Source organism: Crinia signifera, chromosome 6 (assembly GCF_055691185.1).
Source record: "Crinia signifera chromosome 6, ASM5569118v1, whole genome shotgun sequence".
NCBI classification, from domain to species: Eukaryota; Metazoa; Chordata; class Amphibia; order Anura; family Myobatrachidae; genus Crinia; species Crinia signifera.
The window spans coordinates 64,108,940-64,253,118 of record NC_139222.1 but is presented as its reverse complement, the minus strand read 5'-3'; the positions used below and the strand labels follow the sequence as shown (position 1 = coordinate 64,253,118).

The 144,179-nt window shown below is 46.1% G+C and overlaps 1 protein-coding gene, 1 long non-coding RNA gene and 1 pseudogene across 2 annotated transcripts; all 3 read right to left on the bottom strand.

The window, feature by feature from the left end:
- Positions 1-52,383: 52,383 nt before the first annotated feature.
- On the bottom strand, positions 52,384-61,192 carry LOC146009600 (tyrosinase-like; annotated as a pseudogene).
- Positions 61,193-72,137: 10,945 nt separating this feature from the next.
- Positions 72,138-102,299, bottom strand: LOC146006956 (uncharacterized). The gene is made up of 2 exons (XM_083145385.1): positions 102,243-102,299; positions 72,138-72,993 (listed from the first exon to the last, which is right to left on the bottom strand). Exons 1-2 carry the CDS (start codon positions 102,275-102,277, stop codon positions 72,402-72,404), a joined length of 627 nt encoding a protein of 208 aa, XP_083001511.1. The 5' UTR covers positions 102,278-102,299; the 3' UTR covers positions 72,138-72,401.
- Positions 102,300-104,958: 2,659 nt separating this feature from the next.
- LOC146006955 (uncharacterized) lies at positions 104,959-139,819 on the bottom strand. The gene is made up of 6 exons (XR_014444143.1): positions 139,714-139,819; positions 137,660-137,838; positions 136,548-136,662; positions 134,620-134,720; positions 107,338-107,523; positions 104,959-105,063 (listed from the first exon to the last, which is right to left on the bottom strand). It is a non-coding gene; the product is annotated as an uncharacterized LOC146006955 (long non-coding RNA).
- Between the last annotated feature and the right edge of the window lie 4,360 nt (positions 139,820-144,179).

Genomic DNA, 144,179 nt, shown 5'->3' with positions numbered 1-144,179 from the left:
CCTGCCACTCTTGTAATCTCATTCACTTCCACATTAATTTCACCAAACACTCTATAATTACTTTTATCCCAATTAATTTTAAAGCCTGATGCATTACAAAAAAAACCCAATAATAATCTTGTCCTGTTTAAGGCTGCTTGGTTTTGACACAATACTACCACATCATCCATGTACCCCATTACTTTAGCACTCTTACCACCACTCCCCGGTATAAGTACTCCTCTCACAACCTTATCACACCTAATCATTTGTAACAGTGGCTCCATCACGCAAATAAACAACACAGGGGACACAGGACACCCCTGCCTTACACCTGATTTAACCATGATCTCCTCACTCACATTCCCATTCACCAATATACGACTCGATGCCAAAACATACAAACTTCTTACTCTTTCTACAAACCCAGCGGGAAACCCCATTTTTAACAAAACTCTGAACATAAACTCATGTGCAACTTTATCAAAGGCTTTTTCAAAATCAAGACTCAAAACCACACAACCTTGTTTCCTATCTTTACAATCTCTCAGTATATCCCTTAATAAAATCAAATTATCACTAATTTTACGTTCCGGTACAGCACATACTTGGTCTTCATTCACAATTTTTCCTATTACACTTCTCATTCGATTCACCAAAATTTTTGAATATATTTTGTAATCTTAATTTAACAAAGTTATAGGCCTCCAGTTGCCCAGATCTCTTCTATCATTCTTTTTATATATTAAAACTACAACACCCTTACCCATAGACTTGCCAATTATACCATTTATCCACATAAACTGACATACTTCCACTAAATCACTTCCCAACATGTCCCAACACATACAATATAACTCTACTGGCAATCCATCTTGCCCAGGAGTTTTGTTTTTTCTTGCATTCATAACCACCATTTTTACTTCTTCCACACCAATATCTTCCATCAAAACACTTTTATCTTCCCGAGTCACTTCATTCTGTAATACACTTAAAACTTCATCTCCCATATCACTTTCAATACTTTTCCTTTCATACAATTCTTTATAAAACTTAACTACTTCTTCCGTTAATTTACCACCACTAACATCCATTCCTTCTCCATTCCTTAATACATCCATATCATTTTTCCTTTTACATATTTTCCGGAAAAAAAACCTTGTACATTCCTCATTTTTCTCTTGATGCTCAACTTTCGCTCTAAAAATGATATTTTTCCCCCTATTTACCAAATAGTTGTTTAACACACACCTTTCTTTCACTATCTCTTCACTCATGTCAAATCCTAGATCTCTCATTTTGTAAAGATACCTCATTCTTACACATAATGCCTCATACCTCATTCTTTCCTTCCTTACTTTTTTGATTCCCCATTTTCTGAAAAAACACCTCATCCTAACTTTCAGCCACTCCCACCATACTAATATATTCGCAAAGTCATTTTTTCTCCTCTTCCATATTGTATACATCTTAACCAAATCATCCCTTACTTCACAGTCTTCTAGCAAATGAACATTTAATTTCCATATACCTCTACCATATACATTGTTTACATTCCCTTGGACTTCACATATAATGCATTCGTGATCTGAAAAAGGCATTCTTACCTGCTCTCCATTCATACATGATATACCTTTGGATATGAAAATATAGTCAATTCTGGAAGTTATGCCTCCTCTATCAGCAATATACGTTGGTGGAGGTGGCTTCCCCATACACACCGCAGCTGCATCTATAAAGGAAAAATCCGTAATAATCTGATTTAATATATTCCCGGTTATATCAACACTCCTAGTACTTCCATATCCTCTCCCACTTTTCTCAATTATACAATTGAAATCCCCCATTAACATAAGGGGTGTTCTTCCAGGAAGGAATAACCTTATCTTATCAAACAATTTCTTTCTTTCTAATTTACAAGCAGGAGCATATACACACATGATCCTAAACCTCCACCCTCTAAGACTAAAAGTCCCAACAATACACCTCCCTTCTTCCACCACAAAAAAATCCTCCCCTAAAATATCCCTATTATTTATTACAATACCCACCCCATCATTTTTATTTAAACAAGACCCAGACCAAAAACTATCCCCTTTGTCCCATTCTTCTTTTTTAATGGGCTCTGAAATCCCACATCCCTGTACACAAATTATATCAGCTTTTAAGTTTTTTAATATTTCAAAAACCGCAGCACGCCTGGGTCTGCTTGTTATCAGCCTGACATTTAATGTTGCAACTTTTACGCTAATGTTGCTTGTAATATTAGGCATAGGTAGATTTTGAAGTCCCGTAAATAATTTCAAGGTAGTTGGATTACAAAAACACAACTTAAATCAGCATCATCCAATTTCATCATAGTTCTCCTTCCCAGTCAAACGTGCGATTGACTGTTTGGATGCCCCAAAAATATTGGAAGATTCAGTGGAAGATGGGGAACTGGCATTGTCTTCGGAACTTAAGGTAGTATCCATACCATCTGGTTCAATTGCTGGGGGACTGTATTTAACTCTTTCAATTCTGGCTTTTTTTACAGCCCTTCCATCAGGAGTTGCTTTCCTCAGTTTTATAGACTCCTCATCAGACATTAAGGTATCAGCACTTTGAATATCCTCTGAATCTAAATTTTGACTTTCAGCTGAGCTTTCATCACTCTCAATATTCTCTGTAATGAGTTGACTAGCCTCAGCTGCAAAGACTTTCAACTGCTCCTCACTGTGGTCAGTTGCAGTATCAGCAGTTTGCATTGCCTTAACTGGCTGTTGTGGATCTGGTGTAGCCTGTGCCTCCACCTCCATCTGTACTCCATTTTTCACAACAAGCACCGGGGCTATACATGTCTTTTTAGCCTCCGTTGTGCGAGTATCCTTAGCCATTTGGCATGCTGCCTCTCTGGCTTCTCTTTCAGCTTGCTCAGCTAATCTTCGAGCACCTTGCTCTTTTCGAGCTTTGGTGAATTCTGAGCATGTTTTGAAAGAATGTCAAGGTTCCCCGCAGAGGTCGCATTTGCGTTCCTCTGGGCACCGGTTTGCTTCATGCCCCTCTTTTCTGCAGTTTCTACAAGTTCTCCCTTTCTCACACTCTTCCCTTGTGTGGCCATATTCAAAACATTTTCTGCAGAATCTGGGTTGGGTGGGGTAATATAGGAAGCACCTGTTGCCTCCAATTGTGAAATTTGCAGGTGGATGCATTACCCCACCTGGACATCTCTCATCCCTCCTTAGTTTACACCAAAATTTTCTTTTGGCATTAAAGATACCCATACTGTTTTTCAAAAATTCCCCTCCTCTCACCGAACTGCAATACCTTGCAAGGAAAGCAAGTAACAAATCATAGTTCATAAACGGATTTTAAGCATGTACTGTGATTGGGACTTCTTGTGCAGTAAATAGGGGAAACATTTCTATCCCCTCCATTTTAGGGTCCAGATATTTCTCTTTTAACATTTCATAAACTTTGTAACTGTCTTTCCCATCGAAAAAACTGACATCATACATGCCCTGGTTAGGAAAATCTTGGATACAAAAAATTGTACTTAGCTCCACTCCTGCCAGCTCCACCAAAACTTCCCTCACGAGATGATAAAGTCCACAGTCTCACCTCCTTCCTTCTTGCACGATAAAACGGATTGAATTCTTCAGTCCAGGTGTTCCAGCCATGATGCTTCAAAATTCCTGCGGTGTTGATACCTCCTCAGCGTAGTAGATCCCACAGAAGAGTTTTCCAACCTCACAACCTCAGGCCCAGACCTCAGCCCGGGCCAAAAGGCTGCAGAGCCCAAACAGTTGGTCAAGAATGTTCTTGTTATCAACCATCTTTGGCTGGTTTTGAAGGTTTTCAATTAGACTAGGGTGAGAAAGGACCTAAGTAAGTTATGGAGAGCAAATAAATTCCTTATGCAAATTAGTTTGGAAATTAGACCATCTGATTGGCTGATGCAATTCTCATTAGGGATGGCCATCGATGTTTATAAACCATCGATTGGTTATGGTCGATGTTCCTTAGTTTTGACATCGATCGGGTTGAACCAGATGGTTTCACACAATCAATGTCAAGCTCAAACTACTAGTTTTCTTTTGCTATTTCCTGGGACACGGAGCATAGCTCCACCCACGACACCAGTGAAGCCCCGCCCCTGTATTCTGATTGGCCCACAGGCCAGTCAGTCAAATATAATGAATGACCACTGATATGAAACAACATTGATGGCAAAGGCCACAATGGCCATCATTAATACTCATTCAAAACAATCCTTTCCGATTGGTTTATGTACTGTCAGTCAACAGTTTTCTATTTTACTACTTTCAATGGGACCATCATGCAATAGTCTTCAACCAGGAAGCCAATTGGTCAAGAATGTTCTTGTTATCAACCATCTTTGGCTGGTTTTGAAGGTTTTCAATTAGACTAGGGTGAGGAAGGACCTAAGTAAGTTATGGAGAGCAAATAAATTCCTTATGCAAATTAGTTTGGAAATTAGACCATCTGATTGGCTGATGCAATTCTCATTAGGGATGGCCATCGATGTTTATAAACCATCGATGGGTTATGGTCGATGTTCCTTAGTTTTGACATCGATCGGGTTGAACCAGATGGTTTCACACAATCAATGTCAAGCTCAAACTACTAGTTTTGTTTTGCTATTTCCTGGGACACGGAGCAGAGATCCACCCACGACACCAGTGAAGCCCCGCCCCCGTATTTTGATTGGCCTACAGGCCAGTCAGTCAAATATAATGAATGACCACTGATATGTAACAACATTAATGGCAAAGGCCACAATGGCCATCAATAATACTCATTCGAAACAATCCTTTCCGATTGGTTTACGTACTGTCAATCAACAGTTTTCTATTTTACTACTTTTGATGGGACCATCATGCAATAGTCTTCAACCAGGAAACCAATTGGTCAAGAATGTTCTTGTTATCAACCATCTTTGGCTGGTTTTGAAGGTTTTCAATTAGACTAGTGTGAGAAAGGAAATAAGTAAGTTATGGAGAGCAAATAAATTCCTTATGCAAATTAGTTTGGAAATTAGACCATCTGATTGGCTGATGCAATTCTCATTAGGGATGGCCATCGGCCATCGATGTTTATAAACCATTGATGGGTTATGGTCGATGTTCCTTAGTTTTGACATCGATCGGGTTGAACCAGATGGTTTCACACAATCAATGTCAAGCTCAAACTACTAGTTTTGTTTTGCTATTTCCTGGGACACGGAGCATAGCTCCACCCACGACACCAGTGAAGCCCCGCCCCCGTATTCTGATTGGCCCCCAGGCCAGTCAGTCAAATATAATGAATGACCACTGATCTGAAACAACATTGATGGCAAAGGCCACAATGGCCATCATTAATACTCATTCAAAACAATCCTTTCCGATTGGTTTATGTACTGTCAGTCAACAGTTTTCTATTTTACTACTTTCGATGGGACCATCATGCAATAGTCTTCAACCAGGAAGCCAATTGGTCAAGAATGTTCTTGTTATCAACCATCTTTGGCTGGTTTTGAAGGTTTTCAATTAGACTAGGGTGAGGAAGGACCTAAGTAAGTTATGGAGAGCAAATAAATTCCTTATGCAAATTAGTTTGGAAATTAGACCATCTGATTGGCTGATGCAATTCTCATTAGGGATGGCCATCGATGTTTATAAACCATCGATGGGTTATGGTCGATGTTCCTTAGTTTTGACATCGATCGGGTTGAACCAGATGGTTTCACACAATCAATGTCAAGCTCAAACTACTAGTTTTGTTTTGCTATTTCCTGGGACACGGAGCAGAGATCCACCCACGACACCAGTGAAGCCCCGCCCCCGTATTTTGATTGGCCTACAGGCCAGTCAGTCAAATATAATGAATGACCACTGATATGTAACAACATTAATGGCAAAGGCCACAATGGCCATCAATAATACTCATTCGAAACAATCCTTTCCGATTGGTTTACGTACTGTCAGTCAACAGTTTTCTATTTTACTACTTTTGATGGGACCATCATGCAATAGTCTTCAACCAGGAAACCAATTGGTCAAGAATGTTCTTGTTATCAACCATCTTTGGCTGGTTTTGAAGGTTTTCAATTAGACTAGTGTGAGAAAGGAAATAAGTAAGTTATGGAGAGCAAATAAATCCCTTATGCAAATTAGTTTGGAAATTTGACCATCTGATTGGCTGATGCAATTCTCATTAGGGATGGCCATCGATGTTTATAAACCATCGATGGGTTATGGTCGATGTTCCTTAGTTTTGACATCGATCGGGTTGAACCAGATGGTTTCACACAATCAATGTCAAGCTCAAACTACTAGTTTTGTTTTGCTATTTCCTGGGACACGGAGCATAGCTCCACCCACGACACCAGTGAAGCCCCGATCCCGTATTTTGATTGGCCCACAGGCCAGTCAGTCAAATATAATGAATGACCACTGATATGTAACAACATTGATGGCAAAGGCCACAATGGCCATCAATAATACTCATTCGAAACAATCTTTTCCGATTGGTTTATGTACCGTCAGTCAACAGTTTTCTATTTTACTACTTTTGATGGGACCATCATGCAATAGTCTTCAACCAGGAAGCCAATTGGTCAAGAATGTTCTTGTTATCAACCATCTTTGGCTGGTTTTGAAGGTTTTCAATTAGACTAGGGTGAGGAAGGACCTAAGTAAGTTATGGAGAGCAAATAAATTCTTTATGCAAATTAGTTTGGAAATTAGACCATCTGATTGGCTGATGCAATTCTCATTAGGGATGGCCATCGGCCATCGATGTTTATAAACCATTGATGGGTTATGGTCGATGTTCCTTAGTTTTGACATCGATCGGGTTGAACCAGATGGTTTCACACAATCAATGTCAAGCTCAAACTACTAGTTTTGTTTTGCTATTTCCTGGGACACGGAGCATAGCTCCACCCACGACACCAGTGACGCCCCGCCCCCATATTCTGATTGGCCCACAGGCCAGTCAGTCAAATATAATGAATGACCACTGATATGTAACAACATTGATGGCAAAGGCCACAATGGCCATCATTAATAATAATTCAAAACAATCCTTTCCGAATGGTTTATGTACTGTCAGTCAACAGTTTTCTATTTTACTACTTTTGATGGGACCATCATGCACTAGTCCTCAACCAGGAAGCCAATTTTTTTTTTTTTTTTTTATAAAACCATCAGGTTTAAAAGCAATCGCTTAAATAGTCTACCCTTTAGACTATCTCTCACGTGACTTTCTGAGCGATAAACTTTTCTCCTTCATCAACTGGTTTTATTTTGCTTTTTTGAAATGAAAAAAAAAACTTACACAGAACCAATAAAAAGCACCACAATACCATATCCCCTCTCCCCTAAACTATACAAATTGTACAACATGCATCCATTTCTTTACTTTCCACACTCCCTCTGCATCCATACCACCTCCACCTTCTTTATCAAACAAATAACATGTATACAATTTCCCCAACACCATCCTAATACAATCATTCACACTTTTATCTTCTTTCTTATACACATACATATTCCTATTATCCCACAATACTTCCATTACACAACACATTAATAGCCACATCACTCTTTCTTTTATTTTCCCATTTACTCCCAAACCAAACATTGCCAACCTCCATGAAATCCCATTTACACCACACAATTCTCTACATAATCCACTCATACCCTTCCATACTTTTTTAGCAAAACCACATCCCCACATTACATGCAATACTGTCTCATTTATTCCACATTCTTCTCTCGGGCATATTTCTATTCTTGTCAAAACTCTCTTTTTAAGTACCATTCTTACAGGCAAGACACTATGCATAACTTTCCAAACCACATCTTTTTGTTTATTCGACATCCCATTCATTTCCATTTTCTTCCACACCACTTCTGCTTCTTTCAATCTCAAATATTCAATATTGCATACAGTTTCTCTGTCTTTCAAAATCTTTATTATTTTCTTCCTCCCCATAAAAGCTTCCATACTCATACTTAACAAATCATTCTTCCTAATAAATCGCTCCACAAACACATACCATTCTGGGCAACTGAAGGCCATTGGCACACTCAAAGACCTCTTCATCCATCCAATCCCACACAACATCCATCCACCCAGGTATTTTGTCATATATGAGGTTTTTGAACTCCCCTTTAACAATCTCGCCACTATTGCCACATAATTCACTCCTATAAATCTATCAAAATTTGGAAAATTTCCCCCTCCTTTAATCCTAGATTTAACCACATTCTCACGTCTCAACCACTCCATTTTACTACCCCACAGAAAAACAAAACATTTCCTTACAATTTTTCTAAAAACACCATTTGGGGGGGGGAAACACACATGCAACATACAATATTATGGGAAGAATCACACTCTTCACAACTAGTACTTTCCCTGTCATTGATACATTTCTTAATTTCCAGAAATCCAATTTCTTCATAATCTTCCTATTACATTCATTCCAACTATCATTACCTTTTAAGTTATCATCGAAAATTAAACCCAACACCTTTATCCCCCCTGCCACTCTTGTAATCTCATTCACTTCCACATTAATTTCACCAAACACTCTATAATTACTTTTATCCCAATTAATTTTAAAGCCTGATGCATTACAAAAAAAACCCAATAATAATCTTGTCCTGTTTAAGGCTGCTTGGTTTTGACACAATACTACCACATCATCCATGTACCCCATTACTTTAGCACTCTTACCACCACTCCCCGGTATAAGTACTCCTCTCACAACCTTATCACACCTAATCATTTGTAACAGTGGCTCCATCACGCAAATAAACAACACAGGGGACACAGGACACCCCTGCCTTACACCTGATTTAACCATGATCTCCTCACTCACATTCCCATTCACCAATATACGACTCGATGCCAAAACATACAAACTTCTTACTCTTTCTACAAACCCAGCGGGAAACCCCATTTTTAACAAAACTCTGAACATAAACTCATGTGCAACTTTATCAAAGGCTTTTTCAAAATCAAGACTCAAAACCACACAACCTTGTTTCCTATCTTTACAATCTCTCAGTATATCCCTTAATAAAATCAAATTATCACTAATTTTACGTTCCGGTACAGCACATACTTGGTCTTCATTCACAATTTTTCCTATTACACTTCTCATTCGATTCACCAAAATTTTTGAATATATTTTGTAATCTTAATTTAACAAAGTTATAGGCCTCCAGTTGCCCAGATCTCTTCTATCATTCTTTTTATATATTAAAACTACAACACCCTTACCCATAGACTTGCCAATTATACCATTTATCCACATAAACTGACATACTTCCACTAAATCACTTCCCAACATGTCCCAACACATACAATATAACTCTACTGGCAATCCATCTTGCCCAGGAGTTTTGTTTTTTCTTGCATTCATAACCACCATTTTTACTTCTTCCACACCAATATCTTCCATCAAAACACTTTTATCTTCCCGAGTCACTTCATTCTGTAATACACTTAAAACTTCATCTCCCATATCACTTTCAATACTTTTCCTTTCATACAATTCTTTATAAAACTTAACTACTTCTTCCGTTAATTTACCACCACTAACATCCATTCCTTCTCCATTCCTTAATACATCCATATCATTTTTCCTTTTACATATTTTCCGGAAAAAAAACCTTGTACATTCCTCATTTTTCTCTTGATGCTCAACTTTCGCTCTAAAAATGATATTTTTCCCCCTATTTACCAAATAGTTGTTTAACACACACCTTTCTTTCACTATCTCTTCACTCATGTCAAATCCTAGATCTCTCATTTTGTAAAGATACCTCATTCTTACACATAATGCCTCATACCTCATTCTTTCCTTCCTTACTTTTTTGATTCCCCATTTTCTGAAAAAACACCTCATCCTAACTTTCAGCCACTCCCACCATACTAATATATTCGCAAAGTCATTTTTTCTCCTCTTCCATATTGTATACATCTTAACCAAATCATCCCTTACTTCACAGTCTTCTAGCAAATGAACATTTAATTTCCATATACCTCTACCATATACATTGTTTACATTCCCTTGGACTTCACATATAATGCATTCGTGATCTGAAAAAGGCATTCTTACCTGCTCTCCATTCATACATGATATACCTTTGGATATGAAAATATAGTCAATTCTGGAAGTTATGCCTCCTCTATCAGCAATATACGTTGGTGGAGGTGGCTTCCCCATACACACCGCAGCTGCATCTATAAAGGAAAAATCCGTAATAATCTGATTTAATATATTCCCGGTTATATCAACACTCCTAGTACTTCCATATCCTCTCCCACTTTTCTCAATTATACAATTGAAATCCCCCATTAACATAAGGGGTGTTCTTCCAGGAAGGAATAACCTTATCTTATCAAACAATTTCTTTCTTTCTAATTTACAAGCAGGAGCATATACACACATGATCCTAAACCTCCACCCTCTAAGACTAAAAGTCCCAACAATACACCTCCCTTCTTCCACCACAAAAAAATCCTCCCCTAAAATATCCCTATTATTTATTACAATACCCACCCCATCATTTTTATTTAAACAAGACCCAGACCAAAAACTATCCCCTTTGTCCCATTCTTCTTTTTTAATGGGCTCTGAAATCCCACATCCCTGTACACAAATTATATCAGCTTTTAAGTTTTTTAATATTTCAAAAACCGCAGCACGCCTGGGTCTGCTTGTTATCAGCCTGACATTTAATGTTGCAACTTTTACGCTAATGTTGCTTGTAATATTAGGCATAGGTAGATTTTGAAGTCCCGTAAATAATTTCAAGGTAGTTGGATTACAAAAACACAACTTAAATCAGCATCATCCAATTTCATCATAGTTCTCCTTCCCAGTCAAACGTGCGATTGACTGTTTGGATGCCCCAAAAATATTGGAAGATTCAGTGGAAGATGGGGAACTGGCATTGTCTTCGGAACTTAAGGTAGTATCCATACCATCTGGTTCAATTGCTGGGGGACTGTATTTAACTCTTTCAATTCTGGCTTTTTTTACAGCCCTTCCATCAGGAGTTGCTTTCCTCAGTTTTATAGACTCCTCATCAGACATTAAGGTATCAGCACTTTGAATATCCTCTGAATCTAAATTTTGACTTTCAGCTGAGCTTTCATCACTCTCAATATTCTCTGTAATGAGTTGACTAGCCTCAGCTGCAAAGACTTTCAACTGCTCCTCACTGTGGTCAGTTGCAGTATCAGCAGTTTGCATTGCCTTAACTGGCTGTTGTGGATCTGGTGTAGCCTGTGCCTCCACCTCCATCTGTACTCCATTTTTCACAACAAGCACCGGGGCTATACATGTCTTTTTAGCCTCCGTTGTGCGAGTATCCTTAGCCATTTGGCATGCTGCCTCTCTGGCTTCTCTTTCAGCTTGCTCAGCTAATCTTCGAGCACCTTGCTCTTTTCGAGCTTTGGTGAATTCTGAGCATGTTTTGAAAGAATGTCAAGGTTCCCCGCAGAGGTCGCATTTGCGTTCCTCTGGGCACCGGTTTGCTTCATGCCCCTCTTTTCTGCAGTTTCTACAAGTTCTCCCTTTCTCACACTCTTCCCTTGTGTGGCCATATTCAAAACATTTTCTGCAGAATCTGGGTTGGGTGGGGTAATATAGGAAGCACCTGTTGCCTCCAATTGTGAAATTTGCAGGTGGATGCATTACCCCACCTGGACATCTCTCATCCCTCCTTAGTTTACACCAAAATTTTCTTTTGGCATTAAAGATACCCATACTGTTTTTCAAAAATTCCCCTCCTCTCACCGAACTGCAATACCTTGCAAGGAAAGCAAGTAACAAATCATAGTTCATAAACGGATTTTAAGCATGTACTGTGATTGGGACTTCTTGTGCAGTAAATAGGGGAAACATTTCTATCCCCTCCATTTTAGGGTCCAGATATTTCTCTTTTAACATTTCATAAACTTTGTAACTGTCTTTCCCATCGAAAAAACTGACATCATACATGCCCTGGTTAGGAAAATCTTGGATACAAAAAATTGTACTTAGCTCCACTCCTGCCAGCTCCACCAAAACTTCCCTCACGAGATGATAAAGTCCACAGTCTCACCTCCTTCCTTCTTGCACGATAAAACGGATTGAATTCTTCAGTCCAGGTGTTCCAGCCATGATGCTTCAAAATTCCTGCGGTGTTGATACCTCCTCAGCGTAGTAGATCCCACAGAAGAGTTTTCCAACCTCACAACCTCAGGCCCAGACCTCAGCCCGGGCCAAAAGGCTGCAGAGCCCAAACAGTTGGTCAAGAATGTTCTTGTTATCAACCATCTTTGGCTGGTTTTGAAGGTTTTCAATTAGACTAGGGTGAGAAAGGACCTAAGTAAGTTATGGAGAGCAAATAAATTCCTTATGCAAATTAGTTTGGAAATTAGACCATCTGATTGGCTGATGCAATTCTCATTAGGGATGGCCATCGGCCATCGGCCATCGATGTTTATAAACCATCAATGGGTTATGGTCGATGTTCCTTAGTTTTGACATCGATCGGGTTGAACCAGATGGTTTCACACAATCAATGTCAAGCTCAAACTACTAGTTTTGTTTTGCTATTTCCTGGGACACGGAGTATAGCTCCACCCACGACACCAGTGAAGCCCCGCCCCTGTATTCTGATTGGCCCACAGGCCAGTCAGTCAAATATAATGAATGACCACTGATATGTAACAACATTGATTGCAAAGGCCACAATGGCCATCAATAATACTCATTCAAAACTATCCTTTCCGATTGGTTTATGTACTGTCAGTCAACAGTTTTCTATTTTACTACTTTTGATGGGACCATCACGCAATAGTGTTCAACCAGGAAGCCAATTGGTCAAGAACATTCTTGTTATCAACCATCTTTGGCTGGTTTTGAAGGTTTTCAATTAGACTAGGGTGAGGAAGGACCTAAGTAAGTTATGGAGAGCAAATAAATTCCTTATGCAAATTAGTTTGGAAATTAGACCATCTGATTGGCTGATGCAATTCTCATTAGGGATGGCCATCGATGTTTATAAACCATCGATGGGTTATGGTCGATGTTCCTTAGTTTTGACATTGATCGGGAAGAACCAGATGGTTTCACACAATCAATGTCAAGCTCAAACTACTAGTTTTGTTTTGCTATTTCCTGGGACACGGAGTATAGCTCCACCCACGACACCAGTGAAGCCCCGCCCCTGTATTCTGATTGGCCCACAGGCCAGTCAGTCAAATATAATGAATGACCACTGATATGTAACAACATTGATTGCAAAGGCCACAATGGCCATCAATAATACTCATTCAAAACTATCCTTTCCGATTGGTTTATGTACTGTCAGTCAACAGTTTTCTATTTTACTACTTTTGATGGGACCATCACGCAATAGTGTTCAACCAGGAAGCCAATTGGTCAAGAACATTCTTGTTATCAACCATCTTTGGCTGGTTTTGAAGGTTTTCAATTAGACTAGGGTGAGGAAGGACCTAAGTAAGTTATGGAGAGCAAATAAATTCCTTATGCAAATTAGTTTGGAAATTAGACCATCTGATTGGCTGATGCAATTCTCATTAGGGATGGCCATCGATGTTTATAAACCATCGATGGGTTATGGTCGATGTTCCTTAGTTTTGACATTGATCGGGAAGAACCAGATGGTTTCACACAATCAATGTCAAGCTCAAACTACTAGTTTTGTTTTGCTATTTCCTGGGACATGGAGCATAGCTCCACCCACGACACCAGTGAAGCCAAGCCCCCATATTCTGATTGGCCCACAGGCCAGTCAGTCAAATATAATGAATGACCACTGATATGTAACAACATTGATGGCAAAGGCCACAATGGCCATCATTAATACTCATTCAAAACAATCCTTTCCGATTGGTTTATGTACTGTCAGTCAACAGTTTTCTATTTTACTACTTTTGATGGGACCATCATGCAATAGTCTTCAACCAGGAAGCCAATTGGTCAAGAATGTTCTTGTTATCAACCATCTTAGGCTGGTTTTGAAGGTTTTCAATTAGACTAGGGTGAGGAAGGACCTAAGTAAGTTATGGAGAGCAAATAAAGTCCTTATGCAAATTAGTTTGGAAATTAGACCATCTGATTGGCTGATGCAATTCTCATTAGGGATGGCCATCGGCCATCGATGTTTATAAACCATCGATGGGTTATGGTCGATGTTCCTTAGTTTTGACATCGATCGGGTTGAACCAGATGGTTTCACACAATCAATGTCAAGCTCAAACTATTAGTTTTGTTTTGCTATTTCCTGGGACATGGAGCATAGCTCCACCCATGACACCAGTGAAGCCCCGCCCCCATATTCTGATTGGCCCACAGGCCAGTCAGTCAAATATAATGATTGACCACTGATATGTAACAACATTGATGGCAAAGGCTACAATGGCCATCATTAATACTCATTCAAAACAATCCTTTCCGATTGGTTTATGTGCTGTCAGTCAACAGTTTTCTATTTTACTACTTTTGATGGGACCATCATGCAATAGTGTTCAACCAGGAAGCCAATTGGTCAAGAATGTTCTTGTTATCAACCATCTTTGGCTGGTTTTGAAGGTTTTCAATTAGACTAGGGTGCGGAAGGACCTAAGTAAGTTATGGAGAGCAAATAAATTCCTTATGCAAATTAGTTTGGAAATTAGACCATCTGATTGGCTGATGCAATTCTCATTAGGGATGGCCATCGGCCATCGATGTTTATAAACCATCAATGGGTTATGGTCGATGTTCCTTAGTTTTGACATCGATCGGGTTGAACCAGATGGTTTCACACAATCAATGTTGATAAGTTGGGAATAAATCCACTGTTAAGTTCGAGGATAAATAAATGACACGTAATTACATATTTATCCAAAATAATATATTATACAATATTGCTTAATTCTAGACAGACAGAACAGGACAGCACAGCCTCCAAAAGCATGTGTAGTGTGTAGAATAGTGTGAAGGAGAAGTGTGAAGGGGCTGGCCCCCAGCACTTCCCACTTTGCTGTCGTCACATCATCCAATTTATAGTTTCTAAACTATCTATCTTTGGCCACAATAGTATGGGGGTGATTTCATATATGGTGATCATGCTAACTATTTAAATCATTACATATATGGAAGAACATATTTAGTACTGGTCAGCAATTCTAATTGGCTCTCTGACGTAAACTTGTTGTAATTATACATTTAAGCTATACATTTACTTCACGATCTCTTCGATTGACAGCAACAGGTGATGGTAGCTTCAGAATAGATTGAGCTGGTAGTCTTTGATTGATGACAACAGGTGATAGTAGCTTGCAATTACGATATGTCACATATAAGTCCTTGGATACATATACTGAATATATATATATTGTTCATTAGCTTGAAATCTTCAACTTGTGTGGAAATATAACTTTGTCCCATCCTAACAGTTCCTCCTGTTTTTCCCACAAATGAAGATTTATAGTTGACAGGACTTCTTTAGATACAGGTGACATCTCTGGATCCGGATGATCAGTTTGAAGTACTCAGAGAAACTTCTGTAATCTTGGAGCACAATGCATTAATAATCGTGTAACCTATTGTCTTGATTCATAAACCATTTTATTAGAATTTTACTAAGAATCTTACTTAGAATAAACCCATGTATTATTCTTTCTGTAGAATCAGCTTCATCCCTTAATGTATAATTATCGGTCTCAAAAATATAAAATTATCTCTATAAATGAGCATCTTTCTTATGGATACCATATGTTCAGCTAAGTGTAAGTGAAAAGAAAATTGTTAATTATCACCCTATCTTTTCATCATTATATCAATTATATAGTCAATCAATGGATATTAGTAATATTATCAGTATGTAGGAACAATACGAATATGATAGACTGTCGACTAATATCTTAGACTATTATACACATTAAACCAGTGTCATTAGCTTTAAATTACTTTTCTCTTCATTGAACCTTAAATCGTGAATTCACTTATAATATCGAATAGTTATTGTGCTTTTCTTAATCAAAGATGTTTTTCCTTTAATTTAATGTCAGTAGTATGTTGCACTCCAGAGACAATAAGGCCATTGTACTTATAATCACTTAGTGTGATTGAGACAATGTAAATTCTCAAACTATAGCAATTTAATCTATATCTATAGTAAATCTAATTTTGTGTAACATTATCTACGTCAGTAACCCTAGCTATGTGCAATGAACACAGACTAGAGAAGCTATTGGTAATACCAGGAAACTTGAACCGAATATCCATCGCTCACAACCACGCTCCAGGATTGGACAGCCTTTTCTACATGTATTTTTTATTTTTATTTAGAGCATGGAGTTCCAATGTGCTACAGTACTGGGTTTCCTACCTCAGATCTCCTGCAAGACCCTAGATAGGTATTCCACTTACTGTGTGTTGCGGTTCTCCATTCTACCTTCCATCTGTTTTGACGGATAACCCAAATTTGGGTTCTGGCCTGCCTTATATGTGAGCACACGTGATCTTCACGGCACACACTATTGTCCTGAGGTGTAGTCTGTGAACAGGTCACAATTCCCCACACTTACCAATAGTTGCTCTGAAATAAGACAATATTTTTTTAGTACATATACAACTACCTTTTGACCATAGGATAATGTTTCACACAATAGATTTTATGTAAAATACTTCTGCAATCCTTATATCAGCAGATAATCCATTTTCCATTTCATAATGGATACTTTTGTTACTGAATAACTTTTAATAATTGTCTCTGTACAGTGCAAATACAGTACTGTCTTATCCCCAATAGCAGTCTAGATGTTTCTATGAGGTAGCATAAGGCAAATCTTTTCTGTCTGACTATTTTGTAGATTTAACTTCATAATTTACATATTTTGGATTTTATCTATAAAACATTTAATAACATATAATCAATAATGTCTCACACATGATAAGCCCTAAAATGTGGATGTCAGTGGTGCAGATGTTATGCTAATCTGGGATGAGCACAGAATTAACCCTTGCTCTGGCTCGCAGGTCTGTAAGAAGTTGACTTCAACCTGAATTGTGCTTCTGCAACTGAGGTAGTAAAACCACAGTATCCTTTAATTCTGACCCTGTTACCATATCCTGTGTCAGCAGGCACTTGCGCAGGTCTTAGACTTCGCCATTAATAGCCACCTTTCTGGGGCAGACTAGCTCCACCCTGGTTTTTTTTGTAGTGACCCAGTCCCAACTGAATCAGGATTCTGGTAAGAGGCAATCTGGCTAGAAACACAAAAAAATAAATTAACTTTGCACATTATCCGAAACTAAAATACTGTATGTTTCGGTCGCAGACCATACAAGGAATCTTATCAAGGCATATATACTTATTAAATAATACTTAAACATTAATTTTTCCATTTGTGTTCTGTAAATAACCATTATTTGAATGTGCATGGTTATTGTATAACAAAATAAAACATTGAAAACTGCACAGCAGCAGTTATGTCATTATAAAACTAAAAATATATTTATTACATATATCCCCTGTTTGTTTGCACTATGGTTCGCCCATGGAGCAAACAAAACACTTAAGAAACATATATTTTTTAAAAACAATTAGCCATTATTAATTATAATTAATTAACCATATAATTATAAAGGAGAAAATAATTATGGAACTTGGGTATTATTCATACTATGGAAAAAGATTAATCCACTAGCATAGTTATAAACCAATTAATCAAGAGATTGCATATCACAGTTGTCAATATAGGCTATGACATTCATTCTAGTATCGATGTTTGCGAGGAAGCGGTATTACAACTAACGGTCAAGCTGTGATTGGTAGTGATTTTTCAACAGCTCTACTTAGTCTGAAGCCCTAGACTGGGCCCTTTGAGGTGCTATAAAACACTTGTGGCACCTTATAAATAAAATAATAATAATATTATATTATATCCCATAGTGGTCCACAGGTGCCTGCAAGATACTAGTCTTCACCTGTGGCCGCCACGGCTGGAAGGGCAAATTAGGTCCGCCCAAACTCCGTTGCAGCATGGATTTATCGTTATATACAAGGCACCCGTAGAGGCTATGAGGGGATAATGGGAAAACTGACTTAACCCACAAATGATACAAAACAGACTGTAAACTTCACAAGCTACACCTGAGCAGCTGTGCCCACAGATACAAGAACAATGACAAGTGAATAAGGCAAAACCCAGAAAACTTATCTGGAGAGAACATACAAACTAAACACAGAACATAAAAATTCAACAAAATCCCAAAACAGGAATGAGCCACTCTGTGGCTAGTAAAAAATGTTCCAGTAAGGTATCAGTGTTCATATTACGCTATGAAGGATAACGTAGTCACATATGAACAACAATATTAATCCGTGTTTTGTTTTTACATTCTAAGCAATCTGTATACTAAGTCATTACACTAGCGATGGTCTAAAATTATACCACTGATCTTTTAAGTACTGTCAGTTCTAATTAAATGCACACATAATGTGTGTTAGTGTACATATCACATACTTCTTGCTTTAAGGAAAAATTCTAGTAGAAATAATCAATGAAATATAAGAAATATCTTATCTGCAAACATAATGTAACTGTAATTTGCTTTTGAACTTTGAAAAAAAAAAAGAGAACAGAAATAGCAGTCAGATCGTATTTCTACTTGACTGAGGAGACAGAAAAAACAAATGTTACTGTCACATAATGGTTTCAAAAACAAATGAAACAAACAATTTTAAAAACTGATCAGATTTCTAAAAGAAAAAAAAAAAGTTTTCAAAGTTAGCGCTTTTGATCTTACAGAATGGTGTTCAGCTAGCTTCAGCTTCCGTGCACAGATGTCACATGCTTTAACACAGAGAGACATCACTCAATTCACACACTGGTACTAAAAATAGTGCAGCACCATGACCTGTTTGACCTGACTTTTCACATGCAGTTGTTTAGATCAGTACATGCTCACATGTTAAAACATTGCACTTACTGAATGTTCAAATACAGTTAAGTAGTAAAATTCACCAAATGCAGAGCATACAAAGGCATACGTAAGAATTAGGCATTCACATGAAACATTACAAATTACTTTAGACACATGACATAAACTTATGTCAAGATTTCTTAGATAATTTTAGTTTGTTACTTTTGAGCTCATGAGCGTAACTCAATATATTTGACTGTTTATTGGTAAAGGGGAAAAAAAACTAAATAAAGATATAAATGTATTTTCCTGGCCAGGATACATTTTCCCATTTTACCAAATTGCAGACTTCAAACATAAGTCGTATTAGACATTTTTACTTTCTCAGATCATGTTGTTTGATCTGGGCACACATTTATGTATTCCTAGGATTTTAAAAACTTTAATTTCATTGTAACTAGTTACTTTAGATGGCATGTTTTATCTGAATTTTTATACTGTCTGTCTTTAAGATACTTAATTTTATTCTTAATTGCTCCCAGTGTACATTATTTTATTAAGTTTAAGCTAAGTTAATCTTTAACCTGTTATGATTATCTTAACACTTCTTCTTAAGTTACTGAAGTTTAATTTGCTTTATTAAAAAAACTGTATACCATATGTTACTTCAATTTAGAATAGGCTATAATTTTGATCTAGTTAATAGATGATTACTGAATTACCATATTCAGAACAATCCAGTTCAATATCCGAGCAAGACGTCTCTTGCTAAGACCTATATGAACCAGAATAAAACTTCAAGCAGATAGTCCCAGACATATCTCATCGAAGTTTTGTAGGTTTTAAAAACCCGTACAAATGAAAGGCTTATATTTTATGACACAATAGTCATTGTACCTATCACATACTAGAGCTGACTTCCCGTCACTCACTGCGATTAAATGACATCTATTTTCTTATCAACAGCCTATAATTTATTATTTAGAAAATAGCTTCAGTTTTTATAATAAGTTTTCCAATTTAGAATAAGAATAAGCAATATCACATAAGATATATCGTGTCACCTACCGTCCACATCAGTCCACCTGCCATTCATAACGCAACTTTGCAATCATATTATAGTAAAAAAAGGCTTTTTCTCACCTTGTGTCTGTAGAAGTTGCGTAGAATGCAGCAGGTAGCCTGATGTGATTAGGCAGGAACGTCGGAGTCACCATTGATAAGTTGGGAATAAATCCACTGTTAAGTTCGAGGATAAATAAATGACACGTAATTACATATTTATCCAAAATAATATATTATACAATATTGCTTAATTCTAGACAGACAGAACAGGACAGCACAGCCTCCAAAAGCATGTGTAGTGTGTAGAATAGTGTGAAGGAGAAGTGTGAAGGGGCTGGCCCCCAGCACTTCCCACTTTGCTGTCGTCACATCATCCAATTTATAGTTTCTAAACTATCTATCTTTGGCCACAATAGTATGGGGGTGATTTCATATATGGTGATCATGCTAACTATTTAAATCATTACATATATGGAAGAACATATTTAGTACTGGTCAGCAATTCTAATTGGCTCTCTGACGTAAACTTGTTGTAATTATACATTTAAGCTATACATTTACTTCACGATCTCTTCGATTGACAGCAACAGGTGATGGTAGCTTCAGAATAGATTGAGCTGGTAGTCTTTGATTGATGACAACAGGTGATAGTAGCTTGCAATTACGATATGTCACATATAAGTCCTTGGATACATATACTGAATATATATATATTGTTCATTAGCTTGAAATCTTCAACTTGTGTGGAAATATAACTTTGTCCCATCCTAACAATGTCAAGCTCAAACTTCTAGTTTTGTTTTGCTATTTCCTAGGACACGGAGCATAGCTCCACCCACGACACCAGTGAAGCCCCGCCCCCGTATTCTGATTGGCCCACAGGCCAGTCAGTCAAATATAATGAATGACCACTGATATGTAACAACATTGATGGCAAAGGCCACAATGGCCATCATTAATACTCATTCAAAACAATCCTTTCCGATTGGTTTATGTACTGTCAGTCAACAGTTTTCTATTTTACTACTTTTGATGGGACCATCATGCAATAGTCTTCAACCAGTAAGCCAATTGGTCAAGAATGTTCTTGTTATCAACCATCTTTGGCTGGTTTTGAAGGTTTTCAATTAGACTAGGGTGAGGAAGGACCTAAGTAAGTTATGGAGAGCAAATAAATTCCTTATGCAAATTAGTTTGGAAATTAGACCATCTGATTGGCTGATGCAATTCTCATTAGGGACGGCTATCGGCCATTGGCCATCGATGTTTATAAACCATCAATGGGTTATGGTCGATGTTCCTTAGTTTTGACATCGATCGGGTTGAACCAGATGGTTTCACACAATCAATGTCAAGCTCAAACTACTAGTTTTGTTTTGCTATTTCCTGGGACACGGAGCATAGCTCCACCCACGACACCAGTGAAGCCCAGCCCCCATATTCTGATTGGCCCACAGGCCAGTCAGTCAAATATAATGAATGACCACTGATATGTAACAACATTGATGGCAAAGGCCACAATGGCCATCATTAATACTCATTCAAAACAATCCTTTCCAATTGGTTTATGTACCTTCAGTCAACAGTTTTCTATTTTACTACTTTTGATGGGACCATCATGCAATAGTCTTCAACCAGGAAGCCAATTGGTCAAGAATGTTCTTATTATCAACCATCTTTGGCTGGTTTTGAAGGTTTTCAATTAGACTAGGGTGAGGAAGGACCTAAGTAAGTTATGGAGAGCAAATAAATTCCTTATGCAAATTAGTTTGGAAATTAGACCATCTGATTGGCTGATGCAATTCTCATTAGGGATGGCCATCGGCCATCGATGTTTATAAACCATCGATGGGTTATGGTCGATGTTCCTTAGTTTTGACATCGATCGGGTTGAACCAGATGGTTTCACACAATCAATGTCAAGCTCAAACTACTAGTTTTGTTTTGCTATTTCCTGGTACACGGAGCATAGCTCCACCCACGACACCAGTGAAGCCCCGCCCCCATATTCTGATTGGCCCACAGGCCAGTCAGTCAAATATAATGAATGACCACTGATATGTAACAACATTGATGGCAAAGGCCACAATGGCCATCATTAATACTCATTCAAAACAATCCTTTCCAATTGATTTATGTACCTTCAGTCAACAGTTTTCTATTTTACTACTTTTGATGGGACCATCATGCAATAGTCTTCAACCAGGAAGCCAATTGGTCAAGAATGTTCTTGTTATCAACCATCTTTGGCTGGTTTTGAAGGTTTTCAATTAGACTAGGGTGAGGAAGGACCTAAGTAAGTTATGGAGAGCAAATAAATTCCTTATGCAAATTAGTTTGGAAATTAGACCATCTGATTGGCTGATACAATTCTCATTAGGGACGGCCATCGGCCATCGATGTTTATAAACCATCGATGGGTTATGGTCGATGTTCCTTAGTTTTGACATCGATCGGGTTGAACCAGATGGTTTCACACAATCAATGTCAAGCTCAAACTACTAGTTTTGTTTTGCTATTTCCTGGGACACGGAGCATAGCTCCACCCACGACACCAGTGAAGCCCCGCCCCCATATTCTGATTGGCCCACAGGCCAGTCAGTCAAATATAATGAATGACCACTGATATGTAACAACATTGATGGCAAAGGCCACAATGGCCATCATTAATACTCATTCAAAACAATCCTTTCCAACAGTTTTCTATTTTACTACTTTTGATGGGACCATCATGCAATAGTCTTCAACCAGGAAGCCAATTGGTCAAGAATGTTCTTGCTATCAACCATCTTTGGCTGGTTTTGAAAGTTTTCAATTAGACTAGGGTGCGGAAGGACCTAAGTAAGCTATGGAGAGCAAATAAATTCCTTATGCAAATTAGTTTGGGAATTAGACCATCTGATTGGCTGATGCAATTCACATTAGGGATGGCCATCGGCCATCGATGTTTATAAACCATCGATGGGTTATGGTCGATGTTCCTTAGTTTTGACATCGATCGGGTTGAACCAGATGGTTTCACACAATCAATGTCAAGCTCAAACTACTAGTTTTGTTTTGCTATTTCCTGGGACACGGAGCATAGCTCCACCCACGACACCAGTGAAGCCCCGCCCCCGTATTCTGATTGGCCCACAGGCCAGTCAGTCAAATATAATGAATGACCACTGATATGTAACAACATTGATGACAAAGGCCACAATGGCCATCATTAATACTCATTCAAAACAATCCTTTCCGTTTATTTTATGTACTGTCAGTCAACAGTTTTCTATTTTACTACTTTTGATGGGACCATCATGCAATAGTCTTCAACCAGGAAGCCAATTGGTCAAGAATGTTCTTGTTATCAACCATCTTTGGCTGGTTTTGAAGGTTTTCAATTAGACTAGGGTGAGAAAGGACCTAAGTAAGTTATGGAGAGCAAATAAATTCCTTATGCAAATTAGTTTGAAAATTAGACCATCTGATTGGTTGATGCAATTCTCATTAGGGATGGCCATCGGCCATCGATGTTTATAAACCATCGATGGGTTATGGTCGATGTTCCTTAGTTTTGACATCGATCGGGTTGAACCAGATGGTTTCACACAATCAATGTCAAGCTCAAACTACTAGTTTTGTTTTGCTATTTCCTGGGACACGGAGCATAGCTCCACCCACGACACCAGTGAAGCCCCGCCCCCATATTCTGATTGGCCCACAGGCCAGTCAGTCAAATATAATGAATGACCACTGATATGTAACAACATTGATGGAAAAGGCCACAATGGCCATCATTAATACTCATTCAAAACAATCCTTTCCAATTGGTTTATGTACCTTCAGTCAACAGTTTTCTATTTTACTACTTTTGATGGGACCATCATGCAATAGTCTCCAACCAGGAAGCCAATTGATCAAGAATGTTCTTGTTATCAACCATCTTTGGCTGGTTTTGAAGGTTTTCAATTAGACTAGGGTGAGGAAGGACCTAAGTAAGTTATGGAGAGCAAATAAATTCCTTATGCAAATTAGTTTGGAAATTAGATATAGAAAAGTTATTTATGGAAACCTCCAACTTATCTGCGCAGATGTCTATGCAGCCACAGATGGGATCAGCTCATAAGTGTCCCCACACCTCGCAACAATTTTCAACAAGATTTTAGTGTATAAATACACAAGTTGAGGAGATCCCTTCACCGGCGCTAATCCCCTAATGAGTGGACTATGTTCCTCTTCTACGCCTCCGAATCGGGGATAGGGTCACTGTTCCCGAATTACCCCTTAGCTTAATTTCGGGCGCCTTTTTTCCTTTCCTGTGGGACAAATCTGCTTCCTCGGTGTTAACCGTGGGTTTTGCAGACCAGGATAAAAGGCACAAAAGATATCCAATAGTGAAGTAGGTTCTTTTTAATAAGTAATCCAATAACATATAATAAAAAACATGCAAACACAAATAACACACCAAATAGTAATGGGCCAAGTACTGGTGGGGTGCAGGTGGATAATTACCCTTTAAGTAGAGAACCACGTCTTTATCTTTTTGGTGTGCGCCGGTGAAGGGATCTCCTCAACTTGTGTATTTATACACTAAAATCTTGTTAAAAATTGTTGCGAGGTGTGGGGACACCTATGAGCTGATCCCATCTGTGGCTGCATAGACATCTGCGCAGATAAGTTGGAGGTTTCCATAAATAACTTATCTATATCTACATTCTACCCCATGCTGCTATGTTCAAACTCCGGGACCACAGACTGTCAACCTTTGAAAAACTCTTCAATGGAAAAAGAGATCAAACAGAACTCCTAGATATCGATCTAGAAAGTATGATGAAGAAATTAGAGAATACTCTGGTAAAAGAAAGTAAAATATGGTGGGAGATGGTAATTCTGGAAAAGTACCTATCCCACCGTATCATACTGAAACTTAAAAAAAAGGGGTGCAGGTGGATAATTACCCTTTAAGTAGAGAACTGAGTTTAAGCAGCTCTCATTGATCGCATAAGGTATCCAAAGACTCTAAGCAGGTACCGGTACACCTTCGTCGAGATCCAGGGATACAGGTAACGATATCCACACTGCTCACCAAACAGGAAACTTTCAGGGCCCCTCCGACGCGTTTCCACCTCTACTGAGGTCTTTATCAAGGAGTGTGTTAATGCACAATGGAGTCCGCTATTTATTCCATGTCTGGCCAATCTCCGCTGTCCCAGACCAGGCACATGGTCCAATCGCGCGCCAGAGCTCTGACGCTACATCTAGTTTGCTTCCGGCAAAGTGCGGCTCCCGCACTTCCGGTTTCGTATGCCCCACTTCCGGTATTAGAATCTCTGATCATTCTAGTGAGACGGAACTCTCGTGATGTTGTCTGAAGTCGCCATGATATCAGCGCTTGTTCAGTGCTGTGGGGAAACAGTTCTCATCCATTTTTGGCGTGATCTTTATATTCTTTAAGACGTGGTTCCGTCCGCCATTTTGGTTATGGGCAAGAAAGTGCCCACAGTTTAGATTTGGCTATAGCCGATGATTTTTCAACATATAAAAAGAGGAAATATAAACAACAAGTATTAGAAAAAAATCTTGATAGGGAATATCATAAAATATCATAAAAATAACTTTAAAATGGTAATATTAGAAAAAAGATGATTCTTAAAAATCTATTTTATATAAAATTCATATAAAATTTCATAAAAAATGTGCAAGAGCATAGACAGAGATAAAAGGTGTCACGATCCGAGCTGTCAGACAGACTTTCTTACCGGCTAAGTGCCTCTGCAGGTTCAGCTTGCGGTCCAGACGTCATCCCTGCCGACGTCCTGTCTCCCAGTGACAGTCCCCAGTGCACGGCAATCCACCTGTCCGCCGCCATTGCTCCCAGTATCCAGCATGGTGTGCACAAACACACTTTCCCGCCATAGCAGACATGGGGGCTGCCATGTTCTTTCCAGTCACATGTCTGTACTGTCCAATCCTGTTGGTTCTGATCTCCCTGTCATACTTCCTCGGCCAATCCTGGCCACTCAGTGGGGATAAGTATGCTGGGAGCTCTCAGAACCATTGCTAGTGCTTCAGTTGTCTCCAGTGTATGGTCAGCTGTCCTTGTCTCCGTGCAAGTGTATTTCTCTGCTGGTGTTGTCTTCCATGCTGCAGTGTGTTCCAGGTTGTTCCATCTCCTGTGAAGTCCAGGTTATTCCATCGCCTGTGATCCTGCCTCGTCAGCCCAGCGACCAAGCCTAGCTCCGGGACTCTGGTCCTTCCGATGCTCCAGCATCATCCACCATCGATGTTGCATCGCTAATCCGATATTCCGGATCTCCTGCTTCCGTCCGTCATTCCGGACCCACAGTCATCTCCCGTCCGTCATTCCGGACCCACAGTCATCTCCGTATCCGATATCCGGATCCGATGTTCCACCATCGATACCATTCATCATATCTGTAAAGTATTGCAATCTGCATGAACTGTCATTATTCCTGCATACTTTACTGTCTGTCATTATTACAACCATCTGCAAATAAACTCCGGTTGTATTTTACCTCTGACTGCTTATTGGCTCTGGGTGCACTGTCGCACACTCCATGCGCAAGGGTCCTCTCCAACCTCCCCGGTTGAGGTACCGGTCCAGGTCCCCACCAGAGGTCTCAGTCTCGTCGACTGAGTCCCCTGGTGTGACAGTAAGCACTAGCCAAATGGATCCAGCCGCAAACCAAGCTTCTCCACCCAGCCCTGTACAGCAACTGGCTGTTCGCTTGGATCAGCAAGAGGCTGCGCAGAGCCAAGTGATTCATTGTCTGCAAGATCTGTCTTCCCGGCTGGATAAGCTACAGACCACTCTCAGTGGCCCTGAGCCTGTCAGAGAACTTTCAAGTCCAGTTCATTCTCCTGTAATGGCTGCTGCACCTCGCCTTCATCTGTCTGTCCCCACCAAGTATGATGGGAACCCCAAGACCTGTCGAGGTTTTCTCAATCAGTTTGAGATTCACTTCGAGCTGCAACCCAGCAACTTCCCCACTGAAAGGGTCAAGATCGCCTACATCATCTCCCTCCTGTGTGGAGCAGCGTTAGAATGGGCGTCTCCCTTATGGGAAAGATCTGATGCCATCCTGTCCAATTACAAGGACTTCGTGTCAACATTCCGGCGTATCTTCGATGAGCCTGGGCGATCAGCATCTGCCTCCACTGAACTCCTCCGTCTCAGACAGGGATCCCGCTCCGTCGGGCAATATCTGGTCCAGTTCCAGATTCTGGCATCTGAACTCTCCTGGTGTGATGGGTCCTTATACGCAGCTTTCTGGCATGGCCTATCCGATCGTATTAAGGATGAACTCGCTACCAGAGACTTACCCTCAGGTCTAAGTGACCTTATTTCATTGTGTGTTAAAGTAGACCTACGCTTCCGAGAAAGGGCTATAGAACGTCACAAGAGCGCTCCAGTTAAAGTGCCAACTCCTGCGCCTTCTTTACCCACTGCTCCTGCGGTCCATTCCAAAGAAGAACCAATGGAGATAAACCGTTTCCGCTTGTCTCCAGGAGAACGTCGACGGTTGGCACAGCTCTGCCTGTATTGTGCCGATCCTGCACATCAAATTTCTGCATGCCCAAAGCGTCAGGAAAACTCCTCCTCCTAGCCCGTCAAGGAGAGGGTAGGCTAGGAGTAATTAAGTCCTCTCCATCAGCAACTGATTGTGTCCTTCCAGTTTCTCTACAAGTTGGTCAGCATTTCAAGACTGTCTCCGCACTTCTTGATTCCGGTGCCGCTGGCAACTTCGTTACTGCAGAACTGGTCCGCAAGTGGGGGTTGCCCACTGAAAGTCTTTCCAAGACTGTCTTCCTTACTGCTGTGGATGGCAGTAGGATTCCTGATGCGACAGTCTCCCGCAGAACTTTGCCACTTACAGTAAAAGTGGGAGTCCTGCACACTGAACTTTTGTCCTTCCTGGTTTTACCCCGAGCCACTCATGCTCTGGTTCTGGGTTTACCCTGGCTCCGTCTTCACAATCCTCGTCTTGATTGGATGACATCGGAAATCCTTTCCTGGGATCATTCCTGCTCCGGTACCTGTCTCCAAAAGGTACTCCCAGCTCGTCATTCTTCAGCCGATGCAGCAGACCTTCCGCCTCTTCCCTACCAAGAGTACTCAGATGTATTCAGCAAGTCTGGCGCTGATGTCCTACCTCCTCACAGACCGTGGGATTGCCCTATCGAACTTATCCCAGGCAAAGAACCACCCAGAGGTAGAACCTATCCTCTCTCTCTTCCAGAGACTCAAGCCATGACCAATTACATCAATGAAAATCTGGCAAAGTGATTCATCCGTCCTTCGACTTCTCCTGCTGGTGCAGGATTCTTCTTCGTCAAGAAGAAGGATGGAGGCCTACGTCCCTGCATTGATTATCGCGGCCTCAATGACATTACAGTAAAGAACCGATATCCGTTGCCCCTCATCACCGAGCTGTTTGACCGTGTCAGCGGTGCAACCATCTTCACGAAACTCGACCTGAGGGGTGCATATAATCTCATCCGCATACGAGAGGGCGACGAGTGGAAGACGGCGTTTAATACCAGAGACGGCCACTATGAGTACCTCGTCATGCCCTTCAGGCTCAGCAATGCCCCAGCCGTGTTCCAGCACTATGTCAATGAGATTTTTCGGGACATTCTGTATCGTCATGTAGTTGTATATCTCGATGACATTTTAATCTACGCCAATAACATCACAGAACATCGTTATTGGGTCAAAGAGGTTCTGTCCCGGCTGCGAGCTAATCATCTCTACTGTAAACTGGAGAAGTGTGTCTTCGAGGTGAAGTCTATACTCTTCCTAGGGTACATTGTCTCCGGTTCCAGTCTTCAAATGGATCCAGGAAAACTGCAGGCCATAGTAGTGTGGGCTCCACTAGGGAGTAGGTTCGCACATCTGCACACCAGATAAATATATTGATATTATTTTGAAAAAGCCCCAGATCATCCGATCAGTGGAGGGGGTGCTGTTCCTAGCAGTCAGGTATATACTGTTTTTTAGGACAAAAGAGAAAAAGGGACTGTTATATGAGGAACGCACTGAAAGACGCAAGAGAAAAAAACATATATTTTTTTCTATCATAAAATGTAACTTTTATTTGTTAAATCATTAATATTCCCATGATTTATTATGCGGGAAATGGAATTTGCAGCGAAAAAATAGAGGTTAAAAACTTTTAACATACAGAACATATAGGGTGTTCAAAGAGAGAAATAGTGTTTTAAAATCACGTTTGAATCCAAGTCGAAAGATGTTAGTTTGATTGCTATCAGTGATGTTTGTGCAACATATAATTCTCTCCCTCTGTGTGCAACCGATTTTAATAGTATAAAGTGCTTCTATTTGTCTGTTGTGTCTATGATATTTTATAGGATTTATGTACATCCAATAAAGATCTCAAACAATTTTGCAATGTATTACATCAAGCCACCATTTGTTGCCATCTATAGGTGGTCTGACAATTGTACTGGCTTTATAGGAGAATTTCGTTTGTAAATATCTTTATTTATTCGGTACCATTGGTTTATAAATGGTCCTTTGGTGCCATCCACTGGTATTTTGTGGTAATGCACTTATTTTCAGTGTAGTGTACACAGTGAGGCTTATTTATGACACACAGAAGTTTAGTCAAAAAGAGGGGAAGATAATTTCCCAATTGCTTGTAAGAAGCAGAGTGATTGGTTACACATAGGGTCAGAGATATTTCATCTGAATGAATCAGTGCATCTGCAAGAGATTATTGTTAAGGTGCACTGGTGCGCTCAGGTGGACCTATCTTACATGGAGTATTACAGGCTTTGGGTAATTCCCTGGTTGCCCTTAAATGTACAGAGTAAGACTAGTTGGAAGTCCAACAAGGGTCACTACCTGTCTGACCCCAGGTGTGAAAATTGACACCTGGAAGACCTAAATAGCGCAAAGTTACACTAACAACACATTATTTCTAATACATATCAGATAACAGACATAACATTTCTATTGGAACCGACGCATGCGTTTCGCTGAAGAAAATCAGCTTTGTCAAGGCCTTGACAAAGCTGATTTTCTTCAGCGAAACGCATGCGTCGGTTCCAATAGAAATGTTATGTCTGTTATCTGATATGTATTAGAAATAATGTGTTGTTAGTGTAACTTTGCGCTATTTAGGTCTTCCAGGTGTCAATTTTCACACCTGGGGTCAGACAGGTAGTGACCCTTGTTGGACTTCCAACTAGTCTTACTCTGTACATTTAAGGGCAACCAGGGAATTACCCAAAGCCTGTAATACTCCATGTAAGATAGGTCCACCTGAGCGCACCAGTGCACCTTAACAATAATCTCTTGCAGATGCACTGATTCATTCAGATGAAATATCTCTGACCCTATGTGTAACCAATCACTCTGCTTCTTACAAGCAATTGGGAAATTATCTTCCCCTCTTTTTGACTAAACTTCTGTGTGTCATAAATAAGCCTCACTGTGTACACTACACTGAAAATAAGTGCATTACCACAAAATACCAGTGGATGGCACCAAAGGACCATTTATAAACCAATGGTACCGAATAAATAAAGATATTTACAAACGAAATTCTCCTATAAAGCCAGTACAATTGTCAGACCACCTATAGATGGCAACAAATGGTGGCTTGATGTAATACATTGCAAAATTGTTTGAGATCTTTATTGGATGTACATAAATCCTATAAAATATCATAGACACAACAGACAAATAGAAGCACTTTATACTATTAAAATCGGTTGCACACAGAGGGAGAGAATTATATGTTGCACAAACATCACTGATAGCAATCAAACTAACATCTTTCGACTTGGATTCAAACGTGATTTTAAAACATTATTTCTCTCTTTGAACACCCTATATGTTCTGTATGTTAAAAGTTTTTAACCTCTATTTTTTCGCTGCAAATTCCATTTCCCGCATAATAAATCATGGGAATATTAATGATTTAACAAATAAAAGTTACATTTTATGATAGAAAAAAATATATGTTTTTTTCTCTTGCGTCTTTTAGTGCGTTCCTCATATAACAGTCCCTTTTTCTCTTTTGTCCTAAAAAACTGCAGGCCATCCAAGATTGGCCAATTCCCTCTTCGCTGAAAGGTATTCAACGTTTCCTGGGTTTTGCCAATTATTACAGAAAATTCATTCGTAACTTCTCTTCTATTGTGGCTCCCATCACTGCCTTGACTAAAAAGGGGTCTAATCCAGCGAAGTGGCCGGCAGAAGCCATCGAAGCCTTCCAACTGTTGAAACAGAGGTTCACTTCCGCTCCTGTTTTAAGACAACCTGATACCACCTTGCCCTTCATTCTCGAGGTTGATGCCTCCTCTGTGGGTGTCGGGGCAGTCCTCTCGCAGAAAGCGCCCGATGGTCGTCTTCATCCCTGTGGGTTCTACTCCCGTAAGTTCCTGCCTGCAGAGCGTAACTATGCCATCGGCGATCAAGAGCTCCTCGCCATCAAGTTGGCATTAGAAGAATGGAGATATCTTCTAGAGGGCGCTGTTCATGAGATCACAATTATCACAGACCACAAGAATCTTCTGTATCTCAAGTCTGCTCAATGTTTAAATCCCCGTCAAGCCAGATGGACACTTTTCTTTTCCAGGTTCCGTTTCAAGCTGTCGTTCTGTCCAGGGACACAAAACCGAAAAGCTGATGCCCTTTACCGCTCATGGGAGCAAGAATGTGAGTCTAAGTCCACACATCAACACTTTATTATTGATCCAGTGGCAATCTCCGCAACGAGAGTTTCAATTCTCACACCCCCTACAGGGAAAAGATATGTAAAGCCAGCTCTAAGAAAGAAGTTGCTCTGTTGGGCGCATTCTTAAAAATTCGCTGGCCATGCAGGCGTTCAGAAAACTTACGAGTTTATCACCAGGTCCTACTGGTGGCCGTCCCTCAAACAGGACGTACAGGACTTTGTTTCCTCTTGTGCTAAATGTGCTCAGCACAAGACCAGTCGTCAGTCTCCTCCTGGGCAATTGATGCCACTGTCAGTGCCACATCGTCTTTGGACGCATATCTCTATGGACTTTGTAACTGATCTTCCAGAGTCTGACAAGTTCACCACCATCTGGGTGATTGTTGACCGGTTCACCAAGATGGCTCACTTCGTTCCCCTCACCGGTCTTCCGTCAGCTTCCAAGCTGTCCCAGCTCTTCATCAAAGAGATATTCAAGCTTCATGGACTGCCTCTTGAAATCATCTCCGATAGAGGAGTCCAATTCGTAGCCAAATTCTGGCGAAGCCTGTGCTCCCTGCTTCAAATCAAGTTAAAGTTTTCCACAGCCTACCACCCTCAAACCAATGGCCAAACGGAGATGGTGAATCAGGACCTTGAAGCATTTCTCCGCACATATGTCTCTTCTTCCCAAGATGACTGGGCTCAACTCCTTCCATGGGCAGAGTTCTGCCATAATAACCAATATCATTCTTCATCTAATGTCACTCCATTCCTTGCCAATTATGGGTTTCATCCTCGAGTTCCTGACTTCACTCTGCAACCTGTGTCCTCTGTTCCAGCGGTCGACACGACCATCCGGCAATTCGTCAAATCCTGGAAGCTCATTCGTTCTTTACTTCTGAAGGCTTCAAGCAGGTACAAAAAATTTGCCGACAGGAAACGCAGAGCTGTGCCAGCCCTCCGTCCAGGAGATCGTGTCTGGTTGTCAACCAAGAATCTTCGATTGAGAGTGCCATCGATGAAGTTCGCTCCCCGATATATTGGTCCTTTCCCAGTTGAGCGAGTCGTCAATCCAGTAGCTTACAAGCTCAAGTTGCCGCCCTATTTGAAAGTGCCAGCTACATTCCACATTTCGCTGCTCAAGCCGCTGGTTTTGAATCGCTTTCATTCCAAGCTCCCTGTCACACTCAGCCGCGGTGGTGCGCGGCGGGCATATTACTCACCCGTCCGCGCCCGCCGTCGGCTAGCGTGTAGTGGTCTCCGGGTCAGCGGCAGCGGGCAGCGACAGTCTGTTGGGCAGCAGGCAGCGTGGGACGCCGACAGGTGTAGCAGTGTGTGCTGTAATGGTGCCGGGAGGCCGGTGCCGCCATCTTGGTTAAGGGCAAAATAGCAGATTGGCCCAGGTCTAAGGTTTCCTCCCATACTGACCTGACAGCCAATGGCAGCCGCCCTCTTGGGATATAGGGGATCTGCCTAGGGCTGTTCAGCGTCAGTGCAAAGAGTCTCCAGAGGCGTTCACAGCTCCCAGCTGACTCCGGCTCTCTGACTTACCTCTCCTGACCTTGGTGCCTTGCTCGTGCTCTGTGTTGGTCTAGGTTACTGCTTAACCCCATCGCTGCCAGTTCTCTCCACAGTCTGGTCTCTGCCTGTATCCCTGAGCTTCCTGGCCTAGCCCTTCAAGCCTCCTGCTTCCAAGCAATTCTTCAATCTTCATTCATCATTCATCATTCATCTTCTTCCAGTCTTCAAGGATCCTTCATTTACCATCAAGTACATTCTCTTTCCGGATCCTCTTATTCTTCAAGACCCCAGCCTGCCGTCCTATGCATTTTGAACTGTCATTATTCAAATGAACTTTCTTCTTCTAAAGTGCCTTGCTGGCTCAAGTATTGTTTATCACTAACTGCCACTTTTAAGAAAGTATTCAAGTGTGTATTGTTCCCATTTATGAATTCTATTATTAAACCTGCACGATTTAATCCTTCATCCTCTGGTCCGTCTTCAGTTGCTACACACCACACGACTTCATCCAGCCCTTCAGTTGTGACAGTTTGCACTGACCAGATGTAGTCGGGTGAAGTACAGGCTTCCATGACGGACGTCTTTCAAGGTATCGTGGCTCGTCTCGAACAAGTGGAAACTACCCAACGCCAAGTGGCTCAATTTCTTCAGGCCTTGTCCCCGCCCCAGGCGGCTCCCTCAGTGTCGGTGGCTCCAGCACCAGAGATTCCAGTTCCTGTTTCCACACCAGGATCCGTAGTTCCTCATCACATGCAACTCCCTACTCCCAGCAAGTATGATGGTTCGCCAAAGGCATGCCGTGGGTTCCTGAACCAATGTGATGTCCACTTCACCTTGCAGTCATCTCACTTCCCAACCTCCAAGGCAAAGGTGGCCTATATTGTGTCTCTCCTGGCAGGGTCAGCTCTGGACTGGGTGTCCCCTCTCTGGGAACGCTCTGACCCCCTGCTCAATGACTATGAAGCTTTTATTACCTCTTTTCGTCGCATCTTCGATGACCCTGGCAGAGTGTCCTCTGTCGCTACTGAAATCCTGAGGATTCGCCAGGGTAGCCGATCGGTGGGACAGTATGTTGTGCAGTTCCAGACCCTGGCCTCAGAATTAAAATGGAACGAAGAGGCTCTCCTCTCCGCCTTCTGGAATGGGCTGGCAGGTCGTATCAAGGATGAATTAGCTACTCGTGACTTCCCGGCTACCTTTGTTGCACAGAGAGATGAGCTCGACCAAGTAGATCTACGGATGCAGGAACGCCAACTAGAGAGAAATCGCTCTGATCGCCTTCGCCCTCGCTTCACTCCAAATGCTGTTCCCGTTCCTAGACCAAGTCCTTCCACAACTACACCACCTGATGAACATATGCAGATCAATCGTTCTCGGCTCTCACTGGAAGAAAAGTCCCGTAGACGACGGGAGAATCTCTGCATGTACTGCGGGTCTTCTGCCCATTTGCTGTCCTCCTGTCCATTGCGTCCGGGAAACGGCCGCTCCTAACCTCCCCGAGGGAGGCCCGGTTAGGAGTTTTGCTTTCATCTCCCTCCTCAACTGTTTCCACCATTCCAATTACCATTGTGTGCCCTCAAGGGGAAAATAAAGTCCAGGCCCTATTGGATTCTGGAGCGGCAGGAAACTTTCTTTCTTCATCTTTCGTCTTTCAACACTTCCTGGCAGTACAACCCTTGACCCATCCCCTGGTTCTCACTGCAGTGGATGGGAGTCGTATCTGTAGTGGGCAAATCACCCTTCAAACCAATCCAGTGACAGTGCTAGTGGGTGCTCTACATCAAGAGACTCTAGAGTTCTTAGTTCTTCCTCAGTCATCACACCAGGTGGTCCTGGGTCTACCATGGCTCGCTAAACACAATCCTCATATTGATTGGACCAGCATGGAGATCAAGGCCTGGGGTACGAACTGTTTAACCACTTGCATGACTCGTATCATTCCACTCAATCAAATGAATCCTCAAGAAGAGGGAGGTTCCAGTCTTCCGTCTTCACCAGCTTCACCCTTGTCTATACCCCCACCATACCATTCTTTTTCTGATGTCTTCAGCAAGGGAGGTGCCGATTTTCTGCCCCCTCATCGTCCTTGGGACTGTCCGATAGAGTTGGTACCCGGGAAATTTCCACCACGGGGTCGTATCTACCCCTTATCTCTACCCGAGACCAAGGCTATGTCTGACTACATTCGTGAAAACTTGAATAAAGGCTTCATTCGTCCATCCACCTCGCCAGCCGGAGCGGGGTTTTTCTTCGTTAAAAAAAAAGATGGGACTCTCCGGCCATGTATCGACTATAGGGGTCTCAACGATATCACAATCAAGAACCGCTACCCATTACCCCTCATCACCGAACTCTTCGATAAGATCAGAGGGGCGTCTATTTTTACCAAACTGGATCTGAGAGGGGCGTACAACTTGATCCGAATCCGTTCCGGTGACGAGTGGAAGACGGCTTTCAACACCCGGGATGGCCACTACGAATACCTGGTGATTTTGGCCTTTGCAATGCCCCGGCCGTCTTCCAACAGTTTGTAAACGACATATTTCGGGACTTACTGTATCATTCCGTCGTGCTGTATCATTCCGTCGTGGTGTATCTCGATGATATCCTCATATTCTCTCCTAACCTTCATCTCCATCGTCAAACTGTATCTGAAGTCCTGCGCCGTCTACGCCAAAATCAATTGTTCTGCAAGCTAGACAAATGCGTCTTCGAGGTCACTTCCATTCCATTTCTCGGCCACATCCTCACCAGCACTGGGATAGAGATGGACCCAGAGAAAGTAAGAGCCATCCAAGACTGGACAGCGCCTACCACGCTCAAAGGTATCCAGAGGTTCCTGGGTTTCTCAAATTATTATCGTCGCTTCATCCGGGACTTCTCCACCCTTGCTGCACCCCTTACAGCTCTAACACACAAGGGAGTAGATCCAAGTCAGTGGCCACCCGAAGCCTCGTTAGCTTTCCAACAACTAAAGAATGCATTCGTCTCTGCTCCAATTCTTCTTCAGCCGAACCTCGACAAACCCTTCATTATCGAGGTGGACGCATCCTCAGAGGGAGTCGGGGCAATCTTGTCACAGAAAGGGGAGGACCAGGAACTTCACCCCTGTGCTTTCTACTCTAAGAAGTTTCTTCCAGCGGAGAAAAATTACCCCATTGGGGAGCAAGAGTTACTAGCTGTCAAGTTAGCGTTGGAGGAGTGGCGGTACCTCCTGAAGGGGGCACGACATAAGATCACGTTATACTCTGACCATAAGAATCTCTCATTTCTCAAGCATGCCCAATGTCTTACTGCTCGTCAAGCCCGCTGGGCCATGTTCTTCGAACGATTCGATTTCCAGATCAGATTCAGACCCGGGTCGATGAATGCCAAGGCCGATGCCCTTTCACGCTCCTTCGAGACTCCGGCCGACCTAGATACTCCTCCTCGACCAATCCTCGACCCTCTGGTTTTTGCTCAAGTTACGGTCCAACCTTCACCTCCTCCGGGCAAAACCTTTGTTCCCCTCAATCTTCGCAAAAGAGTGCTGTCCTGGGCACACGATTCCCGTTTTGCAGGACATACTGGTGCACAGAAGACCCTAATGTTCCTGTTACGTTCATATTGGTGGCCCACCATTCGTCAAGATGTAACCAGCTTCGTCGCTTCCTGTGTAAAGTGCGCCCAGCATAAGTCCTCCAGAACATCTCCTGCCGGTCCTCTTCTACCTCTAGCCATTCCTACAGAACCATGGTCCCACTTGTCTATGGACTTTATCTGTGAACTTCCTCCCTCCAAAGGGCATACGGTAATCTGGGTGGTGGTTGACCGGTTCTCAAAAATGGCGCACTTCTTCCCATTGAAAGGTCTTCCATCCGCTCCAGTTCTGGCTCAGCTCTTCATCTCCACAATCTTCAAACTTCATGGGTTGCCCAAAGAGATTATATCTGACCGTGGAGTGCAATTCGTTGCGAAGTTTTGGAGGGCCCTCTGTTCCGCTGTACAAGTCAAACTCAAGTTCTCCACTGCATTCCACCCACAAACCAACGGGCAGACGGAACGGGTCAACCAAGACTTGGAAGCCTTCATTCGTTTATTCATCTCTTCTTCTCAAGACGACTGGGTGGATCTTCTGCCTTGGGCGGAATATGCGCACAATAATTCTTATCATTCATCCTCCGGCACCACTCCCTTTTTTACTGTTTTTGGCAAACATCCCCGATCTCCAGATTTCTCAGACTTATCTTCATCCGATGTTCCTGCAGCTGCTGCTTCTTTACAACGGTTTGCGAAAATCTGGTCAGATGTTCATACCGCTCTCCTCAAAGCATCCGCTCGATACAAAAGGATGGCGGACAGGAAAAGAAGAGCGGCTCCCAAATTGAAGGTTGGAGATCGAGTGTGGCTGTCTACCCGCCACATACGCCTTCGGTTACCATCCATGAAGCTGGCTCCCCGATTCATCGGACCGTTCCCAATCACGCAAGTTATTAATCCTGTTGCATACAGACTACAGCTTCCTTCTTCCCTGAAGATCTCAAATTCTTTTCATGTGTCTCTTCTAAAGCCCTTGAGATTGAACTTATATCAAAAGAAGGTGCCCAAACCGCCCAAGATTGGTTCTGAAAGAGAGACTGAGTTCGAAGTGAGACGCATCATCGACTCACGTTGTCGCAATGCCCATCTGCAGTATCTGGTGGAGTGGCTTGGATTCGGTCCTGAGGAGAACTCCTGGGTTGATGCGGCAGATCTCCATGCTCCCCGTCTGGTGAGGCAATTCTTTCAAAGGAACCCACATAAGGTGCGTAGGTGTCCTGGGGTCACCCAGAAAAGGGGGGGTACTGTCACACTCAGCCGCGGTGGTGCGCGGTGGGCATATTACTCACCCGTCCGCGCCCGCCGTCGGCTAGCGTGTAGTGGTCTCCGGGTCAGCGGCAGCGGGCAGCGACAGTCTGGTGGGCAGCAGGCAGCGTGGGACGCCGACAGGTGTAGCAGTGTGTGCTGTAATGGTGCCGGGAGGCCGGTGCCGCCATCTTGGTTAAGGGCAAAATAGCAGATTGGCCCAGGTCTGAGGTTTCCTCCCATACTGACCTGACAGCCAATGGCAGCCGCCCTCTTGGGATATAGGGGATCTGCCTAGGGCTGTTCAGCGTCAGTGCAAAGAGTCTCCAGAGGCGTTCACAGCTCCCAGCTGACTCCGGCTCTCTGACTCACCTCTCCTGACCTTGGTGCCTTGCTCGTGCTCTGTGTTGGTCTAGGTTACTGCTTAACCCCATCGCTGCCAGTTCTCTCCACAGTCTGGTCTCTGCCTGTATCCCTGAGCTTCCTGGCCTAGCCCTTCAAGTCTCCTGCTTCCAAGCAATTCTTCAATCTTCATTCATCATTCATCTTCTTCCAGTCTTCAAGGATCCTTCATTTACCATCAAGTACATTCTCTTTCTGGATCCTCTTATTCTTCAAGACCCCAGCCTGCCGTCCTATGCATTTTGAACTGTCATTATTCAAATGAACTTTCTTCTTCTAAAGTGCCTTGCTGGCTCAAGTATTGTTTATCACTAACTGCCACTTTTAAGAAAGTATTCAAGTGTGTATTGTTCCCATTTATGAATTCTATTATTAAACCTGCACGATTTAATCCTTCATCCTCTGGTCCGTCTCCAGTTGCTACACACCACACGACTTCATCCAGCCCTTCAGTTGTGACACTCCCCAAGGCTCCTAAGGTTTGCACCCAGCGTGGAACAGAATATGAGGTCAGTAAGATCTTGGACTCTCGCATCCGATATGGTCGTCTGCAATATCTGATCGATTGGAAGGGCTACGGCCCCGAAGAGCGATCATGGACCAATGCCATCGATGTCCATGCTCCCAGACTCATCCGGGCGTTCCACTCCAAGTTTCCCTGCAAGCCTAAAAGGTGTCCTGGGGCCACCCTTAAAGGGGGGGGTGCTGTCACGATCCGAGCTGTCAGACAGACTTTCTTACCGGCTAAGTGCCTCTGCAGGTTCAGCTTGCGGTCCAGACGTCATCCCTGCCGGCGTCCTGTCTCCCAGTGACAGTCCCCAGTGCACGGCAATCCACCTGTCCGCCGCCATTGCTCCCAGTATCCAGCATGGTGTGCACAAACATACTTTCCCGCCATAGCAGACATGGGGGCTGCCATGTTCTTTCCAGTCACATGTCTGTACTGTCCAATCCTGTTGGTTCTGATCTCCCTGTCATACTTCCTCGGCCAATCCTGGCCACTCAGTGGGGATAAGTATGCTGGGAGCTCTCAGAACCATTGCTAGTGCTTCAGTTGTCTCCAGTGTATGGTCAGCTGTCCTTGTCTCCGTGCAAGTGTATTTCTCTGCTGGTGTTGTCTTCCATGCTGCAGTGTGTTCCAGGTTGTTTCATCTCCTGTGAAGTCCAGGTTATTCCATCGCCTGTGATCCTGCCTCGTCAGCCCAGCGATCAAGCCTAGCTCCGGGACTCTGGTCCTTCCGATGCTCCACCATCGATGTTGCATCGCTAATCCGATATTCCGGATCTCCTGCTTCCGTCCGTCATTCCGGACCCACAGTCATCTCCCGTCCATCATTCCGGACCCACAGTCATCTCCCGTCCGTCATTCCGGACCCACAGTCATCTCCATATCCGATATCCGGATCCGATGTTCCACCATCGATACCATTCATCATATCTGTAAAGTATTGCAATCTGCATTAACTGTCATTATTCTTGCATACTTTACTGTCTGTCATTATTACAACCATCTGCAAATAAATTCCGGTTGTATTTTACCTCTGACTGCTTATTGGCTCTGGGTGCACTGTCGCGCACTCCATGCGCAAGGGTCCTCTCCAACCTCCCCGGTTGAGGTACCGGTCCAGGTCCCCACCAGAGGTCTCAGTCTCGTCGACTGAGTCCCCTGGTGTGACAAAAGGACAAGGGTGAGAAAAAACAAGGTGTTTGAAGGAACATTTTTAAAGGAACCACTTAAGTTCAAAGTCTAGATTTAGACCACCAGGTTTTAGAGTGTTGAATTTATGGATCAGTTTCATTTCCTCTTTCACCAAGGAGGAGATGCAGAATGGTTTTCTTTCATTCCCTTTCACCATCTTCAGGGCCATAAATTGTTCTATGCACGATGTTAATGAATTGTGCACTAGTTTGAAGTGTTGCGAGAGAGAGAGTGGCTCTCCAGGCCTTTTGTGATATTATTAAGGTGCTCTCCCAGTCTGGTCTTAAGTGGTCTGGAGGTCCGTCCTATATAGAACAGGTGACAGGAACATTCTATTGTATATATTACGTTCTTTGAGTTACAAGTTAGAAAGTTGTCAGACGCCGCCGCCGTGCAGTCACCTCCCCGTCCTCCGGGGTGCACGGCAGGCGGTCCTCTGACGATCAGGACGTTGCTCAGCAACACCCCGAGCGTCGGCAACGTCCTGAGCGTCGGTGACGTCACGCCCGGCGTCCGAGCGTCGGGGCGTTGCTTGGCAACCACGTCGTGCGGCCGCCGGCGTCCTTCCCCGCCGCGTCATCACGACGCGCCCCGCACAGTGTGCTGCACGCACACTTTCTCCTATAAATGGAGATTCCTCAGCCCAGCAAGTCGCTGGTTATAGGACTCTTTAGGCACCCTGGGGTGTCTCTTCCGTTCTCCTCAGCTACCGCAGTTCCTTCCCTGCATCAGACTTGGGGTCTCTCCAGCTCCCAGACCCACATTGCTTCCCTGCCTGTAGTCGGTGGATCCTGCAGCCCAGAGGATCTGTGCAGACTTTCTCCTGGCTTCCGGCTTCCTGCAGTTTCCTTGGAGATATTTCTGTCTTCTGCCTTGGGCCCTGGAGTGGTATCGTTACGCACTCCTTATTACCATTTCTTCCTGCTGTACCGTGGTTTATTATTTTGTGTATTGTTATCAGTGCTAGGTTCAGTGTTCAGGGGTTACCAGGGCTCCCGTCCATTCCCTTGTCCATCTCCCTGTCCCCTGTCTCGGCCACCGGGGTCATTCAGTTAGTTCTCCCCTTGTCCACCTCGTTCCTCCAACGGTAGGTTGTCGCCACCACCTAAAACGCTTTGGAGGGCACCGGAGTTGTACAGGCTTAACCCGTGCTTCAAACGTGGCTGCCGTGCGAGAAGATTTAGGGCCTCCGCACCTACCGTGGGACGTACAGGGTGACAACGGAGCTAGGGGCCGAGACAGTTTCCTCCCTACCGGTGCTGATCATCTCCACCTCCCGGTCAGTCACCTGCCCTCGCTACTACCCAGTGGGCCTCCAGGGCTATCGCCCTTCATTACCCTGTTGATTCCTCTGTGGCCCATGTCGACCGGTGATGATTACCAGCTAGGACCCATTTAGCTTCACAGTTATCGGGTCTCCTAGTACGTCTGAGCCGTGTCGATACCTCCACTTTGGGTTCCCGGCACCTTGTGCCTAACAGTATAACCAGCCAACAGTTTTGTGGGCCCATTCACCCCCTTAGTGAACGGTCCATATTCCCTTACGCTATTTTTTCATTTTTTTTTTTTTACTTGGTCGTCATGGATCCCAACGCGGCAGAAGCTCTGGCCAATCAGGTTTCGCTCCTGACCAAACAGTTACAGGATTTGTCAATTAAAGTAGAGACCAGATTCTCAGCTCAGCCACCAGCGGGTTCTCACCAGGAACCCAAAGTTAACTTCCCTGATAGGTTTTCAGGTCATAGGCCCCATTTCATAAATTTTAGAGAGAGTTGTAGGTTGTTTTTTCAGTTAAAACCGCACTCCTCAGGTTCCGAGCAACAGAAAGTGGGTCTTGTGATTTCCCTTCTCCAGGGGGACCCCCAGTCTTGGGCCTTTAGTCTGGCTCCAGACGATCCTGCTCTCCGCTCAGTAGATGCCTTTTTTCAGGCATTAGGAGTCCTTTATGACGATCCTGACAGATCAGCCTCCGCTGAGGCTTATCTTAGAGCCCTGAGACAGGGTCATCTGTCTGCCGAGGAGTACAGTGCCAAGTTTAGACGTTATGCCGCCGACTCTGGGTGGAATGATCCAGCCCTACGGAGTCAGTTTCGCCTAGGTCTGGTGGATAACGTTAAGGATGGCTTGGTACAATATCCCTCTCCTCCTTCTTTGGATAAATTAATCCTTCTAGCCATACGTATCGATCGGAGGATTAGGGAGAGGCGGTGCGAAAGAGAGGCTCAAGCATTACCCAGTTTTGAGCTCCCAGAGGAGGCTCCCCCAGACTTGGGTGAACCCATGCAGCTTGGGGCTACCAGGTTATTTTCTAGGCTCACTCCCAAGGAGAAGGCCCGACGACGTTCCCTGGGGCTATGTATGTACTGTGGATCTAAGGATCATATCCTGAACAAATGTCCCCTGTTACAGGGAAACGGCAGAGCCCAGAAGTAATGGGGAGTATCTTCTCGGGCCTTTCATTGTTTTCCCCATCTGATTCATTATTTATCCCAGTTAGTTTCAGTTCCTGGGAGGGTAAGGCGTTAGTGGATTCTGGCGCCGCAGCCAATTTTTTGGACAGTAAAATTGTCAATGATTTGGGATTACCGCTGCAACCGTTGACGTCCCAGCTCACCGTTTGCGGATTAGACGGTAATACTCTGCTCGGTGGAGCAATCGCTCATTTTGTTGAGTTAGTAGATTTTCGAGTTGGACTTTCCCATTCGGAGAGCATAAAGTTTTTTGTTCTTCAGTGTCCCATTACACCTATTGTGCTTGGCCTTCCCTGGCTTAAGAGACCTAACCCGATCTTTGATTGGCGGTCTGGGGAATTGATACGGTGGGGTAAGGAGTGTTTTGAGCATTGTATCAGTTTTCCAGCTCTTCTCACCACTTCCATTCCTGCTGGGTTACCTGCCCAGTATGCTGAATTCGCGGATGTTTTTTCTAAGAAAGAGGCGGACTCTCTTCCTCCGCATCGCCCGTATGACTGCGCCATTAATTTGTTACCCGACTCTAAATTACCCAAGGGTAGATTGTACTCTTTGTCTTTGCCTGAAGAGAAGGCAATGCAGGAGTACGTGGAGGAGAGCCAAAAAAAAGGCTTCATCAGAGCCTCTAAATCTCCAGTTGGAGCAGGTTTTTTTTTTGTTAAAAAAAAAGACGGGACCTTACGTCCCTGCATTGATTTTCGCCAGTTAAATGATATCACGGTAAAAAATTCTTATCCCTTGCCGTTGATCTCTGTTCTTTTTGATCAGTTGCGTGCAGCTGTGGTTTTTTCGAAGATTGATTTACGCGGAGCTTATAATCTCATCCGCATTAAGGCGGGAGATGAGTGGAAGACGGCGTTCAACACTCACTCGGGCCATTATGAGTACTTAGTCATGCCGTTCGGCCTTGCCAACGCACCCGCTGTGTTCCAGGACCTCATCAATGATGTCCTCAGGGAGTTTTTAGGTATCTTTGTTGTGGTGTATCTTGACGACATTTTAATTTATTCTTCTTCCTTGGATCTTCATCGCCAGCATGTCAGAGCTGTGCTTCAGAAGCTTAGGGAGAATAATCTTTTTGCCAAACTCGAGAAATGTGAGTTCGAGGTAGATTCCATTTCGTTCCTTGGTTATATTATCTCTCCCAAGGGTTTCGCCATGGATCCTGCCAAGCTTAAGGCCATTCAGGAGTGGGTGCAACCTTCGAATTTGAAGGCGGTTCAAAGATTTTTGGGCTTCGCGAACTACTACAGGAGGTTTATTTCCCACTTCTCAGATATTGTCTCCCCCATTGTGGCCCTCACCAGGAAGGGAGCCGATCCTGCATCTTGGTCTGGTTCTGCCATTGAGGCTTTTAAAGAGCTCAAACGGGCATTCTCTTCTGCTCCCATTCTTCGACACCCCGATCCTGAATTCCCTTTTATCCTTGAGGTAGACGCGTCAGAGATTGGCGTAGGTGCGGTTCTTTCTCAAATGGACAAACTGGATGGCTTGCTACATCCTTGTGCTTTTTACTCTAGGAAATTCTCGGAGGCCGAATGCAACTACGATGTCGGCAATAGGGAGTTGCTGGCCATTAAATGTGCCTTAGAAGAATGGAGGCATTGGTTGGAAGGGGCCAAATATCAGGTCACGATCTTTACCGATCATAAAAATTTGGCATATTTACGCTCAGCCAAGAGATTGAATTCACGGCAGGCGAGGTGGGCTCTGTTTTTTGCCAGGTTTAATTTTTTAATTACTTATCGACCTGGGGCAAAAAACGTTTTAGCAGACGCCTTGTCCAGGAGCTTCGCGGCCATACAAGATCCAGTATCTCGTCCCGATCCCATTATTCCACCTTCATGCATTCTGGCTGGACTCACGCAAGGGCTACTGGATTCGGTGCTGCTGGCCCAATGTTCGGCTCCTGCCACCACTCCGGAGGGTAAATTATTTATTCCCCAGAAGCTCCGGGAGAGGGTCTTTTCTGAATTCCATTCATGTAAATCCGCCGGCCATCCGGGGGTTTCCAAGACACTTTCCTTAATGTCGCGTGCGGTCTGGTGGCCCAACATGAGGACAGAAGTGGAGCAGTTAGTGTCCAGATGTAACGCATGTGCTCAGAACAAATCTTCTCGTCTTTCCCCCATAGGGCAGCTTGTGCCGTTACCTGTGCCTGATAAACCTTGGACGCACATCTCCATGGATTTTGTTACGGACTTACCACCATCGTCGGGTTTTAATACCATATGGGTTGTGGTCGACAGATTTAGTAAAATGGCACATTTTGTACCCCTCAAAGGTTTACCCTCGGCTAAAACGTTAGCCTCCTTATTCATCACCCATATCTTTCGTGCTCATGGGCTGCCCTCTGACATTGTCTCGGACAGAGGTGTCCAGTTCGTCGCCAGTTTTTGGAAAGCAGTGTGTGTAGCCCTGCAGGTTAAACTTAGCCCATCGACGGCCTTTCACCCACAGTCGAATGGTCAGACGGAACGGGTCAACCAATCCTTGGAACAATTCCTACGGTGTTACGTTTCCAAGACCCAAAGGGACTGGGTGGAGAATCTGCCTTTTGCGGAGTTTTCTTATAATAATGCTTGGCATGCCGCTACCAGAAAGTCCCCGTTTTTCTGCAATTACGGTTTCCACCCTAAAGCGAATTCCTTTTTTCCCACGGATGCCAAAGTGGGTAATTCTAGGTGGGTGGCTTCTAAGAGGAAGGTTTGGCGCATGGTTCGGGGAGCGCTCCTCTCTGCTGCCAGGTCAGCCAAACACTTCTCTGACCGCCACAGGAGACCGTGCCAGTTCAAGGTTGGGGACTGGGTCTGGCTTGCTACCAAGAATATCAAGCTCCGGCAGTTCTCACGCAAATTGGGCCCACGTTTCATCGGTCCCTACAGGATTATCAAAAAGGTTAACCCGGTCGCTTTTAGATTAGGGCTGCCCCGCTCTCTCAGGATCTACAACACTTTCCATTGCTCTCTTTTCAAACCTGCTCTCCAGCCGGTTGTCCGCAGGCCAGTGCCCATCTTACGTCATGGCCAAAAGGAGTATGTGGTTGATTCCATCCTGGATTCCAAGACTTCCAGAGGGAGGATCTTCTTTTTAGTGCATTGGAAAGGTTTCGGACCGGAAGAGAGGTCATGGGTCGCTGATCAAGATCTCCATGCTCCTTCACTCAAGAAAAAGTTTTTTCAGTCGTTTCCTGACAAGCCTGGTTTCAGAGGTCGGCTGACCTCTCCTCGAGGGGGGGGTACTGTCAGACGCCGCCGCCGTGCAGTCACCTCCCCGTCCTCCGGGGTGCACGGCGGGCGGTCCTCTGACGATCAGGACGTTGCTCAGCAACACCCCGAGCGTCGGCAACGTCCTGAGCGTCGGTGACGTCACGCCCGGCGTCCGAGCGTCGGGGCGTTGCTTGGCAACCACGTCGTGCGGCCGCCGGCGTCCTTCCCCGCCGCGTCATCACGACGCGCCCCGCACAGTGTGCTGCACGCACACTTTCTCCTATAAATGGAGATTCCTCAGCCCAGCAAGTCGCTGGTTATAGGACTCTTTAGGCACCCTGGGGTGTCTCTTCCGTTCTCCTCAGCTACCGCAGTTCCTTCCCTGCATCAGACTTGGGGTCTCTCCAGCTCCCAGACCCACATTGCTTCCCTGCCTGTAGTCGGTGGATCCTGCAGCCCAGAGGATCTGTGCAGACTTTCTCCTGGCTTCCGGCTTCCTGCAGTTTCCTTGGAGATATTTCTGTCTTCTGCCTTGGGCCCTGGAGTGGTATCGTTACGCACTCCTTATTACCATTTCTTCCTGCTGTACCGTGGTTTATTATTTTGTGTATTGTTATCAGTGCTAGGTTCAGTGTTCAGGGGTTACCAGGGCTCCCGTCCATTCCCTTGTCCATCTCCCTGTCCCCTGTCTCGGCCACCGGGGTCATTCAGTTAGTTCTCCCCTTGTCCACCTCGTTCCTCCAACGGTAGGTTGTCGCCACCACCTAAAACGCTTTGGAGGGCACCGGAGTTGTACAGGCTTAACCCGTGCTTCAAACGTGGCTGCCGTGCGAGAAGATTTAGGGCCTCCGCACCTACCGTGGGACGTACAGGGTGACAACGGAGCTAGGGGCCGAGACAGTTTCCTCCCTACCGGTGCTGATCATCTCCACCTCCCGGTCAGTCACCTGCCCTCGCTACTACCCAGTGGGCCTCCAGGGCTATCGCCCTTCATTACCCTGTTGATTCCTCTGTGGCCCATGTCGACCGGTGATGATTACCAGCTAGGACCCATTTAGCTTCACAGTTATCGGGTCTCCTAGTAGGTCTGAGCCGTGTCGATACCTCCACTTTGGGTTCCCGGCACCTTGTGCCTAACAAAAGTCCTCTATTTTCATTTCTTCATTGTTGATGGTCACCATATTAATCTTCTTTTGTCCTTTACTTTTGATGTTTCTACACCCTTTACAAAGGCCACACCTTTGGAATCCTTTGGTCAGGATATGGTTGGCTTTCGGTCTCGGGAGGGCACTTTTCACGATTTTTGTTGCTATTGTTTGTGCCCGTCTATAAATAAATTTTGGTGCTTCTGGTAAATGTATACCTAGTACCGGGTCCCTTTTTAGGATTGCCCAGTTTTTTCTGAAAATTTTCTCTATCTTTTTATGTTGAATGTTGTAGCCCGTGATAAAGGACCATTCGTATCCTGTATTTTGATTATTGTCTCTATTATTCTCCTTTCTTAAAAGTTCACCACGGTCAATTCTTTTGGTATCCTGTACTAGATTTTTCATATCTTGTGGATCGTATCCACTTCTTGAGAACTTTTCTGCCATATTGGTGGCCTGTTCTTCAAAGGTGCTTTCGTCCGTGCAGTTACGTCTTAATCTTTTCATTTGGCCGCCCGGTATGGCTCGCAGCCAATGGTCGTGGTGACAGCTGTCTCTCAATATATAGGACTGACTGTCGGTGGGTTTTTGGAAGGTTTTGGTTTTGAGGCCATTATCTACAAATATCGTGATGTCCAGGAAATTGACCGATGTTTTATTAATACAGAAAGTGAGTTCGATGTTATATTCAAGTAGTTGCAGAAGTTTCCTAACTCCTCCTTGCTTCCTCTCCAGAAAAAAAGGATGTCGTCTATGTAGTGGGACCATGACACCAGACTCGCTCCGAATGGGTTGTGGTTCCAGATGGCCTCCTGCTCCCACAGACCCATGAAGATGTTAGCATAGCTCGGAGCGAATCTGGTGCCCATGGCGGTTCCCACCTTCTGTACATAGTGACTCCCTTCAAAGAGGAAGAAGTTGTTATGGAGGATAAAGTCCACTCCTTCTACTAGAAATTCCTGAAGGCTGACTTCTAATCCTGATGTCTCTAGGTATTTTTTTACGGCATTTATTCCCAATCTGTGTTCTATGATAGTGTACAGGGACTTTACGTCCGCTGTAACTAAATAGTAATTGTCCTCCCAGGGAATGATGGGTAACAGATTCAAAAGTTCTTTGGTGTCCTTTAGACGTGACCTGTTAGACACTACTAGAGGCTGTAGGTGATAGTCTATAAACTCTGATAGATTAGCAGAGGGGGAATTTATCCCAGAAATTATAGGCCTTCCTGGTGGGTGAGTTGTGCTTTTGTGCACTTTTGGTAGTAAATATATTACTGGCACACTGGGTTCTTCATTATAAAGGTATTTCGCTGTTTTCTCATCCAAGATTTTTTTGTCTTTATACTTTTTTATCAGGCCTTCAAGTTTCTTCTGGGTCGTCTCGGTTGGATTTGTTCTGAGTTTCTTGTATGTTTTGCCGTCCTCCAGTTGCTTCAGAGTCTCCTCCACATACCAAGGTTTATCCATGATGACGATCCCCCCCCCCTTTGTCCGTGGGTTTAATTACGATGTTTTCATTAGATTGCAGATCTTTCAGGGCTTTTCTTTCTTTTAGGGTCATATTGAATTTTACACCCTTCTCTGGGATCTTTTTTATCTCTTCCTGGACCATACTACAGAAAGTTTCAATATGGTTACCTCTAATGTGTGTGGGAAAAAAGATTGATTTGGGTTTAAACCTTCTTTCTTCTATTGGTTCTGCAGAATCTTGTATAGGATCTTCTTTCATGAGAAAAAACTTCTTAAGGCATAATTTCCGTGTGAATTTATGCACATCCACAAAAGTTTGGAATTTATTTACACTGGCAGTGGGTGCATACTTCAATCCTTTTTGTAGCACCGACATTTCTACTGGAGTTAAAGCGTGAGTACTTATGTTAAAGATTTTAACTCTTTCCGGTTTAGGGCAAGTGTCACAGATAGTGTCTGTGTTTCTTCCGGTTTGTTTTTTTCGATTTTTTTTTTCTCTTTTTCTTTCTGGTTTTGCCCTTTCTTTTCTTCCCTCCCCTGGTTCCTCTGTGCGTTGGTTTTTTCGCTTCTTCTAAGGTCTTTGTCTTCTGTCGTGCTCTCTTTGTCCTAAAAAATGAATTCTATCCATGTTTCTCAACAGAGGGGTGTATCTGTTATTTGTTTCAAAGGGGGTGGCATTTTCCCTTTGTCTTCCATCACCCCTGTTTCTTTGGGGTCTCGGTGTGTAGTCCCTTTCATATCTTTGATTTCTGTTATAATAATTGCTTCTATTTTTATATTCCGTCTGTTGGAATCTTCTGTATTGGGGTTTGGGGCTTCTATCGTTTCTCCAAAATCTTTTGTTAGGTCCTCGATCATTGCCCCCTCGGTAGGGCTCTCTGTGATATCTGGAAGGTTTTCCATATGTTCGGGCCTCCGAACGTCGTCTTTGTCTTCTTTCTCTTTGTGGTTCTCTAATCCTCCAGTCGTTCACATCATGTCTTGTTGTTTGTTCATCGTCTTCTAATGGTAGGGTGTAGTCCATTTCTTCTTCGTCATCACTTATTACTTCCCCTTCCCCTGATTGTATCTCTTCTATTTTGTTGTCTCTTGTGAATTTCTTTATTTTTCTGTCAATTAAGGTTTTACTCTGTTTTTCTTAGGTTTTTCTCTATCCTCTCCTCATATTTCTTGTAATCAGTTTGATCTTTAAAAGGTTCAATTAATTCCCGATATTTATCAATTTCTGCATTCAGGATCCCTAGGTTTCTTCTTCTCTCCTCGGTGATGAGGTGGATGAGTTTAAAGGAGCAGTCTTCTAAGATATTATCCCATTCTTCCTTGAATTTTTCAGATGAAGTTTCGAAGGAAGCTGTTTTAGAGATTTTAAGTCCTTTCAGTATGATACGGTGGGATAGGTACTTTTCCAGAATTACCATCTCCCACCATATTTTACTTTCTTTTACCAGAGTATTCTCTAATTTCTTCATCATACTTTCTAGATCGATATCTAGGAGTTCTGTTTGATCTCTTTTTCCATTGAAGAGTTTTTCAAAGGTTGACAGTCTGTGGTCCCGGAGTTTGAACATAGCAGCATGGGGTAGAATGTAGATATAGATAAGTTATTTATGGAAACCTCCAACTTATCTGCGCAGATGTCTATGCAGCCACAGATGGGATCAGCTCATAGGTGTCCCCACACCTCGCAACAATTTTTAACAAGATTTTAGTGTATAAATACACAAGTTGAGGAGATCCCTTCACCGGCGCACACCAAAAAGATAAAGACGTGGTTCTCTACTTAAAGGGTAATTATCCACCTGCACCCCACCAGTACTTGGCCCATTACTATTTGGTGTGTTATTTGTGTTTGCATGTTTTTTATTATATGTTATTGGATTACTTATTAAAAAGAACCTACTTCACTATTGGATATCTTTTGTGCCTTTTATCCTGGTCTGCAAAACCCACGGTTAACACCGAGGAAGCAGATTTGTCCCACAGGAAAGGAAAAAAGGCCCCCGAAATTAAGCTAAGGGGTAATTCGGGAACAGTGACCCTATACCCGATTCGGAGGCGGAGAAGAGGAACGTAGTCCACTCATTAGGGACGTAACATTCCTTTATCTTTTTGGTGTGCGCCGGTGAAGGGATCTCCTCAACTTGTGTATTTATACACTAAAATCTTGTTGAAAATTGTTGCGAGGTGTGGGGACACCTATGAGCTGATCCCATCTGTGGCTGCATAGACATCTGCGCAGATAAGTTGGAGGTTTCCATAAATAACTTTTCTAGTTTGGAATATTTGCCTACTATAACGAGAGGATGGGCCCCATGTGGCCCCTGATCGGGCATTGGCTGGGACCAGAGGAATGCTGGATATCAGATGTTTCCGTAGTTTGGAGTACTTGCCTACTAGAACGAGAGGATGGGCCCCATGTCTAACACAGAATGCATTAGGGGTCATTGTACCAGAATTAATGATTGTCCTGTAGAGCAGTGGTCCTCAGGGCACACAACAGTCCAGGATTTCTGGCTATCCAGGCTTAGGCACATATGGCTTGAATTTGAACCTGTCAGCTTGATTATACCATCTGTGAATAAGTAGGGAACTACATACAACCTGGCCCGCGGGTGTGCCTTGAGGACCACAGTTGAGAACCACTGCTGCAGATCATACTGTAGTGTCAGGTCCTGCATCAAGTTCCGTCATGCATTAAAGTTGGGAACAATAGGCTGCAAGGCCCAGATATGGGCCAACAAAATAAGTACAGCAGCCATATTGATAGGGCAAAATAAATGGTCCTGTCTGTCCATCAAATGCAGCAGAAAGAAGCGGCTTAAACCCATGATCAATACCCTACTAAATTTACAAACGTACACGGTCACATCTGTAATGAGGTGAAACGAGAACCTCAATTTATGTGGTGGCATGAAGAAAAACAGGGGAGGCTAAGATGCAAGGTCTTACTGGTCTTAGGGGGAGATGCTTCAAGCCTTCCACTTGTAATTCACCCTTACGTCCCTAGGTGGCACTCGTTCACAGTTACAGGAGAAACTGTATTAGAGTACCACGTTCCCTTCACAGATTTGCTTGCCATGCCTCTGGCATGGTGTCGTGCTCCACTACCACTGCGCAGTCAGTAGCATATTAATTGTGGTGCCATCCTGCTTATTGTCAGGGGATCTTTCCCCCCCCCCTCCTCCACCTCCACCAGCCATTGCTGCCACTCACATCCTTGCCTCCCCTCCTGGCTTCCTCCCCCGGAAGGGTGGGCAAACATCCTACATGCCACCAGTCTCCTCCTACCCCACCATGGGGGTAGGAGGAGACTGGTAATTTTCATAATTTTAGCTCCACCCCCTTAGTAAAAAATCCTGCGATTCGCAGGGCTACACAATGGGGTGGGGCTTGATGATGTAGGGCTCTGTCACCGCCCCCTTAATGGCAGATGAAAGTCTCCTCTCTAGGCTTCTCCCAGAGAGGAGACTTTAAATGTCGGCAAATATGGTCACTCCTGAAGCCATTTAAAACGTATCTTCCAAAATGGCCACCTCCTCTAGCATCCTGAATATTGGTCTTCTGAGGTGGTGGCCATTTTGGGAGGTACGTTTTCAATGATGGGGTCAGGCACTTCAGGACCACACAGAAGAATCTACAGGTCCCGGCAGGGCTCCATCTGTCTATATGAATGGTGAAAGTAGAAAAACAAAACAAAAAAACCTTGACCTTTTGCTTGAACCTATTGAATGTCTACCTAGAGTAAACCCTTGTTGGCTAACCTTGACACTCCAGATGTTGTTGATCTACACATCCCAGCATGCTCTGCTTCAGTTTTGACATTCTAAATCTGATGCAGAGCATGCTGGGATGTGAAGTTCAACAGCTGGAGTGTCAAGGTTAGCCATCAAGGCCCTAGCAGCTGTCGATCAGCCATCCGGACACCATTTCCCGACACTAAATAAAATGCACCTTTTTTCCCTTTCCTCATGCAACACGAACCTCGGTAATGATATTCAGCAGAAAGACCTTAATTTAGATGAAGAACACGTAAAAAGCAGAATATGCTATGAAGCCCATAACATTGTAGAATTAATGGCTCTAATAAAACTAGCCATGAATAAAATTGCTGTAATTACCAGTGTCCTGGGTAAATAGGTCTGTTCACTTCACTCAAGTTTTACATGCTAAAAATATGCAAAATACATACTAAAGAGAAATTAGGCTCCCCGCGAAATTGTACCGAGTGCTTCCATCACCGGCTGGCGCGCTCATTACAGTACTGGAGTGCTATTTAATGATGCACAAGACTAAATGCATTAATTAAAATCAGATCGTTTTCTAAAGCAACTACCTGTTTATAAAAGTATGCACAGAACTTGGGACGGGGAAGGGAGGGAGATTGCAGTTACTTGTGGGGGGGAAGGATCCAAGGAAAGTAAAGTACTGTTCTCTGTAGACACTAAGGGCCACATGCACCAAGCTTCAAAAAGTGATAAAATGGAGAATGATAAACAGTCAGCCAATCAGCTCCTGCCTGCCATGTCACAGACTGTTTGAAAAATGTCAGGCAGGAGCTGATTGGCTGGTGGTTTATCACTCTCCATTTTAATCACGTTTGAAGCGTAGTGCATCTGGCCCTGTCAAGGAGGACACTTTGGGCCTAATTCAAGCCCCATCGAAAGGGACCTAAATCGTCCCAGTCACATAACTTCAGCACCCGCCCCCTCTTCGGCGATCTCTGATGGAAATAAAAGTTAGTTCCCTCACTACGTTCGGCGCATATCATTGACATGTTCATTAGGCCCTTTGTGCATAACCAGCTAAGTGTTAACACCATGCTTGGATACCCTCCCGGGAGCTGCAGGAGGCTACAGATTTTTGGAGTAGTCCCTAAAAATACCCCCAAAAAGTAGTTGGCTCTCTGGCATCCTGCCAGCTTCATAGTGCAGCGGACAGGATTGTAGGTCACCGACTAGCAATGGCAGGAAGGGGGCGGGGCTAAAAGTGACTTTGCAGATCATATGGTTGAGTTCTGTAATCAGTCATTCATTCAAAACAAGCGAGCGTACCTGCCAATTTACATTCATCAAATGTCACCACCACAACCGCCCACCGCCATATAATTACTTGCACTATTGTTTATTTTCTAGATTAGCGCGCCCTAGGTTCGCCACTTCAGGCTAGACATTGCCAACCTTCCTCTCTAGGAACCAACAAGAGGAAAGGAATCCGTAATTAACCAAGAAATATTGTAGAATTGTAATTAACTTCATTTTCTTTTTAATTACATTTGGAATTTTAATTAAACATCCAAATCAATATTACAAAGTAATGACTAAACTCACTTATCCGAGCAATGCGGTGAGCAAACAAAAAGGTTTACACTCTTTAGTGCCCTGAAGAACGTCTTTTAGGTCTTCCGAATGCTTAAAACGTGTACGAGGAGGAGAGGTTTGGGTTTGTTTTACGCACAAATCCTGCTCGGAATCCTTGTGAATGCTACATACAGATTAAACTTGACTTCCCACTCCTATCGATGACCAAAATTGGCCTTATAATGTCCCCAAAATTGTACAGTGTATAGGGAGGGGGCTTGAGTTACACACCCTAATTCTAAACATAATGAGAAGATGTTACTCAGCCGGATGGCTTCGTTCAACAGAGAAAAAAGGCTGGTGCACATCAAGTACTAAACACGGCAATGTAACCGTAAAGCTGAGGGACTTAGCATAATTCTGGACAAAATATGGGCCCACCAACTGCCACCAGGTGACCTCATCTGCTGGGTCCCCAATAGTCCTCAGGTTCAAGTCTAGAGAAAAGGACACCCCCCCTCCCCAGTGCTGCACCGCCATTACTGCCAACCATCCCCATTGCGATGACCTCCTGGAATGTGATACATTGACCACCCCCGACCCCACCACCTCTGCTGATTCACACTAACCACTTGGGAATAGACTCGTATTCTGGGCTTCCTCCTTCTGTGAGCCCCGTTGCTGTGAAGTGTGCCACAGAGGCAGTCACAGAGCAGCAGGGAGCCCCGAAGACCGGCAGGCTTGCCAAAGCACCGAGCAGTGGACCCTGGGGAGGGGAGTATGATTTTTCAACATCATCCTCACACGGTCACACTGTTTCCGCACTGCCTAGGGGCAGTGAAAGCCTCTGCAGAACCTCCAATTTGCATGGGAGCCCTCTGATTCGCCAGCTGAAGCCGGGGGTTCTCACAGGGTTCACTACTGGAATTTTATGACTTTTTTGTATATGTGGCCAGATCGGATATATGCCTTCAAGTGATACTAAAATAATGCGAGATGGGTGTGAAACCGATTTCACATTTTAGTAAAAATGTGAATAAATGGACCCCAAGGGTTAATACGTGTAACATTAGTAACAAGCAGCAGCTATGTATTGAGTGTTGTATATAGTAGGTGAAGCAATATGTAGAATGTCAAAGTTTTAAAGCCCCCATACACTAGTGCAATTTTGGCCAATTTGATCTGATTCTGATGCAACGGGCCGATGAATTGGATGAAAAGTGGCAAATCACGTGCGTTTCACCTCCACATCCAATCCATTGCGCAGTCCCATGTACTGTATATCAGAGCCCTAGAGCAATACATACTTAACTTTTTATCTGGGCCTACTGGGTCCCACCCCCCCTCTCCCTTGTTGCAGGGAGCCGGGCAATGGGGAGAGAGATTACATCCTGCCGCAGCCTCTCCCCCCAGCTCAGCACACACTGCTAAGTGCTGATTGGGGGAGAGAGGAAGCGACAGCCTGTCCTCTCCCGCTGGTTTATTATTTCCATAGGGGCGGGCCCATGCACCCTCATGAAGGTCACGTCCCCTACATTTCACCGGGGCCCGGACAACCTGTCATCTCTCCTGATAGCATGAGATACCTCTCACAAGGGTATGTAGGTGGGGGGGGGGCTTAACATTGGAGAAAAATGTAGGTAATTATTCCAACCCTACAGCTGAATAAATAAACAGATAATTGCCCCAACTATACTTATAGACAATTCCACAATGTAAAAGTTACAGATGCAGCAAGAAGTGAACCAGGAAGATTGCTTCCCCTCCATGCATGATGTTAGAGTACACTAACATGATCAGTACATGCTGGGATTTGTATTACTATTTCCACCAGCTTCGCGCTCCTGGTCTAAAACATTGGTCAAAATCACAGAGATAAGGTAATAACCAACCAATCCACTCTTCAGTCATTCCATAGGCATTGCAAGAAATGATAGAAGCAGATTACTTGCTGCTGTCGGAATAATCTCTCCACTCTATCGATCCCCAAGATTTGATAAATCTCCACCATTATAAGATTACACCGGTCACACACACACACACACTGACAAGTGAGTAATATTAGCACCATACTGTAAACGTTGCTGGCAGTGTGCGATGCATTCTTTAAAGCAGTGAGAGAATCCAGGGGCCAAATGTAATAGGGTAAGAATTTCAGAAAGTGAGAGATTTTGGGAGAGTGTTCCCTTTTTTTTTTTTTAAAGCAGCAATCAATTACATCGCAAAATCAACCTGGTTTTGCAGTGTAATTGATTGCTGCTTTAAAAAAAAAAGGGGAAAACTCTCCCAAAATCTCTCACTTTCTGAAACTCTCACCCTATTACATTTGGCCCCAAGTGTCATTTTCGCCTGGATTGTGGGAGTCAGGGCTTGCAGACATGATCCTTGTTCAAAGGAAAAAAAAAAACTAAAAACTAAAAAACACAACCACTGTTTTCCTCATTCAGAACCTTATATTAAATAATGCTCGCGAAAGATGAAACGAGGCACAGGAGGGAACACTGATATGCATGCTCCCCATATATACACTTAAACACAGGTAGAAGCGTGACAATAGTGGGTGCCAAGGGGTACCACTGATATGGGGCCCAGCCCCAGGTTATAAAGTTGCATACCAATCTCCCTGCTAAGCAATTGGGTTCCCAGGCCCAGCCTGAATTCTGTGGCATTACAGTTTCAGTAAAAGGAGTATTTAGTGTATGCTACAGTATAATAAGAAGGGGACACTAATGTTGCATAATCTGAACTGGAGACTAATGTTAAGTTATTAACTGGAGGGCACTGTAAAATGGGCAGATGACACAATGTTGAGGGAATTATGCTTAGGTTACCTAATAAGAATTGAGGCACTTTAATGAGGCACAATATGAAATAGAGGCACTACAGTGTGGCACAGTATTAACAGGTGGCACTAATGTGACATAATATGTACTGTGGGCACTATGAAGGAACGTGAATTGTGGATACGGTGTGGCATAATGTGTACTGGCCGACCTACACTGACAATGTAAACTAGAGCACTACTATAGTTCATAAAATAATCTAGGGCACTACTATGGGGTGGAATATTACCCAGGGCACTATTATATTGTAGATAATGAATACCTGGAATAGACTTGCATACATACAGGTTGCAGATATAGGGGGAGGAATTTGGAATACTGTATATTGGAAACTTAAAGTATGGAATTAAATTGGTCACAGTTTAATTTTTCGACCAGTTCTCTATGAATTGCAGAAATAGAAAACGGTACCTGGATCTGCAAGGTAATCATAGTCATATCCTAAATCTCTTGACGCTGCAAAGAACTCTCCATTAGTGTATAGCGGAATAAATGGAACCATGTTGTAGCCACGGTTGTGTCCAATTGGGGCATTGGCTTCCGGATACACGCTGATGTCTTCGTAGCCATTGCTCAAATAAGCTGAGAAAGAAAGAAGCATCAGTGCGAAGACCTGTAAATGCCGTTTCCTACATGGAAACCATAGAATTCTCCTATGCCGTTGTATATTAGGTCCGTTCCTGCATGTGGTGTACCTGTAGGACCAGAAACATGGAACGGATCTGGCTAGTTTCATAAAAGGTAACTCCAGTCAACCCCATTAGCTTACCAGTAGCCTCGCCTATGCTGCTCTCTAATACCTCTATTCTACCCAAATGCCAGGTCTGACCCCATTCACACTGCAGACTGGGTAGATCGACCCCTTTTACATCACCTGGAAAATGTCAAGTAGAAAAGACTCTTGTTGGGGAATGAGAACTATATGGGGGTATTCAATGGCTGGCCCGACAGAAATGACCCTGCCCCGTTCTCAGTCGACTCTTATTTTGCAGGCGGGATTCAATGTCCCGCCTGCTGAGGGCCGAGAAGGGGGCATAACCGCAAGAAGCGGCCGTAAATTGTCGTGTTGCGGCCGGGAGCTTGACAATTCCCGGCAAAACAAGGCCGACTGCTTCTAATGTCGGCCCCGTTTTGCCAAAAAGCCTGTTCAATGCTGTCGGAGAAGACAGTATTGAATAGGCTTCTGCCGCTCTTTCCGACGGAGGAAATAGCGGCGGAGGATTGAATATCCCACTATATCTGGAGCTAGGAGGACTAGACCACTCAAAAAGCTGCTCACCACAGGAGGGCAGAACTGTGTTGTCGGGGCATGTATATCTGACACTAGGCTTACCACAGATACAGCAAACAATGAAATGTCGCTATATTTACAGAATAAGAGGACCTTTGTCCTGCTGATATTGTAGGATATACAGCAATTAGTTTTGGGGTTTTAGGCGCAATATACAGTAATTATAACTTCTGAGCCTCACCCAGATTAGGAAAATGACTAAACCATTGGCAGAGTCTACAGTAGTCCTATTCGTACCTGGAGAGTGGAAATATATACATGCAGTAGGACACAGATTTAACCAGCAGCAGATTAGCAGAGGCACCATGTGCTATAATATACTGCTTCACTGTTTAATGCCTACATAGTGTTCATCCTAGTACCCTACATTTTTTAAAACCAATGTAGTTCCGCCTTCCTGCATGGGAAGTGTCTGCTGTGGTGTGATACAGACCAGAGTGTGCTAGAATCATCAACTGAAAGAGCGACACCCCGGGCAGGAAAGTGGAATTACAGTGCATGGCTTTTGAAAGGTACAGTGCTTCCCTAGCCACTAAACTCATGTGACTGGTAAGCGGTGGTACTGCACCATCTTTAGGTTCAGCGAGACGTCGATTAGCAGAAAGAACACCAGATAAGCCTCCCATTTGTTAAAAACCATTGGGTCAGAGGTCACATGTGCCATGAGCGTTTCTTTTTACGGAACATGACCCACATCTATGTACTAAACCTTGGAGAGAGATAAAGTGGTTGGAGATCAAGTACCAGCCAATCAGCTCCTACATTAACTGCCATGTTATGGGCTGTGTTTGAAATACAGGAGCTGGTTGGTTGTTACTTTATCTCCATCCAGGAACCCACTCCAAGGCTTAGTACATACTGTTGGGGCCCTAGTGAGGAGACATCATGAGTACTCATCCAATCAAAAGCCAAGCAGCCCAGGGCCAACTTCCCGACGTCATCAGTGATTAGCACTGAGAGAGGGAAGATGGCCCTGAAGCAGCCCCCTCCCAAGTATAACTTTGGGACCATCTGCAGTTGCGCCAAGTTCAGAACTTGCTAAGGGAACGGTAACAGGCGGTGAGCTGGAAGAGTTCCATGTTGCATAAATGGAGGGAGAGGGGCGTTACCCTGCTGGTATACAAGACACTGGATTGGCAGTTATTCCTGCCTTTTGGAAGACTCACCTGTCAATAAACGCGTGGTGAAGAACAAAAATCGGGTCATTGGCAGAACCCTGGACCGAGGACATAGATCCGTTCATATAGACATGCAGCGAATTATGCATGTTACTTTGGGAGCTGTTCGCCACTCCCGATAGTGGGCTGGCGAAACCTGGATACGACAGAAAGGAGACGATTAAACGGCTAGAAGACCCCAACTAGCACATCTATCTGCAAACACAAGGGGTATCAAGGCTAGAACAATGCTACGTACTTGGGTCTGATTTAAGTTAATAAAATGGGATGCAGTCAAAATCCCGACATTTAAATAACCAACATTTAAAATCCCGACAAGGTCAAAATACCGGCATATAGAATGTACAGGTGAAACTGTCAACACGACTTTGGGTTGACAGGTCGCGAGGTCGACATGGGTTTTTTCACTGTTTTTTGATCCGACGTGCCGACAGGCGGTATTTCATGCCCTACCATCCACTAGGCCCTAGTGACTAGGGCATGGTGGGAGAATAAAATAGCGTGCCGAGTGCAGTGAGGCACCGTGCCCGAAGCATTGCGAGCGAAGTGAGCGATGCGAAGGGCTGCGGTTCACCTTCAACTGTGGTCAAAAAACAGTGAAAAAACCCATGTCGACCTCGCGACCTGTCGACCCAAAGTCATGTTGACAGTTTCACCTGCACATTCTATAGGTCGGTATTTTGACCTTGTCGGGATTTTAAATGTTGGTTATTTGGCCATTTCAATCAGTTGACCCATCCTCCGAACACAAAGGCTATTTGGTGCCATTTGGAATAGGTGAATGAGGCCACATTTTGAGAGGGGACAGACACACACACTCTTATTTGTGTTCTAACAGTGCCTAGTTGTCACCAAATTCTGATTGCTACAGGTAACACTTTCTTCAGAAGATTTGATATCTCTCCCCCCTTTGAGATGTTTCTACCTTCCAACATGTTCCTAAAGCTGAGGTTGGCGGATCGGTCCATAAGACCAGTGTCATAGTTTGCAATCGATAAACATGCTTCCACCTCGGCTGAGGTGGGCAACCTTGGAGTTCTGTTTCAGTCCTGTTGTCCAGGACTCCTCAGCAGGGGACCTTCTGATGTGCCATTGCACAGGATTCTCAGACGATTGTATTCTTCCGGCTGACTGCACACAGTCTAAAGACAAAAACAAAGACACTAATTACAAAAAAGAGTTTTTGACCATGACCAAGTGTTACACAACTAAAATGGCGCATAAAAAGAAAATGTCTACCCGTCAGATTTTTCTTGTATGACATCTGTTTTGGCCCACGTTGATGTTTTGGGGATGTTGATGATTTCTCAAATAAAATATATTTGGTTTTAGTGTTCAAACTTATTTGTATATGGATTGTACTCAAAGCAAATATAAAAATGTGGAATGATGGCCGTGCCCCAACTCACGGTAAGAAAGGAGATTTTCAAGCTCATCAAGGTTTCTTTGTGTTGTATGCCGATATCTGCTTCTCAGGATCGGGATTTCTTTGGACTGCATGGTGATGTCCGCTTTTGGGATTGGGTTTCACCAATGGGGAAAGTGCTCCCAGTGTAGAGACGTGAAGTGAGAAAATAAATATATATGTGTACAAATCAGGAAAAGGCCGTGATCTCCTTTCTTACCGTGAGTTGTATCCATTGAGTATACAAAAAAAAAAAGTTTGAACACTAATACCAGTTTCCAAATATAATTTTTTTGAGAAATTAACATTCCTAAAACATCAACGTGGCCAAAATAGGTGTCATAAAATAAACATCTGACGAGGAGACCTTTTCCTTTTTGCACCTTTGAAGAGTATTCACCTACCTTTTACATACAGATAACTTATAGGAGCAAATGACAGTCATTGGAAAATGCACAAAGGTCATTCAGACAAAATCGGTCAGATCTTCACGGGACACTAGCGAATGGGGCAGGATACAAGGGATTGCAGTCTGGAAGAATATAACATTGGGGACGGCAGTTTACCCTAGTGCTCCTCTCGTGTCTGTCAACCATAGAGCAACTGCAGTTCTCATGATTTGTAGGTACTCTCTCTTCCTGGCCCAGTGTGTAAGTGGTACATAGGATGCTGCATGTGACAAGATAGATAGATGAACGTGTAGATTTTATTTTTCTATGTGTATTTTAAGGTGACATTGTCTTTGTTGCACTACAAGGATAGTTTATAAAAATGGTATTTCAATAAAGTGGAGCTATAATCAGCTTACAGGCATTATTACACAAGAAGTATAATTAAATATACATAATCCATACCTCCCGACAAGACCCACTGCAGGGACTACATTTTATCCACCTGGACTCTACTTCAGGATTGCCATCACCTGTGTTGAAATTCCATTTATTGGTCAACCCAGGTGACACCAATCATATTAGGAAGTCCATTCTGGGTAGAAAGCATTTTATCCCTCCTGGAATGAGAACTGTTGGGAGGAATGTACTGTACAATATACTCTACCCCCCCCCCCCCCCCCCCAGCATTTTAAATATTGCACCCCAAAAAAAGAAGAACAGTCGCTGTGAGCGACGCTGGCATTTTTAGCGGGTATTTTGAGGCTCTCACGGCAACGTTAGCACTCAAAGGGATAAGTGTCCCAGCCCCCACCAAGCCTTAATCCGGCCCTCAGTCCCATATATAAAGGAGCAGGCTACTCCATAAAATGAAGGACTCAGTACACAGCGATGCAGTTTTTTTTTAGTGCATTTAAAATAGCATTAACAAGCACTAGAGGAAGCCATATCAGAACAGGAACACTATACAGTGTAATGAACATGTATGACAACAGTCCCGGCCCCACTGTACACCCGTAGCACTATAGAGGACCTCTTAACAGCCTAGACAGAAACACCCTTGGGCCATGTAGTCATTAGGTCGACAGGAAAAAGGTCAATGATATTTTTTTCATGATTTTTTTTTTTAACCGACTTGTTCAGCCTTTATCATTCCAGTGGGCATGAGAATATCAGAGGGAGAATGTGCCCAAATTATTGAGACCACGGTACACTTATATACGGTGCCCATGTTGACATGGGACAAAAACATGAAATACGCATGTCAACATTTTTCATGTTGACCTTTTGCTTGGGTCAACCTTTTAACCATGTCGATTTAATGCACGTCGACCAATAGCGGTCAACCTTTTGACTGTCGACCTAATGTCCCATACCCAGTTATTCTGTAGCACAGAAGACACAACCGATGTGCATTACCCTGGATGTCGGTAATAGGTATTTTATTGTTGCACATCATCTTAGTAGCAGACTCTTCAGTGTTCCTTAGCGCAAGAGAAATAAAAGCTACCTGCTGTATGTAAGGTCTTCTGTTATGCCAGCGAATGTCGGGCTGCCCGTCCGCTCATCGCACCAATGGGTTCGCCCGCATTGCCTGCGAATGGAAACATCCATTCGCAGGCTAGGGGGAACCATCCGCATCATTGTGCAGGCATATCTACGGGACTCAGGTCACTTAGACATATGTGCACATCCGGTGATGTCAGCTGCGCTGCCCCCCCCAAGCGTCACCGGGCGATTTGCATGGGAACGCCCATGGGAGAAAATCGCCCAGCCCACCGCCTCCCGCAACTTTGGTTGCATGCGGTCGGCAAAAAAACCCCAAAAAAACCCACAAATTTCGCTAGTTATACAATGAGCACAACATTAACTATTTCACAACTTCAGCTCTCCTGGGCCACTAACAGGGCATGTTTTCCAGATTTACTAGTTTGTGCACTGATGTAGTCATTACTGGCTGATGTTTTACATTTCACTGGTTATGTACCGAGGAGATCTGTAAAACATGCAATGACAGACTATCCTTTTTTATGAGTCCACATAAGCAATGTCGACCCAATGACCCATACTCCTGAGGACTGCAGTTGAGACACCCTAGTGTAGATTGCATATCACTGACAACATACCTCCCAACATTATCCTCTCCGGGAGGGACACATTGCTCTGTTCCTGGACTCCCCTGGTAAAGTAGGATTGCCATCACCTGTGGTGACACCTTTCTTAATCAATTACCTAGTTCCCCACAGGTGATGGCAATCCTACATTACCAGGGAAGTCCAGGAGCGGAGCATTGTGTTCCTCCCGGAGAGGGTCATGTTGGGCGCTATGCTCACAATCCTGCCTTCTGCATGGTTACAGAAATCAATGACCGTCACTAAAACCAGGAGTTTATTGGCTGAATTAATGACATGCGCTGCCAGGAATAGCCCCAATACTTTAGCAGGTGCCCCAGGATTAGGCTGCGGCTACAATAACTGAAGTCAACACTTGGGAGGGGGAAGGGCGATAAAGTAGCTACTTAATTATACATATTCTATGACAATAATTTGGTTATTAATTAGAGATGAGCGGGTCCGGATCCCCGAGATCCAACAGATCCGAATATCTGGGATCCGGGCCAGATCCGAGCCGGCTCGGGTGTTCCCGCCTGAATTCCGGACCAATAACGAGGCCGAACGTCATCATCGCGCTGTCGGATTCTCGCGGGAGCTTATAAAAGACGCACGCGCGCCCGCCATCTTCACTCCAATCTTGGAGAGGGTGGTTGGGAAGCTCCGTGTGCTCCGTGCTGTGCTCTGTGCCATGTGCTCCGTGACCTGACCTGTGCCCTCACTGCCCTGTACTGTGCTCCGTGCCATGTGCTCCGTGCTGTGCTCCGTGACCTGCCCTCACTGCCCTGTGCTGTGCTCCGTGCCATGTGCTCCGTGCTGTGCTCCGTGACCTGCCCTCACTGCCCTGTGTTGTAGACTTGTGGCCTGAGCCTTGTAGTGTGATTTAACTAACTAGGTGCTGCAGTGCTCACACGCAGGGGCTGCAGTGTCCACTGTCCAGGGGCTGTCCTGTGGCCCGTGCCCTGATGTGATTTATTTAGCCCTAAGCCCTGTGTTGTGATTTATTTTATTTAGCCCTGAACCCTGTGTTTTTTTTGTGATTTAACTAACTAACTCAGTGCTGCAGTGCTCACACGCAGGGGCTGCAGTGCTGCTGAGTAGTACACTGTGTACAGGGGCAGCATTAAGGGGCTGTGTCCAGTGTGACGGCCTATATCTTATCCATTGTCCAGTGTCACGAGTCACTCACGACATATATCCTGTGTCCTGTCCTGTGTGACGACTGACGACATATCCTGTGTCCAGTGTGACGACATATATCCTGTGTCCAGTGTGACAACATATATCCAGTCTCCAGTGTGACGACATATATCCTGTGTCCAGTGTGACGACATATATCCTGTGTCCAGTGTGACGACATATATCCAGTGGCCAGTGTGACATCTAACCATTGTGTGACGGCATATATCCAGTGTCCAGAGTGACATATATCCATTGTCCAGTGTACAGGAGCTGTGTCCAGGGGCGGTGTCCAGAGGCTGTGTCCAGTGTGACAGCTGTGTCCATTGTCCAGGGGCTGTGTCCAGTGTGACGGCTGTGTCCAGTGTACAGGAGCTGTGTCCAGAGGCTGTGTCCATTGTCCAGGGGCTGTGTCCAGGGTGACAGGCTGTGTCCAGTGTCCAGGGGCAGTGTTCAGGGGCTGTGTCCAGGGGCAGTGTCCAGTGTCCAAGGGGCTATGTCCAGTGGGACATGCTGTGTCCAGTGTAAAGTAAGAAAAATAAATAAAAGTAATAAATAAAATAAAAACACATTTTTGGAGGATGATGGAGGATGACATAGTGGGAGTGCTGAAGCTGCTACCACCAGTCATGACAAGGCCGATACCTCTTTGTATTTGCTGTTTGGAACATTTCTCTTTTTTTTGGGATAGTTTATTAAACTGCCACCCTGTCTGCCCCTGCAGTGCCGCTCTGCCAGGTTGGAAGTGTAAGGTCCACATGTATGTGATGCCGACTGCTGTCGCTTAGCTTAGTCATCCAGCTACCTCGGTATACCCTTTTGGCCCAACTACAGTAAATGAAAACAATTTTGTAAGCTGTGAAGTGATCAAAATTGACTAGAAATGAGTGGAAACTAATGTTATTGAGGTTAATAATACTTAAGGGGCAAAAACAGGCCCAAATTCTGTTATTTTAGCCATTTTTAGCATTTTTTCATAAAAATCCAGATCCAAAACCAAAACCCAAGAGGGTGGTTTTGCCAAAACCAATCCAGATCCAAAACACGAAGGGAGATCCAGATCCAAAACCAAAACCAAAACCCGAAAAAGTGGCCGCCGCACATCTCTATTATCAATAGGAAACTACTGTAGTTCTGTAAAAGTACAGAAAAAAAAAATCTACGGTACTTGTGTATGTTTTGAGCACCCAAACGGGTGCTTACAATGTTAAATGCACCCCCACGCCACTCCCCACTATAAACGTGAACCCGAAGCGTGGCGAGCTCAGCGAGCCCGCGAGGGGCGGCGGTACGCGTCCTACGACCTTTTCATACCCCCACTATCCACGTCGGCGTGGAGTTGAGAATAGAATAGTGTGGCGAGCGCAGCGAGCCACCGCGCCCGAAGCGTGGCGAGCGCAGCGAGCCCCGCGAGGGGCCGCGGATACCTTCACAGTTATACGCGTCCCCTCGCGGGCTTCACAGGTGTCCGTGGCTACGCGTTTACCTGTGAAGCCCGCGAGGGGACGCGTTTACCTGTGAAGGTATCCGCGTCCCCTCGCGGGGCTCGCTGCGCTCGCCACGCTTCGGGCTCGGTGGCTCGCTGCGCTCGCCACACTATTCTATTCTCAACTCCACGCCGACGTGGATAGTGGGGGTATGAAAAGGTCGTAGGACGCGTACCGCCGCCCCTCGCGGGCTCGCTGCGCTCGCCACGCTTCGGGTTCACGTTTATAGTGGAGGGTGGCGTGGGGGTGCATTTAACATTGTAAGCACCCATTTGGGTGCTTAACATTGTATAAGCACCCATTAGGGTGCTTATACAATGTTTAATCGCATCGCATCGCATCGTATGGCATCGTATGCCATGTACAATGGCATACAATTTCAAAATTGTATGCCATCGTGCACTATCGTACGATATCGCGTCGCATCGCATACCATCGTATGTGTTATGGTATGCGATGCGATGGGCGCCGCCAAAATACACAAGTACCAAATCTACTTTTTACTTGTCTGAAATATTGTACAGTTACAGTAGAGGCCAGGTACTGCTCCATAGCAGCGAGTGAACTACAAACCCCAGCATACAATACTGTACAGCAGTTGTCCTCAAGGCACACCAACAGTCCAGGTTTTGTGGCTATCCGGGGTTAGGCCCAGGTGACCTCATTTGTACCTCAGTCAGCTCTATTATATCATCTGTGAATAAGCAGGGGTAGTCATAAGGGTATGGGGTCATTGGATCGACCAACGAAGGTCGATATGGCTTAGATCGACACAAGAATTAGGTTGACATGTGTTTCGCTTTTTTGTCCTGAATGTTGACATGGACACCGTCAGTGTACCACTGCGCTCTTCATGCTTCAAGTATGGTGCCCCAATGCGCTCGGCACACTATTCTATTCTCCCGCCACGCCGTAGTGGGTGGTACGGCATGAAATACCGCCTGTCGGCACACGTCGGCTCAAAAATGAAAAGTGAACAACTCATGTCAACCATTTGGCTGTCGACCTTCTCACTGTCAACCTAATGCTTGTGTCGGCATTCCAACTCTGTTGAGTATTTAATGCGTCGACCTAAGCCATGTCAACCTTCAGTGATGAACCAAAATGACCGTATCCCAGCCATAAAAGCTGGACTGTATGTGCTTTGAGGACCGCAGTTGAGAGCCATTGCTGTACAGAAAAGACTGGCAACCAGTAGCAATATTACTCTTGAGAAACTACAAGTCCCAGCATGCTGCTGCCTCTGAATTATACAGGAAACCTAAACACAATGTAATATGGGCTTATGTGGGGTAAGCGGATAATGGACTTACCTGCCAGGAGGAGAAGAATGATGCGGGGCTGAGGAGGACGTTGCTGGTTTGGTGGGTCCCCCCAAAGAACTCATCGGTACAGACGTCACACTGCTGGGCATCTCTCCAGTCCCAGAAGGGGATGGTGAAGTCCTCATCCTTTCAGTGACCTTTGTTGTTCCCAAAGGAGCAGGTAGTATCTGTGCCAGGGCAGGAAGGCGGGTGCTTCATGGGCAAAGTCAATGTTTGCCCATACCTGGTCTCCTTCCAGGAAGGCATCCTTGGAGGAATAGTAATGTATCCATACAAACAGGTCATAGACATTGATGTCCGCAAAGAGGGGGTTGGTACCATTGCTCATCTGCTCATAGGTCCCAGCGGCAATGACATTGGCCCTTATTCTGATTGACGCGGACTTTACCGCATACTTTCGGATCGCGTGTTTTCGGCGTCTGCGCATGCGTGGAGAACGCAACGCGCATGTGCCACGCCTTGACTCCGTACCAGTTCGGCCAAATCCCGTCCAAAACTGTTCCCCGCAATCAGTCGGGAAATATGGGCGTATTATGGGCGTCATGCGGAATGACACATGGGCGTAGTTTCAAAGTGGGCAAAACGGGGCGGAAACATGGGCGGATACGGGGGAGTACACTTATGTTGGGGGGCGTACATTCGGATAGCACTCCGAATGCACGCGATCAAAAAGGGCAGAAATGTGCGGTGTCCACAAGTGTACTATTGCTTAGCGGACACCACTCGTTCATGCGGTAGGCGAACGTACGCCTAATGACTACAAGCATTAACACCTGAACCCAATAGAATCGACTCCTTTACTCATTACTCACTAATAGGACGCTTGTCAGTGCTTTAATTGAAACCATTGCACTTCAATTGCTGTAAGGGTTAATGTGTGCAATGCATGTGTTAGGCATGCTTGTAAGGATATATTGGCATCTAATTGATTCCAATTCCAAATAAGAAGTTTTTTATGAGGATAGGTATTTGAATAAGTGGGTCATGTGATGTCTTGCAGAAGATACATAATAGTGGGTTGTTTGGCGTAAATACTCCGCTTACGTGCGGTAGCACCGCTTGGCTCCCGTTCGGATGCGGTATTCCCGAGCATACTCTGTAATACTCTGTAATACCGTGCAGAATCGGAGTGTTTCTCCCGCACACGCATGGTTTGTATGTCGTCCGTAAACACGCCCTGTTCTTAAAGAGTGAGTCCGTCCGAATGCGGAGGACACGTGGGCGTTTCTACGGACGATGGCCGCATGCGGCAAAACACCGTAGCGTGCGGACCGCTCCGTAAGAATGCGGGAATATCCGCACCGATCAGAATAAGGGCCATAGTCTGTACTGATGGTGCGCTTGGCCAGATTGAGGTAGGCGATAAACTTGTCTTTCTCGGCAGTGCTCATCCTAAATATTTCCTTTCTCACCATCAGCTTCCTCACGGTGCAGTTCGGCCCGGTGTAGCCGAACTTGCAGTCCCCACAGTTGAAGCCCATGAAGTTGCCCAGACAACGGCATGTCCGGTTGTAGAAGACAACGGGCCAGTTTTCTCGATCGTCAATCCCAGAAAAAGGAAACTGTGGACCCACAGAGGCGTTGGACAGGACCACATCCTGGCACGCCCGCCTCCCGGAAACCTCTCCACAAGGAGAACCATCTCCAGACCAGGCTGGGCAACACTCCTTGCTCTGGAGGACCTCTGCCGAGCTGCATGCCCTGGGGAACTGCCCATAGGATGAGGGCAGTAATAACAGTAGGGTGCCAACTGCAAGAAGCATTATACGACCAGTCATGATGAGGTCCCTACTTCGACAACTCCTCAGAGCTCCAGCAAACACCAAGGAGAGAGGTTTCACTCCTCTCTCTCCACTTACTAATTGGGCTAATCATGTGTCCAGGCTTATATCACCACTGGTGCCTCACTAGAGGGAAGCAGACGCATGTTCCCACCCCTCATTATTAGCACTGATGGACACAGGAATGTGAGAAGACTTTTTTCTTTTCTTTTTGTATTTTTTTTTTTTTTGTTTATTTCTGTCTATCAACGAACCGGAAAACTTTTCTGCCAACTTTTAAAAGTGAAATCTTGTCACAACATTCATTGGGGCAGATGTATTAACATTCCTTTAACGTTTGATATTTTTCGTTTCCCACTTCTCCTGCCATAACGTGGAGAAGTGGGCAGCCTTTTCCCCCTTATGTATCAACAGCTAGTTAGTGATTAACGCTAATCGTTAACTCACCTGTCCTTTCTTCTGCATTTCTCTTTTTACGTTCCTTTCCTTCTGCAATGCGCATGTCTTTTTTAAATATTCCTTTGGCCCTTTAATTCACATGTAGTTTTCTCTGTTTTTAATTGGTTGCTAAAATGTAATTTACTTTATTTTTTCTGTTGTTTACTGTATCCTTGCCCGCGGCATCTGTTCCCTCGTCCTACCAACCAACCACAGCAGCTGCTTTCCTGCCCGCAACACCTATACCTCTGACCACGTCTTGCTTCTTCTCCACTTCTGTATGCCTGCAATAGCAGCTTGCCATGCCCCTCGGCTGCTGCTTCTTGTGACCCCCAGCCGCTGCATGATAGCCGTTTTCCCCTGGCAACAGCAGCCGCCACCATCCCCCTGCCCGCAGCAGCTGCCCTCGTCCCCCTCGGTAGGATGCATAATAATCTTTCAGTAAAATAAATAAATAAAAGTTAAAAATCACCCCACCAGCTATTGTAGCTGGCAGGGAATCCGTGCGGCAATACGTGGAAGCCCCGGTCAGAGAGGTCCGTGCGGTGATGTGGATTAACTCGGTGGGGTCCCTGCACTGCATTGGAAATAACTAGTGCTATCCCCCGGGCGGCGGCGCGGGAAGCGCAGCTGGTTTTGAAACCACTTGCCGCAAGATGATTGGCTGAATCTCAAGCCAATCATCGTGCAGCAAGTGGTTTCAAACCCAGCTGCGCTTCCCGCGCCGCCGCCCGGGGGATAGCACTAGTTATTTCCAATGCAGTGCAGGGACCCCACCGAGTTAATCCACATCACCGCACGGACCCCTCTCTCTGCTATAGCTTCCGGAGCTATCCGGCCACCGCCGCTGCTGCATCTCCTCCCATGCCGACACCAGTAGGCAGCATGTTGCTGCTGCCGGCTTCCCTGCACCTCTCCCCCCCCCTTTGATCCGCCAGCATGGCGACAATTGTCTCCTGTCAGCATGCTGGCACCGGCGGCTGTTGTCCCGCTCCAGTCCCCCCCCCAGCTCTCCGATCGCGCACGTAGGGACCCCGCTGTTTTAATATATGTGCCGCAGGGTCCCCAAGAGAGCGGGGATGCGGCGGGAGGGTTGCCAGAAATAATATTTAAAAGACCGGGCGGGCAGATGCTGCTGTCTCTACTTTGTAGCGGAGAGCCGGAGATGCGGCGGGAGAGCTGTCACCTGTGAGAAATCACATTCAACATACCGGGCGGCCAATGATTGGCTGAGAGCTAAGAGAGCTCAGCCAATCATCGGCCGCCCGGTATTTTGAATGTGATTTCTCACTCCATTATGCGATATTAAGACCCCGATGTTACGGTGATCACCATAGCGCACGCGCTCATCCTTTTCCAAATATGCCCGCCTTCACCCCTTCTCTCGTAAACATGTCACCTGACGCGGAATGACGGCTGCCTCCTATGGAATGACGGCCTTTTAATTCACCATCCTGAAGCCAAAATAGCATTTTATTACTGTGCGCCTTATGCCATAAGGGGTGTTCACACGGTGCAATATTCCTTGCGGTTCGATATCGATGCCACGGGGCAACGCATCGGGATGGAATCGGCATCAAATGCCACTGAAAACCGTTCAATGTCCATCCAATTTAGATTCTGCTGATCTAAGCATCGAATAGAAAAATAGACCCCATAAAAAATAAATATTGGGGGGTGAATAATTCAGAAAGAGAACAGGGCTTTGATATCAACCCTTGTTTAGATAAAACAAAACCCCATCAAACATTTGCTCCATCAGAGGTGTGGTGGTTGTGGTGGGGGGAGGGGGGACACCACGGGCGGCTACACCTCTATGATAATAATAATTATAATAACAACACTGCAGGATGCTCCCCCTGTATAATAATAACAGGACACCACAGGCTGCTTCCCCTGTATAATAATAACAGGACACCACAGGCTGCTTCCCCTGTATAATAAAAACAGGACACCACAGGCTGCTCCAACTGTATAATAATAGGACACCACAGGCTGCTCCAACTGTATAATAATAGGACACCACAGGCTGCTCCCCCTGTGTCTCCAGTAATCTAACGCTGCTAGCTACTGTAGTGATGAGAACACTGGGACAGCATGAAATGCTGCAGAGCCGACCAGGAGCCGCCGCTGATGCTGGAGACGAATGTGAGGCGATGAAGCTCCGTCTCCAAGACAGGCTTCCGCCATTACCGATAGTGCAGCGGGAGGCTGTCCAGGAATTTCCAGTCACCCGAATTCCGTGAGAATCCTGGAATCTGGGTGACTGGAAAAGCCTACTGGAGGGTTGCCACCAAATCCAGGAGAATCCCGGAAATCCGGGAGAGGTGTCCACCCTAAGTACAGTACTTCACAGGAGAATGCTTTGCAGGTCTCAAAATTACAAGTGAAATAATTATCTTCACCTGTGGATCTTTTCAAATGTGTTAGTGAGTAATGTGCACCTGTTAGGTGGTCTGGGATCTGTGTGTGGTCCTGGGGGGCAACGTTGAGAACCACTGCATTAGGTCTACAAATACAAAATAGTTGACTGATAAAAGGGCCGACAGTGGTTAAGGTTGAAAGGTACATACTGGAATTTGTTTCCATTTTTTGGGGTCAAATCTTGTATGATTGGTAATATGTGACCACCATCATTAGAAACATATACCCTGGTGGGTTTGCTTCGCTCGTTACCCTCTGCTCCCCCAGGTTATGATTTCCAATTGTAGTAATTGTGGAAAGCAAAACCAAAATTTGGGACATGGGGAAAAAAAAGCAAAAAACATTCAGTATATCAACCATTCATGTGTTGACCGTTGTCATGTGACCTTGTCCCCTGTAATCTCTGTTATCTATATTGTGTTAGCCTATTGACTATATTGACGTATACACGGTCCATCATTTGGATTACCAGTGAGAGCAGGTGATGATTACTCGCATGTTTTGTTAAACTCATAACGGGAAACTTGCATGTGATTTATATTTTATTATAAATAACTGAATCATATGCAGCAGATTGGGAAAAGTTCTCCAAAAATAAAGTACAATTTTGGACGACCATTCGTCAGGATTGGTTGCGTGTGGTTCGGTTGTATGTTTTTTGTTTGTTGTCTGCAGTGATTGGAGGAGAGTTACTGGTTTCCAGAGAGACTTTTCCCTTATCCGACGTGACTTGTGATGCCTGTGAGCTGGAAGATTCTCTGGAAACTTTCTTATAGGTGCTTTGTAAAATGACAGGGATGGAGGTAATGGTCTGTACCGAGCGGCTTGTAACTTTTTTATTGTCCTCTATGGATTTTTTTATACATGAGGTATGCCTTCTCTAAATCATCTCTCTCTTGCTGGGTCTCCTGCAGAAGCTGGGAGAGCTGGCTGTTCTTGTTTGACAGATCCCAAACCTTGCTTTCCATGCCCCCAAGCTGAGCCTGCAGTTCAGCTTTCTGCTTCTGAGTCTTCACAATGACCGGGACCATTTCTCGGAGCTGCACGGAGAGCATTTGGTTTTCGTCCCTTATTTGGGAACACTGGTCTTCCTTCTCGTGCAGCTCCTTGATGATATCCTTGGTCATCTTGCCTCTGAATTTGGGGTTCCCCTCCAGACCCAAGTCCACCCGGAGTTTCTTCACTGTTCTATGCAGAGCTTTGTTCTCATTGGTCAGCTCTTTCAGCTTGGCTTTCAGTTCCTGGATCTGGCTGCGTGATGAGACTTCAAGACATTTCAGTTTGTCCCTGGATGACTCCTCCCTGCGGAGGGCGTCCTCCCTTTCCTTCTGGCACCTCTGCACAAAGTGACTGACTTCATAAGAGGACATGTAGGACCTTACCGGAGGATAACGGGGGGTGTCGAGGAGTCTCACCTCAGATGAGGTTCTGCAAGAGAAATCACAGTCATTGACCAGATGAAATATGAAGACCTACAATGTCAAAGCTGTTATAAGTCATTATCATTCATCATTATCATACCAATAAGTCTACCCCAAAAGGTTGACATGCAATATGTCGGCATGAAAAGGGGTAGACACATGACATGAGTTTTTTGTGTATTGTTTTCAAACCAACTTGTTCACTTACTTCACCACCCGTGTCGGCATAAAAGGAAAAAATAATAGTCCCCGAAACATGGAAAGCAAAGCGAGTCCTACAAGGGTACGCCTTTAAAATAATTGGGGGTCCGTGTCGACAATTGCCGACATTGACAGCCCAAAAATAGGGAAACCTCATGTCTACCTTTTCATGTGTCTACCTTTTTCCAAGTCAAACTGTTGACCCTGTCCACCTTTCCCATGTCGACCTTTTTACACTGTTGGCGTATTGAGTGTCAACCTTTTGGATAGACCATGTGGGGGGAAATTTACTAAGATGGGAGCTCTATTTCACATGGGATGTTGCTATGGGCAACCAATCACATACCATCTATTATCTTCTAGAATATGCTAAATAAATAGATTCTGAGTGGTTGCCCATAGCAACATCCTATGTGAAATAGAACTTACTAAATTCCCCGCTGCCTATCTAATAATACACACCCGGGCCCACGTGTTACATGTGCTGGGATTTACCTACAATGTACAGTACCTCTGGGCCTGCTCAGTGTAGTGTGGTATACAATGGACTGAAGGGCATTATAGTGTTACACAATATAAACTGACGAACTGTAATATGGCACAATATGAAGTGTAAGCAGTATATCATAATATGAACTGGGGACACTGTATGGCATAATATGAACTGGGGACACTGTATGGCATTATATGAATTGGGGACACTGTATGGCATGATATGAATTGGGGACACTGTTTGGCATAATATGAACTGGGGACACTGTATGGCATAATATGAACTGGGGACACTGTATGGCATGATATGAATTGGAAAAGGTGTGGAATAATGTGTACTGGCAGCCGTACAATGTGACTTCATGTGAACTAGGCCATTACAATGGGGCATAACATTAAATAGGGCACTACTATAGTGCAGAAAAGGAAATAGGGCACTATTAACTAGGGCAGTGGTTCCCAACCTTTTTTTCTCTCCCGTACCCCTTGTTTAGGCTTTTTCATTTATAAGTACCCCTCCTCTCAATTTGAAATGTCCACAGTACTTATGAGTGGAAGTGAGCAGTATGCGTGTCCTAATATTAAGGAGTAGCCGTGGACTAGTATATGGTCAGGAATCAGGTCCGTCTTTGTCTAGCCGCTGGCTGTGTATTGTCTCCAGAGTTCCTGCTAACGCCTGTAGGATTAATGCTTCTTCCACCCATGTCAGTGCGGGGCGGATGTTCACAGGTAGCTCTCAGTGAATTGCTGGTTGTGCAAAAGCACGAGGAGACGCTGATGACGCTGCAGATGGAACTGGAAATGACACAACGTGGCTTGTTTCCATGTCATTGGCAGACTTCTTTTACCATTGGGAGACTTTTTCTTCTTCCGCCATTACCAATATTATTTCCAAGTACCCCCAACTGGTCTGCAGAGTACCCCCAGGGGTACTAGTACCCCAGGTTGGGAACCACTGAACTTGGGCACTACTCTAGTTCAGAAAAGGATCTAGTGCACTGCTATGGGGCATAAGGGGCAGACTAGATGGGCCAAGTGGTTTTTATCTGCTGTCAAATTCTATGTTTCTATAACATAAACTAGGGCACTATTATAGTTCAGAAAAGTAACTACAGTAGGGCACTACTATGGGGCATAACATTAACTAGGGCACTAACATAGTTCAGAAAATGAACTAGGGTACTATTATGGGGTATATAAATAACCACTGATGCAGAGTGGTGTCTCTATACAAGCACTGGGACAGGGGCCCCTTCAAAATGTTTCTATAGGGCCCACTAGTTTCTGGCTACGACTGTGGTTTGATGGATACAGTAGCTATACTCTAGCACAGTGTTCTTCAAACTAGTTCAAGACCCCTGACAGCTCAGACTGCTAATAATGAATACACCTGTGCATCAGCTAGGAGACTGGGTAAACCCTGACCAGTATATTGACTGCAGAAATTGGAGGTTGACAGCGCAACTGGAAGGACCCTTGTAAATGCCCACCCTGTTGTGACATCAGCCAAGACTGATCAGGCAGCATGTACGCAGAACACACTGCCCAATCCTACTGCAGATACATGACTGGTCTTCAGATATATCTATAGGTGTGTACTCAGCCTGGGGGATCCTGAGAACTGAGTCTGAGAAGCACAACTCTAACATATAGTATATGTGTTGCTATATACATGTATATAAACAGAATACACAGACAAATAAGCCACTGCTTTATTAAATCTATCTATATATTCTAGGAAAGTAGTCATGCCCACAGAGGAGAAGCAGGTGGGAAGTGTTGGGGTGATGCTGGGCTAATTTTGTCATTAGGGCCCACACCTTGTGGGGAATTTACTTTATTTTAGATGTCCTAGTATACATCTGGTATACAATACAGAGACCATTACTTTGTGTCTGGTATTCTTGTATACAATACAGAGACCAATACGCTATGTCCTTTGTCGGGATTTCGTCGGTCGGGATTCAGGCGTCGATATTTTGACCGCCGGGATTCCGACCTCCGGGATTTCATATCAATCCCGTCTGGTATTCTTGTATACAATACAGAACCCATTACTTCCTGTGTGCTATTCTAGTATACAATACAGAAATCATTACTATATGCCTGGTAGTGTAGTATACAAGAGTAGTGTACATAAGAGCCCATTGTCTGAAGCCTAACATGCATTATGGTTTGAGAGGTATACCGTCCCTGTCAAACACCCAACCTGACACTGTCCTTAGAGCAGGTTGATTACCGTATATGCAATACAGTTGTATTGCAGTAAAGTCCATTGCCTGGAGCCTTAATCTTATATACAATACATTGCACATTCCCTTAATCTTAATATTACAGTACATTGCCTGCAGGATAATATGTAATAGAGAGCCCACTGACTGGAGGAAAATATTAAATACAGTGCTCATTGCCTGTAGGATAATATGCAATACAGTGCCCACTGCCTGGAGGATAATATGCAATACAGTGCCCACTGCCTGGAGGATAATATACTGTACAATACAGTGCCCGCTGCCTGTAGGATAATATACTGAACAATACAGTGCCCGCTGCCTGTAGGATAATATACTGAACAATACAGTGCCCGCTGCCTGTAGGATAATATACTGAACAATACAGTGCCCACTGCCTGGATGATAATCTACTGTACAATACAGTGCCCCGCTGCCTGGAGGATAATATGCAATTCAGTGCCCACTGCCTGGATGATAATCTACTGTACAATACAGTGCCCGCTGCCTGGATGATAATATGCAACACAGAGCCCACTGCCTGAAGTATAATATGGAATACAGAGCCCACTGTCTGGAGGCCAATATACAATACAGTGCTTATTGCCTGGACACTAATATTGGTACGTGCCCATTGCCTGGAGGTTGATATGCCATACAGAGCACCCTGCATGCAGTCTAGCTTACAGTACGTAAACGTGGAATAGAGGTTTATGTTGGTTTCTGCAAGATGCATATGATTTATGTTATATGCAGCAAGTCCAATCGCCAACTCTGACCCAATGCACGCGGGGCCACACATCGGGTCAGAGAGTGGATGTCAAACAAATGCGATTTGGTACAATTTCACATGATTTCCCATACCAATCCGTTGGAATCATGTAACATTGAGCCAAAATTGCATCTTTGTATGGGGCCACAGAGCAGGATCATATACACGCCACATTTGCAGAGGTGTAAGCATCCCGAAATGTGCATGGCTCTGCAGACATGCACAAATACGGTATTTCCCCTGCTATCTTTCTTTTTTCTTTTTCTGAGGGGGGGGGGGTGTTATTTACATTATTTCATTCAACTTTAAAGAAAACACCTGGAAGAAAAAGAGAACAATGTGGTATATTCTCAGTTAATGGCAGAGAAGAATCACTGGGTCTGAGGTGTGTCCCACAATTAGCGTTTGCAGCCAGCTTCTCCTCAGTTATGTGAGACATAATACACACACAGAGCAATGTGCACTAATACCTGAGGGTCCATGCAGAGCGAACAGCAAAATGGAAGAAAATTATACCTAAAGTCAACACAGCAAAAATGTTGATACAAGCAATGGGTCTACACAGAAAACATTGACACATAAAAAGATCGACATGAATTTTTCAGGGTGTCTTGGTGTTAATGTTGACACCTGAGCACGCGGACTCGTGGTCAGGTAGTGTACTGGCATGTTTCAGGCCAGGTGCCTCGTCTCACTGTGCTCGGTACTTTAACGATCCCAATCCGAGTCCACGTGGATGGAAAAAAAATATTTTAAAGATCATGTGAAACGTGTCATGTGTTCATGACATTTTGACCATGTCCACCATTTGTATATTGCCCATAATTGACAACTTATTGACTGTCGATCTAAATGTTGCCTGTCAGCCAGGGGCGGATTTAGGGGTCAAGCCGCCCCTAGGCACAACTTTTTTGGCCTCCCCCCCCCCTTATTAGGCGTGAGGGGGGCTGGGGAAAAGATGGGGGTAGATAGAGGGAAAGAGAGACAAGAGAAAGAGGAAGAGAGAGGTCGGGCAGGTGGAGAAAGCACAGAAGAGATGAAAGAAAAATAGAGAAGAGGGCTGGGGAGACAGAAATAAAGCGCGCAAGTGTTTGGAACACACATTACATATGTCCACCACACCCCCCCCCCCCTCCCCTTCAGTACCGGCTTCACTGTGCCGCCCCTCTCTTCCCCTTCTGTATAGGTGGTACTACAGTGTACCTGAAAGCCATGGCAGCACAGGGTCGGCCGGGGTCGCACATGGTCGCCGCTCCTTCACTGGCTCTGGCAGCTCAGCTTTTCTCCCTCTCATCAGTGCTGGCGGGGGAGGATGGAACGGCGCATAAGGTGCTGGAGGGAGGATCGTAGGACTGAAGTGACGACGCTGGAGTACAATGGGACCGTGGCTCACTGGATCTGGTAGGTCCCTCTCACCAGCGCCGGCGGGGGGAGCATGACTTCAGCTGCGGTGCTGGAGGGGGGAGAGCGAGACTGAGGAGGTGCCGCTGGGCAATGCCCTGCAGCAGGGTCAGCGTGGGACTGGGGCAGTGCTGGAGGGGGTTGCAGGGGACTCAATATACTGCCCCCATCTGCTGGAGGTCTTTCACTCACCAGCCCATGTGAGAGGAGCATGGGCTGGTGAGAGGGACTGCATCTGCGATGCTGAAGGAGGGAGCGCGGGACTGCATTGCCCGCAGCACGCATTGTATTGGAATTTTTTTTTTTTAAAGGGTGCAAGGGAGGGATGGCTAGCTGCCGCCCATAACAGGTGCCGCCCCTTGGCCCGTGCCTCATCGGACCGTGCATCGGACTGAGGAGAGACGCAGAGATGTTTCATCGGCTCCTTTCTTGGCTCCTGATTGGCTGCTAGGCGGCCAATAGAACCATTCTGAGGAGAGGTGCAGAAGATGAAACATCTCTGCGTCTCTCCTCAGTCCGATGCGGGGAGCTGCTGGAATCGCCGGCATTTGGCAGAAGACCTGGACTACTTCGGAATGAAGAGGACAGATCTTCGCAGGAGGAGCTTGGTGAGTAGGATTTCCTTCCAAAGGTCCCCCATGGATTTCTTCAGATCCAGGACCCCAGACTCTTCAGCCCTGGAGCCCCGGAACCAAGGCTCCGGACTCTGCAGCCCCGGACCCAGGAACCAAGGCACTGGACCATGGAGCCCTGGACCACCGGACCCAGGGACCTACCGATGGGCTCAAGATAGGTAAGTATCAGTATGTGTGGGCTTTGGATGTATTAAAGTTTTATTTTTATTGTGTCTGTGTGTGTGTTTATTTGACTATTTTTATTACTGTGGAACTACAAGTGCCAGTGGGCCCTTTAATGCCCTGCATGCTGGGACTTGTGGTTCTCCAAGTCCCAGCTTGCGGGGGAGGCTTGCTGGTACTCATAGTTCCACAGTATTAAACAATAGTTTATTTTATTTTTTTACACAGAATCAGCCCCGTGACCACCGCTCCAGGGTTACCGGGGACAGCACCAGGCTTCAGCCTGGTCAGGTAAGTCCTGGAGGGGGGGGGGGGCGTTATTGGGGGGTCCCCACTCCCCCGGGACCCCTGGCCAGGCTGACTGGTCGGTAGGGTTAATGCTTTGGCCGGGGGGACTTGTACAAAAAGTCTCCCCCCGGCTGTGGCATTACCCTGCTGGTTGGTTTGGCCTGGGGCTGGTTCTTAAAATACGAGGGACCCCTACTCATTTTGTCCCCCGTATTTTGGGAACCAGCCCCGGACCTGGAGCCTGGGGCTGGTTGTAAAAAATCGGGGAACCCCTATTTGCCGGGTTTCCTGATTTTTTTATTACCAGCCCTGGCTCTTTCAGCCTGGTTACGGCTGTGGGGGGGACCCCACGCGGATATTTTTATTTATTTTTCTATTTTTTTTTACACATTGCAGCCTGCACGGATTTGACTGATCCGTGCAGACTGCCTGCACGAATTCGTATTAGTGGCCATATATACGGCCGTTAAAACGAATCAATACAACATCGGGGATTGCAAAGCAGTCGTATTTGACTGCTTTGTAAATTCCCCTCCGGAACATGACTTTGCATACGGCTGAAACAGTCATATGCAGTCATAGTGATTCGTATTAAGAATACGAATACGATTTTTTGTATAAAACCACTGATAAAGCCGCTGAGTCGGCGAAACGTGTCAGGTGTCATTTTACCCCCATCTTTGGACTGTTCCAGACCAGCCTTGGACCAAATTGGATTGACCTAACCGTGGACATATAACACCTCTAAGGACCCCAGCACCATCTTTGGGAGTGCCAACTCCGGTGTCTCCCCTACTCTGGATGGTGACTCGGCCCTAATACCAACTTGGGCCTTGAGTCCCAGGGAGAGCAACTTACATCCCAGCATGTCTACAGGTGGACGGTAATCACTACCCAATTGTCTTTGCATCTGCACTTTATATGGTCCCAGGCATAATAGGAATGGACAGCCCCGCATTTTGATCCCATTTTCTTCCCCCCCCCCCCAAACTTTTTATCGTACCAGCACAATTTGGTCACTTTATGAATAAAATGAATCATTGCTTTTAATTGTACAATCAGTCCAATCCTTTACTAATTATAATTTGTATGGTATTTTAAATATTCCATTTAAAGCGCTGCTATACCCCTTTTTTTTCTCTTTGCCTAAATCGGGCCTAACTAACCCGATTTAAACCAGCAGCTGCTAGTGACTCAACCCAGGTCACAGCGCCACCTTTACCACCTTCCTCCCCTGTGGAGGAATACCTTCTCCTTATTACAGAGAGTGCCTGCCCTGTTATACAGTGTCACAGTGCCTGCCAGAACCGACTCCCCACACTCTACATCGTCATGTAGTCACAGACACATATATTCAGTTACAGATACACGTTACCATTACACAGACACCTTTACTCTAACACATATACAGATGCCTACACGGTGTAATTACACAGACACAATATCATTGAATGTTCTTCGTAAGTTACAGTGACAGTATTGGCAGCTCCTCATTCCTGTGTCTCTCCGTGGGCAAAAATACACTGCAAGAATCCTTTTTAAGGAGTCAGGGCCAGTGACACACACCCCCAGAGACCCCCTACTACAACCACCATTCTCTCAGTGAGACTGACCCTCCTCGTCTGGGAGGCAGAGCCTCTGACTGTCTCAGAGTCTTACCGGGAAGTACAAGAGGCAGGAGGAGGCGGCGCTATTCTGCCTGGTGATCATCATGCTGCCACAATGGTGGGACTATTTTATGTGGAGGCCTGGAGCTGCAGCTCCATCCGCCCCATTGTTAGTCTGGCCCTGATGCTGTGTACAGGAGTTGTACCCTTATACGTAGTATGCAACAGTAATACACCGTATACACATATTGCCACAGTAAAGCACCTTACACATATGGCACATTTTATTAATCCACTGATTCAAATAATTCCCCCATACACAAACTGCTTCCTACACATTACTTATGCCCTTATACACAGAATGCACCTTACACATATGCCCAACATGATTAATGCCCATATACACATAAGGCCTTTTACACACATATGCCCCACATTATTTATGCCCTTATTCACATAATGCACCTTACACATACTGTATGTCCCCCATTTTTAATGCCCTTATACATATAATGACACATAATGCCCCATACACATAATGTCCTTTACATATGCCCCACATTATTCAATGCTCCTTTATACATAATGCCCCACATAATCTCTTACTTTTGCCCCATATTATTAATTGCCCTTATGCATATAATGCACCTTCCCACACATCCCCACTGTTTGCTCCCCTCCTCTTACTTAGCAGCAGCCGGGATCCAACTTCCAGACAGGTGGCACACGGCACCTACATTCCTCCTGGCTACTACCCTCCCGCCTCTGGCTTTCTCACATCTGCCCAGTCCATGCCCAGGGAGCTACTACTTACCCGGCTCTGGGCATGGCTCTTGGGTGTCCCTTTGAAACACATAGCAGAGGCTCGCACGGGGTTGGGAGCAGCCTATGCCAGACATGCGGGGAGGAGGGCTGAGATGCGGAAATCCGTGCACCCGGTCCGACAGGGAAGAAAGCCTTGCGAAGCTCCGGCATGCACCCGCCAGGGTGTGGGGGTCCGTGCTGCCGCCACCGGGTTGGGAAGGAGGGTTTGCAATGTTCCTATATGCACACACCAGGAGAGGGAGAAGGTGTGCGGGTCCGTGCATCCGCCGGGTGGGGAAGCGGGGGTAGGTGCGGAAGTCCGTGCACCTGCCGAGTGGGGAAAGGGGGATGCAGAGGGTGCTGCTGCACTGACCGGCATAGGCAGCAGAGAGTCTGAGTGACAGGGGCGTGCTATAATAAAGGCAGAAAGCACCCCCCTGTAACTGAGGCACCGCTATATAGGTTTTTTAAATGTGATTTTGCAACCTGCTGCTTGGCCCCGCCCCTGTTTCTGGAACCTGAACATTATCAGCTCCCAGTGCCGCCGAAACCAATAAAAATATAATAATTATGGCATAAAAATGAATAGAATAATATTAAGCATTTACTTATGACACACAATGTGTCATAAGTATTTTCTTTTATTATGTTTATCATTATTGATTATCATTAATGACAGGGGAGGCACTGCCTCCCCTGCCTGCACATCCCCGACGTTGCCTTACTTTAAGGGGGGCAGGTGGCAGCGGAATGGAGGCAGGCTGCGAGTGTGATGCCGGAGGGAGGTCAGTGTGTCACTAGACTGTGCAGCCGGGAGAAGTCGGGCGGCGAGCGGGTTCGGTGCTGCGGCCTGCTTTGCAGCTCCGATGTCACAACTTGCTTGCCGTCCAACCTCTCCCGGCCGCACACAGTCATGCCTAACCTGGTCACAGCGGCAGGCGAGTTCAGCGAAGAAAGAAAGGTAGAGAGTAAGTTCTGTGCGTCTGGGCAGCCTATGGTGGGTACATCCAACAAGGGTGACCCTGGACCCCCAAGAAACAGTGGAAAAAGTGACAAAAGATGGCATGTTCCCTCCACCAGCGCCCTTGTGAATGTAAAATACGTCCCTAGATATATAGGAACGGTCCTCTTCTCCAAATACTGGCTAGAATATACAGATATATATAACCATACGTTCCTCCTGTCCCAATAGCTTCTCCTCTTCTCCCAAATCGACTGCTTATTTGGATAGTGGAACACCAATCCTCACAACCATAGATCATTTATCTCGGTCCGGATGAGACCCCAAAATAAATGTAGAAAAGATACATATGGTGCAATACCACTTTTATTGATATACGACAAACATGTGATGTGATAGTACAAGAAAAGAAAATATAAGTACCGGATGGAATGGAGAATCGGAATAGAATCAGTTCTCAAAAACGCTTGAAATACAAAAGGATGATTGTCCGGAATCCGCAGGGCCGGTGCAAGGCACCGGAGCGCCCCAGGCGAGTCGGGGTGGGGGCGCCCCGGTGGCGGGGGGATGGTACCTGTGTAAAAAACTTGCGCCCCGGCGTCCCTGCAGTGCTGCTGGAGCAGTCAGGGGTGTCCGTGCCGCAGGGGTACCTGCGGCGCCGTCATGTGTATAAAGCTGGCTGCGGCCGGCGGGGTCCCTGTAGTGAATAGAAAATAACTAGCGCTTCCCGCACCGCCGCGCGCATAGCGCTAGTTATTTTCTATTCACTACAGGGACCCCGCCGGCCGCAGCCAGCGTTATACACATGACGGCGCCGCAGGTACCCCTGCGGCACGGACACCCCTGACCGTTCCAGCAGCACTGCAGGGACGCCGGGGCGCAAGTTTTTTACACAGTTTGCTGGGGGTGAGGGGCGAACTGCCGCCCTCCAGGTGCCGGCGCCCTAGGCAAATGCCTAGAGCTGCCTAGTGGTGGCGCTGGCCCTGGGAATCCGTCATCCAAAGTTCTCTGCGGTCGGTAAAAGAAGTTCAGATCCAATTCAGGGTTACACAAATAAACACCACCTCCTCCGTTCAGCAAAGAACCTCCAGTTGTAGAGAGCGGCGGCGGTGCGGGGGGGCGTGTTCGGTTGGCTGCACAGTGTGACACCCAGCGTGACCTCTGACCACATCACGCTGCGCGTCTGAGCTGCACAGCCGGCACAGGACTCAGAGCAGCCAGGCAGCGTCTGAGCAAGTCAAACACAGATATATAGATTTGGCAGAAAAAAAAGAGCTATTACTTATTTAAGTTTATATTTAAGAGAAAGTATGGTGGCAAAGAAAGGAAGCAAAGAAAGTGTTCAGGACGCAAAGCTAGTGTGTAAGCAACACAGATTGCCCGGCCTGAAGCAGAGAAGGAATAACATCTTTCAGATAATAATGTGTTACAGGAACATAACCCCAAGTTATATGGGAAACAAAGACGTAATATGAGGTTCCCAAATGGGCCCCATCGAAAAATTCCAGTAAGGCAGCAGAGATAGTCTGCATGCTATTCAGTGTCTCTGAGAGCACAGGCATTTAGCAGTAACAACTATAAGTTAAGAACCACTTGGTCATCTACTCTGCCCCTTTTTTAAACATGTTACCTCAAACCAAATTTGTCCCTTATTTATTTGTAAGGATATCAATATACCTTTCCCAAGCATGTTTAAATTGTACTACTGTATTTGTCTCTACCACCTCTGATGGGAGGCTGTTCCATTTATCCACTACCCTTTCTGTGAAGTAACTCTTCCTCACATTACCCCTGAATCTTCCTCCCTCTAGTGTCAGTGCATGTCCTCGTGTTCTGCTGCTCCTCTTCCTGTGAAGAATGTCTCCCACCTGTACCTTGTTTAAACCCTTGATATATTTGAAAGTTTCTATCATGTCCCCTCTTTCCCTTCTCTGCTCTAAAGTATACATATTAAGATATTTTCTGGTACGTTTTGTGATGTAGCCCATGCACCATTTTAGTTGCCCTTCTTTGTACAGTCTCTAATGTATTTATATCCTTCTGGAGATATGGCCTCCAGAACGGAACACAGTACTCTAGATGAGGTCGTACGAATGACCTATACAGTGGCATTATTACTTCTTTCTTTCTACTGCTGATACCTCTCCCTATGCAACCAAGCATCTGACTTGCCTTCTTCATTGCTTTGTTACATGACATAGGATATCGCAGTGCCTGACTTATTACATAGAGAGTGTTGCAGTGCCCACCTTATTACACAGTGTCGCAGTGCCTGCCTTATTACACAGTGTTGCAGTGCCTGCCTTATTACACAGTGTTGCAGTGCCTGCCTTATTACACAGTGTCGCAGTGCCCGCCTTATTACACAGAGTGTCACAGTGCCCGCCTTATTACACAGAGCATCGCAGTGCCCGCCTTATTACACATTGTCACAGTGCTCGCCTTATTACACAAAGTGTTGCAGTGCCCACCTTATTACAGAGTGACACTGTGCCAGCCTTATTACAGTGTCGCAGTGCCCACCTTATCACACAGAGAACATTGTAGTGCCCACCCCTTTACACAGAGCGACACAGTGCCTACCTTATTACAGTGTCGCAGTGCCCGCCTTATTACAGTGTCGCAGTGCCCGCCTTATTACACAGTGTCGCAGTGCCCGCCTTATTACACAGTGTCGCAGTGCCCGCCTTATTACACAGAGAGAGACACTGTGCCCTCTTTTTTCATGTCGACCTGCAGCTTGTGTTGTCCTTTTGACTGTCGACCTAATGACCACATGCTGTAAGATATATACCTGGAACTAGACAAAGCTGAGCGCTGCATAGCCGCCTGTCCTGCCCACACGCCCGCACTGTACGGTACCTATGTGACAGCATCCTGTGAGCATACTACATACACCTCTGCATCACTCATACTTGGGTACTGTAAGTGTTGGTGCATTCCCGATGTGAGAACACACAGGAGCTGCTGCATCAGCTCAGAGGCACATACATCACACATGTGCAACACACCCATGACTTCCATTTATAAGCATTATTACATTTACCAACAAGGCCAATAGCACTAAATGACACTATGGTGCGAGTAACTGAGCGTGTTGTACATAAATTCATGGAAATGTATTTATAATTGTTAGTAATAGAAATAGAGGCCTCAGCACTTGCCTCCTATAGTACTATTGAATGGTTGATATATCGATGCACCATCAGCTGATGTGTACGAGCGATATATCTGTGAACTGCGTCGTTCACAGATATATAGCATCATTATGCACCACAGCCGATGCTTGATATATCAAGGCGCGCCACCGTGATTGACAGCTTAGTGGGTGGGCGCATGTAAATCACCGCCCATTTGTGATGTTAGTCCCGACGGATCAGGTAGCGGGCATGGAGAACACAATGCCCAATCGATCTGTAGATATATCTATTAGTGTGTACCCAGCTTTAGATGCTTCTGTGCTCAGCTGTCAGTGCATCTGTGTGTTCTGTATGTATCATTTTAGTGACTATTTGGTATTATTATACACTGCGTGTGCATGTGATAGATAGTAGATTGTGGGCCAGATGCAACAGCCAGTCAATCAGCTCCTAAATTCAATGTCACAGACAAAAAATGTCAGGCAACATCTGATTGGTTGGTTGTTTATTACTCTCCATTTTATTACTTTTGAAGCTTAGTGCATCTGGCCCACAATCTACTACCTATTCCAGGTCACCCAGCAGGTGCTCTGTGTATCAGCAACGGTCACATTTCAAAAATCCACAGGTGACCTGGAATATGAAAGCTGTTAGGGGGACTGGGGGCTGAAGTTGGGAATCACTGCTCTAAAATGAGCTATATATAGAAGTAACTGGTAATAAATAAAATAGGAATATAAATGAATGTTTCTAAGAATTTTTGGTACTTATGAGTTATCCGGGCGCCCGATTTCTAAATCGGGTCGGATCGGGCACATCGCATCGCATCGCATGCGACCATCGGATGCGATGCGATGACCCGATTTTTAAATAGGAATCAATGTTAAAATGGACTGAGTCCATTTTAACATGGAATTCAATGGGAAAAAGGGGTCCTTTTCATACCCCTACTATCCAAGTGGGCATGGAGTTGGATATAAACCTGTGGCGAGCGTAGCGAGCCACCGAGCCCGAAGCGTGGCGAGCGTAGCGAGCCCCGCGAGGGGACACAGAATACCGTCCCCTCGCGGGGCGCGCTTCGTTCGCCACGCTTCGGGCTCGGTGGCTCGCTACGCTCGCCACAGGTTTATATCAAACTCCATGCCCACTTGGATAGTAGGGGTATGAAAAGGACCCCTTTTTCCCATTGAATTCCATGTTAAAATGGACTCAGTCCATTTTAACATTGATTCCTATGGAAAAATCGGGTCATCGCATCCGATGGTCGCATGCGATGCGATGCGATGCGATATCGCATCGCATCGCATCTGATTGTATGCCTTAACTTAAGGCATACAATCAAAAAATCGGGCGCCCAGATAACTCATAAGTACCGAATTTTTTTTTTATAATAGAAGTGACAAACATAACCAAATATGTACCTCAATATATATAAATTGTAATCTAATCAGTCCCCCCACCATAATTTAGGAAATCCCTATTAAAGCCAATGCTAATATCACACATTCCCCCCAATTGATATAACATATACAACTTGTATGTAGTGCACAGCTATAACTGGGTAATGCCACAGCACAGCACTTGCTGCTTTGGCTGTTATCATGGCAACCAAGCTGTTTACTTTCCACCCTCTGCTGCAAAAGTGGCAGTTGGTAGTCAGATGACAGTTGGTAGCTATAGATGTGGAGGAGAGCTACAGGCAAGATTGCTACGTGGATGAGGACGGCTTTGCAGAGAGAAAACATGAAGAAGACGGCAATGAAGACTTCGATGTGGAGCATGGCCATGCGGAGGATGACCAGGTGGAGTTTGGCCATGCGGTGGAAGGCCAAGTGGAGTTTTGGCATGCAGAAAAGGACGGTGACGAGGAGGAAGGCAGCCAGAAGGAGAAAGAAGATCTGCAGGAGGACATCACCCTGCTCAGAGACCAGCGCGGTAAGAAAGAAGAGAGAAGACCCACAAGCAGATGCAGACCGAAGAAGTAAGTGATACATACACACACACGGTGGTTATACAGGCACTGAATGTAGTTTGGTAGCTGTAGTATAGGAGCTAGGTGCTGAGGCCTCTGTGTCTACTACTTATATTAGAAAATACATCTCCATGAATTTATGTACAACATGCTCAGTTACTTGCATCCAAATCTAATTCAGTGATATCTACCTTGTTGTTAAATACAATAATGCTTAGATATAGCAGTACAGGTATACCACAATAATCCGGCACTGCACTGGAGAGCACCTGCTTTGGCAGATTATCAGTGGCAGAGAATTTCTTGTTGTATCTGCGCACTGAGATTGATGTTATGACTAGCTGCGAACACTTATGGATCTGACTGGGATCCAATCTTTGTGAACGTATATCATTTTTGTGGGATAGTGTCGCGCTCTGTCTTAATTATTAATCAATATGCAGTGAATATACATATATATGGGTGCATATGGCTGTATACAGTAGAAATTGGTAATAGACTCAGTATGTTCGCAATTGTAATTTACTTCAAACAAGGATTCAATTAAAATGTACACAATTGGCCACAAAAAAAGGTCAATTGGTCATAAGCATAAATTGGATAGTCTGTATGCTCAGTCCTAACTGTGCGCATCAAAGGTTGGTGATTCCTCCCTAGGATTGCATAAACTTTAGGAACAGTCTGATAAGTCTCTGGTGAGAGCACTTGGATAATAGTCTCTTAGGGTTATCTGAGTGCGGCGTCCCGCTGTCAGATAAGCTAGTGGATTCTTCGGGTACCCCTTTAACAGCCTGATGTCACTCCTAGGATTTCGGCGGAGCGTGCAGTAGGTGCAGTTTAGGGTGACCGGTGTCACTTCTGCTTGGTGCCGTGTTGTTGCAGCGCGCACTCATCGGAGTGCCTCAGCAAGGAGGGGGGGCACCCCGGTGCCCGGGGTGTGTGTGTACCTGCTGTGGGGTACCTGCTGCACCGTCTGGCAGGAGCGGGCAGGGGTGTCCGTGCCGCGGGGGTACCTGCTGTGCTGTGTATTAAGCTGGTGGCGGCTGGGTCCCTGCAGTGATTACCAAAAAACTAGCGCTATTCGGCGGCAGGGCGGTGGCGTGGGAATTGCTTCTGATTTTGAAAACACTAGCCGCACGCTGATTCGCTGAATCCCAGCAATCAGTGTGTGGCAAGTGTTTTCAAACCCAGCAGCACTTCCCGCGCCGCCGCCCGGCCGACGGATAGCGCTAGTTATTTGCTAATCACTGCAGAGACCCCGCCGCTGCCAGCTTAATACACAGGGCTGCAGGTAGTGGTACCCCTGAGGCACGGACAACCCTGCCCGCTCCAGTCTCTGCACCTCCGCTCACCTCCAGTAGCCGGCGCCCTAAGCAAGTGCCTAGAGCTGCCTAGTGGTGGCGCCGGCCATGCACAGCGTGACTCCCTACTGCAGTCTGCCCCCCCCCCCCCCACAGTGTTATTCCCTCCTGCAGTCTGTCCCCACCCACAGCATGACTCCCTCCAGCACTCTGTCCCCCCCCACAGAGTGACTCCCTCCTGCAGTCTATCTCCTCCCTGCAGCGTGTTTCCCCCATGCACCGGTCTCACCCCCGTGACTCCCTCCTGTAGTCGTTCCCCCCCTGCAGCGTGACTCCCCCCACAGTATGTCTCCCACCCCGCAGCGTGACTCCCCCATGCACCAGTCTCACCCCTGTGACTCCCTCCTGCAGTCTGTTTCCCCCCGCAGTGTGACTCCCTCCTGCAGTCTGTCTCCCCCCACAGCGTAACTCCATCCCACAGTTTGTCTTCCCCCACAGCGTGACTCCCTCCTGCAATCTGTTCCCCCTTGCAGCGTGACTTCCTCCCGCAGTCTGCCCCCCCCCGCAGCATGACTCCCTCCTGCAGTCTGCCCCCCCCCCCGCAGCATGACTCCCTCCTGCAGTCTGTCCCCCCGCAGTGTGACTCCCTCCTGCAGTCTGTCTCCCCCCACAGCGTAACTCCATCCCACAGTTTGTCTCCCCCCCCACAGCGTGACTCCCTCCTTCAGTCTGTTCCCCCTTGCAGCGTGACTTCCTCCCGCAGCATGACTCCCTCCTGCAGTCTGCCCCCCCCCCCCCCCGCAGCATGACTCCCTCCTGCAGTCTGCCCCCCCCCCCCGCAGCATGACTCCCTCCTGCAGTCTGCCCCCCCTGCAGTGTGACTCCCTCTCTCTGCCAGCAGCAGCGCTTTTCTTGCTGACAGTAAAGGAGATATTTCTGCTGTTTTTGACCTATGTTTGTTTGTATTGATTTAACAGACTAGTTATCCCATCAGTTTTATAAATGATTTCTGTAAATCATGTTTAATATTAACTTTAGTGCCAGTTGTATAATAGTCATTATAGGCAGGCGCCACCAGTAGGCAGGTTTAGGCATTTGCCTAGGGCACCGGCCACTGGAGGGCAGTAGTGAGCTGCTGCAGAAGCAGAGGAGAGCCGCCCGGCAGAATGAAGATGCTTCTCGGTGAGTGTGCAGCACGGCATCCACCCCCCACCCCGAGCAGCACGGCAAACCCCCCCAGGCATCATCGCGTTCCCCATACCCCTACCCTGGAGCAGCATGGCGCACGGGCATCCCCCCCCCCCCCCGTGGAGGGGGTAAGCGCCCCTCCCCCAGGGCCGCTCTGGCCCTGATTATAGGTAGTGTCAGTGTGTAAGATCCAGTGCTGATCACTGTGTCTGTGAGAGAAGCAGATAGAGGTGTAGATAAATGTAGTCAGCACTTATTGAGAGTGGTACATAAGCTCCTCCCCTCCAGCCCCTTCCTCAGAATAAACATAAAAAGTGTGATGGGTCAATTGCATATACAGCTGCTGGCATCTGTCTCCTATACCCAACCAATAAGGGAGGGACAAAGTGTCCACCAGATGTGGTCTCCATCCAACCATACAATACTTCCTCTGACCATGTAACTTACTCAGCCAGTGATTATTTGTTGCACACTCCCCCCCCCCTATCTGAAGATAGCATTACCTAATGGGGACAAGATACAGTTGGTGGAGTTGGATATGTACTTTTCCCGTCAGAGCTGCACACGTGTGCATATGACAATGTGCATCGCTCTGTCCTGTTTTCATAAAAGAAAATCTCTAAGCAAAATAGCTTAGCCTCTTGCTGCTACTGGACTAACATTTTCCTCAGTAGGATAACTGAATGGAAATCTTCATGTCACTTGGCTGATTTTCTGGTCACTTTACCCTGTTTTCCTGCTGTAATACATTCTTCCGAACTGTCCTGATTTTCGCTGAACCATCCAGTTTTTGTGATAGTCTGCCATCCCACCCGGGGCCGGCAGCGTTCCGCAGTGGTGATGGTGCGGCAACAGGGAATCCCCCCTGCCTGCCGCTGCTCAGCAGGGAATAAATGCTGTGAGCCTGTGCACAGCATCTATTCAGGCAGGCAGAGGGGCTGGGAGCATGGCCAGTAGCTCACTAAGTGCTGGACATGCCCCCAGAGCTGCATAGATGGGGCGTGCCTCGCAGAAGTTTCATGAGCATAGGTCACACCCATGGAGCATGAGGCCACGCCTACAGAAATTTGGGCACACACAAGCGTCCTTCTTCCTCCTCTGCCAAAGTTGGGGGCATGGTAATATAAATGTCACCTTAATTCATGTTCTATCATATATGGGCACTGTTTAAATGTTCTCCTCTGGCTTCTCTCTCCATTAGAAACCAGCAGTGCTCCATCACCCTGCCTCAGAGATGCAGTCTCTCGCACCATCCAGGGACTGACGTTTCACCATCAGTTAGGCCAAGGTGGTTTTGGGAAGGTAAGCAATGAGGTTTCAGTGGTCACAGGGGAATTACTATATGTCTCCATATTATTAGAGGTGAACAAGGCTGCAGTGCAATATCATTCAATGTCAGTTGTGACTCACCATTCCATGTAATGATATTGCACACAGTATAACTGCATGAGGTGTAACATTCCCCCGCTATAATATAACACGACAGTGTCTGATGGTTCGGGTAGGGCGACCTGTTCTAGTAGTCACTGTAATAAGGTTACAGTATGTGGGGTGATAGAAGCATGGAAGGATAGACGCACTGTGTAATGTGTGACCTCCTACCGCTATAGAGTGGCCCCTTTTCTTACATTATCAGTGCAGCATCAGCTAGAACATCAGGGAATGTTGCCTGTATTACATGTGGCACTTATATACGTGTGAAACGTCTTTACATTGTGTAGAAGATGCTGCTTCACTGAAACGCAACCTGCAAAGTGCAAAATCTCTGGCAGTAAAAGTATTATATAATACTCCAGAGTGGGTACGGCCTGGCTGCTTGGGGCATTCAATGTAGCACTTTATTATTGTTTACCAGTGTAACACTGTCTAATTTATGTCCATCACTTATGTATCACTCCTTAGCACATAGTTTTTCTTATTAACAGTAACACAAAAGCATATTTCTAGGGTGGTGCCCGGTGGTGGCTGGGCTTTACCGGCATGGGGGGATTCCGTGCCCCAGATGTAAAGCTGGCCATACACTATTGCAATGTATCGCAGAAGTGTTTGCCCCCCCCCCCCCCCCTGGAGCTGCCACGGATCTTCCTAGACGGCAACATCACAAGCAATACATTGCATATGGTCCTTTCACATGTGATATATCGCAAGCAACAAACCCCCCCCCCCCCCGTGAGTGGGTCAGAGTCAGACCTGCAGGTCTGGCCTCCATTATGATAGGGGACCACGCACCGGACCCAATGGAATGTCATACACATTCAATTTAGGCCAATGTCTCTGCCCGATCCATCAGATTTGGATGAAATTGGCCCAAATTGGACTAGTGTATGGGGGCCTTTCAGCTTAGTGTTAGGGACCCACAAGGGATGACGTCACCAGGACACTGTGGTTATGAGGTTAACACTGTAATATTTCCTCTAGGTTCTCCTGGCCTCACACTCAGCTCACAGCCAGTTGTTGGCTGTAAAGGTCATGAGCAAGAGATGGCTCCTAGAGATCGGCGTAGAACATGCATTCATGGAAAGAAAAGTGCTAGACCTTGCATCTGGGTGCCCATTCCTCATCCATGGCTACTTCTCCCATCAGAGCACGGTAAGGCTGTGACTGCCTCTAACCTTTTACATGTCGACCTAATGCTTGTGTCAACCTTTTTATCATGTCCACCTAATGCAGGTCGACATATTTCATGTGTTGACCTATTGACCTATGGGGGTGACATTCTATGCTATGCGATTTCCGTTTTTTGGCGTTATTTAGACCACAAAATGGCGCTATCGCATTTTTCAGTGAAATCGTTAGGTGACAGAAATCGCATATTATGTGCGTAAAGGTATGCGGAACAAAAGTGCGAGATTAATTCGCACTTTTATCGCATCCAGATTTTTTCCAATGGAAAACTATACAAACCGTTAATTTAATGCTATGCGCATTTGCAATTCGCACTTTTGCGGTGTCTAATTATCGCACTTATTTCAGACCTGGTTCTGTTTGGCGCATTTGCACAGAACTCATTTTGGTCAAGTGCACACATGGTTAATTTCAACACAGGTGCCTTCATTATCACTCCCAAACCCCCCTACATTAACCCCAACATCAGTAAGGACACCTGTGAGGGTTTAAATCATGTAGATTTTTATGACTATTTTAAACTTGCTTATCTGTGATGTGTCCCAATTGGAGGAGCAACGCAGGAGGGAGGAAGGTGGGCAAAAGATGCTGGTAGCCCCCCCACTACTGGGTACCCCACGTATGTATGGTGCTCACCTGTACCTGGACTACCTGTCGGATTAACAGGTTGTGGGGATGGTTACGCTGAACCCCATTACCCTGTAGGAGTTATATGAGCAGGTGAGATATGATTTTTCCCATTTTGTTGGTGGCAACTATGTAGTGTCTGGCCAGCACTAATTAATGTGTGCCCTCTACTATTTGTCCACAGCCTCCACTCAGTCTGTGACCTCATGGGCCTTGGTGGTATCACAGGCCACTTTGTCCAAGCATTTCACTCAACTGTTACTTGCTATAAAGAAGTTGTTGCGGACATACATCAGCAGGCGTAACTTTTCTGGTAAGCACATGTGCCCTGTACTCCAAAATGTACCAGTGTTGTAAGTGTAGTCATTAACAAATTATTGACCAATACCATCTGTTTCCACCCACATTTAACCTAACACCAGTCCACAACAGATGCACATGGTGGTGCTGACCTATCCCTTGCTGATATCTACCTTCTAAGTACTCTTGGTACATGTATGAATGAAGTTTGCAGTGAAACATGGCTCACTTGTGTTGTGGAACTACATGTGCCAGCATGCCCAGACACACTACAACCATTACAGTCCAAACCATGAGTGTCAGAGCCTGCTGGAAAATGTAGATCCACAACCTTTGCCAGGCAAGGAGTTATACCACACTAGTTTACTGCAATCCCATAGGCATATACCATTACAATATGTTCTAATTCACACATTAATTTATATTGAGAAAAAGACACAAACACAATGGTATGCGGTTAGCAACTTTTACTTTTTTGTGTGTAAAGCATTCAGCATTTTTACATGTGCAAAATACAAACTGTGGGGCCATGTACAAAGATCTTTGCCATTTTATTAAGTATAGACACTCATGTAGCAGCTACCTTCGGCCAGCATCAGGCAGCCCTACACCACTTTTAGAGCCGGCACTAAGCCCACCACGGGTCCTCACACTACGACGGGGTGGGGAAGTGGGGGAGACACTTATTGGGGTGCTGGAGACACTGCTGAGGGTTGAGGTAGTGCCACCTCCCACATTGCCTTCCTGCTGCTGCTGTATTTGGGCCTGCATAGCTAGTAGGGCATTGGTCTGCGCTGTGCATGTTTGGGTTAGTGCTGTCAGCTCCCAATATGGCTATTCTGCTCCCTTATTGCAGCAGTTAGTTCTGCAAAACGGGTGTCAATACTGTTGGCAATGCGCACTTGAGTGCCTACACCTACCCGTACACTACGTGCAATTTTGCGTAACTGAAGGAAGGTGTCACGCATGTACCCCTGTATATTACCAATTTGTAGGCTTTGGGAGGCCATGAATTCTAGCTGCTTGTCCTTGAAATTAACCAAGGAGTTAGCTACTTGGGAAGCTGTAGCTGGTGTATGGGGTGGCTGGGTGGGTGGGGGTGGGTTGGGAGACACCCCACTTGGGGGAAGATCACTCTGTGACGAGGTCTGCATTTCTTCCTCTGCCGCAAAGGTGTCGACCGGATCAAGAATGATGTCCATTTCGTCTAGCTCCACTATTGAAGATTCTGTTGTGTTGCTCCCTAGTTGTATAGCACCTGTGGATACAGATGAAAAGCTAAGTATTGATGCATATATAGGCCACACTGTCGTCTACACTTTTTGACATAGGGCTATAGATGGCTGACGCCCATACCTAGGGGTGTTATGCACTTACACATGTACCCCGATACAGCATGCAACATTGACATTAATAATATGTCACATGCCTAGCTCAGATTACACTCATTTTCGTTGCAATGTAGCAGCAGGAGCAGAATGTAGTGTGAGATATTGTTGAGGTGACATGGGTGTGTGTAGTGTATGTGTAATGGGGTGTTGTTTAGTCATTTACCTGCTTCCGCAGATTCCGCAGCAACGGGCCTTCTTCTCTTGGATGCCGCAGCACTTCGGGACGGACAATCTGTACAAGGAAAGATGGGCAGGCATTATGGACCTTGCAATGGATAAGCATTTTCAGAAAACATGCAGTGAATTCACAATAATGGACAATACCCAATGGAAAAGGACTGCATTATATCTGGACCACCTTTTTTTGGTTTAAAGTCAAATATGAAATTTTAAACTTAGTAGTAAACTAGTGTACACATGACAACTATGGGATAATCGGTGGTATGTTGGCATGGCAGCTAAACCACCAGTACACCACAGGGTTTTTGTACACATACATGTTAGTCTGCTGCAAACAATGGTACACTGTTAATCAATATGAGTAGTTGTGAAACTACAAGGCCCAGCATTGTCAGCAATTTCAAAGTAGGAGCAGCCATTTTCTTGTACATGACCTTGCTGGGCTATGTAGTTCCACAGCAGCACTTTACAAAGCATAACAATACAAGTGCACATTACAGGTATAATACATTGGCATGTATGTTAAAGTTTGCATGGGGTCACACTTACCAGCTCGTGGTGGCGTTTGTGGCCTGTCGGAATCCGCCACATGCATGCCAGGCAGGACCTCAGGGGGGATGATGCGCTTCAGCTTCACCTCATAAGCATTGTAGCTGACAGTGGTGGGGCTTCCTCCTCCAGTCCTGGTCGCCTCCTCAACCTCCAGGGCCATTTTATGCTTTAACTGGCGTTTTATATCATTAAAGCGCTTTTTTTCACATTGCGCACCAGGCGCTTGTGATTACTCACAGCGTTCACCGCCTGGGTGATGTCCTTCCATATAGCCCGCTTGCGCTGGGCAGTGGTCTTGTAATTGCTTTTGCCAAGAAGACGCTCGAACACTGGCATGATAGCCCGGACAAGTGCCACATTTTCTTCATATGAAAACCGGACCATGCGGACACTTTTGGTGCGACCAGCTACCACCTCCTCCTCCTCCTCATTTTCAGCACCAGCCATGTCGCCCTCCTCCTCCTCCATGCCAGTGTCTTCCTCCTCCTCACCAGCATCTTCCTCCACCTCTAAAATGTGGCCCTCCTGCAGCTGGTGTGGGGTATGGTCTAGGGCTTGGCTGTAGGATGGGGATGCCAGCGGATCCTCCACCTCCTCCTGCTGGGGCTGGACGGCCAGGGTCTGGGCTGAGGCTGGCCTTGCTGTGGCCATGCTGCCTGCCACACTGCTGCCTCTCCCACTTGACTGGCTGCTGCCACTCATCACTCTGCCACTGCTCCCTCTGCCACTGCTCCCTCTGCCACTCATCACTCTGCCACTGCTGCCTCTGCCACTCCTCACTCTGCCACTGCTCCCTCTGCCACTCATCACTCTGCCACTGCTCCCTCTGCCACTCCTCACTCTGCCACCAACACCTCTTCCTGAACTCACGCTTCCACTGCTCCTCTCCATGCTCCTTACTTCCTATCAAAGAGTGAAATGGTGCCAATGGCCCTTTATATAGGGGGTGTGATGCATAATGGAGGGGACATAGGTGGGCCAATAGGTTTGGGGGTTCTTAGTCATGCGGAGACAGTTTTGTAAATCGCACTCCGGTTGGTCCAAAACTCGCACATGAACGGCGGAAGAACTCGCTTTTTTTTATACTTTAAATCGCACTTTTTTGTTACTAAAAATCGCACCTCTTCGCCGCTATTCGCACCTATTCGCACTTTTCAGCCTCTAATGCGCATCACATTAAATAATCGAATTTTGACTGAAAAGTGCGATTTAGAAAAATGCGATTTGCGGCGATGTGGTGCGCGAATAAAACATATGCATTTAGTGCAAAGCATAGAATGTCACCCATAGTGTTTAGCCTAATGACTGTCCACTTATGTACTGCTGGCCTAGGCACCGCCCCGCAGGTCCCGTCCCCTCCCCATGACTGTCCATTATATTCCCATGAGAAGATGAGAAGTGAATGAATAATGTACAGAATTTCCCCTTACTTAGTTATTTCGACAAAGGTGACATTCCCCTCGCCCTAGCTCTGTCCGTCCTGCCTGTCCTGCCATGTATATAATAACACTATTGCCTCTACCATACACAGAATCACGTTTTCTTTGGGATGGAGTATGCCAGTGGCGGAGACTTCCGTAGTCTCCTGATGAGGAATGGGCCCATGGACATCTCCAGTGCAAGGTAAGGATATAGAGTAATGTGTTGTTACAGCCGCTGATAGAGGGAGGACTTACTGATAGATTATATATTATACATATACATTTTGTATTCAGTCAGAAGGGTTCTGATGTATCAATAGATAATACAGTATATAAAAGCACTAGGTGATTCATCTCGCCCTACGGGCGCTCTTCACACCGTTGTAAGGGGCTCCGCCCACTTAACATGTGATTGCCTTTAGTATGTGAAATCTGCATTGTGTTATATAGAGGATGACCTGTATTGGTACTATAGTTAGAGGTTTCATTTTTAAGATGAAAAGGGCGTTTGATTGTGAAGAGGGAGTATGTTATTTTGTTGGTATGAACAGGGCTTACAGACGATGGGCGTCTGTGGTGTTGGTGTGGCTGGTTGCAGGGGTAATGCGAAATGGAGAGGGGCAGGTGCAGTGTTTTGGCAGGTGGATGTAAGGGTGCTGCGTGTGGTGAAAGGGGGGCTTGGTGTCGTTGGAGGGGTATTTTTTTTGAGAGTGGTGGAGTTGGAGGTGCATGTGGGTGGTGTGGTTGTGTGAGGTGCGGGGGTGAGAGTGTTGTAGTTGGTTTTGGGGTGGGTTAGGGAAGGGGTTTGGGCATGTTGTGGATGTGTGAAAGGCCGGTGTAGCGTTGATGGGGGTAGTGGCGGAACTTGTGAGTGGTAGGCCCAGGTGCAAAAGTACAATTTGGGCCCCTCAACAGTGGGTGACAGAGGTACAAGCTGCTGGTCTAGGCAGTAGTGGGCCCCTTAGTCCTCAGAGGCCCCGGTGCAGTGCACCTGCTGCACCAATGGTAGTTCCGCCTCTGCATGGGGGAGGGGGGGTGTGGGTGTAGTGGCGGTGTATGATGGGCGGTTGTCCTGTTTGCGCAAGTGGATGGCGGGGTGCTGTGGGTGGTGGTGGAGGAGCGGGTGCGGTGATGTTGTGTGTGTTGTAGTATGGTGTGTGGCAGAGGTATGCAAGTGGGGGTGCTTATGGGTGGTGTGGGTGGGCTAGTGTGAGGTGCGAGATGTAGTTTGGGAAATGACACACGTCAGATGTGACAGGATTATACAGCTGCTGTCATCACTGTGTGCAGCAACATGAAGGTGGCCATGTACTAAGGGGCAGCTGTGTATGTGGTTTGGGAAATGACACACGTCAGCTGTGACAGGATTATACAGCTGCTGGCATCACTGTGTGCAGCAACATGAAGGTGGCCGTGTACTAAGGGGCAGCTGTGTATGTAGTTTGGGAAATGACACACATCAGATGTGACAGGATTATACAGCTGCTGTCATCACTGTGTGCAGCAACATGAAGGTGGCCATGTACTAAGGGGCAGCTGTGTATGTGGTTTGGTAAATGACACGTCAGCTGTGGCAGGATTATACAGCTGCTGTGGTGACCATGGAATTATATGGGCTGATCGCACAAGGCAGCGAATGGATGTTACTGTGTAACATCCATTCGCAGTCCCTGCCAGCGAATCGCCCTTGCGAATGGTGGGATGACGTACCACCATTTAAATGCGGGGTTACATGGATTCGCAAGGCTGCGAATTCATAGCCTTGGGAATCAACCAGAATAACCCCCAATATGAAGTGAATTGCACCAATGCACAAAAACAGAATCCTCATATTAACCTCATATGCCCGACGGCCACCGCCTATTCTCCCTTGTGGGGGTCCACAACCCCCATAGAGGAAGAATACAATAGGTGGCAAGCGTAGAGAGCCTCTGTGCCCCCAGCGAGCCCGCAAGGGGCTCTGTTGCGCTCACCATGCTGTCTTAGTCCGGACAGTCGGGATTCCGATGTTGGGCTAATGACTGTCGGGATCCCGACTGTCGGACCCCTATACCACACCCATTATTTATACATCCTACAATATAACATTAACCTGTTTTCTATCCAACAGGTTCTATGCAGCAGAGATAGTATGCGGGATTCAATTCCTCCATTCCAAGGGAATAGTCCATGGGTAATTATATAGTTAGAGTATGATAATAGTATAATAAAGCAATATTACTATGGAGTGTATAATGCAGAATGTAATATGCTGATCATGTCTGTTTCCTACACGCTATACATGTTACCAATTAGCACATATTTCCCACTTACATATTACATGGCCTCCTTTACATAGTAATATACAATCGTTATCTACAGCTCTCAGTAGCCACAGATGCTGTCTCTGCACAATTGTTTTATGCTTTTATTGTCAATTATGGCTGAGGAGAGTATTGAGTAGGGAGTGAGAAGTGCAGGGGAAGGAGGTGCTGAGAAGTGCAGGGGAAGGAGGTGGGAGGGAGTGAGAGGTGCAGAGGAGGGAGGTGGAGGAAGGGAGTCGGAGGTGTAGAGGAGGAAAGAGGGAGTGAGAGATGCAGGGGAAGGAGGTGAAAGGATGGAGTAAGAAGTGCAGGGGAAGGAGGTAGATGAAGGGAGTGGGAGGTGTAGAGGAGGAAAGAGGGAGTGAGAGATGCAGGGGAAGGAGGTGGAAGGATGGAGTAAGAAGTGCAGGGGAAGGAGGTAGATGAAGGGAGTGGGAGGTGTAGAGGAGGAAAGAGGGAGTGAGAGATGCAGGGGAAGGAGGTGGAAGGATGGAGTAAGAAGTGCAGGGGAAGGCGGTAGATGAAGGGAGTGGGAGGTGTAGAGGAGGAAAGAGGGAGAGAGAGATGCAGGGGAAGGAAGTGGAAGGATGGAGTAAGAAGTGCAGGGGAAGGAAGTGGAGGGGGAGGTGCAGAGGAAGGAGGAGGAAGTAGGTAGTGAGAGGTGCAGGGGAAGCAGGTGGAGGGAGGGAGTGGGAGGCGCAGAGGAGCAAGGAGGGAGTAGACATGCAGGAGAAGGAGGTGGAGGGATGGAGTGGGAAGTGCAGAGGAGAAAGAAGTGGAAGGTGGAGGGGAAGGAGGTGGAGTTAGAGTGTGGGAGGTGCAGGGTAATGAGTTGGAAGGAGTGGGAGGTACATAAAAAAGAGGAGGACGGAGGTTATGAGAGGTGTAGTAAGGGGAGTAAGAGGAGCAGGAGTGACAGGTGACAAATTAAGGAAAGCTAAAATAAATAATTGCGGAAGAGGTGGATGGACACAGGTTGGATAACTTCACCTAATATGGTTCCTTTAATTCCATCTCCAATTGCTATTTATATGAATCTAAAGGTACAGTATCTGGCACTCACTACACAGGTAAATAACTCACCCATTGGGCCTTATTCAGATCTGAGCTCAGTACAAATTTGTTTGGAAAATGGGCAAAACCATGTGCACTGCAGGTGGGGCAGATGTAACATGTATAGAGAGTTAGATTTGTGTGAGTTATTTTGTTTATGTGCAGGGTAAATACTGGCTGCATTATTTTTACACTGCAATTTAGATTCCAGTGTCAGCACACCCCACCCAAATGTAACTCTCTCTGCACAGGTATCATCTGCCCCACCTGCAGTGCACATGGTTTTGCCCATTTTCCAAACAAATTAGTACTGAGCTCAGATCTGAATAAGGCCCATTACCCCTAAAAGCTTACAATCCCCAATGATAAATGGCAGCGGCTGCACTCAGGGAATAACAGCACAATAAGCACAATGTGCTGCCTGGCCCACGTGTCAGTGTATTGTTATTATTTCTTTTCTGGTTACAAATAAGAATAAACTGACCCCATTTATAAGCTGCTCCCCTTCCCCAGCTGGGAACCACCAGCATCAGCCTCCATTTGCCGCTTCCTATGACATCAATATCACTAGTTATTTACAGTCTGCTGTAACCACACATATTAGTATCACAGGGGTTATTGGGCTGAGGAAGGTTCCACTATTAAATAACCTAGATGTCTGCAGCACACATACAGATGTACATGACATGGTGGAATCACATGGACACTAACCTAAATATGATTACATTAGTCCTTGCTCCCAAACATATGAAACTACTATTAGTTAGAATGTGCACATGTAACGTGCAATATAATCTATGTACCAAATAATTCCTGTTTGTATGAAAACAAAGATTTTATTTTCTTCACAGCGACCTAAAACCAGAGAACATCTTGGTGACTCCAACAGGACATCTCAAGATCGCCGACTTCGGTCTGGCCCTTGAGATCACGCCTAGAGACGAGGGTGTTACTGGCTGTGCTAGAAGGTGTGGTGTCATTATTCCTGAGGTAAATGCAAAGGGTTTCCTACTGTTTCCTCATGTAACTATGTACATGGGGCCTGATTCCAACCCCGTATGTGACCGCATATAGCCAAGTTGGGTAAAAAGGGCATTCACTGTAGCATGCACATGCATCGTTGCACATTGCTGGGTAATTCTGATTCTGCCAAGTCTCCATGTGGAAGATGCACTAACATCCCCCCCCCCCACCACATCACCAGCATTCCCCGGGTACCGCATTATTAATAATCCCATATGCACTAACATATGCGATTATTAATGCAGAGGACAGCTCTTTCCATAAGAGCTGTCAATTGCGATGCAGCTCTGGCTTTGGACTTCTGGGTCTGGTGCAGAATTAACAGTAAACAATACGACTCTTATGTTGGGTATACACCGGAATGATCATGACTAAAAAATACAAATCAGACCAAAGTGCGCAGCTGAACCCAAAGTGCTGCAAACATATCATGCACAAAGTAATAATCCCAAGAGTGATAAAGATGGAAATAGTGCATACATACAATAAGCGCACAAAGGGTAACCATCAGATCGGATTCGGATCTAAAACATGCCAAAACGTGCCCAATTTACATAAAATCGGACTAAATTGCATCGACATTGATGGGACTGAGCAAAATCGTTCTGGTGTGTAACCAGCATTACCTTAAGTGACTACCCTCCACCATAGCGTCCTCCATGGGAACGGGTACTGTACATGCAACTTCCAGGCCAACTCTTACCAGGGGAAGATGACGTAAGACTGCTGCCGTGTGTTGGCAGGACAGCTGCTGTAAACAATATATAGTACGTGAACTGGTATATACAAGTGAAAGAGCAATAACTCGGGACAAAATATACCTAAAAACAGCATAAGTACAAAAGTACTTATTATTTATAAACAATATAAAATATTGCTGCTGTTACTATAACATGTAGGGGTTATCTTTACCGCTATTTTGTTAATTAAAAAAATAAATAAAGTGATTGCTAAAATGTTGGTAACCAATTGCTCTCTTTTGGTAGCTGTATTTCGGCAAGGAGTACATGATTGGCGAAGACTGGTTCTCATTTGGAGTCATCTTGAACGAAATGATAACCGGAGGTCATGCTGCTCACTCAAGATTCTGCGCAACAGAATCTGCCGCCATGGACCTCATTAACATGGTAAATATGATATTACATTTATCAATTATTAATATAAATTATGTAATTGGTTGTATATAACTTTATAAGATGTTGGATGTAAGTAACCATTAGTCACTGTGTTATAGGATCAATCTGTTCTAGAGTCCTCTGATCTCTATTGAAAACCAGAGTATCTGATCTACTGTACTGTCCAATTACTGCTACAAGTAAACTCTGCACTCTGACAGCCGGCCACTATTACTGACTACAGACACTGGCGTAACTATAGCACCGCAGCCCCCGCGGGGGGGGGGGGGGGTCGCTGTGCATATGGGGGCGCAGGGGGCTGCGGTGCTATAGTTAAACCTCCTCCCAATTCCCCGCAGGCTTACCTATTTCGCTGGTCCCGGCGGCTCCGTTCTTCTGCTGAGGACCACCACAAAATGGCCGCCCCCATATAGCACACAGTTCTCTGAAACTGTCTGCTGTATGGGGGCGGCCATTTTGTGGTGGTCCTCAGCAGAAGAACGGAGCCGCCGAGACCAGCGCGAAAGGTAAGGCTGCGGGGGATTGGGTGGGTTTGAATGGGCGGCGGGTGGCGCCCCCCCCCTTACGGCGGGGGGCGCCCAAAACGTAGCTACGCCGCTGTCTACAGATGTGTCCTGCTACAGCTTTGCTGTGTATAGCAGCTTGCTGTAGTGGGATTGCAGTGCGAGCGCATCGCAGCAGGCTCCCATAAAGCAGCAGGGTGCATGCGCCCGCACCAGACAGCTCCTATATAAGTGTATGCATAGCGGGAGTGTACGCATACCATATGCCCCGCTATGCCGCGCATTGTACAGCAGTGAATAAAGATTGTGGCTTTATGGAAAATAGCTGAATCTTTTCTCTGGCGACGGCTGACGCAGCTGTTAGCTATGCTATAACTATTGGCAGATAAGTAAAAGGTCTACATGGGTGTTTTTTATTGAGAGGTGACTTTTCTGCATTTTATAAATAGGAATAATAAATATATAGAGCATCACAATTGAGTGCATACTCAACTAAAGCCCTGTACACACGGGGAGACGTGAGTCCTGTGCTGCTTAAGCACAGGTGGCTCAGCACACATCGCTGCACACATGGGAATCACCTGCTATATGTGCTGAGCAATCTGTGCTGAGCAGTGTTTGCCTATGCGGATTGGTGATGTAAGCAGGATAGAACGTGCATGCACTGTCTATATCTGTGGGCGATAGTGATGTGCAGGGCTGCGAACCGCCATAGCTATAGGGTGTACAAAGGGAGCGATCCGTGCTTCATTTCTAAGTATTCTAGACAGATCGCTTAGAAATAGGGCATAAATCGCCCGTGTGTTTGCCCCTCACCTGCATCATCCCACTGGTTTCTCTGCAGTCATTCCTGTTGGACAGACAATAATCAGATAAGTAACGTTAGACTATTGTATAGTGACAATATAACAATGTACAGATATGTTTCTATCAAACACCAATGCATATATTTCTAGTGATGACAGGTATAGAAAGTTCTGGCAGAGTTCACTTAGTGCCCCATGCCTATGTTATATGTTGTGTATATCTATAAGATGTATGTAAGTAATGCATGTAGTCTTATTTACAAATGTCTATACAATTGGCAAGCAAACCCTGAGCAGCCATTGTTACACAGACACATCAGCATTAAGGCCCATAGACACTGGGCTGAAAGTCGCTCAAAACAGCAGGTTGAGCGGCTTTCAGCTCATAGCTGCCCAGTGTGTGTGCCCCGGCGATGAGCGGTGAGCGATGCTGCACGCTCCCGCATCATCGCCAGGAAAGCCCTTCATCTGCTGCTATTACAAGCAGATGAGCGGCTTTGAGGATGGCTTTGCATAGCTCTGCACTATGCAAAGCCATCCTCCCCGCCGGGCAGGGGGAAAGCCGCTCAGTGTGTATGCACTGAGCAGCTTTCCCCCTCAGCGATGATAGCAATCATCGCTGTGCACACACACTGGGCATAATAGCCCAGTGTGTATGGACCTTTAGGACACATGACAGGAAATGGCAGAATGGTGACATGTTCTTGGAATGGGGAATGTAATGTGAGACACACAACAGATCCCAGATAGAATGTCAGTAGTAACATACTGTGGCCATGGAGAAATCCCTTTATATTCTTCTGTGCCGGCAGTAGAAATGTTTGTACAATGATTGTATTGAGCAACTGTGCTGTATAATTACATCCAAATACCTTTTTCAGCTTGTCAATAACCATCTGGGCCAAGAACCAGGAGTTAATGACAGCATCCGCCACCACCCCTTCTTCCAGCACATCAACTGGGTCGCCATGGAATCCCTTGGGATGGAGCCCCCATACTTCCCTGTAAGTATAAAACAGAACTTCCATGAGCTACTCATTGCTGGTCAGCAGATAATGTATAAGTGCCAAACACATACATGGGGTGTGGATGAAGGGATCGGCTCTGTCTATATAGACAGCCATTATGTCAGCATGCAATAGGCTGACAGGGTCACTAATTAGACAGTGGGCGGTATTCAATGAGAATACCTGCGAGGTGCAGCGAATCCTTTTTTGGATTCGCTGCACATTCGCCACGTTCCGGAGCCTCGCAGGCTCCGGTATTCAACGTGTCAGGGGCTCGCTGCCCCTGACTGGCGAATATGAGCTCCTGCGGCGTATGCCGCAGGGAGCCTGAGGACGGTGGCAGGCAGAGAGATGGAAGTCTCTCTGCCTGCCCCAGAACGTAGGTGGGCTCCCCGGGTGCCAGGCAGCACAGGCTGCCCCCTGGGGGTGCCAGCAGGGGACCTATATTCACTATACCCGATCGTAACGATCGGGTGCAGTGAATATATGAATATGTAATGAGCGGCTCGGCTACGGCGCCCCCTGCTGGCTGCTGTGTAAAAAAAATGGTACTTGTGGAGTATCACGGCTCTCACGACCTGCATCGTATGCAGATCGTATGCTAAAAATCGCATCGCATCGCATGTGGCATACGGTGGCATACGATGCGATACAATGTTTTACCGATTTTTGACCATTTTTGCTCAAAAATCGTATGCCATCGCATGGCATCGTATGCCATATGTAGTGGCATACGATGGCATACGATGCGATGCGATGTTTTACCGATTTTTGACCATTTTTGCTCAAAAATCGTATGCGATCGCATCGGATGCCAAACGATGCGATGCGATCGCACCCGATTTTGCATTGAAATGCATCAGAATGCATTGAAATGTGTATTAAACTTGTGAAATGCACCCAAATGCCATTTTTCATAGTGCACCACCCCCACTATCAACGTCAACCCGAAGCGTGGCGAGCGCTGCGAGCCTGCGAGGGGCGGCGGTACGCGTCCTACGACCTTTTCATACCCCCACTATCCACGTCGGCGTGGAGTCGAGAATAGAATAGTGTGGCGAGCGCAGCGAGCCACCGAGCCCGAAGCGTGGCGAGCGCAGCGAGCCCCGCGAGGGGACGCGGATACCTTCACAGCTATACGCGTCCCCTCGCGGGCTTCACAGGTATCCGCGTCCGCTCGCCACGCTTCGGGCTCGGTGGCTCGCTGCGCTCGCCACACTATTCTATTCTCAACTCCACGCCGACGTGGATAGTGGGGGTATGAAAAGGTCGTAGGACGCGTACCGCCGCCCCTCGCGCCTAACCCTAACTGTCCTCTTCTGCAGACTAACCCTGACCTTAACCCTAACCCTACCTGGGAGAGATCAATAAGATTTGGCACATGATGGGCCTTTTTTTACACATGAATTACATGTGATTTATCACACATAATCTCGGAGAGCTGCAGGCAGGGGGTGTATGAATTGAAAAACACTATTCAAAAGATCAGGTGGCTGCTGATTGGCTGAATGAGATCTCTCAGCCAAACAGTGGCCACCCAGTCTTTTGAATAGGATTTTTCAATTCTCCTCGCCACCTGCCGCACCCTGCTCATCACACCCAGGATGTCCTGCTGACTGCTACACATAAGATGTATTTTATGTGCAGCCCGTCCGAGCTCTGATCCGATGCGCACGGGACTGCGCATCGGATCCGATAGGATGTCACAGACAATCTGCTGGATCCTCTAGCCCAAATCGCATAGCGTATGGGGGCCTTAACAGTGTAAAGTTCCCTAACACAGTTATTCTTGTGCTCAGGGTTACATAAAAATCACTGACAAAAACACATTTTTAGTTTTCTTTCTAGCAGGAGACACACAAGTAGAAAGGACATAATTACTATGTTACCAATACTTTCTTATTGTCCAAGATGTGAGCTCTGTTACATCTTCTGACATTTTTCTAATATAATTGATAATCCTGCGCCTCATAATAAACTGACAAGGAGACAAAGTGGACTATAGAGCACAGGTTACACTTTCCATAGTGAGATTCTGGAATGTCATTTTCCTCTCTGCACTTCTAGAGTATATAGATGTCTCTTGATAGCACAAAGTAGATGAACACCTGTAATTGCACCATAGCGACCTCACATCTACTGCAATGCTGTGCTTATATATATATATATAGATATCCACAGAATACAAACATGCAATAAACAAGAATAAATACCTTCACCAGCCCCGTGTTCAGCACAGTCCCCGCCTACAGCCCGCGTTTCCGCTCACCTGCACGCTGACTCGTCGCACGTTGGATGACGTCACGGGTATCCGGTTGCTAAGGAACAGCCGGCTGCTTGCGTACCACAAGTCGCAGCCACTTCCTGCTTCCGGCATCCCGCACTATCCAATCGGAGGCACGGTGTAGCCATAGTGATGGCGTTAGCTTCCCGCAGTTGCCTAGAGGCCGCAGCACTGTGAGAGACAAAAAAAAACTTATAATTACATGTTTTAGGCAAAGATTGAATAATCTAAACATGAGAAGTGAAAAAACGGCAAAAATGAATAAGACATGTTAAGCAAATAGGCACTGTCAGCAAAGAGAAAATTTTTATAAAGGCAAGGTGGAGTTAGAGAAAACAATTCAAATTCAATTGCTCATTCAGCCCAAACGCGCTGATAGTGTTCAACATGTATGTCCATCGGGCCTCCTTTTGAAGAAGTGCCTTGGCTCTATCACCCCCAAGAATGTTGAATGGCACATGGTTGAATGGCACAAACAGGAAGTTTGCTAAATGCCTCTGTCTGTCTTATGTCCTCTATCAGTCCTATGGTAGATGTAATAATCACTGATATACACTGTTACTTCTTATTTCTGTAGGCATTCTTTCCACCCTCTGCCTCCAGTAATAACCATCTAGAACTAATGGAGGCAGAAGAGGCCAATTACCCACCAATTACAGCGGCGGAGCAGGCAAATTTTACGGGTTTCTCGTCAATTACCTCCAGCTGGAGAACCTTCCCAAATCCACCTGGTCTAAGTACATCTAGTGAGGCAGAGGCACTGCTGGATGCGACCATGCCAGGTTCTGCATGTAAGTACATTATATCTTCATTTTTCTTATTATTTTTAACCATGTTTGATTGAAGACTTCAACTTTAAATGGGGGCATGATAAAGAAAGAAAAAGGGAGCTAGATCTGGGTATAGCAGTATTATAATAACCAATAATACATGTTCAGAATGGAAAGTTGTACACTAAAGGGGCGTACACCCAGGGAGATTTCAGGTCATTCTTTAAGTCAGGCATGTCCAACGTTGGCCCTCCAGATGTTTTGAAACTACACATCCCAGCATGCTTTGCAATAGTGTTAGCATTCTCTAATAGCAAAACTGTGGCAAAGCATGCTGGGATGTGTAGTTTCACAATATCTGGAGGGCCAACGTTGGACATGCCTGCTCTAAGTGATCTCACTAGAAAATGCCCCTACATTTGCTGGTGAATTTATTCCAGCACTACATTATGTATGCGGCATGTAATATACATAGATGGTATGTACAGCAAAAGGATTAATCAGTGTATTGGAATACATGTATGATAGTAGTAATGCAGAGAACTCAGTGTACATATATCCCTATGGAGCGAAGGAGAAATAGACGGAGTTCTCTGCATTACTACTATCCTGTAGGGTGGGGGAATTCTGTGATTCTCTTGCCTTGTTTAGCCCCTCCCTTACCTGAACTAGCTCCTCCCTTGCCTGAACTAGCCCCTCCCTTACCTGAACTAGCTCCTCCCTTGCCTGAACTAGCCCCTCCCTTGCAAGCAATTGCAATGGACCAATAAGGTCCAAATGGACCAATCATTTAAGCAACTTGCCACTTTTGTGTACCACATATTTATTTCCTACCTGCTATTCATTATGATCACCCTGGGCCTGATTCAGACCTGATCTCTATGCAGTGTACACTCGCTGCCTAGTGATAGGGTAAGCACCACCCCAACTAACACGCTGGGCATTCCAATGGTACCTCCATACAGGTGTCTCTGATCTACGAGCGCTGGAGAAATCATTCGATGGTTGCCGACCATCGAGTGATTTCTCCCCGGGTGCGAACGGATTATTATGCATATCATCCATTTGCAGCCGTACCGGGGATCGCGGCGTGCAGTGTGTGTGTGTGTGGGGGGGGGAGCACGGCAGGCACTGCGGACGAAGTTTGGTCCACATGCAACGCTGTGAAATTCATTTCATGGGACCAGAAAAAGGTCTTTACTGAGAACCTGTAAAAGAAAGATCCGTAAGCAGGGAAGAGATTTTGCGACCTCTCTGTAACTAAAGATACTCAGTCTGTTCCCCTTCAGTCTCATTTACATATTATATCCTGTAAATGCAGCCAGCCAACAATTACTTACAAACACTCTGTCCCATCCACCATTTCCCATAAGATGTGGCCCCTCCCCATAGAACCCCTGATGTGCAGGTCCAGGTGCTTACTCTACAGATGAGCGCATTAGTGCAAACAGAAGCGTCACAAAGCAGCTTATGCTCTGCATAATGTTACATTCTAGTAACTTATCCAAGTGTCTATAGATTTAATCGTGGAAACAAAGATATATATTGTGCTATTTTGTATCTTGTTATAAATGTGACCAGATTGCACATGGTGTAATAGGTACAATGTACTTTTGTTATGATATAGAACATCAGCTGAAATACAGAAGGTAAGAGGATGGATGTCACCAGGTAAGATATGAAGGCGTGTGATCTACAGTGGCAAAGGCTACACACCTGTCAGGTAGTATGAGACCTTTGTATTTGGTGGTGACGCTGGTAAGAGCAGTTTGGGAATAGGATGCAGAAGGAGGCAGAAAGCAGGTGGTGGTGGTGGCAAAGAAAGGAGAGGAATGGGATGAAGAAAGCAGGCGGTGGCAGCAAAGAGAGGAGGTGACAGGGAATGAGACGCAGAATATAGGCGGTGGCAGCATAGAAAGGGGTGGATGTGGAATGAGACGCATTAAGCAGGCGGTGGCAGTAAATAGAGGAGAAGAGGTGACAGAATGGGATGAAAAATGCAGGCGGTGGCAGTAGAGAGAAGACAGGAGGTGATGGAAGAGATGAAGCAGGCGGTGGCAGAAAAAAGTTGAAATTTACATTTGAAATTTTTTTTAAGCATAGTGGATGAATAGATAGATAGGGGAATGCGATAATGAAAGCAGGCGGTGGAGGTTGAGAGAAGAGAGGAGGTGACGGAAGAGATGAAGCAGGCGGTGGCAGCAAAACAAAATTTAAAGCATATAAGTTAGAAGAAATTATAGTGAAAAGATATAGTAGTGTAAGATATATAGTGATATATAGAGTGAATAAATAAATAGTGGATGAATAGATAGATAGGGGAATGCGATAAAGAAAGCAGGCGGTGGAGGTTGAGAGAAGAGAGGAGGTGACGGAAGAGATGAAGCAGGCGGTGGCAGCAAAAAACATTTTAAGCATATAAGTTATAAGAAATTATAGTGAAAATATATAGTAGAGTGAGATATAGAGTCAATAAATAAATATATAGTGGATGAATAGATAGATAGGGGAATGCAATAAAGAAAACAGGCGGTGGAGGTTAAAAGAGAGGAGGTGACGGAAGAGATGAAGCAGGCGGTGGCAGCAAAACATTTTTAAGCATATAAATTATAAGAAATTATAGTGAAAATATATAGTGAGATATAAAGTGAAAAAATAAATATACAGTGGATAAATAGATTGATAGGGGAATGCAATAAAGAAAGCAGGTGGTGGAGGTTGAGAGAAGAGAGGAGGTGACGGAAAAGATGAAGCAGGCGGTGGCAGCAAAATTTTTTTTTACGTATATAAGTTATTAAGAAATTATAGTGCAAAGATATAGTAGAGTGAGATATATAGTGATATATAGAGTGAATAAATAAATATATGGTGGATGAATAGATAGATAGGGGAATGCAATAAAGAAAGCAGGCGGTGGAGGTTGAGAGAAGAGAGGTGACGAAAAATATGAAGCAGGCAGTGGCAGCAATAAAATTTGAGCTTATAAATTATAAGAAATTATAGTGAAAAGATATAGTAGAAATGTATAGAATGTATAGTGAGATATAGAGTGAATAAATAAATAGATAGTGGATGAATAGATAGGGGAATACGATAAAGAAAGCAGGCGGTGGAGGTTGAGAGAAGAGAGGAGGTGACGGAAGAGATGAAGCAGGCGGTGGCAGCAAAACATTTTTTTTCAAGATGACATTTTTATTGAAATTTTCAAACATGTCAAAACAGACATTATGATAAGGAATACAGAATAAAGAGGGGGAGGGGGAAGAAAAAAGAAAAGACAAGAGAGGGGGGAGGGATGGGGAAGGGGAAGATAACAACACTGTAGATCAAGTAGGACATACAGTTTATAAGTGTTAGGGTTCTGGGGCGTCCTCGCCTAACCTAACTCTGTTGCCTCGGACTAGCAGTTGACAGACGCGTGCAATGCTAGGCTTCGCCTATAATAGCCACGTCCGAAAGAGCCATCAAATGGCAACAATGCTCTGTGGTGGTAAATATCAATAAAATGGCAACAATGCTCTATAGGTGGTATATAACAATGGAATGGCAACAGAAGACAATTCCAGCTACCTATGAACCTATACACAGCTGAGATGGTAAACAGCAAGCGTGATAAGTGAGGAAGAGATGGGAGAAAATCCCCAACTTATCTGAGAGATAGGAATCTGCTGGAAAACAGGAATACTACTGAGCGGAGGATGACACAGGATCAGGGCTGGATCGCTGAATGCTGGGTTGAACCCACTGGACAGGCAACCGAGCTTGACAGGCAGGACAAGCCTCAGGAACTGGGAACACTCTGGACTGTGAAGGTCAGAACTATAACCGGCGTCTGACCAGTGACCAGCAGGAGTTTAAATAATGCTGGCAGCCAATGCCTGACCTGCAGCCCTATATGAGGCTTGGACGCAGCTGAGTATTAACCCCTTCCTTCCCGTGGCCGCCTGGCGTCCCCCGTCGCCTAGGCAACCGCTGCGGCAGGGAAGGAAGCGGCGATACCCTGTTCCCTGTCCTATCTCCGCCCGCCGGCGTCATCACGGAGCGGCATCCTGGTTGCCTGGCAACCGCCGGGACGCACTGCCGGGAAATCGCCAGGCGGCGGCGGAAGCTGCTTGTGCGGCTCTTAACTCTGTCCCCACCCGTCGGCGTCGTCACGCAGTGGCATCCCGGTTGCCTAGCAACAGCTGGGACGTGATGCCGGGAGACCGCCGGGCGGCGGGGGAGGCCTCTCTCGCGGCTCCTAACAATAAGTAGGTACAGGTATAAAGATAATGCATTACATACAGCATTGAGAAAGGAGACATGACAATTTCTAGACAGATAAGAAAAGGTTATCATAATATATAAAATCTAGGCTAGTAATCTTAGGTAGGTTTGGACAATTTATATGCCATCCAGGCCGTCTTTGCCGATGGGGACAGAGAAGATATGGCGCAAGCAGAAACCTCTGTTTCAAACCGGTAATGGTCGTGTACCGCTTCTTTGATAGTTAAGATCGTAGGAACTAAAGGAGTCTGCCAGTGACTAGCCAGAAATAGTTTGGTAGAGATTAAGATTCACATAATGACCATCTTTATGGATGTGGTCTGGAAATAGATGAAATAGTGCTATCTTCGGATGTGGACATATGACAAACCCCGATATGTCCGAGAGTAGCGAAAATACTTTGTCCCACATTCCCTTCAGGTTTGGACATGACCAGAATATATGATACAATGTTCCCACTCCCCCACACTGTCTCCAGCATATGCTATCAGTAGATAGCCACATAGAATGTAGGAGGGCCGGGGTAAGGTATATTCTATGGGTCAATTTGTAATATTGTTCTATGTGCGATTGGCATTTAGATATATGGAAACAATTGTAGTAAACTGTTTTCCATTCAGCTTCGGATAACGAAACCTGCAAATCTCGTTCCCATTTACCTTGAAAATTCAAGTTATTAGGCTGTTGTGGGTCTGTAAGTAAGTTATAGCACCAGGTTATGGAGCCTCTAGTGGTCAATCTTGCAAATCTATGGGAGATGAATTTGGGCAAAGGTACTACTTTATGTGGAGAGGGGCTCGTGCTCTGCAGCCAATGTCGTACCTGAAAATATTTGGAAAAATGCTTGGTGGGAATGGAGAAGGGATTAAAGTGCCCTCTTTAAGGAGGGAGTCTAATGTCAATATACCCCGAGCTATCCACAGGTTCAGTGACAGGTCTGGAATTATATGGGCCTATCCCACAAGGGACAGATCGGGGGAAGGGAGAGTGATTTCTGATGTCTTCGCCACTAGGGTTAGCCATGATCGTCTAGTAGAAACTAGTATGTGAGAATGTTCGATACACTTAGAGGTTATATAATGATGCATAATATTCTGCGAAAGAATTGGCAATATCTAGAGGATCTGTTACCGTGATTCCCTTCAAGTTAGTAATTTGCTTAGTGCGTTCCAACGCTTGTTTCCCTCTTAGTTTTCTCACTAACAATCTACCTGCAATGTCTCCTTGAGAATAAAATGTCTGCTTCATCCTAAATAAGTTTTTTCATACCTCAGACATAGAGAGAGTATTCCACACATCTCTTGTCCTGAGAAGCTCCCTGTACAAAGAACGGTTAGTAGGGTCTAGTTTAGGTTTATGCTCTAGGTCTAGCAACTTGGCTTCTGTTTCCTCACGTTTCTTATTGAACTTCTTCCTATGTTGCACCGCCGCTTGAATAAAGGATCCCCTAAGAACAGCTTTCAATGTACACCAGTGTGTGAAAAGGGAGGTCTCAGAAGGAGAATTAGTAGCAAGAAAGAGGTCAAGGGATTTATCAATTAGGGCTTTAGAGTCTCTCTCAGATAGTAGGTACCCAGCCAATCTCCAGGGTCTGGGGGGCAATTTGATTAAACAGAAAATCCCAGTTAAGCGATATAGCTGAAGGATCAGACCATGCGATTGGCAGTATATCCGCAGACTCAATCTGCTGGAGGGCCCTCCCATCCGAATGAAACAAGTCAATCCTAGAAAAGGATCTATGGACTGCAGAATAAAAAGTGTAATCCCTGCCACTAGGATTCCTCGCTCTCCACACATCATAAAGGCCAAACTCACATAAAATGCGCTGGAACGCTTGTGATTGGGTTCTCTTAGGGGGCACAGCTGGTCTAGACCGGGGCTTTGATTTGTCCATGTTAGAGTGGAGAGTCGAGCAAAATTTTCGTATAAATGGGATTTGTTTAGTGTTTGGGCGTAAGCAGTAGCAAGAGTAACTGGACTATCGTCAATTTTTCCTATAACTATTAGATACAGTCCTTCTGGATCTGCAATCTGTTGTGCGAGTGAAAAATTGCACCTATGTGAAAAAAGAAGGGCCACTCCAGCCTTCTTATTCGGGCCATTGGCTGTGATGCAATGTGGAAATTTATTATTATAAAAGCGAGGTGGGGCAGAGGCGGGGAAATGTGTCTCTTGGACTGCCACAATGTGGGCTTTAATTATAGTGAAATGCGTCAACGCCATTTTCCGCTTATTGGGGGAATTTAGGCCCTTGACATTCAGAGACAATATTTTAAGCTTATTTGGGGTCATAAGTAAACCTATACCATAGCTTTAGGAGTACCATAGGCATAATAAGTATTCCAGACCTCTTGGACCAAAACAGCTCGGGAACTACAAGCAAAATGCGCATCAAAAACCTCGCTAAATATTCAAGAGCATTAAGACTAGGTCCAATATTGTACATCGAAGACTTATAGTGTTAAATCCAGTGTACCTAAATGCTGTATGAGTGTTGCATAAGGGGTGATAATTCAGGAATGAGATTAAAAGGGGTAGACATTGGGCTAACAGCCCGGTAGGGTAGGAAAAATACAGTGTGGGAAAGAAACAAAGAAAGAGACACCGTACGGGTGTTTGAAAAGGCCGCCCAGGTTGGCAGCACATAGGGGCGTGGGTATTAGTACAATGGTGCACCGAAGAGTCTCGACAATAGGTGTAATGTACACGATGATGCAAATATAAATATAAACGGCACATCAGTGATTTAGCAAATTGTGGATGGGTGGGTATGGGCCATTAAATCAAATTATTGTATCATGCAAAGTCCCGGGTGCCTATCCGCCCTGAGCTTCTAGGACAACCTACTCAAGGACATGAGAAAATATTGCAGTCCATCGTAAGAGGAAATGAAGGATGTGAGTGAACAAGAGTATAAGACATGCTAAACATAACTATATTAATAAGCATAGATACACTAATAACCCTCCATTGGTGAATCCTCCGACCGAGGCAGGTGGGAAGGCCCTGACCATGTCCACTACCGAACATTTAAACGGATGGTATTCCACACCCCGCCCCAGCACGAGCCACCAAATGGAGGCTAGCTGTAGACCAGTCTTGCGCCACCCTGTTGGTAGAAGGCGTGCAAAGGGTAATGTTCCAATCCGCTAGAATCTTCTGATGGAGATGTGATAATGGTTATGGTCTCATTACGTCTCACTATCAGTTTTGTCGGGAAGCCCCGACGATAGGGGATGTCTACATTATTTAGGGATCTGGTGATTGGTGCAAAAGACCGTCTCATAGCCAGGGTAGAAGCGGAGAAATTTGCAAAGAACTGTAAGTCCCCCAAAATTGATTCAGAGTCGTCTGAAGATCTCGCTGCTCGCAGAACACGCTCTTTTATGTGGAAGTTATGGAACCTCGTCAAAGTGTCTCGGAGGGCTCCCTGCGGAGCGATTTTAGCCTTAGGGATACGATAAATGCAATCCAAGAGGAAATCAGACACGTGTACCGTGGGTAGGAGTTTTGTGAATGTGTCAGTTACGAATTGCACTAGGTTTTCCGAAGTAACCGACTCTGGAATCCCTCTGATCTCTGAGATTGTTTCTGCGGCGTGACCTGTTCTCCAGGTCACACAGCTTGCCACGTAGAATGGCATTCTCCTCCTGTAATTCTTCATGTAAGACAATCAGCTCATTGTGGGATTTCAACACCTCCCCCATTTTAGTTTCTAGGTGATCAACCCGTTGCTCCACAGCGTCAATAGATTGCTGGTATGATTGAAAAGTTGCTTTGAGTTCCTGCGAGATGTCTGCTTTGAAAGCCTGCAGCAGTGGTTTCATGGCACCAATTGTTAGTGGGTCGTTGTCTCCCATGTTGGGAATAGGAGAAGTGGGTGCCGGAATGGGTTCAGAGGAGGCGTTAGATATTGGGAGCTTTTGTTGAGATGCTGGGACCGGAGACTTGGGTTTAATCCCCTGGATTGGGGACGGGTGTTTGAAGGCGTTAGATATTGGAAGCTTTTGTTGAGACTTGGGTTTAATCCCCTGGATTGGGGACGGGTGTTTGAAGAAAGAAGATTTAGAAGTCCCCGGTACATCTTTCTGACGCCTACACGGCATTATGTTAGTAATGATTACAGAAGTGAGATAGGCAAGACAATCTGATGAAGCAGGGTGGATAGGAGAATAGAAAAATTGCAGGCCCCTGGCAGGATTACATTAAGTGTGCCTCAAAAGTACAAATCATTGAAGTGTCTAAGAGACATCCGGTGCCCCCACTTTAAAGAGCCATGGTGGGATTACATATTATCTCTAAGAATGGAGGTGCCGTTGCCCGGGAAGAAGACACTTTCTGGGGACTTCCTCAGACCCTGTTATTCGTATTGGGCTCCTCTGGACAATAGTCTTCAACCTTGCTCTCCTGCCTATGGGATCCCACTGCAGGGGGGTGATAGATTGTATGTGGCTAATCCACAACTTGCTCCAAGTAGGGTCGGCTATTGTAGGTAGAGACTCACCGGTGGTCCTGCTGGATATTTTCAGGGTAGTTCCCCCTCAGCACTCCCGCCATAATAGTCAAAATGAAGGCCTCCGTCACCCTGGGTCCTGGCTTCTGTGTAGGCCTCAGCCAGCAAGCATCCGCCCGTTGCCGCTCCAGACACTCAGCCCTGGAGAGATGCCCCCGGCTGCCCCCAGGTGTCCGGAGCAGGCTCTCCGCCCTCTGTACACCCGGCGCACTCTCCCGCCTGGAGGACGGGTCCCACCCGTCCCCTGGTTTGCACGCACACCAGGCCCCGTCTCCCACGGGCGAGTAGGCCGCAATCCGCAAGCGGCCGCAAGCGACCGCCCCGACTCCGCTGCCTCCAACCAGCGAGACCGCCTAATGTGCGGGGCACTTACAGCTCCCCTAGTGCCAAGGGCTGAACGGCAAGGTGAGATAGCTGCGGGCACCAACCTTGCAGTAAAATATATAATCCAGGGGTCTCTCCAAGGGGTCTCCTGGGGTCTGGGCAGGTGTCCGCTCACCCGGGGAGGCTATGAGGAGTCTTTTGGGCCACTTCCCCGCTTCTCTGGAGCTGCCGAGCGGTACTGGAGCTCGCGTGTCGGCCGCGGCAACAAATTTAGGCCCCGGCTTCTGCCGCGGACTAGGCCGCGATCAGCAAATCACCGTCAGAGTGGACCCCGGGTCTGCAGTCGCTGTCTCCCCTCTCCAGAGGTTCTTAGGAGGTTGGGTGGAGGTATCAGGAGCGGAGGGCACCCCCAAACAGGTGATAATTGGAGGCTATATATCAGGAAAACAGGTACTTCTTTACTTTCACGGCGCCAGCATGGCGCCGCGCGTACTTCCGGGTTACGCTCGCCACTAATTAAGTTAAATAAACGGGGTTAACGCCATGCCAACATGGATAGTTCATACCCCCACTATCCATGTTGGCATGGAGTTGATTTTAATTAGCGTGGCGAGCGTAGCGAGCCACCGAGCCCGCAGCGTGGGCGAGCGAAGCGAGCCCCGCAAGGGGACTCTGACGCGCGGCGCCATGCTGGCGCCGTGAAAGTAAAGAAGTACCGGAAAACATTTTTAAGCATATAAATTATAAGAAATTATAGTGAAAAGATATAGTAGTGTGAGATATATGGTGAGATATAGAGTGAATAAATAAATAGATAGTGGATGAATAAATAGATAGGGGAATGCAAAAAGAAAGCAGGCGGTGGAGGTTGAGAGAAGAGAGGAGGTGACGGAAGAGATGAAGCAGGCGGTGGCAGCAAAACATTTTTAAGCATATAAATTATGAGAAATTATAGTGAAAAGATATAGTAGTGTGAAATATATATTGAGATAAAGAGTGAATAAATAAATAGATAGGGGATGAATAGATAGATTGGGGAATGCAATAAAGAAAGCAGGCGGTGGAGATTGAGAGAAGAGAGTAGGTGACGGAAGAGATGAAGCAGGCGGTGGCAGCAAAAAAAAATTTAAGCATATAAGTTATAAGAAATTATAGTGAAAAGATATAGTAGAGTGAGATATATAGTGAGATATAGAGTGAATAAATATATAAATAGATAGTGGATGACTAGATAGATGCGATAAAGAAAGCAAGGAGTGGAGGTTAAGAGAAGAGAGGAGGTGACGGAAGAGATGAAGCAGGGGGTGGCAGCAAAAAAAATGTTAAGCATATAAAGTATAAGAAATTATAGTGAAGACATATTAGTGTAAGATATATAATGAGATAGAGAGTGGATAAATAGATAGTGGATGGATGAATAGATAGATAGATAGTGAGTAGATAGATAGATAGATAGTAGGTAGATAGGGGAATGCGATAAAGAAAGCAGGAGGCGAAGGTTGACAGAAGAGAGGACGTGATGTGGAAAGGGATGAAGAAAGCACGCGGTGGCAGCAGAGACAGTAGGTTACGGGAAATGGGATGCAGGAAGCAGGTGACGGAAGTAGAGAGAGGAGGTGACTGAATGGGACAAAGAAAGCAGGCGGTGGCAGCAGGGACAGTAGGTGGCAGGGGATGGGACACAGGAAGCAGATGGTGGCAGCAAAGAGTGGAGGTGACGGTGAATGGGACACAGAAAACAAACGGTGGCAGCAGAGACAGTAGGTGAAGGGGAATAGGATGTAGGAAACAGGTGGTGGCAGTAGAGAGAGGAGCTGACAGAATGGGATGAAGAAAGAAGCGGTGGCAACAGACAGTAGGTGAAGGGGAGTGGGACGCAGGAAGCAGGCAGTGGCAGTAAAGAGTAGAGTTAGTGACTAAATGGGATGTAGAGTAGCAGCAGAGAGAAGAGAGGAGGTGATGGGGACAGGGATGAAGCAGGCAGTGGCAGCAGGTTTCATATTTTTGTGTCAGTTTATTTTTTCATGATACAACAACACAATAAAGGCGTGTGATGGTCTGGCTAGAGGGGGAAACGGATGGAGGCCAGGTTTTTTTTTTTCTTCATTTCAATATTTTTGTGATGTTGTATAATGAAAAAAAAACAACAACACAAAACATGGCTAGAAAGAGGCAGAAGTGGCAGAGAGAGAAGGTCATGGGAAACTGGATGCAGAAAGTTGGGGGCAGCAACAGAATGCATAGAGAAAGACATAGGGAATAGGATGCAGAAAGCAGGTGGTGGCAGCAGAGACAGCAGGTGACAGGGAATGGGACACAGGAAGCAGGCGGTGACAGTAGACAGAGGAGAGGAGGTGATGGAATGGAATGGAAGAAAACAGCCGGTGGCAGCAGAGACACTAGGTGACGGAGACTGGTACGTAGACAACAGGCAGTGGCAGCATTTGAATGAGTGTCATCTATAGTGGCAAAGGCTACACACAGGTCAAGTAGTATAAGACCTTTGCATTTGATGGTGACGCTGGTAAGAGCAGTTTGGGAATAGGATGCAGAAGGAGGCAGAAAGCAGGTGGTGGTGGCAAAGAAAGGAGAGGAATGGGATGAAGAAAGCAGAACGTTACAGCAAAAGAGAGGAGGCAACAGAATGAGGCGCAGAATATAGGCGGTGGCAGCATAGTAAGGAGAGGCGAGGAGGGGGAATTAGACGGATGGATGCAAAATGCAGGCAAGGCAGTAGAGAGAAGAGTAGGAGATGGAAGAGATGAAGCAGGCGGTGGCAGAAAAACATGTAAATTTATTTGAATTTTTTTAAGCATATAAGTTATAAGAAATTATAGTGAAAAGATCAGAGGCGTAGCTAGGGTGGAGCCGGCGGCGTACCAGCTCCGGGCGCAGACATGTCTCCTGGCACCGGAGCTCTGCCGCCGGCTCCCCCGCCCTGCTAAAACAGCCAGTCAGCCCAGTGTGCATGAATGCAAGCAAGGAAGACTTCAGGGGACGGAAGGAAGCCCAGGATCTCCGCAGTTGGGGCACGCCCCCAACAGTGACAGCGGCGGATGGGTCCGCCCCTGACACTGACATAGGCGGGCCGCACACTTGATGTACACAAATTGCGCGCGCTGCCCCAGCTCCCCCGGTACACAGACATGTGTCGGCCGGGAGTCCACCTCCGGAGCTTCAACTCCCATGTAGGTTGGAGTAATGTGTCCCGCACTGTTACCGCACTGAGCCCCCGCTGCTGCCAAAAAGACGGAAGCTGCCTCCCACCAGGGAGCAGAAGCGGCTTCTTCCCTCCTTTCTCCCCCAACACTGTCCCCCTGGCGACGGACCCCCCGCTGGCAGCAGCACGGAGCAGGGAAGCTGCCTCTTTTCTCCCCCACTCCCCCCCCACACCGAGCAAAAGAGACAGCTGCAACACATCTCTACTCTGTGTAGCTGCTCTGCTCTCCTCCCATCACCACAGCAGCATTGTTGGGTGGCCTGGCTGGACTGGGAACAAAATGTAAGTGGCATTTTTGAGGGGCATTGTAAAAGGTGCACTATTGTTGGCATTACATTTATAAGCAGGAGTACTGGGGACATTACATTCAACAATGTGTGGCATATTGTGTAATGGGCAGTACAGTTTGTGGCATAGTGTGTAGTGGTCATTAATGTGTGTTGCTTAATGTGTAGTGGGAATTACGGTGTGTGGCTTAATGTGTAGTGGGCATTACGGTGTGTGGTATAATGTTAGTCCGCGCCCCCTTTTCGCCGCGCAAGAGTCCCACCTACTACAAATGGGGGTGGGGGGGGGGATTGTGTGTGTTGGGGGGGGCGCAATACATGCCCTTGCTCCGGGCGCCGTGGACCCAGCTACACCACTGGAAAAGATATAGTAGAGTGAGATATATAGTGAGAAAGAGAGTGGATAAATAAATAGATAGTGGATGAATAGATAGCAAGATAGATAGATAGATAGATGTGATAAAGAAAGCAGTCAGTGGAGGTTGAGAGAAGAGAGGAGGTGACGGAAGAGATGAAGCAGGCGGTGGCAGCAAAAGAAAATTTAAGCATAAAAGTTATAAGAAATTATAGTGAAGACATATATATTAGAGGGAGATATATAGTGAGATAGAAAGTGGAGAAATAGATAGTGGATGAATAGATAGATAGTAAGATAGATGATGAATAAATAAATAAATAGATAGCGGATAAATAAATAAATAATAAGATAGATGATAAATAAATAAATAAATAGATAGCGGATAAATAAATAGATAGTGGATGATTAGATAGATAGATAGATAGATAGATAGTGGATGAATAGATAACTAGATAGATAGATAACTAGATAGATAGATAGTGGGTAGATAGATAGACAGATAGTAAGTAGATAGATAGACAGGTAGATGATAGATAGAGAGCAGGCCGTAGCAGCAGAGAGAAGAGAGGAGGTGATGGGGACAGGGATGAAGCAGGCAGTGGCAGCAGGTTTAATATTTTTGTGTCAGTTTATTTTTTCATGATACAACAACACAATAAAGGCGTGTGATGGTCTGGCTAGAGGGGGAACGGATGGAGGCCAGGTTTTTTTTTAAATTAATTTCAATATTTTTGTGATGTTGTATTATGAAAAAAAAAAAAAAAACCCACAAAACATGGATAGAAAGGGGCAGTGGTGGCAGAGAGAGAAAGTAATGGGAAACTGGATGCAGAAAGTAGGGGGCAGCAGCAGAAAGCATAGTGGAAGGCATATGGAATAGGATGCAGAAAGCAGGTGGTGGCACCAGAGACAGTAGGTGACAGGGAATGGGACACAGGAAGCAGGCAGTGGCAGCAGAGAGAGGAGAGGAGGTGATGGAATGGAATGGAAGAAAGCAGGAGACAGGAAAGGGAGGAAGAAAGCAGGAGGTGGCATCAGAGACATGAGGTGATGGGGAATGGAATGCAGGAAGCAGGCGGTGGCAGCAGAGAGGGAAGAGGAGGTGATGGAATGGGATGAAGAATGCAGGCGGTGGCAGCAAAGACAGTTTGTGACTGTGAATGGGATACAGGGACCAGGTGGTGGCAGCAAAGAGGAGGCAACAGTGAATGGGACACAGAATACAGGCAATGGCAGCAGAGACAGTAGGTGAAGGGGAATAGGATGTAGGAAGCAGGCGGTGGCAATAGAGAGAGGAGAGGAGGTGACGTGAATGAGACACAGAATACAGGCAGTGGCAGCAGAGACAGTAGGTGAAAGGGAATAGGAAGTAGGAAGCAGGTGGTTTGAAGTAAAGTGTGGAGTGGATGTGACGAGCAACGGGATGAAGAAAGCAGGCAGAGAGATGAGAGAGGGTGACTGACTGGGATGTAGAGAGCAGGAAGTGGCAGCAGAGAGAAGAGAGGAGGTGATGGGGAAAGGGATGAAGCAGGCTGTGGCAGCAAAGACAGGAGGTCTTATATTTTTGTGTCAGTTTATTTTTTCATGATACACCAATACAATAAAGGCGTGTGATGGTCTGGCTAGTGGGGACGGTTGGAGGCCAGTTTTTTTTTTTTTATATTTGTGATGTTGTATTATGTAACAATAAACTAACAGAGGAGAGGAAGTATTAGGGAATGGAATGCAGAAAGCAGGTGTGTTAGCAGAGAGAGGATAGGTGACAGGGAATAGTATGCATAAAGAAGGAAGTGGTGGCATAGAGGAGAAGAGGGGAATGGGATGCAGAATGCAGGCAGTAGCAGAGAGAGGAGAGGAGCTGACTGGAAAGGGAAGGCAGAACGCAGGTGGTGGCAGCAGAGAGAGGAGAGGAAGTGTTGGGGAATGGGATGCAGAGAGCAGGCAGTGGTGGCAGCAGAGAGAGGAGAGGAATGGAATGCAGAAAGCAGGTGGTGGCAGCAGAGAGAGGAGAGGAAGCGTTGGGGAATGGGATGCAGAGACCAGGCAGTGGTGGCAGCAGAGAGAGGAGAGAAAGTGTTGGGGAATGGAATGCAGAAAGCAGGTGGTGGCAGCAGAGAGAGGAGAGGAAGTGTTGGGGAATGGGATGCAGAAAGCAGGCAGTGGTGGCATAGAGGAGAGGAGGGGAATGGAATGCAGAAAGCAGGTGGTGGCAGCAGAGAGAGGAGGGGAAGTGTTGGGGAATGGGATGCAGAAAGCAGGCAGTGGTGGCATAGAGGAGAGGAGGGGAATGGAACGCAGAAAGCAGGTGGAAGTAGCAGAGAGAGGAGAGGAGCTGACTGGTAATGGGATGCAGAAAGCAGGTGGTGCAGCAGAGAGAGGTGGTGACAGGGAATAGGACAAAGAATGCAGGCAGTAGTAGTATAGAGGGGAGAGGATGTGTTGGGCAATGGGATGCAGAAAGCAGGCTGTTTGCAGCAGAGGGAGAAGAGGAGGCTATGGGGAATTGAATGCAGAAAGCAGGTGGTGTCAGCAGAGAGATAGGAGAGGAAGTGATAGGGGAATAGGAAGTAGGAAGCAGGTGGTGGCAGTAGAGAGAGGAGAGGAGGTGATGGAATGGAATGAAGAAAGCAGGCGGTGGCAGCAGAGACACTAGGTGACAGGGAATGGCACGCAGAGTACAGGCAGTGGCAGCATTTGAATGAGTGTCATCTACAGTGGCAAAGGCTACACACGGGTCAAGTAGTATAAGACCTTTGTATTTGATGGTGACGCTGGTAGGAGCATTATGGGAAAAGGATGCAGAAGGAGGCAGAATGCAGGCAGTGGCGGAAAATAAAGGAGAGGAGGTGATGGAAAGGGATGAAAAAAGCAGGAGGTGGCAGCAAAAGAGACGAGGGGATGGGGAATAAGATGCAGAATATAGGCGGTGGCAGGATAGAAAGGAAAGAAGAGGAAAGGGATGAAGAAAGCAGGAGGTGGCATCAGAGACATGAGGTGATGGGGAATGGGATGCAGGAAGCAGGCGGTGGCAGTAAATAGAGGAGAGGAGGTGACAGAATGGGATGAAAAATGCAGGCGGTGGCAGTAGAGTGAAGAGACGTGGTGATGGGGAAAGAGATGAAGCAGTAGGTGGCAGCAAAGTTGGTGAGGAATGGGATGCAGAATTACAGGCGGTGGCAGAATAGAAAGAAGAGGATAGGAATGGGATGAAGAAAGGTGGCAGCAGAGACAGGAGGTGATGGAGAATTTACAATGTAATATTTGTTTTAATCATAAAAGTTTATTGAAATTATAGTAAATATATACAAAATTAAATATACAAGTCTAGAAATCAACATACATTTTACTACTTTTATTTTAGTATACTTTTTTATAGGATAGGTGATGTGGAAAGGCATAAAGAAAGCAGGCGGTGGAGGGTGAGAGGATAAAGGAGGTGAGGGGAAAGGGAGGAAGAAAGCAGGCGGTGGCAGCAGAGACAGTAGGTGATGGGGAATGGAATGCAGGAAGCAGGCAGTGGCAGCAGAGAGGGAAGAGGAGGTGATGGAATGGGATGAAGAACGCAGGCGGTGGCAGCAGAGACAGTAGATGATGGGGAATAGAATGCAGGAAGCAGGCAGTGGCAGCAGAGAGGGAAGAGGAGGTGATGGAATGGGATGAAGAACGCAGGCGTTGTCAGCAAAGAAAGTATGTGACACTGAATGGGATACGGGGACCAGGTGGTGGCAGCAAAGAGGAGGCAACAGTGAATGGGACACAGAATACAGGCAATGGCAGCAGAGACAGTAGGTGAAGTGGAATAGGATGTAGGAAGCAGGCGGTGGCAGCAGAGACAGTAGGTGATGGGAAATGGAATGCAGGAAGCAGGCAGTGGCAGCAGAGAGGGAAGAGGAGGTGATGGAATGGGATGAAGAACGCAGGCGGTGGCAGCAAAGACAGTATGTGACTGTGAATGGGATACAGGAACCAGGTGGAGGCAGCAAAGAGGAGGCAACAGTGAATGGGACACAGAATACAGGCAATGGCAGCAGAGACAGTAGGTGAAGTGGAATAGGATGCAGAAAGCAGGCGGTGGCAGCAGAGACAGTAGGGTATGGGGAATGGAATGCAGGAAGCAGGCAGTGGCAGCAGAGAGGGAAGAGGAGGTGATGGAATGGGATGAAGAACGCAGGCGGTGGCAGCAAAGACAGTATGTGACTGTGAATGGGATACAGGAACCAGGTGGAGGCAGCAAAGAGGAGGCAACAGTGAATGGGACACAGAATACAGGCAATGGCAGCAGAGACAGTAGGTGAAGTGGAATAGAATGTCGGAAGCAGGCGGTGGCAATAGAGAGAGGAGAGGAGGTGACATGAATGAGACACAGAATACAGGCAGTGGCAGCAGAGACAGTAGGTGAAGGGGAATAGGAAGTAGGAAGCAGGTGGTTTGAAGTAAAGAGTGGAGTGGATGTGACAAGCAACGGGATGAAGAAAGCAGGCAGAGAGAGCAGAGTAGGTGACTGACTGGGATGTAGAGAGCAGGAAGTGGCAGCAGAGAGAAGAGAGGAAGTGATGGGTAAAGGGATGAAGCAGGCTGTGGCAGCAAAGACAAGAGGTCTAATATTTTTGTGTCAGTTTATTTTTTCATGATACAACAACACAATAAAGGCGTGTGATGGTCTGGCTAGTGAGGACAGATGGAGGACAGGTTTTTTTTTTTTTCTTTACATTTTAATATTTTTATGATGTTGTATTATGAAAAAATAAAGTAACCCAAAACATGGCTAGAAATTGACATTGGTGCAGAGAAAAGTGATGGGAAACTGGATGCAGAAAGTAGGCGGTGGCAGAAGAGAGGACGTGATGTGGAAAGGGATGAAGAAAGCACGCGGTGGCAGCAGAGACAGTAGGTTACGGGAAATGGGATGCAGGAAGCAGGTGACAGCAGTAGAGAGAGGAGAGGAGGTGACTGAATGGGACAAAGAAAGCAGGCGGTGGCAGCAGGGACAGTAGGTGGCAGGGGATGGGACACAGGAAGCAGATGGTGGCAGCAAAGAGTGGAGGTGACGGTGAATGGGACACAGAAAACAAACGGTGGCGGCAGAGACAGTAGGTGAAGGGGAATAGGATGTAAGAAACAGGTGGTGGCAGTAGAGAGAGGAGCTGACAGAATGGGATGAAGAAAACAGGCGGTGGCAACAGACAGTAGGTGAAGGGGAGTGGGACACAGGAAGCAGGCATTGGCAGTAAAGAGGAGATTTGGTGACTAAATGGGATGTAGAGAGCAGGCCGTAGCAGCAGAGAGAAGAGAGGAGGTGATGGGGACAGGGATGAAGCAGGCGGTGGCAGCAGGTTTCACATTTTTGTGTCAGTTTATTTTTTCATGATAAAACAACACAATAAAGGCGTGTGATAGTCTGGCTAGAGGGGGAACGGATGGAGGCCAGGTTTTTTTTTTCTTAATTTCAATATTTTTGTGATGTTGTATTATGAAAAAAAAAACAACAACACAAAACATGGCTAGAAAGAGGCAGAAGTGGCAGAGAGAGAAGGTCATGGGAAACTGGATGCAGAAAGTAGGGAGCAGCAACAGAATGCATAGAGGAAGACATAGGGAATAGGATGCAGAAAGCAGGTGGTGGCAGCAGAGACAGCAGGTGACAGGGAATGGGACACAGGAAGCAGGCAGTGACAGCAGAGAGAGGAGGTGATGGAATGGAATGAAGAAAGCAGCCGGTGGCAGCAGAGACACTAGGTGACGGGGAATGGTACGCAGAAAACAGGCAGTGGCAGCATTTGAATGAGTGTCATCTACAGTGGCAAAGGCTACACACAGGTCAAGTAGTATAAGACCTTTGTATTTGATGGTGACGCTGGTAAGAGCAGTTTGGGAATAGGATGCAGAAGGAGGCAGAAAGCAGGTGGTGGTGGCAAAGAAAGGAGAGGAATGGGATGAAGAAAGCAGGACGTTCCAGCAAAAGAGAGGAGGCGACAGAATTAGACGCAGAATATAGGCGGTGGCAGCATAGAAAGGAGAGGCGAGGATGGGGAATTAGATGCAGGAAGCAGGCGGTGGCAGTACATAGAGGAGGTGACAGAATGGGATGAAAAATGCAGGCGTGGCAGTAGAGAGATGAGGAGGTGATGGAAGAGATGAAGCAGGCATTGTCAGGAAAAAATGTAAATTTATATGAAATTTTTTTAAGCATATAAGTTATAAGAATATAAATGGATAAATAGATAGTGGATGGATGAATAGATAGATAGATAGATAGATAGATAGATAGATAGATAGATAGATAGATAGATAGATAGATAGGGGAATGTGATAAAGAAAGCAGTCGGTGGAGGTTGAGAGAAGAGAGGAGGTGACTGAAGAGATGAAGCAGGCGGTGGCAGCAAAAGAAAATTTAAGCAAAAAAGTTATAAGAAATTATAGTGAAGACATATATATTAGAGTGAGATATATAGTGAGATAGAGAGTGGATAAATAGATAGTGGATTAATAGATAAATAAATAGATAGATAGATATCTAGTGGGTAAATAGATAGATAGTGGATGAATAGATAGATAGTGGGTATATAGATAGATAGACAGATAGTGAGTACATAGATAGACAGGTAGATGATAGATAGACAGTGGGTAGATAGATAGATAGGGAAATGCAATAAAGAAAGCAGGCGGTAGAGGTTGAGAGAAGAGAGGACGTGATGTGGAAAGGGATGAAGAAAGCAGGCGGTGGTAGCAGAGACAGTAGGTTACGGGAAATGGGATGCAGGAAGCAGGTGACAGCAGTAGAGAGAGGAGAGGAGGTGACTGAATGGGACAAAGAAAGTAGGCAGTGGCAGCAGAGACAGTAGGTGGCAGGGGATGGGACACAGGAAGCAGATGGTGGCAGCAAAGAGTGGAGGTGACGGTGAATGGGACACAGAAAACAAACGGTGGCAGCAGAGACAGTAGGTGAAGGGGAATAGGATGTACGAAACAGGTGGTGGCAGTAGAGAGAGGAGCTGACAGATGGGATGAAGAAAGCAGGAGGTGGCAACAGACAGTAGGTGAAGGGGAGTGGGACGCAGGAAGCAGGCAGTGGCAGTAAAGAGGAGAGTAGGTGACTAAATGGGATGTAGAGAACAGGCCGTAGCAGCAGAGAGAAGAGAGGAGTTGATGGGGACAGGGATGAAGAAGGCGGTGGCAGCAGGTTTAATATTTTTGTGTCAGTTTATTTTTTCATGATACAACAACACAATAAAGGCGTGTGATGGTCTGGCTAGAGGGGGAACGGATGGAGGCCAGGTTTTTTTTCTTAATTTCAATATTTTTGTGATGTTGTATTTAGAAAGAAAAAACAACACAAAACATGGCTAGAAAGGGACAGAAGTGGCAGAGAGAGAAGGTAATGGGAAACTGGATGCAGAAAGTAGGGGGCAGCAGCAGAAAGCATAGAGGAAGACATAGGGAATAGGATGCAGAAATCAGGTGGTGGCAGCAGAGACAGAAGGTGACAGGGAATGGGACACAGAAAGCAGACAGTGACAGCAGAGAGAGGAGAGGAGGTGATGGAATGGAATAAAGAAAGCAGGTGGTGGCAGCAGAGACAGTAGGTGACAGGGAATGTGACACAGGAAGCAGGCAGTGACAGCAGAGAGAGGAGAGGAGGTGATGGAATGGCATGAAGAAAGCAGGCGGTGGCAGCAGAGACACTAGGTGACGGGGAATGGTATGCAGACTATAGGCAGTGGCAGCAATTGAATGAGTGTAATCTACTCTGGCAAAGGCAACACACAGGTCAAGTAGTATAAGACTACAAGTATTTGATGGTGACGCTGGTAAGAGCAATTTGGGAATAGGATGCACTAAGCAGGTGGTGGTGGCAAAGAAAGGAGAGGAATTGGATGAAGAAAGCAGGACGTTGCTGCAAAAGAGAGAAGGCGACGGGGAATGAGACGCAGAATATAGGCGTGGCAGTAAATAGAGGAGAGGAGGTGACAGAATGGGATGAAAAATGCAGGCGGTGGCAGTAGTGAGGAGAGGAGATGACGGAAGAGATGAAGCAGGCGGGGGCAGATTTTTTTTTTTATTTACATTTGAAACATTTTTAAGCATATACTGTATGTTATAAGAAATTATAGTGAAAAGATATAGTAGAGTGAGATATATAGTGAGATAGAGTGGATGAATAGATAGATAGATAGATAGATAGATAGATAGATAGATAGATAGATAGATAGATAGATAGATAGATAGATAGATAGATAAAGGAATGCGATAAAGAAAGCAGTCAGTGGAGGTTGAGAGAAGAGAGGAGGTGACTGAAGAGATGAAGCAGGCGGTGGCAGCAAAAAAAAAATTAAGCATATAAGTTATAAGATATTATAGTGAAGACATATATTAGAGTGAGATATATAGTGAGATAGAGAGTGGAGAAATAGATAGTGGATGAATAGATAGATAGATAGATAGATAGATAGATAGATAGTGGGAAAATAGATAGATAGTGGATGAATAGATAACTAGATAGATAGATATTATTATTATTATTTTATTTATAAGGCACCACAAGTGTTTCGCAGCGCCGTACAAAGGAACAATACAGGGAGACAAAGCTTGGCATAACATTGAATAAATAACAAAAATACAGTACAAATAAAGAGCGCCACAGATCAATACACATTACAGCTTAAATGTAAGTAGTGAGGACTCAATCAACATACAACTAGAGGCTTGAGGCCAATGATGGAGATGATTATGCAGACGAAGATGGTCTCTGAGTGTTGGAGTATAGGAGAGCGGTGAGTGAAATGTGAAGAGAAGTGGGCTTTGACAACAGGAGGGCCCTACTCGGAGGAGCTTACAATCTAGTAGGAAGGGGAGACAGACAGATTACAAGAGGTGCAAGCGAGGGGGTGGTGGTTAGATAGCAGGATGTAAACACGCAAGGGGTCAAAGAACCAGCTAGTTTATGCAGTGGAAGGGTATGCTTTGATGAATAGGTGAGTTTTCAGTGCCCGTTTGAAGCTTTGCAAGGTCGGGGAGAGTCTAATAGAGCGAGGGAGTGCGTTCCACTGAAGGGGTGCAGCACAGGCAAAGTCCTGTACTCTAGCATGGGAAGCAGTGATCAGGGTGGAGGAGAGACGACAGTCGTCAGCCGACCGTAGAGGGCGGGAGTGTGTATGAATGGAGATGAGGTTAGAGATATATGGAGCAACGGAATTAGAGATGGCCCTGTATGTGAGTGTGAGGTGTTTGAAGAGGATTCTTTAGGGGAATGGAAGCCAGTGCAGATTGTGTTGAAGGGGAGTGGCAGAATTAGAGCGGCGGGAGAGGAAGATAAGCCTGGCTGCAGCATTGAGGACAGATTGGAGAGGAGCCAGTTGGGATTGAGCGAGGCCGATGAGGAGAGCATTACAGAAGTCAAGCCGTGAGATGACCAATGAGTGGATGATCAGCTTAGTTGCACTCTGTGAGAGAAAGGGCCTGATGCGAGCAATGTTGCGTAACTGGAACCGGCAAGAATGAGCCAGGGCTTGGATGTGGGGTGCAAAGGAGAGGGAGGAGTCAAGCAGAGTTGGGGAACGGGGGAGATGATGGTGTTGTTAACAGTGATAGAGATATTAGTAGGGGGCATAGCTCTGGTTGGGGGAAAGATCATCCAGACATCCAGGTGGAGATGGCAGAGAGGCAGTTGGAAACTTGAGAGAAAACAGTGGGGGACAGATCAGGAGAGGAGAGGTAGATTTGGGTGTCATCCGCATAGAGGTGATATTGGAAGCCAAAGGAGTTAATGAGTGCACCCAGAGAGGAGGTGTACAGAGAGAACAGAAGGGGGCCAAGGACGGAACGTTGAGGGACCCCGACAGGAAGGATGGAAGGTGGTGAGGTGGAGCCAGAGGCAGAGACTGAGAAGGAACGGTTGAAGAGGTAAGAGGAAAACCAGTTGAAGACTGTGCCAGAGAGGCCAATGTTTTGGAGAGTGTGGAGGAGGAGAAGGTGATCCACAGTGTCAAAGGCAGCAGATAGGTCCAAAAGGATAAGCAGGGAGAAGTGACCCTTGGATTTGGCTGACAGCAGGTCATTGGTGACTTTCACTAGGGCAGATAGATAGATAGATAGATAGATAGATAGATAGATAGATAGATAGATAGTGGGTAGGTAGATAGATAGATAGATAGTGGGTAGATAGATAGACAGATAGTAAGTAGATAGATAGACAGGTAGATGATAGATAGAGAACAGGCCGTGGTAGCAGAGAGAAGAGAGGAGGTGATGGGGACAGGGAAGAAGCAGGCGGTGGCAGCAGGTTTAATATATTTGTGTCAGTTTATTTTTTCATGATACAACAACACAATAAAGGCGTGTGATGGTCTGGCTAGAGGGGGAACTGAGGGAGGCCAGGTTTTTTTTTTTATTCATTTCAATATTTTTGTGATGTTGTATTATGAAAAAAAAAAAAAAAACACAAAACATGGCTAGAAAGGGGCAGTGGTGGCAGAGAGAGAAAGTAATGGGAAACTGGATGCAGAAAGTAGGGGGCAGCAGCAGAAAGCATAGAGGAAGACATATGGAATAGGATGCAGAAAGCAGGTGGTGGCAGCAGAGGCAATAGGTGACAGGGAATGGGACACAGGAAGCAGGCAGTGGCAGCAGAGAGAGGAGAGGAGGTGATGGAATGGAATGGAAGAAAGCAGGAGACAGGAAAGGGAGGAAGAAAGCAGGAGGTGGCATCAGAGACATGAGGTGATGGGGAATGGGATGCAGGAAGCAGGCGGTGGCAGTAAATAGATGAGAGGAGGTGACAGAATGGGATGAAAAATGCAGGCGGTGGCAGTAGAGTGAAGAGAGGTGGTGATGGGGAAAGAGATGAAGCAGGCGGTGGCCGTAAAGGTGGTGAGGAATGGGGTGCAGAATTACAGGCGGTGGCAGCATAGAAAGAAGAGGATAGGAATGGGATGAAGAAAGGTGGCAGCAGAAACAGGAGGTGATGGAGAATTTACAATGTAATATTTGTTTTAATCATAAAAGTTTATTGAAATTATAGTGAAGATATACAAAATTAAATATACAAGTCTAGAAATCAACATACATTTTACTACTTTTATTTTAGTATACTTTTTTATAGGATAGGTGATGTGGAAAGGCATAAAGAAAGCAGGCGGTGGAGGGTGAGAGGATAGAGGAGGTGAGGGGAAAGGGATGAAGAAAGCAGGCAGTGGCAACAGAGACAGTAGGTGCTGGGGAATTAGATGCAGGAAGCAGGCAGTGGCAGTAGAGAGAGGAGATGAGGTGACTGAATGGGAGGAAGAAAGCAGGCGGTGGCAGCAGAGACAGTAGGTGATGGGGAATGGAATGCAGGAAGCAGGCAGTGGCAGCAGAGAGGGAAGAGGAGGTGATGGAATGGGATGAAGAACGCAGGCGGTGGCAGCAAAGACAGTATGTGACTGTGAATGGGATACAGGGACCAGGTGGTGGCAGCAAAGAGGAGGCAACAGTGAATGGGACACAGAATACAGGCAATGGCAGCAGAGACAGTAGGTGAAGGGGAATAGGATGTAGGAAGCAGGCGGTGGCAATAGAGAGAGGAGAGGAGGTGACGTGAATGAGACACAGAATACAGGCAGTGGCAGCAGAGACAGTAGGTGAAGGGGAATAGGAAGTAGGAAGCAGGTGGTTTGAAGTAAAGCGTGGAGTGGATGTGACGAGCAACGGGATGAAGAAAGCAGGCAGAGAGATGAGAGAGGGTGACTGACTGGGATGTAGAGAGCAGGAAGTGGCAGCAGAGAGAAGAGAGGAGGTGATGGGGAAAGGGATGAAGCAGGCTGTGACAGCAAAGACAGGAGGTCTTATATTTTTGTGTCAGTTTATTTTTTCATGATACACCAACACAATAAAGGCGTGTGATGGTCTGGCTAGTGGGGACGGTTGGAGGCCAGTTTTTTTTTTTTTATATTTGTGATGTTGTATTATGTAACAATAAACTAACAGAGGAGAGGAAGTATTAGGGAATGGAATGCAGAAAGCAGGTGGTGGCAGCAGAGAGAGGATAGGTGACAGGGAATAGTATGCATAAAGAAGGAAGTGGTGGCATAGAGGAGAAGAGGGGAATGGGATGCAGAATGCAGGCAGTAGCAGAGAGAGGAGAGGAGCTGACTGGAAAGGGAAGGCAGAAAGCAGGTGGTGGCAGCAGAGAGAGGAGAGGAATGGAATGCAGAAAGCAGGTGGTGGCAGCAGAGAGAGGAGAGGAAGCGTTGGGGAATGGGATGCAGAGAGCAGGCAGTGGTGGCAGCAGAGAGAGGAGAGGAAGTGTTGGGGAATGGGATGCAGAAAGCAGGCAGTGGTGGCATAGAGGAGAGGAGGGGAATGGAACGCAGAAAGCAGGTGGAAGTAGCAGAGAGAGGAGAGGAGCTGACTGGTAATGGGATGCAGAAAGCAGGCAGTGGCAGCGAGGAAGAAGGGGTGGCGACTGAGAATTGAATGCAGAAAGCAGGTGTGTTAGCAGAGAGAGGATAGGTGACAGGGAATAGTATGCATAAAGAAGGAAGTGGTGGCATACAGGAGAAGAGGGGAATGGGATGCAGAATGCAGGCAGTAGCAGAGAGAGGAGAGGAGCTGACTGGAAAGGGAAGGCAGAAAGCAGGTGGTGGCAGCAGAGAGAGGAGAGGAAGTGTTGGGGAATGGGATGTAGAGAGCAGGCAGTGGTGGCAGCAGAGAGAGGAGAGGAATGGAATGCAGAAAGCAGGTGGTGGCAGCAGAGAGAGGAGAGGAAGCGTTGGGGAATGGGATGCAGAGACCAGGCAGTGGTGGCAGCAGAGAGAGGAGAGAAAGTGTTGGGGAATGGAATGCAGAAAGCAGGTGGTGGCAGCAGAGAGAGGAGAGGAAGTGTTGGGGAATGGGATGCAGAAAGCAGGCAGTGGTGGCATAGAGGAGAGGAGGGGAATGGAATGCAGAAAGCAGGTGGAAGTAGCAGAGAGAGGAGAGGAGCTGACTGGTAATGGGATGCAGAAAGCAGGTGGTGCAGCAGAGAGAGGTGGTGACAGGGAATAGGACAAAGAATGCAGGCAGTAGTAGTATAGAGGGGAGAGGATGTGTTGGGCAATGGGATGCAGAAAGCAGGCTGTTTGCAGCAGAGGGAGAAGAGGAGGCTATGGGGAATTGAATGCAGAAAGCAGGTGGTGTCAGCAGAGAGATAGGAGAGGAAGTGATAGGGGAATAGGAAGTAGGAAGCAGGTGGTGGCAGTAGAGAGAGGAGAGGAGGTGATCAAATGGGATGAAGAAAGCAGGCGGTGGCAGCAGAGACAGTAGGTGAAGGGAAATGGAACTCAGAAAGCAGGCGGTGGTGGCAGAGAGAGCAGAGGAGGTAATGGGGAAGGGTGAAGGATTGTGGTACATCAGCGCTCACCGCTCATTGCCTGCCCATACACACTAGGAGATTTTTAGTTAAAAGTAGCTCAAAATGGAAAAAGTGGCAACATTGAGCTCAAAAGCGCCTAGTGTGTATGGCCCTAACTTTCCTCCAACCATCCAACTTTTATGTTCTGTGCTGCTCCACATACCTAACCAACTTTATCTTTAGTGTCAACCAGCCAACTTCTGTCTCTCTCCAACTTGTGATGTCACAGAGGCAAGCGGGCAGTGTCTGTATACTTCTGTATGCCTTGAGTAAATAAACATTTTATTAGAAAAATAAAAAACACTTTTGCATGTGTATTTATATCAATACAACTAGAGAACCACAAGTGCCAGTTTACCCTGGGATCTGTAGTTTATTATCTCCTGCAGCAATTAATAAATTGACATCTTGCTAAATAGGCTTCAGTGTATACAAAGTAATGAGTTATGCAGACCCTAGATACCAGTATATTTGCGCATGCCCTGGTCCCATAGATGTTTGTGGGCAGCTGACGGTACTGCCAGATCCAATGTGCTGGAGCCAAGGTCCTCTGTCCCCTGCATACTGCAGCATGGAACGCCCCCTGTCCAGGATGGTAGAAGACATCGCTACTCACAGATCTTTTATTATTGAAATAACATCTGCTGGAAGTTTACATTCTCTCTCAATATTTGTACAACTTCTTTTTATAATAAATTCTATCTATTGTACCCATCACCCTTATTTCTCTGGTTTATTTATTGCTCCTGTATTACATATATTATGCAGCCTTAAGAGCGTGATCTCTCATCCTGTGATGTGAATACATTTCTAATTCCAGGAATACACAAATGCCATAACAAATGGAATATGGGGTGTTGGGATACTTGCAGACGTACTATTACACTAGTCTGATTCTTGATGTGACCTAAGCTTGAACCAATACTCTGAATGAATTAGTCGGGTGGTCAGGATTAGTATCAGGTTCCCACAGACCTCAGTGTCCGCACAATGAAGCAGATCGGCTTTCTGGACATTGGAGTCTGGCAATCTGTCCACAGGGATTACAAGTTGCCTATAAACCCCATATTTAATGTACATGTCACCCTTGTTCTGTCCTAATATTCTATTACTATTCTTGGTCTAGATCTACAATAAAACTCAAAAGGTCGATATGGGGTTTTCAAAAGGTCGACACAGTGGACATGGACACTGTATCGGTGCATCGCGTCCCCTCGCATGGCTGGCTGTGCTCACCATACTTCGGGCACGGTGCCTCGTTACGCTTGGCACACTATTTTATTAGTGGATGGTAGGGCATGAAAATCCACATGTCGGCACATGTCAGCTGTCGACCTTCCCCATGTTGACCTAATTATTGTGTCGACCTAATGACCCTGTCGACCTAGACCCATGTCAACCTTTTGAGGTTGTTGACCTTCAATGGCCGACCCAATATATGTCGGCGACCTAGTGACCGTTCCTTATCTGGATAACCTTATTGGCCACCGCGGCTCTGTAAAACGGTCCTGAAAATCTGTGTCGGATTATCCTGTCCCCGCCCCCCCGCTATACAATGCTCACATTACTGGCCAACATTTGGTAAAGCTGCGTACACAGCCCTGGGCACACTATGGGAACAATTACACCACAGCATCTGTCAGCACTAGCTTGATAACATGTCCTGCAATTTAATTCTGCAAAATGTAATCTTCAGCGATATCATTCCCCCGATCTTAGACGCTCCAAGAGAGAAGAAGCAAAACTCCCTAGTGCAGTGGTTCCCAAACTGTGTGCCGTGGCCCCCTGGGGGGCCTCAGGACACTTTCAGGGGTGACTTGGGTTGGGGGTCCAGGAAAAACTTCAATTATTTATGGTCATTGTGATAGGAAAATCCAGATGTGTGGACAGACAGAAGAACCTAAGAATGACATATAAACACAAATTACTTAATATTCTTTGAGAAATATCTCAATAGGAAACCTTTGGTCTCGGGGTGACGCAAAAAGCATGTGATTATCTAGGGCGCCATGATGTTCGGGAGCCACTGCCCTAGTGTATAACAGCATCATTCTAAGTACAACCCCAAGCAGGTCAGGTGGAGTCTCCTACCAGAGGACATGCGCTATGTTTTATGGCTGACAATTGCGCATCCACAGAGAGGATTACACCCTATTCGGATGAGGCCAATATTGGGAATCACACCGTCACCATTCAGCAGCAACTCCTATGAAACAAATGGAGAAATCTATTTAATAAAGTGCAGAAGAATAAAAACATAAAGTGCAGGAGTGAATTGGACTCTCACTAGTTGTATAGTCTACTATAGAAAAAGGTAACGTAATCACAACAGTAACATGTACAGTACATCAGGTGCCCCCAGGTTACCCGGCAGGCTCAGAGTTACCCGGCAGGTTACCCGCCAGGCTCAGAGTCTAATAGGGCGTGCACACGGTTTGATTACAGATGGAGCCTCTGCCATCCTTGGCTGGGGCTTGCCAGACCCTCCCCGCTGGCGAGCACCGGCGGCAGGGGCTTCACTCAACTGGGACGCGTGCTAGGGGGCGTTCGGGGCGGCAAGAGCGACGGTGAGGAAGGCTCCATTTCCCAAGGGGCGCGCTGTATGTCTATTTTGCTATTCGATTTTGCTTCAAATCAAATAGAAATTTAATGTATTAGATTTTCATTCGATCCCCAATACCCGGCACAGTGGCATCGAAATCAAATAGAAAAATAGACTGTGCGGCAAGACTATATAGTACAGATCTGTACTTTACAGTCTAAATCGAATGTGTACTCGCAACATTCGATCCGATCCCAATTTATTCGGGACTGAATAGAAAGTATATTGCACCGTGTGTACACCCCATAACAGCGCTCTGGTAATCCCTCCGCACCTACTTGTTTCCATACCAGGTGCATATTTCTCGAGGCATGCCATGGGATCAGGCTGCCATAAAGCACGGCTATTGCTGCCCTGATCTGGCAATGTGTAGGGGCCATAGCGATATGTGGACCCTTGCGGGGTTGTGCCGCTAATTAGGGGGTGCGCACACTTATGCTAGTTACATGCACATGGGCCGTATGACTGGCGAGTCCCTGAGCTCTCATACACGTGTGTTTAGCAGCGTTACAAAGTGAGCTACATGTGTATTAGCGCAGGGCACCTGGAACCTTTAATCAGGCCCAGTACTAAACCCCTCGGCCTACAACTCCCCACATACTGTACTTATGGTCGGGATTCCGGAGCTGGCACCTCCACTGATGTCAGGATTCCAAGGACGGTGTTGTTGCTGCCGATTGGGATTCTGGGGCCGATATTCAACCACCATGTCGACCTTGTGCATGTCAACCTAATTCCTGCAGACTGTGATCCACATCCAAACTGAGAGCCACAAATGACCTGATGTAGAAATGTAGAACTGCAAGATCATCATTGGCCACTGTCTGTCGTGGGACAATCACAGAACGTAGATTCATGTCACCCTCCCTGCTGGCAAAGCATCTGACGTTACATCAGGGTTGCTGACTTTTACAGTCTCCTCTCCGGGAGAACCCTGGAAAGGAGACTGTCAGCAGCACTTCTGGGGGCGGGGCTAATGGAGAGATTATTAGTCCCTGCCCCCAGTAATGCAAATCCTGCAATTTGTGGGTCTCTGAGGAAGGGGCAGGGCTAAATAACTGTGATTTGCATATGTAGCCCCGCCCCCTCCATCGACCCATTTTAAATGTAAAATTCTGCCGCCGGGGAAATGCGGGGGTCTGCCGGTATCTGGGAGGGTTGCCCACCTGTCCGAGGGGCTGGGAGGGGGACACGATTTTCGGGACCTTCCCAGCCATTCCGGGAGGGTAGGCAACTCTGCGTTACATATACATGACTGAACAGTTAGAGAAGCAGCTGCTGGCCCACGGGCTACCAAGTATCAGTAACTGGGATAAAATAATATGGGTGTGGTATAAAAACCCGACAGTCGGGATTCCGACAGTCATTAGTCAGATGTCGGAATCCCGACTGCACAGCGTGGGGAGCGCAATGAAGCCCCTTGGGGGCTCGCTGCGCTCGCCGCCTATATTATTCTTCCTCTATGGGGGTTGTAGACCCCCACGAGGGAGCAGTCGGGATTCCGACATCGGAGTAATGACTGTCGGAATCCCGACTGTCGGGGAGCCATCCGGCTCGCAAAAAATATATATATTTTAGGTTAAATGTACTAGGCGGGACCCATAAATGGTACATCACGTATGGTGTCAAAGCTGTACAAAGATCAAGTAGGAACCACTTCATTAAAAACACATTAGGTACGTACAGTATATACAGCCCAGTATTACTACTGCATTAAACAGTTGATTTTATTTATAACAAAAATCATCTTGAAAAAATTTATGGACAACGCTGGAGGAACCACTGGCTTGCCCCTAATGCAAAGTGGTATGCCCGGAAATTTTCTGGGACAGCACGCTGCGGAAAATTTCCGGGCATATCACCCAAGGGGTTAAAGGCTGATGTCAGGGAGGTTAGGGGCAGTGGCATAACAATAACCCCGCAGCCCCCGCAGTAGCGGGTAAGCGCTGTGTAAGTGAAGGCAGAGAGACGCAGGATGGTAGGATGGGGATGGAAAGACGCAGGGCGGAGAGACGCAGGGCGGTAGGATGGGACGGAGAGACGTGGGCGGTAGGATGGGGCGGAGAGACGCAGGGCGGTAGGATGGGACGGAGAGACGTGGGCGGTAGGATGGGGCGGAGAGACGCAGGGCGGTAGGATGGGACGGAGAGACGTGGGCGGTAGGATGGGGCGGAGAGACGCAGGACGGTAGGATGGGGCGGAGAGACGCAGGGCGGTAGGATGGGGACGGAGAGACGCGGGGCGGTAGGATGGGGACGGAGAGACGTAGGGCGGTAGGATGGGGATGGAGAGACGCGGGGCGGTAGGATGGGGACGGAGAGACGCAGGGCGGTAGGATGGGGACGGAGAGACGCGGGGCGGTAGGATGGGGACGGAGAGACGTAGGGCGGTAGGATGGGGATGGAGAGACGTGGGGCGGTAGGATGGGGACGGAGAGAAACAGAGCAGTAGGAAGGGAAAAGATAGATGCAAGGTGAAACTGAGGGGGGTAGAGAAATGCAAAACACAGGGCCTGAGATCCCTACACAAACTACAGTATTGTTTTGTGCCTGATAAAAGACCCCTCATGAATCATGAATGAAGCCCTGGAAGAAGATTACTTAACTGGGGGGATGGGTGGAAGCAGCCTGACACTGCACAGTGACTCACTCTTACCTTATCTGTGCAGCAGAAGTCACCCTCCATCTCCTCCTGTCTGTCCCAAATCCATGCGCACTGCAGATTGTGGTGGTGATGAATCTACACACTTGCTGGATCATGGATGGGATACGTGCTGCTGGATGTACTAGGGCGGGGGCGGGGCTTCTGTGGACTGCTCATCGCTGCCTCTTCCTGTTGTGCAGGAGCTTCCAATCCATGCTGCCCTGCACAGTGTCTGACAGGGGGGAGGGTAGTATAGAAATGATCCTGAGCATGATACAGTACTCCCTCATGGCAGCTCTGGAACTATAGGCAGCCAGCCCCTCTATAGGTGTCACTGTGGCTGCTGCAAGGAGGGATGATGAAGGACGCACAACGGAGGTAGGAGGCAAAGCCGCTTCATGTGCAGCCAGTGTGTGGCTGATGGACACGCAATGATTTTGTTCGTCGGGAGGCTTGCCACCTAGCAACAGCTGGTGGGTTATGGTGTAAGCCTCCCGACATACGCTGGAATGGTATAGTGAAATAAAATTTTCACTTACCTTACCACAGCCAGGGGAGTAGGGAGCTTAGCTGCTGATGCATGACATGTGCACAGGCAGTGCACATATACTGCAGGTCATGCAGGTGCACTCTACTCACATGCACCTGCTGTATATAAGGCTAAGCTCCGCCCCCTGAGGTCAGATTTTACCTCAGCGCTGAAGGAAGGAGGAAGCTGTGTCTGTGTCTGCTACAGACAGACTAATAAAATCCCCATCCTTCAGCAAAACAAACGGCCCTCCAAACATTACATGGCTGTGGCTGCTTATACCTCCTCTTCCTCACAGAATGAGGTATTATTTAAGAGGAGAAAGTTATTTAACCCTGTCAGGTCGGAAGACAGCAGGGAAGTTTCTGTGGAGAAAGGAGAGCCCAGTCAGGCAGAGTTTCTTCAAGAGATGCCTGTTCAGGCAATAACATCTCTTTACCAGGTATTGCCTGCAGTAGGAATACCTGAGAGGTCTGTAAAGGAGAAAGGAGAGCCCAGACAGGCAGAGTCTCCTCTTCCTTCTGCCTATTCTCACAGTGTTGTGGAAAGGCACAAAAATAAACAAACAACAGTACATGTTTCTTCAAGAGATGCCTGTTCAGGCAATAACATCTCTTTACCAGGTATTGCCTGCAGGAGGAATACCTGAGAGGTCTGTAACAGACCACCCTCTCTTGCCCATGGCCAGCACATTTTCCTGCCTGTCACTGGCAGTATGCTCAACAACAAGCTCATAACAGGGACTAGTGCTCAGAAAAGGGACTAGTCACCACAGTACACAGTCCCCAGCTAACTCACAGGGAGTGGCTTGGGAGTTGGAGGATGTAACAAGATCCAGTGAATCCTCTCACAGGGGTGAATATAGTGATTTGCAAATGACCTGAGTGGCATTGGCAAGTGAAATGCCCCATTTATGCTATACACAGCACACTCTGCCCTGAACAAGTGCTTGAGGTGTAGTAATTCACCCAGCTGGCTTTTGCAGCCCCTCATTAAGGAGGACAGATTGTTCTCTGTAACACCTGGGCATTCCTGAAATCCCTGCCCTTTTTACCCTAGAGATTGACTCTGCTTTCTCAGCACAAGTGGGGGGAAAAGTGCTGCAATAAATAAATAAATAAAAATAAATAAAGTTCATAGTAACTGACACTGTGGGCCAGTATTATTTGCCCTGGATAAGGCAGAGTAAGAAGGGTTCCAGCGAACTCCCTAGATTCCCTGCTTCCAAATGGCCCTATTGAAAGCTGTTAATAGAGCTACCCTGATGATTGGCCAGGCCTTTAATTCTATTTCAAATGCCTGCAGAACTGCCAGCAAGCAAGTGCAGATCTCAGTAATGTAGCTCCTGCATCAGTGGATGCAGAGGCGTAACTAGAACTTTGTGGGCCCCATAGCAGAATTTATAATGGGGCCCCCCCCCTGCCCACATTATGCGACCCACCTCAGTGCCCGCCATTACACAACACAACGCAATGCCCATTACGCAACACAACGCAGTGGCCATTACACATTTTTGCGACACACTGCAACGCCCATTACACAATATGCAACACACCGTAATGCCCATTACGCAACACAACGCAGTGGCCATTACACATTATGTGACCCACCACAGTGCCCGACCCGCCATTACACATTATGCGACCCACATATGCAGAAAAATACAGTAATAAAATATATTGCCCAGTTCACCAGATATATTAGATGATGTTTTTTTAGGGGTCCTCACTCCGGATGATGGATCTAGACTCCAGATCCCTTTGCACGTGCGTCCACAGGCCCACTCCAGGCAGCAGGCAAAGGCAGTGTCCCTGACTCCCCCCTCCTGAGTCTCTCCCTAGCGCAGCCAGTGGTGTAGCTAGGTGCCACGGCGCCCGGAGCAAGGGCATGTTTCGCGCCCCCCCAATTTGTAGTAGGTGAGGCTCCTGCTCCGTGAAAAGTGGGCATGGCCCAACATTATACCACACACCGTAATGCCCATTGCACATTTTAGCGAACTTTGTAATACCCATTACACATAATGCCACAGCCATAACGCCAATTACACATAAGGCCACACATGATGCCAATTGCATACTATAGAACACACCATAATGCCCGTCGCATACTAACACACCGTAATGCCCATCGCATACTAACACACCGCAATGCCCATTGCACACTATTTAACAAACCGTAATGCCCATTACACATTTAACACATAAGTGCCACTTACCTACATGCTTGATGCCAGGGGCTTCATGCTTAATGCCAAGGGGAACTGAAATTGATCGTTGCCAAGGGGGACTGAAATTGAGCGTTGCCAAGGGGGACTGAAATTGAGCGTTGCCAAGGGGGACTGAAATGTGCTTGCAGGGAGGGAAGGTGTGAGTAAATGATAGTGCAGAACAGGGTGGGTGAGATAGTGCAGGGTGGCTGGGTGGGACACACACACTAGTGCACAGCAGGGTGGGTGGGTGGGACACACACTAGTGCACAGCAGGGTGGGTGGGACACACTAGTGCACAGCAGGGTGGGTGGGACACACACACTAGTGCACAGCAGGGTGGGTGGGACACACACACTAGTGCACAGCAGGGTGGGTGGGACACACACTAGTGCAGGGTGGGTGGGACACACACTAGTGCAGGGTGGGTGGGGGACACACACTAGTGCAGGGTGGGTGGGGGACACACACTAGTGCAGGGTGGGTGGGGGACACACACTAGTGCTGGGTGGGTGGGGGACACACACTAGTGCTGGGTGGGTGGGGGACACACACTAGTGCTGGGTGGGTGGGTGGGGGACACACACTAGTTCAGGGTGGGTGGGTGGGTGGGGGACACACACTAGTGCAGGGTGGGTGGGACACACACACTAGTGCAGGGTGGGTGGGACACACACACTAGTGCAGGGTGGGTGGGACACACACACTAGTGCAGGGTGGGTGGGACACACACACTAGTGCAGGGTGGGTGGGACACACACACTAGTGCAGGGTGGGTGGGACACACACACTAGTGCAGGGTGGGTGGGTGGGACACACACACTAGTGCAGGGTGGGTGGGACACACACACTAGTGCAGGGTGGGTGGGACACACACACTAGTGCAGGGTGGGTGGGACACACACACTAGTGCAGGGTGGGTGGGTGGGACACACACACTAGTGCAGGGTGGGTGGGACACACACACTAGTGCAGGGTGGGTGGGTGGGTGGGACACACACACTAGTGCAGGGTGGGTGGGTGGGACACACACACTAGTGCAGGGTGGGTGGGTGGGACACACACACTAGTGCAGGGTGGGTGGGTGGGACACACACTAGTGCAGGGTGGGTGGGTGGGACACACACACTAGTGCAGGGTGGGTGGGACACACACACTAGTGCAGGGTGGGTGGGACACACTAATGCAGAGATTATTGGCAGCAGCAGCAGCGGCGGTGCATTCCGCGAACCCCCTCCCCGCTATCGCCGGGCCTGCCCGCTCCCAGCTCCCCACTGTGCACGGTCAGGTGCTGCTATTTAAGTCACATCTCCCCCTGGACCGCGCTAGCCAATAGGTGCTCGCGGTCCAGCAGCCAATCAACTGGTGGCTGCTGGACCGCGAGTGTCTATTGGCTAGCGCGGTCCAGCGGGAGATGTGACTTTTAAATATACCACGTCTCCTGGACGCCAGCAGCAGCAGCAGACCCGCGGGATGATGACGCTACATCTCGCGGGTCAAAGTGCACGGCGGCGACGGCGGCGTCGTCCTCCCCCCTGCCTGCCTTCTCAAGTTCTCCCCCGGCCAGCCCAGCATAGAGCAGCACACTGCACAGGCAAGCCCAGGGGGGGCCTGCTTAATGGCGGCTCTGTATATTGGCGGTCACGGTGTGCAGGGGAGTGCTTGCTTGCTGTCCATGGGGCCCGGGCCCCCCCACCCGCCGGGCCCCATAGCAGCTGCACCCCCTGCACCCACGGTAGTTCC

Coding starts and splice junctions, on each gene's coding strand:
- LOC146006956 (XM_083145385.1), bottom strand. CDS start 102,277: ATGGAGGACGCTATGGTGGAGGGTAGTCACTTAAG. Junction 72,994..102,242: donor GTGGAGGGTAGTCACTTAAG/GTAATGCTGGTT, acceptor TTTCTCTTGCAG/AACCTCATCTGAGGTGAGAC.